Source organism: Periplaneta americana, chromosome 13 (assembly GCF_040183065.1).
Source record: "Periplaneta americana isolate PAMFEO1 chromosome 13, P.americana_PAMFEO1_priV1, whole genome shotgun sequence".
In the NCBI taxonomy this organism is placed as follows: Eukaryota; Metazoa; Arthropoda; class Insecta; order Blattodea; family Blattidae; genus Periplaneta; species Periplaneta americana.
This window is the reverse complement of record NC_091129.1, coordinates 110026585-110158723: the sequence shown is the minus strand read 5'-3', so window position 1 is coordinate 110158723 and position 132139 is coordinate 110026585. Positions and strand designations below refer to the sequence as shown.

The following is a 132139-nucleotide window of genomic DNA, read 5'->3' as shown; positions in this document are numbered from 1 at the left end:
TTATGTCGATGTTTGAGGTAATAAGAAATGACATTTTGTGCTAATTTTATAATACGAGTAATTTGATGTATTAATCCGTGTTCGTCATGTTACTCCGTATTAAAAAGCCTGATATGAACTTAAATTATGTGCCTGAGTCATTACATATATCTGTGATGTTTGGTAAAACATGATAACTCCAAAAAACCTATTTTGGGATACAAGCATTTTTATTTTCACTTTTCCTATAGAAATCATAATTCTAGTTACAAACTGTGAATAAAAATAGCATAAGATTAGATGGAGATATCACGACTATACCAAACGAAATAAAACTTTTTTTATATAGAGCTGTGCTTTCAGCTAAAAAAAAAGACCATTTTTTGACTTATGTTCTCACCAAACATGAAAGATATATTTTAATAATTTAATATATTAATGTGTATTCATATTTTCATATTAAAACGTTTGTTGTAAACATAAATTACCTGTCTAAAGCATAGCATTTTTTTGTATGTTTACAATCCATTATTAATACAAGTATATTTAATTTGTGTTCGTCATTTTGTTATTAAAAGTACACTATCTTTAAATTACATCGATATTTGAAGTACAGTAATAAGGCATTACACATTTTGTATAAAATAATAATCATTTAGTGTATTAAAGTGTGTTCATCATTATGTTATTATTAAAAACCTGTCGTAATGTCTAAGACATTACATTTGTTGTGTTTATTTACAATAATTTAATATATTTTTCATCACTTTATTATTAAAGTCTACTGTAATATTAAATTACCTGTATAGCTTACGTCGAAGTTTGGGATAATAAGTCTCTATTATTTTTATGTTACAATAATAACTTATAATAATATATTAAATTGTGTTCGCCATTTTATTATAAAACCTGCTCTGAAATTAAATTACATGTGTAACTTACGTCAATGTTTGATATAATAAGACATAATATATTTTCTGATTATTTTACAATCAATTAGGATATTAATTGTGTTCATTTTGTTATTAAAACCTACTGTAAAATTATGTGTCTAGTTTACGTCGATGTTTGATAACGTACTGCAATAAAGCATAACATTATTTGTGTTTGTTTTACAATAATTTTCTCATTTAAAAAGCAGTTGTAGATATAAATTACGTGTCTAGTTCACGACGATGTTTGAGAAAATAAGGCACGAGAAATTTTGTTTGTTTTATAATACCGTAATTTCAATATGTATTAATCTGTATTAAAAAGCCTGCTATAAATTAAATTACGAGGTTAGCTTACATCGAGGTATGAGCTAATAACAGAGTCTAGTATATACAGTCGCGAAGCTCAATACGTAGTAAATATGCAAACATTAGATAGTTGCTCACCACTAGGATCGCTAATATCGCCTCATTACAGGCAATGCAAAATAGTACCGTCACAGTCTATTGTTTCTAGCACCCTCAAAACTCAAGCTTCGTGACTGTATATAGACTGTATATGTGCTAATAAGGTGTAATATTTTGAGTTTATTTTAAAATCGTTTAATATGAGGGGTAGTACTCCAGCTTGGGGGTTGGGCGAAGGGCTAACAACCCATCACTGTAAAAAACAGCTTGTTATGAAACCTCAAAATAAGCCTCGGAATGGGACTGATTCTCTGGCACGAATCTTGCTCAGGATAGGGACCAATGGCGGGCTTATGTGAGGGCGGCAATGAACCTCCGGGTTCCTTAAAAGCCAGTAAGTATAATAATTTGTATTCGTAATTTTGTTATTAATAAGTCTGTTGTAAACTTAAATTATGTGTCTAGGAAAAGTTGATGTTTGGATAATAAGGCATAATTTATTTTATGTTATTCTACATTAATTTATTGTATTTGTGTTCCTCATTTTATTAATTTGAATTTTGTGTCTAGCTGACGTCGATATTGGAGATAATAAGTTATGATATGTTTTGTGTGTATTTGGTAATAATTAATATATTGTGTTCGTCGTTGTATTATTAAAAACTTTCCATAAACTTAAATTACGTGTCTAGCTTACGTCTATGTCTGAGATAATAAGGCACAACATAATTTGTGTTTATTTTAAATTTATTTAATAATTGAATTTGTGGTTGCCAATTTCTTATTAAAAAGCCTGCTGTAAACTTAATTTGATTAAAAGGCAAAGCTAATACATTTTATCGCCATTTTAACCCGTCTTAAAATTGATGATTGTGAATCTGTACTAGTCATTCATAAGTAGGACAGATTCCATGGTCACCTCTTTGCGCAATAGTAGACAAACCCAAGAGAAGGCCACAGATTTGTCCTTGTAAGAAAGACAGTGATAAAACGCCATCTTCTTCGCCGGAAATCGAACCGAAATCATTTGCGTAATAGCACAGTATTTATAAATCGAAGGCAAAATGACTGAATCGAAACTCTTTTGCTTTTAAAATAGCATTAGGCTAACTAAAAATCTGTTCAGAAACTCGTCAATGTAGCCTAGTATACATCACTGATTTAAGAATGCGAGATTTTTAAGATTTTACGAAATTCAAAATAGGAAATTCAGGGAGAAATGTACTTATTATTATTTTATTTCTGTACTACTGTATGTTAGGTCTTACTTATGGCTTTTAACGAACCCGGAGGTTCATTGTCGCCCTCACATAAGCCCGTCATCGTTCCCTATTCTGAGCAAGATTAATCCATCTCTAAAATCATATCTATTGTGTGGTTCCGTAACAAGCCGTTTTTTTTTACGATGATGGGTTGTTAGACCTTCGCCCAACCCCCAAGCTGGAGGACCACTCCTTATCGGCTGTCCGCGACTGCTTATTCTATATATTCGCAGCTACCCTCCATATCTGGAGCCGTCTCCTCTATCCAAAAAAACTGGGGTAGGCTGTATCGGAGGGACAGTCGCAAGTTTTATTCGTGAATACGTCGCTGATGGAATTGCTGTTAAGGTAAGCGTCAGCAGTGGCAATGCTTTTTAATGTCTATATCAGGCACAACAGACGCAGAAACACTACACTCGCTCGCGCCATAAGCGTCTTTTCCGTTCTGATGCTTGTCTTTAAGACGTGCCGTACCGTATACTCTCTACAACGTTGAGCAGCGCTTTTAGGCACACCAATCAATTCGTCTCGTTGTTCTCTATCATCTTGATGCCATTTCATCAATTTCGTCTTTGTGTTCTTTGTGCGATTATCTTCGGCATTTTGAAATACTGTCTCCAAATTTCACTTTACCCGTACAGCAGTCTATTATGCATTAAAGAACTCTTCATTCCTTTTCAAATGACACCTCGATCATTGAAATATGTCAAATCAGTCTGAAGTTACTAAAACATAGCGGTGCTGCAATCGGCGTCATTTTGTTTTCCCTTGCTGCGCTGCGATGACGTCATCAATGGATGTGATTGTTATGTTATCTGATACATATTATGTCCTCTACACGATAGGTTATATAGTTTCTGAGATAAGCCTAAGCGTTGACCACGGCGGCGTGTCGAAGTGTCGTGTGTCGTTTTCATATTGCCATTCGTACCTCGGATCGAAAGTATAGTATAGACGTATTCACTTCAAAGCATCAGTTCACGCATCATTTATATATAGACTAATATAAAATTATACGGGATGATACAAGACCTCTGCAACAAACACTGGGAATCGATAGATCTCGCAATGAGGAACATTTTTCGTAAAACAACCCATGTTCTCCGATGCCTTGTTTAGGAGCTAAGCGACATCAAAACGAAGACAGGTGACATTAACAATTATTATGAAAAGAATTATTTTTCAAGTATATTTGCTGATAAGTTACAGACGTTCAAAGTAAACTTGATTACATTCATTACACCGTCGTAACAGTGGTTATCGGCCTGTGTTGAATCTGATCAAAAGCAGCCAATACTCGCATAGTCGGTTCTTCTCTGGTGTCAATTCGAGTGGTGTATTACTTCACATGTTCCAAAAGAAAAAAAAGATTCAGGGCGTGAAGTCGGGTGATAACGCTGGCCACACAACAGGTCCGGTTCTCCCTATCCATTGTTCCCCGTAGATGTTGTTCAGATGTGCTCGTACAACCAGATTGAAGTGCATTGGGACGTTATATTGAATCACATGTCCCCTCACATCATGAAGGGTACATCCTTCATAAGCAGCAGAAGCGTGTTCCGAAGAGCACTCCATTCAAACAGACACAGCAAAATGATATGACACTTGTAACACGCAAGGATACTTGAAGAAATAAATGGATAATTCATTTCATAATTAACTGTAAATGTCACTAAAACTTGTCTTTCTTTCGATGTCGCGTAGCTCCTACACGAGGCATCGGAGAACATACGTTGTTTTATGAAAAATGATCCTCATTGAGAGACCTATCGATCCCCAGAGTTTGTTGCAGAGGTCCTGAATCACTCTGTATGTTAACGTGATGAGTCTTGATATAAAATAATTTGATTTATGCGTCATCTCCTCTGATAATTTCTAGCAACATAACACTGACACATAATAGCAAAATATATGAAACATTGTATTGCAATGTAAGAAATAGCTAAAACAGGAATTAAGTTGAATAGTATTTTGTAATATTTGTAAGAATGTAATAGAGCAGAGGTCTCCAAAAAGCGTATCGTCATTCATGCTCTCGATGCTGACCGCCGAACACAGTGTGCTGTAAGGCTAGAGCAGGGGAAGGGACTCGTACAGATGGGAGCGATCAGTGGGGGATCGCAGCAACGATCTGCTTACGTTTACAAATAATAACATCAAAATAATAAGAAATATCATACGTTTTATATTATTTTGACATACTATGAAGCTGAAGCCCCGTCTGTTGCTATTGACACAAGCCATTGCAAATTCAGCCTCTTCTGTTCTATGGTGCCTTTCAGTGCCTGGAAAAGATCTTCTCCAGTTGTATTTTGTAATTACATCTAGAAGACATTCAAACACAGTAATGTTCATTAACTCCTCGGATGAAAATGGTTAGGTGAGCTTTGTCATTTCTATCTGTGCTTTCGTCCAATGCAAGTGAGTAAACTACAAACTGGTTAATTGTGGTTTCGACTTCAGATTCAATTACATTTACATTCTTGAAATTCCTTCTCTGAACTGTAATTGGACACATTTTAATTTTCTTAAACTTTGACTTTGTTCTGAACACAGTATTTTAGTAACGTCCTGTATGCACGATTTTACAAAATAATGATGCTTCTGTAAAGGGCTTCATTGATTTTCCAATATTCCAGGCTAGGACATAGCTAGCAAGAAGCTTTTTTTCTTTAATACTGAGGACACGTATGTGATATTTGTTTGTATTTTATTGTTTTTTACTTATCAAAATATTTGTAGGCCTACGCATTTCACCTAAAATTAAACGAAAAACTATAAGTTTGTCATGCCGAACTGAGTGTAAACGTATTGTAATATACTGATTATTATGTATAACCAACAGTTATACAGATAGCCCCAAAATAAATTATTTTCACATGTCCAACTGTGTGATATTCTTTGTGAAGAGTTGAGTATTGTCGTCGCATGTTGAATTTTAACACACCCTTAAGAATTTTCGAACAAATAAAGTATTTCACATTTTCCCCACTAACACAAAAAAGTTTCTCTTCCCATTCATTCTTGAATCTACTATGTACATGATTAGAAAACATTGTGAAACGGTGGAACACTCTGACCAACACAATGATAATGGCAGTCCGCCACTGCTCTTCGTTTGCGCGTAAACATTGAGTACAGTACAGGTGGAGATGGGTGAGGCGGACCGCACTCATTACGTACTGGCTTCAGTTCCGTTCAGGGGCTTACTCGCGAGTACGCTTTTGGAGACGTCTGTAATAGAGTATAAAGTGTAGTGTAAATATTCGTAATTTAAATATGTATTGTACTGATTAAGGCTGGTTGAGTGGAAGAGAAGGCCTTATGGCAGGGGTCGTCAGCACAGAGCACGCTGGGGCTTGGGGCTTGTCTCTCTTACCCGCGGAAAACGCAGTGCACTAGGGTGCACACCGTAGCTGCTAGCGGGTATGCTCTCTATCTCTCCCTGTTGCACGACAGTGCACGGGGGACAGCACCGCGTACCCATTGCACATTTCAGCGAGTGCTGATGACCACTGCCTTATGGCCTTAACTCTGCCAGCGAAATAGAACATTATTATTATTATTATTATTATTATTATTATTATTATTATTATTATTATTATAAATATGGAATATGAAGTTAGACAAGTTTCATGGACGTTATAAAACGACGAACATAGTTAAAGTTAATATAATTTCCAGACAAGTTGAACAATCAGGATGAAATAAACGGCTGTAGAATGTGCTAAGAATTGGATTTAATCTGTGAACTTGTATTGTCTGTTGTCCTTTTGCGAATTGTGATTATTGACTCCCTCAAAGAGAGTAAAGTGGGCTTCATCTGTGCACAGTATTCGAGATAACCATTCTGGTTCAGTTTCGATCTGAGCTAATACACGTAATGAAAAGTTGTTTCTTTTCATAATCAACATCCTTCAATTCAAACATCAGTTGCAGTTCACAAGGGTACATTCTCAGAAGTTTGCGTAAAATTTTCCAAACACTGCCGTATATGATATTTGCAAGCATTTGCTTAACACATTAGCACTGTTGACTGATATCAGGGTTCTCTAGTCGGATCTTGGTTTTCATGAAGAATTTCTGCAACCTGAACATAACTAATTCTTTGTCTTTCCAATTTCGTTTTATCATGAAGTGAACCAGTTTCTTCAAACTTCTTAATTAATGCACGATAACAAAGCACGGGCCATTTATCAGATGTACATATTTTTATCTTAATTCTTTTTAATTCGGTAGTCAAGTTTCTATACCACATTTAACATTGTATCAAATCTATTCTTGTTTGAAGATTTAAAACAATTTTCTCAAACTTGGAAAATGTGTGCAGTATTAATGCAAGACAAATGGCTAACAATTTTCTGTGTATTTTTCAAAACTTAATTTTATTACACATAACTTCTATTCGTGCTTACCCTGTCTTACACCTATTAAAGCTGCTACTGTCATCTAAGGAGCCAGAAACTGCTAGAGAAAAGGAAGCAGACGCGAGTAGATAGCTGCCCTACACTTACGTATTGGCCGAACTTGGTACGGAGAATTTCAGTGTTAAAGATGCTTTACTATCAGAATGCATTCGCAATGTGCTGTTTCCACCATAATATTATCTGTAGGATTAAAAAGTTGCACTCTCCAAGCGAAACCTGTGTTTGTGCGTTATGTAATGAGCGATTTGAACGCTACCACCTCGGCAGATACACGAGCCTGGTCTGATAGGTTACAATTTCAATAAAATACAGATGAGTCTTATATTAAGAATAAACCGAAGGTCCCGGGTTCGATACCCGGCCCCGGAACAATTATTCCCTTGAAATTATTCAAGTCAACTTCACAGGGAGCTATACCTGAAAGCCAGATTTGTATAGTCTTATACTATATGCTTATATTTAGCGTTCTCTTCTTCTTAATGGAAAAAATTCTCCCCCGCTAGAGCACGGATCGAAGATAAAGAATTGTAGCAGGCAACATGCCTTAATTTGTCGTTTGTTTATTTCATACATCGTAGTTACAGCATACTTATGTTCCATATTCTGAATTTTTTCTAATCTTGTTGGACTTCTTGTAAAGTCATCGAAGCATTCACAACGTTTTTTATGGACTTCGGTCTATCACAACGTTTGTTATCTGCCACAGAACCGCTCTCTTCAAATTTTTAAATGTGGAACGTTTAAGTGGGCACCTATTCGGGAAAAATGCCCGTTACCATATTTGCAACTTGCTCTTCATTATGAGTAGGCCTACATCGATGTAACCCGCAACATACCATTGGTTTTTGTTTATGTTTATGTTAAGATGATTATCACAAAGCAGTGATGTAAGTTTATTTGAAATCACACAATCATCAATAACTTAAGCCTTCCACGCAATTATAGAGATTCTACGTATACCCTTCCACCTGTTTTACAAGCTTCCACAATGACGACAAATTGCAGGGTCCACATCTCAATTCATTTAGAGCAGCGATCATCAGTACAGTGCACCCTCTTACTATCGTCTTTTACCGTGGTCACGCTTTTACCTGCAAGTCTCTTACAGCACCAGTGTGCATCCGTGGTTGCTGGCGGGTATGCTTTTTACCTCTCCCTTCTGCACGAGGGTGCACATTTAGTTGCACCTCTTACCCGTTACCCATTTCAGCGAGTGCTGACGACCACTGATTTAGAGTTCTGAATCTTCTCAGTACGCTGGGACAATATTACATTCATAACGACATTGAGTAAGGCAAAATTCGCGTTTTTTGAGACTATAGCTCAAAATAATAAAATAGCATTAGTAATAGAATTGGTAACCTGACAAGAACACGAATAGTTAGAAAACAAATATAGGGTAAATCTAAATTCAATCGACAAACTTCCACAAGTTGTAAAGAACACCCAAATAAAAATAAGAGACAGAAACCAATGACCAGAAACCAATTGTTCACAAGATACATAGTGTTAATTATATTTATTTGAAAACTATTCATACTTTATCACCTTATTTTTAAATTCACTTGTAACACAATTATCATTTATTATTTTAACAAACCATAATTGTTAGTTGACAAAAAATAAAATAAAATCAATACTGTACATACAAAAAAGGAAATAAATTAACACATGGAAGTAATTGCATAATCATCAAAAAAATTACTTACTGCAAATTTTGTTCAAAGTGTGATTCTCCTGATTCGATACAGAGGGTCTGCACCTCAGAATCGTCTGAGGAATTCCTCTTAATTCATGGGCTGCAGCAACAAACTTCTGTCCTCATGTGACCCCCCACAAAAAACTCTAATGGACTTAGGACGGATGACCTAGCAGGCCAAGCTTCTGAACCACCACGTCCAGCCCATTTTTCACGAAAAGCTTTGTCAAGGTATTCCAAGCCGTTGCATTGTTTGAGTAGGCGATTCGTAATCAAAGTGCCTTACATTATGGACTGAGTTGAGATACAGTGTGAGCGCATACATCCTACAGGAAGTAATTTTATTATCGGATTCCTCCCTGGGCAATTTCGGATCCTGTTGCTAAGCAACATAGGATTTCCGGCATGTGGTTTACTGCCGCAAATACCTCTAAATACTTTAGATCAATAGTGTCAGAGTTGTAAGCTAGATCGGAGCTTGAACTTGCTTATGTCTGTGGAAACAGCGGAGCACGCAATCAGTCTAGTGGAGCGCTCCGCTCCGTTTAGTCCCTGTCTGGAATCGCTGCTTTAGATGATGTCTATCAATCAACACAGTTTGCCGTTTGAAGTTAGATTCACTCTGCGTAAGATATAGGCTAACGAGAAAATATGTATCTTAAAGGCATCAAATTTTATTGCTACTTTAAATACATTAATTTGAACTTAATTTACCAGTTAAAGTTATTTTTTTACATATTTTTCCGAATGGCAAGAAGCCTATCTTATTTTCATTTTAATTCTACAAGGATCACGGACGATATTTGTATCATGCACCTGACATACACAATTTTCAGGAACGCCTCCTTCGATTGTTCCATAGAATGTTGTTTTCTTGGTCAGAAGTTTTTGCTGAATTCCTTGTATTATTTTCTCATAACTGTTCTTCCCTGTGAAATAAGATTCAGGACGGCGGGTTTTTGTTACTCAGGAACATTTTAAATTTAAAAAAGTTAAGATTCTTAATTCTTATAATAACAAATTATTTATGCGGTGGTTTACCAAATATTTGATCCACCAGTTCTTTCGTTTAGTCTTATCTCGATATTTTATCTGCTCCAGTACTAAATCCTCATTAATAGAACTGACAGATCGATAGAATTCCGGTGGATGATCAGCGAACTAACGTTTTTCGTATTCATAAACCAGTGTTAGCGATATATGATATGATATGATATGATATGATATGATATGATATGATATGATATGATATGATATGATATGATATGATATATGATATGATATGATATGATATGATATGATATGATATGATATGATATGATATGATATGATACGATATATATGATATGATATGATATGATATGATATGATATGATATGATATGATATGATATGATATGAATCTTGTACAAGTAATCAGTCCATAACCGGGGCTAGTTTAGCACGCTCGTAGCGCGGTCTAGCGAAATGTCTATGCATAGCACCCTAGAGCACCAGACTACCACGCAGGCGATCCTGGTTCGCAGGTGGACAAGGTCGCATTTAGGATTTTACTCGGTGTCTGTATTATTTTCAAACAAGCTCTAATTGCTTAAGACCTCAATTTAGAAAATGAAATATTTTAAACAAAAGTTATCTGATTTGTCGAGGGGAACCAGGATATACAAACATTGCATCATTCTATTCAAATTATCAAGCTGCTCCCCTCCGTGCACTATGAGTGCACCATGAGTACAAACCCAAAGGAATGCTGTCTAAGACGTAATCTGAAAGCACTACGTCCCCTAATGAGATGTGGAAAAATAAGTTTTATTGATCCATTTAAGAGAAACTAACTTGTAACACTTTAAGTGAGTCGCCTTGTATATTCCGTATAAGAGTGAGATTAAGAGGAATTTTGTGTATTTTATTAGACATAATTGATAGTGATAATGATGATGGATCATCTTCGTTACAACGATACTTTTATTATCTTTGTGCCAGATATGTAGCTGTTTTTCTGTCCAATATGCAATTACCTAACTTTTAAGCAAGGTATGTTTTCTACATGTTTTGTCAAAGAAAATATGCACGATTCAATTTAAGATGTTATTAAAGTATCTTAAAAAGGAATATTTTCTCATCATAGCACCAAAGTCTTTTATTTTGAAACTGATATAAAAATTAACATATAAATACATTTATGATACTTGAAGTCGCAAATTAATGAAAGATAAATATCAATAATCTTAAAATATTCGATATTTTAGTGTAATATGTGAAGACATAAACAGATTTAAAACACAGATCAGAATATGTACTTGTGTTTACTTTTGCGTCTCATTTTTAGCAATATTTGAAATATTAATATCCACGATTGTTTGATAAAATATGGAGAAAACATTTTACTTAAACGTTATGTAATAGTAGATTTTGTAGACTGTCAAATACAATAACTACACTAACAATTTGACCAAGTTTATACAAGGGTTACTTAATTTCAGACTTTTCTTTTATTAATTAATTAATTTCTTATTTACATATGATTGAGTTTCTGGCTGATATGTACATTAATCATCACGCAGTACATCTCACTTGACGATATGTGTCAGAGAAAGAACAATATATTGTTTGTATGCATCTGAAGTCTGATTAGTGTAATGTGTTACTAGTCAGCGATGTATAGGCTACAATGGAGGAGGAAAGGAACTGGCTATCCTACCCTTCGTTCAGTTTGACTACACAATAAACAACAATTTCTTATTCTATAAGACTGATCTTAGAGTGCTTCATATCGAAAATACGATTTGGTTATATCTACTTATTAATGACTCAAGCATCTCAAATGAAAATGCTGGTGGAAGGGACGGATTTTCCGACACACCAATTTGCATAACCCAAAGGAAACAGAAATACTAATTTTAACTCATATGTGGGCCTCAGTTCATAGACGCCAGTTCTGCCGTCTCAATGAAATCCTGTTTACTATTGCACGCACAAAGTTGTGTTTCTTCAGAAGTAACTGCAGGTGCTTTAAAATTACTTTTTCTCCGCGGGCAGCATATGTCAATGCAGTACTTTTATTGTAACATTGATCCTTATATAAGGGGCTCACAATCAGAGTGGACCAAGTCCACCAGTGGTCAGTTTGTGGATTAATACAATTTCGGAATGAAGAAAACTTAGATTTATTCATTGCCATAACAAATCAAGTCCATAACTCAATTGTTACTCCACAGAGGGCAGCATTTCCTATGGAAGGTGAAGGTTGCTAAGCATGAGCCAGGAACTTTAAGACTCAATTTCTCAAAATTATTCCAGAAGGACTTGGTCCACTCTGGTTGTGAACCCCTCATATATGATACAGAAATAAATACTTACATTTTGCATTGTGGTTTGAGTCTTCCTCAGTGATCGAATGTCATTCATTTAATCCGAGGACGATGACTTGTAAGCGAAATAAAAATCCTTTGTAGGCCCTATGACTTCCTTCTGAATACAAGTAAAGCCGAGAGAAAATGTCAAAATAAGGGTCTCCCTGAAAGACAGAATTCCAGGAAAAATTTCTGGCCATCTCTCACGCACTCAGGATTTAATAATTCAATACTGCTAATAATTATCTTCCTATTAACCCATTACTGGGGATAAGGAATTCCCACCTTCCAGGTTCCTTACGTCAAAAATGGAATCCTATAGCCAACTACTAAATCAGTCTTAATATTTCGAGGTCTTGGAAGTGTACACGCCAAGCAGCAACATTAGTGTTGATGCTGTTCTGTTTGCCAATATATGTTATTCTCTTTTAATTACACAACTTAATCTTAATCTTCAGGTAGGATAATCTGGTACTTAGGAAAAACCAGGGATGTTGCCAGGCTCTATATCTGCCTAAACCCCATACAGATGAGATTACATACTACATTAACAACTGAAAAAGCTAATAATTTACAATTTGATAGATTACAATGCAAGAGATCAGAAATTAGACAAGTTTCCAAACAGATTCAGTGCCTATGCAGTCATGTTTCCTGGCAACGTCCCTGTTAGAGAGTAAATTAACGCAGTTATGCTACAAAATATAATCTGCAGGACCACGTGACAGTTAGCAGAGTTATAAATATAAATAATAGCTCGCACATACTCACATATACACAGTCACAGCACACATCACATTCATTTCTCTTAGCTGAGCACTATCAGTTTGTGTGTTTGGCAACATTGGAGACAGATCACCACATTTGAGTCTTGTGTCACACACGGAAACATTAGCACACTCTTACATGTACACTTCATCACAGCGGCGGACTTGTGATTTTATCAATCTGAAGTCTTTAGTTAGGTTAACACATCTCCCTCGTGAAATCTACACGACACGGAGCTGCAGTACATCAAGCAATGTCTACCGCAAAATTGTAAGGGTCAGTGACTGATTTACATAACATTGTGAAAATTATTCTTATTTTAATAATTTTAAATACTAGTCAAATCCTTCAAAAGGCACACGTGAATATTGTCTTAAAATCTGTACTTCCTCGCAATATTCGATATGTTACTTCGTGCACACCAAAATATTAAGGTTATTTTCAGACATGAGTATGTTTTCGAGAGGAGGTAAAGTATTCACAGATCGATGTGGTCTCATTTGGTGGATAATCTCAGTCTGTGGACAGCTGGTCGATGTCGGAGTCCTTAGTTTTCGTCTTTATGCATCGCCCTCTGTAACATATTTCCGTCTCGTGGGAGATCTTAGTGGAAGTGGTAGTGCCCAGAATTCGCGCCATAAGTGATCGCGTGTCTGTTCTCTTTATTTTCGGCTCAGTATTATAAAGAGAGCTTGGATCTGTGGAGACGACAGGTTCTGTCGATAATATTGCAGAACTTGATTCAGTGGTAGAAGCAGCTTCTGTCGATGATGATATTTCCTCATCTGAAGGAGCCTCTGTTTCATAAGAGCTTGTATTATTTTGAGCTTTCTCTGTTGTAATGGCTTGTTCAGTAGTAGACAACTCTGACGAAGTAGAGAAGACGCTGAATTCTGTTGTAGTTTGATGAACATTTTTTTGTTCCGTAGCATTCGGGACATTTGTTGTCGATTCCACAACATTGTAACCTGGTTGCTCTGTTACGAGCTCCGAACCTTTCTCTTCGGATGTGGCAGGATATGCTGTGGTCAGTATGTTTTCATCTGACTGCGAAACCTCTGGTGGATTCTTAAACGAACTATCATCAATTTTTTCGCCTTTTACATTGTTATCCTTAACTTCTTCTTCTACTTCAGGATTTGCTTTTTTGACGGAATGTTTGCCGTTGTGTTCTTCCAGCACATCATCCCACGTCTGATAATTGGGGTAGTCCTCCAGACCAGATAAACCCACGTTGCTTTCAGTGCTGGTCTGCAACTTCGTGGTAGAAGTGTTGCTGTCATCTTTGTTGGCTTGTTCTTCTTGTTCGCTCAGATCTTCGTAATCTCTAAAACTATCCATTTCCCAAATGGAGGGACCTGATGTAATTTTCTTCTTGGCATCATCAGGACGATTCAATTTGTCGTCGCTGTAATACGGTCTGTGATTTGCGTAGTTTTTATTCCACCAGTCATCATATCCTCCCCAGTTCAGATTTTTATCTGCATCTTTTCCAGAATTTCCGTAATAATCTAGCGTTGAAAACAGGGATGACAAATATGACCTTTGTTCTGTCGTGGATTCTGGAGAAATTGTGGTCGATGTTCCGCTGTCGTCACTTGGTTTTGTTGTGTATTCAGATACTTTTTCTTCGTTCCATACACCGTCCAGATCGCCAGAAGGTGCATCAGTGACGAACTTTTTCGTGTCCTCGACTGTAATGTCGTCATTAGTAGCATAACTGTTACTTAAAGCTGCTTCTTTGTTTTGTGAGCTGGATGATGAAGTAGCAGTATCATGGACGGTGGTGATTTCCGTAGTTCCGAAGTCTTCTTCAACAGCAGAGGAACTAAAATCTCCTTCGATCTTGGGTGTACTGTTCTCTTGATCTGCAGTATCCTGAACACTAGCTGAGAAAAACTCATCCTTGTAACCTGGACTCTTCGTCATTTGTTTTACTGTGCTTTCTCCTGGGATTTGATTGGCGGCTGCTACAGTGGCAACATTTTGGGATTCTGCTGTCTCGAAGATATCTTGTGGCTGTTGTTGCGGCCTCACGCGAACTCGAACCCAGTTGCCTCTTCGGCGACTGTGTCCAGGCTGTAAAAATATGTATGATAGTAGACATGTAAATGGCGATTCATATAATACACCATTTTATGGTATTTAAGACATTAAAGAAATAAGAATATCTGTTTGCGTTGTGTATTTGTGTGTTTTTTTTTGTAATACATATGAGTATAATTTCATTATAAAATGTTTATACATGTAAGTCTCAAAATCCACTGCAGCCGTTGTAAAATATGCTGTCGTATACTCTGAACAACTGCAGCCGTTGTAAAATATGCTGTCGTATACTCTGAACAACTGCTGCAGAGGATTTTGAGACTTACATCCTAAAAATATTTTATATTTGTACTCATATGTGTAACAAAAAAGACAAAAGTAATAATATACAAAAGAACTATTGAAAAATATTACATCATGTTCTTTTTAAAACTATTTTTTATGTAACTGAAATTTCAGCATGTAACAAATTATATAATCTGAAGATGCCTATCAACAAATAGGCGAAAACATTTGTCAAATAAATATTATATTTTATTGATAAGTTAATGCACACTTAGGATTGTGTGAATAAAAATCGTGAATTTTAATTTCTCGGAACTCAAAAATGAATATCAGAATGCTTTATTTTTACTGAATCGTGTACCTTGCTGGTCTCTGTAGTCTCTGCGGTCGTGCTAACTGCAGGAGACGGCGTCAGTACGAGCGGCGGCGTCGCTTCCGTCGTCGTGATAGCTGCCTCCGTAGTCGGCTGTTCTGTCGTGATAGACTCAGATTTCGCCACGACAGGTATCGCGTTACTGGAGTTAGCGGCCAGTGTTCTCGTAGACCACTGACTCTCCGCACCGTGTTCAGGGTCGTCTGTGGCGTAATGGGGCCGACTATCAGACGGAAGGGACGTTTGATCTGTGGGGTGGTAGCGCTCCACCGTCTGATACTGTTGATACTGCTGATCCTGATAGTATTGTTGATTGTCTGGGAATTGCTGATATTGGTCGTCCTGTGGATTCTGTTGGTATCTCTGGTACTGATCACCCTTCTGATTCTGCTGGTACTGGTCATCCTTCTGATTCTGTTGATACTGACCACCCTTCTGATTCTGCTGATACTCGTCTTCTTTCTGATTCTGCTGGTATCTTTGGTACTGGTCATCCTGCTGGTCTTGCTGATATCGTTGATACTGATCATCCTGCTGATTCTGTTGATACTGCTGATCCTGCTGATGCCGCTGGATGGACTGGTACTGGTGTCTACGAGGCTGATACTGCTGTACTGGGTCGTACTCCAGTTGGTAACGTCGCGTCGTGGGCACTATCTCCGTGGTAAATTCGTAAGGGACCTCGTTCAGCCTGTGGTCCGAGGCCGAAGTGATAGTTGGAGCGACGGTGGTGGTAGTGGGGCGTGTAGGGCGCCGGATGCGTCCACGTGTCGTCAGTTTTGTCTGCGCCTGCTGAGGCCTCCGGGCAGGACGCACCGTGTAAACCTGCAAAAATATTGAGATCGAAGTAGCAAACAGCACAGTGTCGGAATTTGCAAGAAGCAGATCAATGTTGGCTTCAGTAATTTTCTTTTCTGAGAGAAGTGACTAGCACGATGCTGTGACTAGCAGGATGCTGTTTATTGGGAGTAGGAGGTTTTCTTCTTCTCTGTCATTTATCCCTACTTACGCTCAGACAATTTCCAAGTTTGAGAATTTAGCTTAAATCTTCAAACAAGAATCTGGTTTGGTGCAATTTCGTTATGAATATGTAAACACTTCACTGTCGGATTAAAAAGTTTTCAGACCAAAATACTTCTAAGAGATGGCCTTTGTATCATGTTTTATTATGTTGCATTAAGCAAGAAATTGGAATGAAGTTATTCAGTTCATGTAAAATGAAATCTGAAAGACCAAGAGATTGTGATATTGAAGTTGTAAAGGTTCTTTAAAAGCCAAAATCTACCCTTTAATGGTTAGCAGAGCTAATGTTTTAAGCGGTGTTGAATTGATTGAATTGAAAGGGAAGTGGGAGGAGAAATTTTAAAAGGTACGCAAAACGCTTCTTTGCAAGGGGTTCGGGGCTGAAAGAAACTATATATGTGAGCTCCAAGCCTGTTGGCCACTTGTCTCACTCCGGGTTACGCTGCTCCACTTAAGGAGCTCTAGAAAATTTTGAAGGGGAAAAACCGAAAACGGACGTAAACTCTTAGATAAGTTTTTTTATCAAGCTCCGCAAATACATATTCAAACTCCGCAAATATCCACCGCGGTCACAAAAGCAACTACCCCCACCGTTTTCCCCTTCCCTATTGTGGAAGCTCGGGTACTATTTTCCATGTGCGCGCGCAGCACTAATTACTCCGCGTGAAGCTACGACTCACTTCTTCACAGCTGGCGCAATGTTCATTTTGTACGTTCCTCGGCCTGCATTAACTACAAGCAACATGATTAAAATGTACAGTCAAAGAGGGAAGGAACTAACTGTAGTTGATGGATATAAATACAGGAAGTATTACAAGAGCAAAGAAGAACAGAAACGGGGGTGCGTAGTTAAAATGTGCAATGCCAAAGTAGTGACAACTGTTGAATGTGACATTCTTTTAAAGACAGAAGGAAACCACAACCATAAAAAAGATGTAACTGTACACCGTCAGATGATTACAAATGCAGTGAAACGCAAAACCAGTGAAGAAGACTTGTTCGACAGACCTTCAAAATTAATCAGGAGAGAAATCTGCTCAGCCCCACAAGAAATAAGTGAGAAAATAACGACCAGGGATATAAACCTAACAAGAAGGAACTTACACACGCAAAGAAGAAAATTTTATCGAAGATTACCTAAAACTACTCAAAAGTTCATGAAGCCCTGCAAGTAGTCAATATAGAAAGCAATAACGGTGAAGAACTCCTATTGGTTAACAATTTAGTAAGTAACATAATAATATTTTCGATAATAACTAATCTTAGGTATTTGGTACAAAAATGAACAATTTTAGAAATTACATTTAATTACAGTGCAGTATTGATGAGGGGAGGTAGTTGCGCACTTTGATACAAAGTTAAAGTCTTTTTTGTTGCAGAGCTTAGTTTAAATTTTTGTTGCGGAGCTTCATATTACCCGTTTTAAGCAAGCGTTTGTCCACTACTTTCTCGGAAGAATGTCTACATTTCCCACCAGAATTAAGAGCCAACGTTCCATGAAACTGATATTTATTATAATCAAAATTGTCGCCACATCAACTCTATTTATTAACAATTTTTGTTCACAGAGGAGCCCAATCTAAGCTGCTCTCATTTCAGTGTCACACATTGTATTTGCATTTGTTTAATTCTTAATTCAGAATTGGTTTGCATAGAGCTAAATTCGCTGATCAATCAATTTATTTAAAAAATGATAACATACGATCAAGCATTCAATAAAAATTAAAAGGCAAATAAATTTGAGATAGAATATAGACATGTACAGAATGGAAAATAACAGACTCCCAAAAATAATTTTGTGCGAGATCGTGCGTATTTGCTTGGTTTCCGCACAAAACCAATCCGCGGAAAGTCTAAAATTCCACATTCAGTATTCCCAACCTAACACACATAACAATTTCCCTCTTCTTACCGCTTAAGTGACATATTGATTTTACTGCTTTAGCCTTTTAACATATTATTTTTAGAGACGTTCAATATAGTAATAATTATAAATTGGAAACATACCACTGCAATTTCACCTAAATTGCACTGTTAATTATTGTTTTTAAATATTTGCAAAAATTAAGTAAACTCTACAACTCCGCTAAAGTTAATGCATTCGTGATGCAAGCAACATTAAGGAACCCGTGAAAAAATCAACAAGATTCCAGACTCATCATAGACTGGGGGGGGGGGAAAGACAGACGTATATCACGGCCTACTGGAGTATAGTAAACACAGAAAACATTTTAAAGCAACCATGTTGAAGATAGATATTTTTGTTTTGCAAATTTGCCGTCATTGAACAGAAACCAAGATGGAGATTTCATTGCAACTAATTAGAAATTCCTCTTTCAGGTATGTAATAAACGATCTTCGCACAAAATAATGTACGATACACGAGCGGTATGTTTTCTTTCAATTCTCAGAAATTAAAAAAGCTCAACTACGTTTCGCTTTTTCAAACTTTTCCTCGAACATGAAAACTTCAACATACCGCTCTTGTAACGCATATTACTATTACAGTATTGGGAAACAGGAAAGAGAGACAGAGGGGGAATTATGAGCGGTGGATGCCGGATTAGGCTGCTTAGTCTAATCCCTGGAGTGAAGAAGAAATTAGGGAGAGTACGAAGAGAGATATTTTACAAATTGTATAGTAGACCTATCTTGGAACTCCCAAAGCTGTGGTACTTTTCTGCAACATGGACATTGGCAATTGATTGCAGCAAAGACATTTGATTTACATCATTCGACTCAAAGACAGCGAAGAAAGTAATTAATATTGTATAATAGCACAGCCTAGTATATACAGTCACGAAGCTCAATATGCAGTAAATATGCATCCATAGATAGTTGCTAACCGCTAAGATCGCTACTATCGCCTCATCACAGACAATGCGAAATAGTACCTGCACAGTCTATTGTTCCTAATACCCTGATAAACTCAAGTTTCGTGATTGTATATACTAGACTGTGATAATAGTGTAAAAAGACTGTTAATTGTGATGGGATAGCAGATTGTCTCTGGCGTCTTAGTATCTCTCCCAGGAGGTTGTCTTTGTTAGAGCAGTGCGGACTTTTAGATGTTCTGAAATCCTGGTTGCAGAGAGGGCTGCTGTAGATGCCTATTCGGTGGAGATGCTTTGCCAGGCAGTCGTGACTTCTTGTCGTTCTGATCTCTGAAACTGCTTCACTTCTTGCCAGTTAGGAATATCTGTGAGCTTGGATGACCACGTTCTGTTCCGAGTTCTGTCTTCGAGTTTCTGATTGTGTTTATCAGTGACTTTTTCGTGTATGATGTTCCTTTCCGTATGATATGATACTTCCCGTATTACCTTTAGAAGTATGTCCTTCCGTCCTTGGCAATCAAAAGAAAGACGTATAGGAGCCGGAGATGAACTCAAATTATTCATAATTCTCGCGGGATATGTACTATATACTAGTAGAGCCATGAAACTAATAAAGAAAGAAAACAGAAACTTGAAAATATTCAAGCTAAAATTGCTAGTCAAAGATACAGGCCAGAAAACGTAACAAGAACGTAGCCCAATAGAGAAACTTACAATTAAGCCTACGTACCGGAAGACAGGTCATTGGGTCGACCTGTGAAGAGGAGGAGTGTCCAGTTTTTGTAGTCTTGAAAGACGGAACAGGCCAATAAAAGGTCTAAAGCGTGAGATTATTAGTGACGATATTAATAATTAATAATTTACTATGTGAACGTATATTGTAGTAATTATCTGTGTCTACAAATAATGTACCTACTTTTCAGGTACCGGTGCGAAAAAAGTAATGGGTCGTAATTAATTATAATTTATCTCCGGGGAGAGGAAGTGATTTTCTCTGTGGAGGAAGTTCTCTTCCCTACCCCCGAGCCACTTGAAGTCGTAATTATATGAGAGTAATACCTGATGTTTGAGAGTGGCATTAAATAAGTGTATTAATCTCACAAGACAGTAAGAAATTATTTTTTGTTCACTTATTTATTTACTTATCTACTTGCTTATTATTTATTTATTTCTCATACACGCTTTAGCATCTGTGGTCATATTGTGTGTTAGGATCTGTGAGTATGCCAGTTAGTAGGTCGTTGTTATTGTTATTGAGTTCTGTTTCTGTTTGTTGTAGATGGCTTGTGTTCATATAACTGATTTGAGATTTTTATTAATGTTTATGATATTGGTGACTGAGACGGTGATGAATCATGGTATGTGAATTTCCAATCCGGCATTTGCCGTTGTGACTGAAGGAAACCACGAAAAACTCCAGTCAGATTGGCCGGCCACGTGGTTTGAACCCTGAGGTTCATTGCTGCCCTTACATAATCTCGCCATCGGTCCCTATCCTGTATAAGATTAATCCAGTCCTTAAAAGCCGTAAGTAAATAAATAATTACGATGTACTTTAACCAAAACCAAATTATTAGAACTAGTGGTGTCAAACAACTTTATGCGTGTTAGGGTAAAAGTGAAAATAATCCGTGAAGCGACAGCTCATGAAGGACCAAAATAGAGCAGCAGACTTTTCGTCTCACTTCCACATACCGCAGCAGATGTGAACGATCATCCAGCGAGAATGAGAGTAACGTGTGGTCAGTACGATGATCCCCCCACCCCAGCCATTACAGCTGTTTTAGAAACCTGATTTCGCCACCTACCGTAGTTCCCCAAAGTCATCACGATGCTGGGTAGTTTAATTTCTTGGTAATTGTAACATGAGTGAAAGTAAGCGAGCGCGCTAATTTTCACGAGTGTGTATAATAAAGGTTATTCACGTGTTACATACAACGTTCTTTGCAATTCTAGCATTAAAATAAGTAATAAAACTATTATAAAACAATGAATAAAGAAATAACATTAGATTTGTAATGATAGATAGTTTGATAGTGGTTTATGAAGAAAGAGGTTGATGTATTAAATATTATAGCATGGCAAATCGTTTCATAATGTTAACTTTATGGCTCAAGTTATGCGGTCATAATAGAAGTCATGACGTTTTAGTTGTCATGGTAATATTTTACTGCTCTGTTACAATAATGTGGCATATTATGCAGGATTTTCACTAACGATAAAGACTGTTTATAACGCTAGGATTGCATAAATATTACATTTAAGTAATTTTATTTTGTGTTATTGTGTAATAATAATAATAATAATAATAATAATAATAATAATAATAATAATAATAATAATAATAATAATAATCCGTGGCACCACAGGCCTTGAAGGGCCCAAAGCGACCAGCCGGCTGCTGACCTCGCGTTCTCATGCCGAAGCAGAGGTGAACGATCATCCAACCACCAGAATGGAAGTATCGTGTAGTTAGCAAGATGATCCTCCCACCCGTTATAACTGTCTTTCGCAACCGGATTTCGCTACTATCGTAACTTTCCAAGTTCATCACAATGCTGGGTGGGCACTGGTCCCATTCACTGGCCGAAATTTCATGAGAAAATTTATTTCCCCATAAGGACTCGAACCAGCGCGCATTCCGTAACGCGAGTCCTAGGCAGGATGCCTTAGACTACGACGCCACGGCGTGGGACGTGTTATATTGAAACTCTGTGTGTGTATGTATGTGTATATATACAGTATATATATATATATATATATATATATATTAGTCCATTGACAGTGTCCTTGCACCATTGATACTTTCGATAACAAAAAGATTGATAAAGATAATGTAATAATAATAATAGTAATAATAATAATAATAATAATAATAATAATAATAATAATAATCTAATGATCATAATTTTTGGTGATCCGGTTGTTACCACGCTAGTATTTAGAGGGCAATAGATTTTAAAGTACAATCAAATTCCTAGCATAGCTCTCTTAGGGAGAAAAACAAAGCTGTGGGTCTATTGCTGTAGATTAAGATATGTAAGAGAATTATACTTATGGTAGAGGGTTGCAAGCAAAATTTGTGTCATTTCTCGTCCACGTTTAATTTCGATACTGGATAACTTCAGTAGTTGAAGGTGTAGTTAAGTAAAATATAATAATAATAATAATAATAATAATAATAATAATAATAATAATAATAATAATAATAATAATAATAATAACAATGTAATAGTAACAGTGGGGTACCTTGTCAGAGGGAGGCGTGGTGGTCTCAGCCGTGGGGGTTGTGGTCGGCGCCTGTGTTTTGCGAGCTGAACCTCTGTTGAGGAAGTTGGTGTGCTTCCTCGCGATAGGTGTCGTCAGTACTTCGGGCTGTATTGTGGGAATTGTCGCAGGCTGCTCTGTGGGCTGTGGAGTGACTCTTTGGCGACCTCGCAGACGTCCTCTTATCCTTACGAACGCCGCTTTCTGCGTTACGCTTGGAGTTCTTTCAGACGTAACAATTTGGGAATCGCTCGTGTCTTTGTACCTCACTTCCGAGGGAGTGACGCTGTGCGTGCGTGGCGGAGATGAGTATTGCCGTTGTGTTGTTCCACCAATGGTTTCCTGCAGTTGCTGCGGTTGGAACGCGTCTTTGGAAATTATGGGAGTTTCTGTACCAGCTGCAGGACCTGCTGGTAAAGGCAGTTGCCTGTTGTCTTCTGGGGCTGTTAAAGTAGGGTCGTAGTAGTCTGGAACTAGTTGTGTTTTAGAATTTGGAGCGTTTATCAATTGTCTGTTTGGAATTTGGTTGTTTACAAGATGGCCGTTGGAAATCTGATCATAATCTCCTTGGTTCCTTATATTTTGATTGCGAAGTATTTGTTCATTGTAAACAGGAGTTTGGATGAAATGTTCTGTGGACGTTTGCACATATTGTCCCTGACCTGTAGGGTTTTGTGAGTTTGGTGGCTGACGGAATGATTCTTCGTTTGATATCCCTGCTTGAGGCGATGATCCAAGGGGAATGTATGACGCATCCGCATGCCCATTAGGTATCACTGCACTATAACTCGGTGTACTCGAAACTTGGGTGTAAGAGTTGAGTTCATCTATCTGGACATTTGACGGAGGATCAGCTGGGAGCCGGGACTGCGACTGTGGCGTGTCGCCAGTGTAGAACTGATCCTGACCTCTCAGAAGCTTGGTGCGGGTGACTTGGCTTCCCTGTGGAGGTGCGAACTGCAGGAAGTCCTCGGTGACAGTGTCTGTCCTGGAGTGCTGCGTTGACGTGACGGTGGCATAAATTTCGTCTTGGTAGAGGTCTGTGTTTTGTTGTGGGGCGGGTGTCGTCGTGGTTGTGGTCGTAGTGGTGCTCCTTGTTCTGCTGCGAGTGCGTGATCTGCTGCGTGGGGTCTCGAACCTGTGGGTCTGCGCCCTCTCCGAGGACTGCCTGCTGCTCTCGAAGGGACTCACTTGATCTCCAGTGGATGTTGGCTCTGATGTTGTCCTCGAGACGGGGCGACGTCCTCTCGAGTATGAAGGCGTTCTGCTGCGAGGGGCCGATGTCGTGGTAGAGAAGGAAGAAGTATGCCGGTGTCTGCCTCTGTTCCTACGAGAAGGTGTAGTGTACACCGGGGCAGTTGTTGTGGTCGTGGTTGTTGAAACAGCCGGCTCTGCTTCTAATAGCTGGTAAGTGTCGTCAACCGATGGTCGACTTGAAGGAACCGAGTATTGGACAAGTCGTGGAGAAAGATTTTCTTGTGGGTTCGCGTATTTTATCTGTTCGCCGGAAGTAGAGTCTTCTGTACTTTGGTAGTATTTTTGGGTCGTTTGTATGTCGTCTTGAAGATTAGAATAAATCGACTGTTGCGATGGATTGAGAATGATTTGCTGTGCGGTTGTATTATAGACGGGCTGTTGCGGGCGACGCAGTGCACCACCTTCCTGAACGCTACTTGTGTAAGAAGGAGAAATTTGCGGTCTCACTGTCTGTAATGAAATATCACCGCGTGTGGAAGCATAGTTTGGAGGTTCTACCGGTCTCGTTGGATTCCGCTGTGAATATTGTTCTTGCTGAAACTGAAAATCATTCTGTGTAACTGCGTATTTTGTTGGATTTTCTGTTATAATTCTGTGATCCTGGGAGACAACAGGTATAAGAGAATCTTTAGTTGATTTTAGCTCAACATTTAGATCTTCATCGGAATATGAAGTCTGTGGTATTGGTATGTCGTCCTTTACAGTAGAATATGTCGATGGGTTTGTTGATGGTTCTCTAATAGAAAATTGTGAATTTTCCTTAACATATTTTGATTTCGATACAACTGATTGATCCTGATACTGAGCCTGGCGCTGAGGGATATCTGCTTGTGATGCAATATATTTTGGTGTCTTTAGCTCAGACTGAGTTTCCTGACTCACATACTGCTGCCTCTGTAAAATAACGTCTCTTGATGTGGTGTAACTTGGCTCATCTTCCGAAACTAAGTATTGTGGTCGACGTGTTGAAGCATTTTCTTGTGGTATTGTGTGTTTTGGCAGTGGCACTGGTTCTGTTACTGAATATTGGGATGTAATAGTGGGCAAACTCTCTTGATTGTTGATATATTTAACTGGTTCTCTTGAATATACCTGCTCACTCGGGGGATTATTGTATTGTTTCTGTTTTTCTGGCGCCGAAGTATCTTGCACGAAAGTCTGTGTCTGATAAATAGGACTAGTTTGCTGATTAGAGTACTTTGGCTTGTAGGCTGGAGTCACTGTCCTTATATCTGGTTCAAACGTTGTATGTTCTTGAGGTGCATTGTATTGTGGCTGCTTCCTGGAAAGTGCCGAATAATCTGGTACACTGTCTTCCTGGGCAGATGGTAGAAATGTGTCCAAGGGAGCAGTATATTTTGTCGGACCTTTTGTATTTTCTGGATTGTGTGATTGAAGAGGTACTGCGTCATCTGGGTATGTGGGATATCTAGCGTCTTGTTCTTTGTACTGGGGCTGGAGCGAGGGAACTTGTGCCTGGTGAAGAGGGGTGTTTTTCTTCTCTTCAATGGATTCTAGGTACTGCGGTTGAACAGTAGTCACCGTGAACTCTTGAGTGGGCGTTTCTTTTGGCCTACCTCTCTGTCTGAAATGTTTGTTCGTGTGCCGTGATGGCTTAGTTGTGACGTCAGGTTCTTGAGTCGTGTACCGGGACACTTTGTGTCGGGTGTATCTCTCCGTTGAGGTTTCCAGTCCCACTTGCTGCACTGCCTGAAGGAACTTTGTTACGGCCTGTTGTTGTGGTAACAGAAGAACATTACGTTGATCTTGCAGTGAATTCACAAGCGACGGCAGTTCTGGGTTGATGGGCGGCAACTCGGCTGGCAGGCTGTATGTTTTTCTGGGCTGTTCTTTGTCGTGCAGTAGCTCCGTCACGTTGCCGACCACTACCGATCCCACGTGCGGAGCAGGAAACGGGATCTTAGAATATCCGGGGGGCGGCTTAAAACTCAGAGGTGCCACGAAAAACGGCGGTTTGTCTACCTTCCTCTCCACGCGGTTGGACTCGAGAGCAGATAAATAAGGCAGCTCGAACTTGGCATAGCCTTCTGGGGCCTGCAGTGTTGAGGGACCCACAAACACCTGCGGGGAGTTAGGGCCAACCGTGTCAAGCACTGATATCGATTTGGATTCTTTGAGAACTTTCACCACATCAGAAAGTTTGATGTTGTGGTCGCCTTGTAGCCCCATGTATACGGACAACGGCGGTTGGTAAGGCTCTGGAGTGGTGATCGGTTGTTCTGTTGTCGGTTTGGGTTTGAGGCTTTGCAGCTCTTGCCTCAACTGCTGCTGCTGTCGCTCGAGAGATGCCTAGAACATGGATATAGTTTTAATTTAAACCTGAAAAATGAACTGACACAAAGTTTGCCACAACACAAAGTATGATAGAGCATAGAAAATTTAGTTGGAAATCTTGAAGGAACCAATTTCTTAGATTTAATCGTGTTCAAGATATTATACAAACAAACCACAATAACACAGGTATTATATTTTCATGTTATAAGGTCTCTGTGATTTGATTTTCATTAAGCAGTAATAGGTAATATGAATCTTATTTCTCGCATGTCATAAAATTGCATCAAATTCGGTACATACACCATACAACGGCTACGATAAAATCTGTATGAGGATGTTATCTCACAGTGTAATTGGTTAGGACTGAGGCTAGGTTTCACAAGCACTTTGGTTCTAATTGATAAGTGTAAAATCCCCCGAATAGTATGTTGAAGTAAAAAATAACAGGTCGCGACGACGACTGAAATTATTTTCAGGACGGTCACTCTGAAGCTGATGATAACCTTATGTTCGACCCTGAGCACGAATTTCAGTATAAGTTACATTATTGTAAATAAAATATTTTTAAAAAATCCTTATTGGAAATCTGGGAGGATATATTAGAAAGATAATATTGTCTTCCTGATAATATATAGGATGTGTTTAGTCGTTCAGCAATTCACATATGATTAAACCGTATTATAAACCGTCTAGTTTCGCAATATAGTGTGCGATTAAAGCTCCATTCTATACTCTATATTGATGTAAAACATGAAGAATTTATAAAACAAGATTTAAGACGATTGGATTTTAGTTGTTACTTTTGCAGTTAGTATGGAGACACGAAAGCCAAGTCAAGATTAAAATGTTAAATGTTATGTTTTGTTTAACGACGCTCGCAACTGCAGAGGTTATATCAGCGTCACCGGATGTGTAGGAATTTAGTCCCGCAGGAGTTATTTTACATGACAGTAAATCTACTGACATGAGCATGTTGCACTTAAATGACATCGACCTGGCCCGGGATCGAACCCGCAACTTTGGGCATAGAAGGCCAGCGCTATACCAATTCGCCAACCAGGTCGACAGTCAAATTATTTTGAACCAAATGAGTTACTGAAATATACAATGTTCATCAATTTAAACTAGTTCATATGAACGCTCTCTTTCCAAATTTTGAAATCACTATGTTCGGAAGTGAAGTGGGAAGAGACGTCGCTGTTGTTACCTGGTGTTGTTGTCGTAGGGTCTCCACTGGCACGTAAAGCAACTGCACTTCTTCTTGTGGTTCCGGAGTGGTACTCGTCGTTGTGGGTCGAGGTCTCCTGCCCCGTTGAGGTGTAATTTGGTTTACTGTGTGTTGCTTACTGAGTTGATTGGACGGTGTTTGTTGATAATTCAATTGACCAGATGGCAATTGTTGAACTGCCGACTGTTGCTGAGGCTGTGCTCGTTGTTGCTGACTTAGTTGTTCAGGAACTAGTTGTTGCACTGCTGGTTGTTGTTGGCTCAACTGGCCAGAAGAGAGTGGTTGGTTTGATAATGCCTGTTGGCTAGTCAATTGTCCAGAATACAGCTGTTGATTTGTTAATACTTGTTGGTTATTCAGTTGTCCAGAGTACAGCTGTGAATTTGACAATGTTTGTTGATTACTCAATTGTCCAGAAAGCACCTGTTGATTTGGTAATGACTGTTGAGGACTCTGCTGTCCAGAATGTAGCTGTTGATTTGGTAATGACTGTTGAGCACTAAGCTGTCCAGAATGTAGCTGTTGATTTGATAATACCTGCTGAGCACTAAGCTGTCCAGAATGTAGCTGTTGATTTGGTAATGATTGTTGAGCACTAAGCTGTCCAGAATGTAGCTGTTGATTTGGTAATGATTGTTGAGCATTAAGCTGTCCAGAATGTAGCTGTTGATTTGGTAATGATTGTTGAGCACTAAGCTGTCCAGAATGTAGCTGTTGATTTGATAATACTTGCTGAACACTCTGCTGTCCAGAATGTATTTGTTGATTTGATAATGCTTGTTGGTTACTCAGTTGCCCAGAAAGTAACTGCCGATTTGGCAATGTCTGTTGATTTCTCAGTTGCCCAGAATGTAGCTGCTGATTTAGTAATTGTTGTTGACTGCTGAGTTGCCCAGATGGTAGTTGCTGATTAGGTAATTGTTGTCGGAAATTCAGTTGTTCAGGAAGTGACTGCTGGTTTATTAATGGCTGTTGCTGGCTAGCTTGTGCAGAGATCAATTGTGGATTTATGAGACGACCGGATGGTTGTTGCTGATTCCGTTGACCTGATGGATGTTGTTGCTGGGATGCTGCAGAGGTCTGTTGAGCAGACACTCCTTGTTGAGGTGCAGAAAACTGCTGGGGTGTTGGAAAGAGGGCTGGTAGCAATCCTTGGGTGTTGAAGTGGTTTTGTATCTCGCGCTGCTGAGCACTGAGAGTTTGTTGAATGTAGGCTGACTGAGCTGCGGGCTGGTACGCGGGGGGCGGCTGAAGAATGGACGCCTGCCTAGGTTCAGGTTGCTCAGGAACAGCGGATGCAACAGGCACCTATAATTGAGAATGCAAAGTGTAACGAGGTTTTCAAAACTGTTTTCAATATATGTAGTGGGAGGATTAACCACTTACCCAGTCTTCGGACACAGACGATGATCTCCTGTCGGCTGTTGGGATAGGTTTGCTCCACTGGCCCGTAGTACTTGATACGGCCACAAGGAGCAGCACGTAACATGACGCCAAAGCTGCCATCGCTGGCCGCTCCCAACTGAAATCAAATAAACATAAGGCTTCATTGATGTTATATGGGTGAAATCATAGACTTACTAAATAACCGCTAGACCGCTCACTGGCGCTAGTGTTATGTTCCCAAATTGAACAGCCGACGAGCGGCCATTTGTTTGGTAGAGCTGAATAAGTATGGTTCTTTCGTGTGCTGCTTTTTATTGCAGCAATGCACACGGATGTAACGATAAAGAAGGAAGGAATGTTATATTTCACTGGTTAGTTAATCCTTAATTTCTACGACGAGTGGCTCTTTATGCTTCAAGTTTCCTCTGAGTAAAGATTCCCTTAATCGAAAGTGGATAGGTGCAATCCGCAGAGAGAATTTCTACCCTACATTGAATCATTCAGTGTGTTCAACTCATTTCGAAGATAGTAATTACATTTCAAACTACGTTATTATACACTGTTATTGTCCTTCATTCACTCTATATCATTCATTTTCTTCAAACAGCTGTTGTTTCAGTGCATACATGAATAATAAAATTATTCACCGAACTTGAACATACAGAAACTGCATAAAATATAAACATATATTTTTTAATATAACTGATTGAAAGTAATTCTTGTCTTACTTACGGATTAATGAAACATTTTCTTATGCTATTGCTGCTGCTATTGTTATTATTACTACTACTATTCCTGCTACTGCTGCTACTACTTTTTTGACTTCATACAGCAGTTTAACCTACACATTGAATTAAAAAGTTGACATATTAATTCTTTTATTAACCGTGATTATGAATGTTCACATTCAGAGTTCCTATGGAAATGATGCAAGTCTGAACACAGTACCTATGTCTGACAGCCAGGGTTGTCGGGTATCCCAATTTAGGCGGGATTCTCCCAATTTCCTGGTTGAGTCCCGATTAAAGCGAGTCGGGATTGACAAAAATCTCGATTTTACAAATATTGGCCTCGAACATATTTAAACAAATTAGTCTGTATTTCCTGTTATCCGATATTTTTATTTATATAATTATTGACTCAAATGGTAACATTGTAAACACAGAGATAACCTGCGGATATTCAGTAAGTCTATGAGGTAGCCCAGCTGATTGCCGTAAGGCAACTAAACTCGCAAAATAATACTTCTAGTTCTACTGCATTGTTGATTATTCCGTTTCGGTCCCTAGTCGCTGTTCTCGCAATTAGTATACATTGTGTATTTCAAGTGCGTTGACTGGCAAGAAAGATAGCGTTTTGATATCGTACTTAACACTAATAACAGAGACATAAAATTGGTGCGTTTTATAGTTTACTGAACTATGTTTAAACATGGATTCATCGTCAGATAGTGAAAATGTTGCAGTACCGGTTCCAAAAGTAATTTATTAGCAAATTGTTAAAACATAGGCTATTCGCAGTCAGTAAAAGAAAAAAATTATTGCAGTGTTCACTGTACTGTGTGTCCTTCGTATTTTAGTGTTTCTCACGGAGGCGAATAGGCATATTACATTAAAAAGCACGTGAACACTGTGCAGAAAACTGCTATAAATCTTGTGATAGGTTAAATTGTTGACAAGTCTAATGTCTTAGGTTAGCTTCTGATATCCCGACTTCCCTCGCAGAAAACCTAGCAACTCTGCTCACAGCAGAAAAACGGTATTAAAGATATCTCGCAAAGGAAGTATTGTTCCTTTAAACAAAAATATTTAGCTTTCGAATACGCAATACAACACGTATTCAAATAGCGGTTTCGAAATCCCGCGCGTTTTCTACCTAACAAATGGTGGCTTTCCGCTGCTTCAATTTGGGAACATATTTCTCACTTCTCCGCTACGGCGTGGTAGGGGCTCGGGTAAAATACGTCCACCGGGTGAAGTTCATTAAAATGGTGTCAAGAAAAATGCAATGAACGTTCAAGGAAATGATGGTGTACATATCACAATCATAAGCGAAATTAACTCACATATTTTTAAAACTACAAATTTCATTTTAGAGATTTTTTCTATGTGCTAGATTTTGTAACTAGTTTAACCTGACACCAACGGATAAATTACTAGACTCACATGGTATACTGTCAGCATTTCATCGAGTCTCAATCTAAGACAAAGCAGAATATACTTAAAATATCTGACTTAAATTTTAAATTGGACAGCATAGATGTATATAATTAATTTTGAACAAATTATCATAATACAGTTCTTCGAACATTGAAATCACTTTGCTAATATAATTACTACAATAGGCATTTAAAAATCTACTAGCAGTGCCCGTTGATAATCAACAGAAATTCGGGAAGTAATACATTATATGACATTCAGCTCTGGAGCTATTTTATAAAATGAAAACATAAACGAATTCTCCTACTACAGCTCAAAAGACCAATATAATTTCTTTTATGAATTGAGTTTCATTATGAGTAGGCTTTCGTATTGTATTCTACATAGTGTATTGCACATTTAAACAGATATGGCTATACATCGTCCATGCAGAATCATTTACAACTTGCACTCAAGAAAGACTCTAGAATACAGGTAAGTAGCTAAAAACCATTTCGCAACTTTGCCAGAAATCAAGAGCAACTGTACAGATAAATTTGTAAGGTAATCAGTCCACGGAAAATACTGTACTTCCCTTTCATTCGTACTTTTTTGAGCAAGAGAAAGTGCAATTTTTTTATCCAAGGGAAATACTCTACTTTATTCGCTGGTTAAACGCATTAATCATTTTAACTTGATGTTTTGTAACTACATCTACTAAGCTAGTCAGTCTTTGGTCCAGGGTAATTATTCGGAGTACATTGCGTAGTCATCTTTACCGATCTTCACTTGTTTTTCCTCTCATTTGATTCAAGGCTCGACACTGCAAGGTCATCACTAATGCTGGAACGATTTGTTTACCTGTATTTTAAACTTTACCGCCCACATTTTTAAATTATATTTTACATGAGGGAAATAGGCCCTAACACTCTAGTATATTGAACACATTAACTCATAAGGCCAGAATACAAAGGCGGTTCCTTACACACTGGTATGTTAGACTACTGTTTTAAGTCCTTACGTTCCACAAATTCTATTTCTCCAACTTCGAGAACTTCAAGATATACAATATACGAAGTGAAAATTCCTATATGATCCTTCATCGTTGTTCTTAGACCTATACACTTCAGTAAATAGAAAGAGGTCTCCAGATGATAAAGACATTAAAATTCAAGAAGATATTAACATATTAACTTGTATTTAACTATACGCAGCTCTTCAAACAAATCAGTGAAACGAAGATTCCAGAGCATTAAATTATATAACCATTCATAACTGTAACACTAAAAAATATATGTCCATATGTCCACAATGATGATGTATCAGTTAATTTACGACAATTACAAACAGATAATGAACACAATATGCGTAATGCGAGAAGCATTTGAAGGCAAAGTAGCATCTCTATCCACGGCCTGCTACTGTTCAGAATTACACGTATGATACTATTGTTTTTTGTATGTATTTATTTACACTGCAAGTGGGCATGCACCCGGTGGCAGTGTATATACAATATAAACAATACACAATAAAATATAAACAATACACAATAATACACAATACAATAAGAATACACAATAGACTTTAACACAATAATAATAAAACATAAATAAAATACCTAATTTTACATTACAACCTACATTATTATGTACAGGCCCTACATAAGTTTCAATAGTCTTTCACTTTATTCTCATCTCACTCACTGTAGTGGCACTATGACGCATTTCACTGACACTTTAGCACACATTTCACTGACACTATAGAACACATTTCATTGACGCTATAAATTATCACTGATCGGAACTATTCACTGCACTGTAAAACCATAACTTCACTGACTCACCTCGCTTCACTATATATTAATATCATATAGCAGCAGGCTTTGCAACGAAATAAAAAATTAATTGCAATATTTTTCCATTTATACCATTCGATTGGTTCGTGGCCCACAGCAGGCTAAGAAAGAAATTAATAGACCCTTAACAATTTTCCCGGAGTAGTCTCTCAAAATGGAACGTCTTTGGTCTTTAAAGTCTTTCTCTATGACAGGGTAGGAAATAAGAAATAAGTACAGACAGACAATTGTCGTTCATATATAATATTAGCATTTTATAAAGAGATTTTTTGTCAAGCAACCAATAGCGCCATTAAAATAAACCATTTTGAAGGAAAATATTTTATGGACATAGCCCGCGTACAAAAAAAGTGGTTTTTATAACTTACTGAAAGTAAGAAAATCTTTATGACCATTACAAGAGGAACTAACACAATTTTATTATTTGATTACTTTTAAATTATTTGTAGCGAGAAAGGGATCTTATAGTACGATTTGTTACTTTCGAAGAAAAATAATCTCTCCTGCATATTTAGTTAGATTAATTTTAGAAAAATAGTTATTGTAAATATTATCTTTAAGCCTAAAGTCTTGTCATTTGGAGACATATAATATGTATATATTCTTAATTATTTTACAGAACAATACATTTCATTTTTGTATTTTCTTTAATGACTGTTGTTAGCTGAAGTTAGAGAGTTACTCGTATCTTTTAACCTTAAATTTTTCTTTTAGAGTAGTTCAATTTTAGGAATGAATATATGAATAATGATTATTTATTTTTAAAACTAGAACATTTCTGGAGGCATAATATCTCTACTTATTCACATTATCATACAAAAAATTTATGAAAAAGGAAAGATTGCAGCCAGTCTTGTGTACATCCCGGTCTTTTTTTGATGTCCCATTAATTTTTATAATGTGATTACATTTCTTGCACTTCAGTTCTGTACGTATAAATTGACATGTAGGTAATGGATATAGACAAAATTATTTTTACCGCTATTTTATTTTAGGAGAATTTACTTTACACACACGAACTGCCAGACAACAAACCTAACACTACTTTTTCAATATCAGAGATCTTGACTACACGTACAATGTACATAAAAATCTCGAAAAAAAAAATTGTAAATTGTTTTGTTTAACAACACACGCAATTGCCGAGGTTATATCAGTGTCGCCGGTGTGCCGGAATTTTGTCCCGCAAGAGTTATTTTACATGCCAGTAAATCTACTGACATGAACCTGTCGCATTTAAGCACACTGTTCATACTTAATATGAAAAAGTAAAAATCCTGCAATACTAATTCCGTGTGCGGGATTGGAATCTGTTGTCAAAGCTTTCACGCTATGTCGAAGCATAAATTTCACTTATGAATGAGTTCTGTCATCTAGTGGGAAAGTAGGTGCGAATTCATGCATCGTTCATCTTCCTCTCCTTCTGCTGGGCGCCTCACGATCTGACCGCCGCTATCAGCACGTAGAACGAAATTGAGGGCAAGAAACAGAACCTAGCCATATTCACCTGTGCGAAGTACAAGCAATTGTCTTTATTGCAATAATTAGAACAGAAACTCTCCGTTCAATTTTTCCATTGTTTTGAATAACAATACAGCTGCATCATTTGCATGCGTTCCAATTTCTGTGTGAATTACCACATCATGAAAATAAAAATCCCTTTGCGGTTGAATTTCTTTCCATCGATGTATATCCCACATGACTATTAAATTTCTTGGAGATGGCGCTAACTTCATTCCACAGCAGAGCAGTTTCACTGTCCCTTCTTCTCTTCTCTTCTCTTCTCTTCTCTTCTCTTCTCTTCTCTTCTCTTCTCTTCTCTTCTCTTCTCTTCTCTTCTCTTCTCTTCTCTTCTCTTCTCTTCTCTTCTCTTCTCTTCTCTTCTCTTCTCTTCTCTTCTTCTTCTTGTTCACCATTACAGCATCACCACTACTCTCAATGTCCTTACTATAATCATCAACAAGGATATCAATAATCACATCCCATAAGGACTGCACCTTTCTCATCCTAATCACCAAGGAAGACCTCATATCCAACTTCTGTTTCCACATCAAGGGAGGTCTTCCTTTATTCCTTAATCTTCTTTGTCATACTGCAAAGACAAGAGCTAAAGATTACCTATGAGACTTCAGTGGCGAAGCTAAGGTGTAAATACTGAGTAGACTGAAAAAATCTATCCTCCGGACCCTTTACATCTGGAGGTTACATTTGCTCAATATATTTTTTAACAAGCTTGACATTCGGACCTTTTACATCCGAGTATTTTAGAAATGCGCCAGATAATTTATTTCTGGTGGCATTTGTTTTATTATTTTATTGTTTCTTTTTAAATACTAGTTAGGGTCTGAGAACTGCTCACTTTTATGATTTTTTGCATCACCTTGTTGAAACTGCATTTGTGTACCTCGTTTTAACCGTGACAACACTTTTTAATTATTTTAAGCCTTCTGATTATTGTATTGTGTTCTGTTTTATGAAGGACTTTAGATAAGGGCGCAAATAGCCATAGTAGCTGACGCGCCCTTTTTAAACCCTACTAACTAACTAACTGAAAAAATCTGCTTACCTAGTATATTTTTATACAGGAGATGCTTTTCGAATTTTCTATCAAAATTTTTTGTAACACAGACCTCGTAAGAAAATGATCACTACTCATTTTCATCCCAAAACAGAGTACAGGTATAACATTATAACTTAGAGCACCCTATTAGCCAAGAATATTTCTTATACAGTACTATGAAAATTGAAATTTCATATTTTGTCTTCCTCCATCCGCTATTTTAATATGTAAAAGTAGTGTCGATCTCCTATCTTTGTAAGCACATTTTGTTTCATACGCCCAACTTGAAAACGGTTTTTCTTTTAATTCTGCAAATAATGACCTCAATGTTCTCTCAGTATGAGCAATTTTACACAAAATTAGTAGGTCTATGTAACAACATTCGCATGCACTTTTGATTGAATTAACACAAAACAATGCAGCGCATTCACAGAAAACCAATATAGCGCAGGATATTATATCGCGGTTGAGGCTAGCTCCATATCTTGCTATTGAGTTGTAGCTAATCGATACCCCCTCCTTCGGCCTCCCCTCAAGCTTGCGAGTTGCGCTGCCTGTGAGCGAGGGCGTCGCGCGTCGCTACGAGGTTTTGCCACAAGCCTCTCGCAGTGGAATGACTGCCAGCAGTAAGATTAATATATAGAAGAATCGAAGTGAAACCAAGTGTTACGATATATCGTTACCACAGTCTAGTATATACAGTCACGAAGCTCAATACGTAGTAAATATGCATCCATAGATAGTTGCTAACCACTAGGATCGCTAATATCGCCTCATTACAGACAATGCGAAATAGTACCGGCACAGTCTATTGTTTCTAGCACCCTCACAACTGAAGCTTCGTGTCTGTATATACTAGACTGTGTCGTTACTACGAACTTATACTGTTACTAGATATAATAACTAAGGGTGCTATTCATAGACATTACGCAGCACGCGCTACGAGCGTACTAAGCTAGCCCCGGCTATCCACTGGTTACTTGTACAGAATTCAAATCATATCCTATCGCTAACACTGGTTTATGAATACGAAAAACGCTGATCATCCACCGGAAGCCCGCGCTAAAAATGTCTATGAATACGGCCCTAAATTTTTTTGAGTAGGTTAAGCATCAAAAACCCTTTAAGAGCTTCGCCATACTTACTTACTTATCTATGGCTTTTAAGGAACCCGGAGGTTCATTGCCGCCCTCACATAAGCCCGCCATCGGTCCCTATCCTGAGCAAGATTAATCCAGTCCCTATCATCATATCCCACCTTCCTCAAATCCATTTTAATATTATCCTCCCATCTCCGTCTCGGCCTCCCCAAAGGTCTTTTTCCCACCGGCCTCAAAACTAATACTCTATTACGCATTTCTGGATTCACCCGTACGTACTACATGCCCTCCCCATTCAAACATCTGGATTTATATTCCTAATTATGTCAGGTGAAGAATGCAATGCGTGCAGTTCTGCGTTGTGTAACTTTCTCCATTCCCCTATAACTTCATCTCTCATAGCCCCAAATATTTTCCAAAGAACTTTATTCTCAAACACCCTTAACCTCTGTTACACTCTCAAAGTGATAGTCCAAGTTTCACAACCATACAGAATAACCGGTAATATAATAACTATTTTATAAATTCTAACTTCAAGATTGTTTTTATGGCAGACAAGATGACAAAAGCTTCTCACCCGAATAATAACAGGCATTTCTCATATTTATTCTGCGTTTAATTTCCTCCCGAGTGTCATTTATATTTATTACTGATGCTCCAAGATATTTGAATTTTTCCACCTCTTCGAAGGATAAATTTCCAATTTTTATATTTCCATTTCGTACAATATTCTCGTCACGAGACATAATCATATACTTTGTCTTTTCAGGATTTACTTCCAAATCTATCGCTTTACTTGCTTGAAGTAAAATTTCAGTGTTTTCCGTAATGATTTGTGGATTTTTCTGAGATTAATATAGTTGCAACAGAGGAACGGGCGATTTTAAGGATCGTATAGCTACCTCTCATAGCACAGTTGGGGAGCGATAAATTGCGAGCACATTCTGTTGTCAGTGCAATGCTGTTTAGTCATCGTGGAAAGGTGGAGTGGTGCACAATTTGGCTTTGCAATTAAATGCTTTTACGATAACTACACTTTTGAGGCTCCTAGGCGTGAATTTCGTCGTCATCTTCGAGGAAATTGGTTCGGCATTGAAGAAAAAGCCTCCATGGAGAAGAAGAACCGTGTGTACTCAAACAACAATGCGCCGCTCTATTGACTACATACATCGGAGATATGAAGAGTGTGTACGCGTGAGTGGTAGTCACTTAAAGGACCTCCTTTTCAAGAAATAAATGCCAGACTATGGATTTATGATCTCCTATATGACATTTTGAAAAGAAAATTTCTTGAGTCCATAAGCAACTATTTATAATCGTCCGTTTCATTGCTGGACCCTGCATATCAAATTCAGGAACAACCTGAGATTGAGGCTGTGTTCGGATTATTAAAATTTTGTGTTGAGCGGGAGACAGGAATGCAAAGCCTTATCGCCTCCCGCTCTTTACTGTTCACCGCTTTGTTCAGTTTCGAGGTTTATGAAGTGTTGGAGGGACATTGCCGTATTGAAAAGATTATCTGTTCTTCGTCAGAAGAAGCAGACAGATTATCATATTAGTATTAAGGAGACAAGGACTAATTAATTCACTAGTGATAAAGTAAGTTTTACTATACAGGGTGTTTAAAAATACGGGGCATAATTTCAGGTATGTATTTCCCACATGTAGACAATCAAAATAGTTCATTACAACATGTGTCCGGAAATGCTTCATTTCCGAGTTATGGCCTTCACAATATTGAAATTCACCGGAACGTTTTTCTTTCCGCAGGTCGTTGTCATTACAGAAGATGTTCAAAATGTCCACCTCCTGCTTGAATACAGACATCACATCGATGTCTCATTGACCTGCGAACACGATTCCAAACTCCAGGAGTATTGCGTATGTCCTCAGAACATGCCACAATTCGATTCCGAAGGGATTCCAAATCAGGCACCAGAGACGAATAAACCAATGATTTTAAATGGCCCCACAAGTAGAAATCGAGAGGGTTCAGATCAGGTGAGCGTGGAGGCCAAGCAATTCGGCTACCTCTACCTATCCATCGATCAGAAAACCTTCGATCCAAGTACCAGCGAGCCGTACGACTGAAGTGTGCAGGAGCGCCATCATGCAAGAAGTGAATGTGTTGACGATTGATCAGTGGAGTGTCTTCTAAAACATGAGGCATGGTGTTTTCCAGGAAGTTTGTGTACGCCTGCCCCGTAAGTCTGTTTACAAGTACATGGGGTCCAACTAATCGATCACCAATGATACCGGCCCACATGTTGAGAGAGAACCGCACCTGGTGATGAGATGGAACAGTTGCACGTGGGTTTTCATACGCCCATACATGCTGATTGTGGAAGTTTGTTATGCCATCTCGTATGAACTGTGCTTCATCTGTAAATAATACTAAGGCAGGAAAGTTCGGATTTACACCACACTGCTGCAAGAACCACTGACAGAACCTAACTCGTGCAGGGTAATCTTCTGGTGACAGGGCCTGTACACGTTGCAAATGATAAGGATACAATTGATACTCTTTCAACAGTCTCCAGACAGTCGTATGGAGAACATTGACTTGCAACGCTACCCTTCGTGTGCTGATAGAGGGAGTCTGTTCACAGCCTCCAGAATCTCCTCCTGTACTTCTGGAGTTGTAGATCTTGGTCGTCCCCTTCCTAAACCAGGAGAGTTAAATTTTCCATACTCGCACAGACGGTAATGGAGACGTACAAATGTCTTCCGATCTGGACATTGTCGCTGTGGGTACCTCTCCTGGTACAAACGACGAGCCAGCGCACCATTGCCGTCCGCCTTACAGTGCATGAAGTGTATCTCTGCCAGCTCTTGATTTGAATACATGTCGCACAGTCTAACGCCTACACAACACTGAATGTAACCTTCGCCTCGGAATGAACTGTCAGAGTGCCCTCTTAATGTCTCCTTTGACAGCAACGACCTGCGGAAAGAAAAACGTTCCGGTGAATTTCAATGTTGTCAAGGCCATAACTTGGAAATAAAACATTTCCGGACACATGTTGTAATTAACTATTTTGATTGCCTACATGTGGGAAATACATACCTGAAATTATGCCCCGTATTTTTTAAACACTCTGTATATTGTAAATTTTGAGTTTCTACATACCGTACCATTAAATTGAATTTCATTTCAAATAGGGCATACTCTCTTTTTCTCCTCTCTTTCTTCCCCTCTCTTTTTTCTTTCTTCTCCTCCTCCTCCTCCTCCTCCTCCTCCCTCTCTCTCTCTCTCTCTCTCTCTCTCTCTCGCTGTCTTTTGCTTGTTTGTATTATCCGGAATTTCGGATTAGCGGAGTTCAGACTAGCAGGATTGTACTGTACTGTAAATCCGGTTTAATTTCCAGTTGCGGCTGATGAAATTTAGTCATGGACGAATTCTTTTCGAGCAAGAACATTGGCTGGAGCCTTTTCATTCAGGACGAGCCTTTTAGTTTACATACCGTCAATCAGGTTTAAATTCCAGTGGCTGCTAGAAAATCAGTAATGGAAGGACCCGATTATGAAAAATAAATAAGTACACCTATTTCAAATGAAAACTAAAAGCAATTACGACAAATTGAGCATTGAATATGTATCATAACTCGAATAATAGGATTAAACTTATGGGGAAACCGAAAACAAAATACTGTAAACGTTTTGAATTATTTTCACAGTGAGGACAACGTTCCAAAGGAGCACTCCTTCAACTGCCTCTCACACCCACTTTTCTTTTGAAGAAAGACGTTTATTTTCCTTAAAAATATACAGTCCTTGGCTGCCATTAAATCAGCAAACCACAGATCTAGTGACAAATAAGCATGATAATCAAACGACCACGAAGGACAACTGCATGGTTGGTTAAATAAATGATCACCAATTACCGACATTGTGCATCCGTTTGAGACCACTCACTACGCCATCCGTGCGACGGCTGTCCCAATCGACTTTCACCTCGAGAGCCTAGAGGAAGGGAATGACGCGCCGTCACACAACCTCAAGGCGACGCCTCGTTGTATTGACGCTCGAGGACATTTTCTTCTTTATGATCAGAACGCACATTTGCAACCCAGCACGCTAAAGTTCTCCCTCTCTTCATCCCTAATTCGTGAGCTGACGTTGAGTTTCAACCTGTAATCTTTCTTCGTATTTTGATATTGCTGTATCTTAACAGTAATTTCTTCATTATTATTTTTTTATTTCAGCTTATATGCAGTGGCTGTCAGTGATTTTTGAGAACGAAGTTATGTGAAATCAAAATACTACATATAAACTGTGGCAGTGGTCTGCATCGGACGTTTTCGCTCGAGCGCCAAGTAGTTCATAGCATAATCCGATAGGTAGCGCACATGCATGATGGGTAAAATTGTCACGAGCGATAAATCCTCGAACGTTATAAGCCGAGCGTTAGACATTCGTTCTTGTTACAGTGATGAACTGTGTAATAACATCATAGTTGTTTATCATTTGAAAACTTTGCAGTGTTTAACTAACCTCTCCATAGTACTACTACAAAACTTGCTTTAAAATGTAATATAAATGTTGTAGGTAAATGTCCCCCCCCCCCACAGGAGTGATTTTGTTTTTGCCACATCTGATAGATCTTATTGGATGTAAACGTAATTATTATAAACGGAGAACACAATCACGATAATGCAAGAACTGTATCAAGTTTTCTAGTAATAATAATAATAATAATAATAATAATAATAATAATAATAATAATAATAATATTAGTGTATCAATCTTTGCGTCTGTAACAGTTGTGCAGCATGATTATTCGTTTTATTACATTTTTTGTGACGTTATCTCTGTACTAATATTGTTATTAATCTACTGCTATATCAATAATATTTTGTAAAACGTTTCTACATTGTCGTAGTATATAGGCGGAACACTGTATATGTGGTAAATCAAATATATTAATTAGCAATAATAACTGTATATCGAAGTTTTTCATACTATTTTATTTATAACTTCATGTTCCTGTTTTGGTACGTTCCATTGACTGTTCCATTAAACGTTTGTCATAAACGCAGAAAATAAAGCCTTATTTTTACCGTGTGAGCAAAATATATCTATATCTTATCTGTCGCCTTCCATACAAGATAAGACATGTCGGTGAGATGACCTTGTACTGTGCTTCTATTTATTACGAGCGTGTCACGACCGATCGTATCTCACTTGAGGGTGCGACACTCGACCGAGTTCAAGCGAGCGATTTAACTCCAATGCAACACTCTGAACTATGGAGTGTTTGGATGGTGAATTCGGCATTGAATATACATAATACATCGCAACTCAAATAATAACATTAAACCGCCGTCGGACGCTTGGAAACAAAATAAACATTTTAAATTATTTCCACAGTGAAGATGGCATCCAGTTTCCCTTTCCAACAGTTGCCACTGATTTTATAGCTTCAACCCATTATCTGATTACTGTGCTATCATACATGAATGAACATTTTCGATCATTCACAAATCAGTACAGTAGGCCTACGTTACCTATATGTGAATGATAATATGTTCCGCGCAATTTGATGTGATGTAGGGTTTGGTTATAGCTTTAACGTCTTCATTATATATTGTTTGAAAGGATCTTCCTGTCTGTCCTATGTAAAAATGTGTGCCGCTATTGCATTTTAGTCTGAAGATGCCAGTTGAATTATATTCATTTGAATGTTTGATGTGATTACGTAGAACATATTATCAACAATAATCACGACTACAATAATGTAGAAACAGATATGGAAATTCTACACATCACACCAAAAAGTCCACAGTTAAACATGTTAGAACAATACGAAATATACAAACATACAATAACACACCCACAACATATACTTAATACACAATTATAGTTCAATACCCACACATTATTCGATATCATAATACATAACACACAAACAACCACCCCCCACCATAAGAGCAACATATCCCCACCCCTACAACTGATGGATACAAATGGCAGAATTCAAGATCAACAGGAACAATAGTAGTTCGTAGGACACTGAAGATAACGCAGCACCTGCGTCGAAACGGACCGTCTGTCTAAGGTACATAACCTATTTTAAATTTTAACACTTTTAACGTGTCGACTAAACAATTTTACGTTTTTAAACAAAGTGTTAACGTGAATTAGAATCAATAAAAGTTTTCATCATAATTTGAACAAACATTTTAGATGGTCGAGTGATTACCATGCTTGGTAGGTTTTCAAGGGGGCCCAGCTGCCATAATAGTGGTTTTCAAGCTTTTATATAGGCCTACTTAAATCTAAGGTAAATGTTTATTATGCAAGTCGAAAAGTTATTTTTCAACAATTTTGTCAACAAATTAACTGAGGAAAAACATAATAAATATGAAAGAATATTTATTATACAATTTTATTTTACTTTGTTATTTAACGACGCTGTATCAACTACGAGGTTTTTTAGTGTCGATGGAATTGTTGATAGCGAGATGATATTTGGCGAGATGAAGCCGAGGATTCGCCATAGATTATCTGACATTTATCTTATGGTTGAGGAAAACTTCGGAAAAAACCCAACCAGATAATCAGCCCAGGCGGGAATCGAACCCGCACCCTAATGCAACTCCGGATCGGCAGACAAGCGCCTTAGTCGACTGAGCTATGCCGGTGGTTTTCATTATATAATTTCTCACGTTTTAAATCAAAGACAAAATTTTTTATGGTGCATGTCAAAAAGTTAATTTTCAACATTTCTATCAACAAATTAACAGAGGTAGAACATAATAAATATGAAAGAATGCTTATTATGTAATTTGTCTCACCTTTTCACTCTTCAATTAGAATTGTCCTGTTGTGCAGAATCTTGGATACTGAAGGGTATGACTCGTATAATACCTGAAAATAATAAAGAAACGCCCCTGTTAGTAAATTATATTAATTTGATAGATAAAGAATGAATCAACTGACAAGACATCTGAATGGTTCAGAGGCATAGTGGGCCAAGCGCCATTTATTAACTGTGGTATTCACTTAACTTTAACCCTTGCTTTCTCCGGTTTTAATAAATGGCGCTTGGCCCACTATGGCTCTGAACCATTCAAATGTCTTCTGTATCTGCTATTTACAGAACAAACAGTACCGGTAGTACAATCGGGTGGACATTCACTTACGACATTCAAGATATAACTTATCTCCATTGCATTGAAATAATTGTCCTGGATCAAAGACTTTAGAAGCATCTTCGATTAATCGCTTAAGGGACACTAGGAATGAGTTTTGAATTGTTTACATTGTAATCCGATTTATTTAAGTTTTTAACTCTTTATTAGTTGCATTAAGAATAAGACGTGTGCAGATCAGACTGCTTCAAGAAACGCTTTGAAATATTGTTGAAAGGAATGTTGGCATGTACCAACATCATACACAAATCTTGATGAAATTCTTTTTGATGTTTTATGTCTGATTTTGATGTTGAAGGCCAGTTTTGACTGTATAATTAAATATTTTCTATGTACCGTTTGTTATTACACTGCTTTTGAAAGAATCGAGTTCTATCTGTCCTTATACTTTTCTAACAATTTGCAAAATTCAGTGTTTTTTTCCTTTAATAAGAAAATATTCCTTTCCAAATTTCTCTACAAGTTCGTTCTGAAGGGAACGCTTTGTGCTCTTAATTTTCGACATGTTCCTCAGTAGTGTGAATTATAAAACAGCGAAATTAAGGCTAAGCAAATATGCATGTATAAATAATGAAATAAATAAATGAAAAGAAATAAAGTATACTTGTTTACTCACGAGGATCTCAAGTACGTATGGTGACTGCAAGGACCCACGCCAAGTAGAATGAGAAAGGCGGTAATGTAATTTCTTATGAAACCAACTGAACTCTCACAGTGCCATCCCATCCCATGGATTATGACGTCACGTATACTCCATGCGTTCCAAACTTCAGATTCGCGAATCGGTGACCTTAGACCGCAGTCTGGTTATAACAATGATTTCGTAGAAGAGCTATGTATCCTATAAGAGGTAACAATGGATTTCTGGATTTCTAGATTATGTTTGCCAAAATAATTTTAAATATTGACGAATAGTTTCTCTGGCCTATGGTCGATCATTATGTCAATATCAGAATTGCTTTTATAGGCCAATACATCAATTCTTCTATTGCTTCCATTTTCTGCCAAACAATGTGTATGTCTATAGCATTTTTTGAAATGCTCATTACAGTAATAAACTATTATTATTATTATTATTATTATTATTATTATTATTATTATTATTATTATTATTATTATTATTAATCTCTTAAATCTGTTATAAACCTCTGAGAGACAAATACACAAATTGAAGAAATAATTCTCAATGAATTCAAATAGTTTGTCTTGCAAAAAATTCAAGAAGTAACTTATCTTCAATGTATTGAAATAAATTGTCCTGCATCAAAGACCTTAGAAGCACCTTCTTCTTTCGATTATTTGGTCCGGGGCACGTACAGTTGAGAATCGTTGAACAATTTGCGTCACAGATTAAAGAAATACTTTATGTACATTGCATTGAAATAAATTGCCATAGACCAAAGATATTAGAAGCACTTTCTATTAATCTCTTAAATAAATTGAAAAAGCTCTGGAAGGCAACTTCAAGTAACCACAAAAATGATATAAGTAAATATCAGCCCGATTATATTACTGATCTTTACAGAAATAACAGGTCGTCGCATGACTAATGTAAGCAAGAAATAGTCACCGTTGTTGTGTGGAATACAAAAACATCTTTCCGGAAGAAACTTTCACAACCACTGGCTTACAAAGGTAGTGTCAAAATATTAGTGCCACAAAAAAAAATGTATATACACGTATACAAATAGTACATGCATATTCTTTTTACCAAAGGCGGGTACTCGACTATTCGCCACTTATCCACTTGAAGCCAGAGCCAGTGCACAGTGGGCCAGACTGAGTAAAAAATGGGACAAAATTGAAAAAATCAACTTTTTTTACAATACTTTTGACAGTGTATACTCATAGTAGGGATGTTGGTGAGCACTAAACTCATGATGCGTAATCGATAATGTTGTTTTGACAGCTGTGGCTACATCCTCGAAAGAGAGCTATTGTAACGCACCAAGTCAGTCCTAGACCGTGAGCTTGAGACAGTGGTGTATGTTACGTGGTCACAGTCATGAATAAAGAAATAATAACTGAGAATGTTAGAACAAAGGGTAGGTTTTATTAGGAATATATGTAATTTTGAATTGGTTTAAATAGAGTGTAAATATTTGCGATATCTCGGAGGGATGCAATTTAAGGTAATATAGCCTATTTTAGTTTTCAATATTTAAAAGGGGTTATAAAGCGCGTGTCATTCGATGTTACGAAAACTTTTGTGTCGATGGTTTAAACAGACCTTATAGATTGCAGAATAGTCGTATTCAGCTGCAACTACTTGCGCTTTTCTGTTTAATGTGCGAAAATTCAGATACTTACGTACAGTATTATTCATTACTATTCGAGATGATAGTGAAATCATGGAAGCCCTGCTCAAAATAATAATGATAAGACAGCAGTACATGAGTTTGTTATTTCCTAATTAGGATTACTTGAAAATTGTCCATAAGGTTTTTCTTCAGAACTAAAGAAAAAAATTAGTTCATTAGGTAGGACTCAGATACCGAATAAAAACAACTGTGTGATGTGAAAGTACTTTTAATTTAAAGAAAAAGTGAAAACTATTGAATAACTATTGATTTTATGCTTCCAAGAAAACAATAGAGACATAAAATAATTTTGTCCCATTTTGAGTCGATTCTGGCCCACTGTGCAGTGGTGTAGACCAATAATATTTATCGGCAGATTCGTTGCCCAGCATGCGCCATACAAAGCTGGTCTACGCTACACTCGCGTTGATGATGATGATGATGATGATGATGATGATGATGATGATGATGATGATGATGATGATGATGATTTGTTGGTAACCGAAGCTCCCGGAGAAAACCCCTGTGTTGTCTGGATCACTTGCTTGTCCAACACAAGTTATAAATCGAGGATGCGACAGGGATCGAACCTGGTTTCAGCGATTATAAATCCGGCGCTGTAGCCGCTAGATTACTAGACACGTGGCGGCCGTACCATAGGAAGTACTGAAGTGGTTATTTGAGAATTGCATTACGATATGTACAGTATTACAGAACAGACTGTATATTCAACGCTATGTATCCAGGTTAAATTCCTCGCAGAGCGGCACACATGAGGAGCGTTGATGTGCTGAAAGCAGTCTATCAAGTTTACTCGAGTCAATTCCCGATCCTCGAGTTCGCATTGAATAGGACGAGACTAGGGGCACATTATAACTCAACCTGCATCTGTCAGGAACGCTGGGCAGCGAGAAAGTGCAGAGAATCGCAGACTTTTTTGCACCATAGTTACCAGCATCAGCACCAGTGATAAAAAAACGTAGTTCCAAGCTAATATCTCCGTTAACTCATTACGACTGCACATTTCATTGCGTTTATAATAGTGTTTCAGGATGTTAGAAAGATACTGGGATGAAGATATTTATTTATAGTTTTGCGTAAATGAATGACTGGATCAGGAGAGAATGATTAATGATGATCAAGTGGAAAACAGTAGATCATATTGAATAAGTATAAGTCATCTCCAACTTCAGGGGAAAAGATAAACACTCATAGTTGCCGCGCAAATAATCAGGGTCCATATCAGTCTCACACCACACCAACCCTGAAGGACAGTAAAATACCAGTATAACGAAATGCTAGGGACTTCTGAAAGTACCTACTTCGTTATAGTGACATTTCGTTATATCGAAATGAGTTGTTTTTCTAAAGGGGTTTATTGCTGCCCTCACATAAGCCAGCCATCGGTCCCTATACTGAGCAAGATCAATCCAATCTCTACCATCATATCCCATTTCCCTCAAATCCACTTTAACATTATCCTCCCATCTACGTCTCAGCCTCCCCAAAGGTCTTTTTCCCTCCGGCCTCCAAGCTAACACTCTATATGCATTTCTAGATTCACCTATACGTGCTACATGCCCTGTCTATCTCAAACATCTGGATTTAATGTTCATAATTATGTCAGGTGAAGAATACAATGCGTACAATTCTGTGTTGTGTAACTTTCTCCATTCTCCTGTAACTTCATCCTTATTTTTTTAGTAGGTTATTTTACGACGCTTTATCGACATCTTTAGGTTATTTAGTGTCTGTATGAGATGAAGGTGGTAATGCCGGTGAAATGAGTCCAGGGTCCAGCACCGATAGTTACCCAGCATTTACTCATATTGGGTTGAGGGAAAACCCCGGAAAAAACCTCAACCAGGTAACTTGCCCCAACCAGGAATCGAACCCGGGCCACCTGGTTTCGCGGCCAGGCGCGCTAACAGTTCCTTTTTAGCCGCAAATATTTTCCTAAGCACCATATTCTCAAACACCCTTAACCGCTATTCCTCTCTCAAAGTGAGAGTCCAAGTTTCACAACCATACAGAACAACTGGTAATATAGGCCTAGCTGTTTTATAAATTACATCTCTTAGATGTTTTGCATGTATGACAGGAAAATATCATTAAATAAAATAAAATAAACTGAACTTGCATTGTATTTGAAAAGAAAAAGTTAAAAAATGGCGTAGGAAAAATACAAAATTCAAGTTTTATGAAGCAATCTGTAGGACAAGAAGTGCCATGTTGCGAGATTAGTGAGTTCTGGTTGGTAGAAGGAAACTAAAGTGAGGAAAACAAGGAAACGACTGAATTTATTTATTTATTTTATTTACTTATTTGGTGGTGTCAATAAAGACACATGTCATCACAAGTTCCAGGTCACATGGACCCTTGCCTTAACAAGAATAGCCTATTGCTTAGTATAACATGAATATGTAAGTGAAGTGTGACCATCTTCTTCATCAGAAACGGAAACTGGTAAGCTGGGCATGTAGGTATGCTTTCAGAGTCAATGATTTTTGCAGAAAAGTTAACATTACTTGATTGTTCACTGAATGCTATGTATAATTATGGTTTAATAACTGAAACGACTGAATAACAAAACTAACATAACATTCAGAGACATCTGCATCATAATACACATACTAGGCCTCTATTGGCCAGATATTTAATCACTATGTGGCCACTATGCAATTGCAATATTATTATAATATAAAATATGTCTCTGCTTGCTGACGAATTGTATCTATAAGTAAAATATGTTTCGTAAAAAAAGTAGATTTTTTTTCGACAAGGGGCGAAATTTTTATTTTGTTATACAGATTTTTTTTCGTAAAAACTAAATTCGTTATATTGAAATATTTTAACAGTAAACTAAATGGGGAAAAGACAGGGGACAGAAAATAATTTTGTAATACTCCATATTCGTAACACTGACTTTCGTTATAACAACATTTTACTGTACTATGATTGTAAGTTAGAATGTACCATTGTTTATTTTGTCATTTTATTTTGATCACCGATTGTACACATATAGCTCTACTTTGTAATAGTTTCAAACTTAGAACAGCACTATCAACCTCAAGTTCTGGAGTGAGGGACTTCATCTTACTTCGCATGCGACACGTTATCCAGTTATAACAGTAGACGACTTTACAAACTACGGCAGACAGTGAGCGACAGCGTGACGAGAACGAACGTATCTGTAACAAGCGGTTCAATTAACAGTCATATCCTTTCTTCGTTGTCTTCTGGGCACTACCGGACGTCGCGAGTGACGTGTAGAAGCAGAAGTAGGAACCGAGAATTAAAAATAACAAGATCAACTTTCTGTAAGACCTAGAATGACTCGCAATTGATGGAGTGACTCAGTAATGGCTAAAACAAGCTGATAGTCTATACCAAGGTAGGGCATATATGCATCCGAGGCCAGATGTGTCATACCGTCACGTGTCTTCTTTCTACCTCCATCACAACTTACTAGTAGTGGATAATGAACACTGGTGGAATTTCATTAACCTTATGCACCACTGCAATACGATGGAAAGGAAAGCAAGGACATAAAGAAGTATGGGGCTTGAATAGAAAGACGAGAGTATACAGGGTAATTCACGAATATTGTGCAATACTCTAGGATGTGATTTCTGGCATCATTCTGATGAAAAAAAGTTAATATAAACACGTCATATTTTTTTTTAAATTGAACAAGTTATGCCCTCCTGAATTTTAAACATAAACATAGATATTATGAAGGTTTAAGCATTTAAATTATTTACAGTAACGGTACTGGGTGTATTATAAATTCATTAAAGAACATTCACGTTGTTACAACCTGTTGTTACTCACCTGAAAAATCTGTATTAAAGCCGGTTTTCAAAGATCCCAACTTCTGCAACAATACATGTAGCCGCCCGAGTGTGAACTTGCGCGCGCCGCATTCCCTAACTTCTGTTGTTACGATGCTAGGTAGATACGTTCTACCGATGTTGAGTTATCTCTGATGGTGACCCAGATGTCACGACGAAATTTTGTGTCGTTGCTATCAGCTATACTATAGAGCTCCAGACATCCAGAGAGAGAGAGAGAGAGAGAGAGAGAGAGCGCGAGAGAGAGAGAGAGAGATAAGTTCACAACAATTCGTGTTACAGAAGAAGGAAACGTGATTTTATCCGAAACTATTGAAAATCGGACACATGTATATATGAACTTTTTTCATTAGAATGTCAGAAACCACATCCTAGAGTATTGCACAATCTTCGTGAATCACCCTGTATATTCCGTAATATGCAATAAAATATTGTCTTTCATAAAGGTGTATAATGATCGAAGGATTTTTACTATAAAAGAGAAACATGAGTTTGTATCATTTGAAGGTAAATTTGTTATTGTGTGATTATTATTAATCTTGTTATGGCGGTTGCTACTAAATATAATTAATTGCTATTATTATTAATTATAAAAAATAAACTACTAAGTTTTGTTTTTAAAACATTATTATTACACCTTGTATTAGCAATACAGTTAAGACACTACTTCTTTTTATTTTTCCATTTCAGTTTGTTTACAATGTTTTATTGTGAACGATTATTTTCTTCTCTATACAAGTAATTAAAACATTAATGATATGATGTTAGATCTCAATTAATCGATTTCATTTATTAAATATCTCGTTCCTCAAACATATTATCCTAAAGTGCATTCCTTTCCGAAAAATTAAATATGACGAACGACACTATTCAGCCGAACAGAAAAAACTAACACGATGAAAAGTTCTAATTTGCAGTCCGCCACTTGCTGAGGTATCTTGGGTTGTTACCCTGCATGTCGAGTCGACTTATAAATCTAACCTCCTCTCTCCATTAGCTCCTCTGCTATTCCTAACGCTCCCACCACTGATCTATACCAACAAAAAAAAATGACATATTGTACAAAAAAATTTTAGCCGTTGTAGGGTTAAGTCCGTCTCCTAGCCTTAAGCGACGCATTTAATGTTTAGAGTAGGTCATGGAAACAGCTGGCGAGAACATTCCAAGCCCCCAAGACGGTGAAGCTGGGTGCGAAAGCAACTGGGGAAACCGGTAGCGCCTGAGAAAGTGCGCCGGACCAGAAAACCAACTGATCCACTTGCGGGGCAGGTTCGAGGGATGCTGCGGACCCGGTGTGGGCGGGCTCGTGGCACGCAAACTTACACAAACTACTGGGTGCTCAACTCCGGGGCATAACCTTGAGAAGGCAGAAGAGGCCGGATCAGAATGTATTTATTACAGAAGAATAGCTTAATAAAATCTGAGGAGGGGACAACTAGAACAGTGAAAGGAAAAGAAACATATTACTGTACATTCTAAGAAGTGGTGGCGATTTATCTTGAGATTATTCTAGTGGAATTTCCCCAAGAGAGGTTGCTGATTTTTCCCTGGGCGTGTCTAGTGGAGGTACCACCTTCGATAGCTTCGATACAGGTATGATCTTTCTTAAATAAACATGAATGTTGACAACTGGAAGTATTTCAAATGCGATTCGTTAAAGGAATGCATTAGAAGTTGACCTCATGGTGTAAAATATTTGACTTGGCTTTTCAAGGATCAGACTCAGGACGGATCTTTGCACTTAGGTATTGTGCGACGTTTACAGGATGTTTCAAAAGCGATAGTAAAAAGTTAGGGATGAAAAGTAGAAACGAAAAGAACAAAAAGGTTCCAGTAAATATGGGTCCACAAATTAATCGTTTACGAAATAATCCCTTTTTTTTTTTTTTTTTTTTTTTTTTTTTTTGGTTGGGTCCGCCAGTGAACCGAGCGCCTGCGTACGGTAGAGCGGCAACATTCATGCTTCGTATGTATGCCGCACTCTCCCCATCTCATTTTCTTCTAACTGTGAGATAATATCTAAACAGACGATATAGTGAACGATGGATAGAAAGAGGAGTCCCTGTACCTATAGTCCCGTCGCTCTTATTTCCGGCAGCCAATCACGTTGCAGGTCGGCTACATTTAAACGTGCGCGTCTTGTGATTCGCTGATGATGACGTTATGCATTCCCTAAGGCTCGATAAATACTTAATATAATCGCCCGCCATTTTGGCTCTTTTGTTGGCGTTCGCAGAAAGCACACGATGACGTTATTTGCCGCTCAATTATTTGCGTTTGATTTATTATCATAGGAGCTACGACATGATAATGTTTAACGGTGTGGTAAATATATTTCTCGTCTGGTAGCTCGGCAACGAAAGAACAAAAATGGCGAACGATACTACCTATCTACACTTTATAGAGCCTTCACTTCCTAAGACGTAAGCAAAGAGGAGGAGTCACGCCGGGAATAGCAGCGTCGCGACTTTAGATAACCGGATTTAAATACTTTGGACTTTTGTGTATGAGATTATGCAAAAAGTCTAGTTTACACAGCAGACATCAACACACCTGAAGAATTGCAGCATCGGATTGTAGATGCCATCCAGCAAATGAAAAATGTGCCAGGATTGCTCGAGCGCATTCTCTTTGCAGAGATGCATTCAGGTGCATGGTCAGCATTTTGAACACCTGTTCTAAAATTCTTCAGTTAACATGTTCATACTGTACTGTACCTTGTTTATCCACAAACTTTACTGTTATTCAAACAAAAAGTTTCTTTTGTGTATGTTTAATTATACGGTATTTCTGTGTGTCGAAGCCAAAATTATGAATTTTATTTATTGTCTCGTGGTTGATAAATTAAGTAAAATTGTGACTGCTTTTGTTGGAATTAGTACTTGGTATTCAGCGGGCCCAAACCAGCACAAAATGGCGTTATCTCGTAAACGGTTAATTTGTGGACCAATGTTTACTGGAACTTGTTTTGCTTCTCTTCGTTTTTCCTTTTCATTCCTAAATGTTTTACCATAACTTTTGAAACACTCTGTACTTGTGCGATATTTGTCAAAATCCGACGAGTGGCCTGGATGATATTCGTGAATCTGATGCTGAGAGACGGGCCATCCCACTTCAATCCTGACAGAGTCAGTCCCATACGCAGAAGAGTAGCCTTATAAGCCCCAAGGTACGTAGTTCCGAGTCTTTTCTATAGGCGTATCAGCATCGGAAAACCGTACTATCCCCAAGACTTCACACCAGCCTGTTTTTAACTATGACAGAGGGTACATTTAATGAGGAGAAGATGAAGAGTGTTGGTAGAATGATAAAGGGAAGCGGGACTACCCCGAGAAATGCCCTCTGCAACGTTTGCTTTGTCCACTACAAATTCCACCACGACCTGGCCGGTGTTAAAACCCGGTCTCTCTGATGGAAAACCGGCTCGCTAGTGCTTGAACCACAGATGTAACTCTACAGTTCAATATATAGGAAGTAGGCTATCAATGCAGTTGAGTGCAACACAATGATGTTGCAATATTTCTAGGTTTTGTACTGTGTTAAGATATAGAAACTTCCAATGTTCGTGATTACTAATCATTTTACAAGCAATTAAAAGCTTGTGTTAATGGATTTATTTTTTACTAATGGCGGATGCTTGACTGTTCGTCATTCACCCATATGAAGCAAGTTGTGTATACCAATTTACCGACAGAGTCGTTGCCCAGGGTGCGCCATAGGAAACTGGATTACGCTACACTCGTGATGAGATGAGATGAGATGAGATGAGATGAGATGAGATGAGATGAGATGAGATGAGATGAGATGAGATGAGATGAGATGAGATGAGATGAGATGATGGTACAGATTTGTTAGGATACCACAGAGGAACCGAAGATCCCAAAGAAAACCCCTGTGTTGCCTAGACCACGGGCTTGAACAACACAAGTTATAAATTGGGGGTGCACCGGGGATCGAAACCGAACCCACAGGATTATAAGTCCAGCGCTCTAGCCACTAGACCACCGTGGCGGCATGTTAATGGATGTAATCTGCTTTATTTTGAAATTACAATATGTAGTAATATGTACAGTAGTGGCAAAAAAACCGGACCGACCCTTGTAGCTGATTTCAAAGCCTTGTTCACTCCAGAGCACGATAGACTGGTAACTAAGACTTTTGTGGTTCGAATCCTGCCTGGGAAGGAAACTTTTTTTTTCCTTATTCAAATTTATTCCCAATACTTTTCGATTGCAGCGATATTTTACTACTTAATTAACTTATTATTCCCAGAACATGAATTTTACCAGCAATCGAAAATTATTGGGAATAAATTTGAATAAAGAACAAAAAAAAGTTTCCTTTCCAGGCAGGATTCGAACCACGAAAGTCTTAGGGCCGTATTCATAGACATTCTTAGCGCGGGCTTCCGGTGGATGATCATCGAACTAACGTTTTTCGTATTCATAAACCAGTGTTAGCAATATGATATGATATGAATCCCGTACAAGTAACCAGTCGATAGCCGGGGCTAGTTTAGCACTCTCGTAGCGCGGACTAGCGAAATGTCTATGAATAGCACCCTTAGTTACCAGTCTATCGTGCTCTGGAGTGAACAAGGCTCTGAAATCAGCTACAAGGGTCGGTCCGGTTTTTTTTTTTTTGCCACTACTGTACTTAGAAGCAGGGTTTAAGCCACAGTCACATTTGTCGCAATTTGCTACTTGACTTTTAATGCTGCGTTAAACTTTCAAAGTAAATGTGCACAAATTCGACAATCACATTGGAATTGAGAAAACTAGAAACGAAGTTGATTATGGAGCAAATGAAATTGATGTGTATGAACTAATTAGTTCTGGAGAATCTGTAGTTTTAATGAAATGTTAATGGAATGGGCAATATTTTTAATAGATTATTTTACGATGCTTTATCAACTGCTAGATCATCTGACGTCTGAGTGAGATGAAGGTGATAATGCTAGCGAAATGAGTCCAGGGTCCAGCGCCGGAAGATACCCGGCATTTGCTCTTGATGGATTGAGGGAAAACTCCGGAAAAAAACCTCAAGCAGGTAACTTGTCACAACCAGGATTTGAACCCGGCCCGCTCGTTTCTCGGTCAGGCAATCTAACCGTTACTCCACAGCGGTGTACGGCAATGTTCAAGAAGATATTGCGTAATAGATGTTCAGGAAGGGATTTCAAAAAGTTTATTACAAAAATTAATAAGTACATGTTGATAAGTAAACAATTTCCTCCAATTGACATAATTATAATGAATTAATTATGTTGCAACAATTTCGTTTCATGCAGTAAATTATGAGCGGGAATTTAGTTGCATGAATCTTGCAAAACCTAAAATTAGAAACAGCCTTTCAGTAGAAAGAGTCAGCACTCTGCTAAAAATAAATCTTGAAGGGCATACTCGTAAAGAATTTGACTTCGCAAGTACTTTCAATATTTGGAGTGCTCATAAAAATATACGTATTTTAATGTGATGTAAATTCAGCAGTAATTGTGTCTAAATATAGATCTAACGTTTTACTTACATATACTTGCAGTTATCTGATTGAGGTTCTTCTGATACATCTATTATCATTATCTCCTGGGTTAATTGTCTCATGAGTGATGTGTCATTGGTGTCATGAGGTTTCAACCAGTTTTTGGACTATTGGCTAAATATACGAAAAAAAAAACCTAGAGTACGGTATGGTACGATAGGCTGAAAGTAATGAAACTGGAAGAAGCAAATTGTTTCTCCAAATCTTATTAATTTTATCTTTCCGTAACATTTAGAATGTTGCACAATATTTTCACGAATTACACAAATATAATTCTTCATTTGTGCATTTTTGCGACAAATGTTTATTTTCTAGCTTAAACCCTGTTGCAAGTTTAACACATGTACTAATACTTTTCTTGAACAAGGAAATCTCCGACTTTTTTTATTGTCTTGTTATCGTGATTCACTGTAGCGAATAGAAAGGAAAGCGCATTGAGTGATTGGTGCTATTACTTCTGTGCATCCGCGTCTTGTACCACTTTCGATTAGTCAGTGAACAGTGAATCGTATTCTTGAATTATTGCGAGAAACAACTAGAGGTATAAAATGGATGACCACTAATGATGGACAGAATTTATGGAATTACTTCGAGGCTTAGAGTTCTCTAATACTTTGTATTTTCTCCGCTCTTTTCCTTTTTTTTACTACTTTATTGAGCACTTTTCTCAATTATTATCAAATATTTGAGTTAATTTATTTGTATTTTTCAGTGTAATATTTTAAAGATAATTTTATTTGTATTATTAATTTCTGTTCTTATAATTTTTTTTAGAATACTTTTATGTACACTGAGGGACATAGGGGAACTAGGGGCGGGACGAAATCCGGGACGGAACGGAATTATCCACTTATTTGCATTGTAATATAGTACACGCTCTAAAACTTTCAGGAATTACTATTCCAGCGGTAAGGAAGAAGAGAGGTCATTTTGAATGTTTGGTTAATGTAGCTGAAGCCTGTAGTGCATCCTTATTGCTATTGATTTGAATGGAAGATACTGGTATTAGCCCATTTTAAATAAGCTTTGGATATGCTACCTCACGGGAGATAATTGTGTGAAATTTGACAATGTATCAATAGGGTTCCATTCTGCTCCAGGGGTGGGCAGAAGGGACCACTTCCATATTATTTTATTTTTTGTTATTGGTTGCCCCCATACATTTCTGTGTGTAACCTTTCTGCTTCATAGTGAAGAGAATAGGCTATATTAAAGAACATGTCTACAAAATTTCTGCTTTTTATTTATAATACATAACATGTTATATACATTTTCTTGTTAAAGGTTTCGTTCTGCCCCTCGTTCTCTTACTTGTGGAGCGGGTGAAAATGTTTGAAGATCTGTAGCGCAGTTCATAAGAGGCTACAATTTTAATTTCTTTTCAGCATATACAAGGTGTATCTAAATTGGTGTCAAATATTTCGGGGACATGTTCCTAACACCAAAACATTACAAAAAGTTCATATGAACATTGATCTCAAAATAATTTATTTCAGAGTTACAAGACAAAATTTAATGTTACAAAAATTACTCGGAGTGGCTTCCTCCTGCTTCGATGTGTCCCCTAAACCTGCGTTACATTCTCTGGCGTAGGCCTACTCTGTTGAAAATTCCTGGAGTGTTTCGTATTTCGTGAAATCCAGTTTGGATACGCTCTGAGAATATCAACATTAAGTACAGGAGTCACATAAACCAGGCGATCGAGCAGGCCATGCAATGAATCCCCTTCGACCAATACATCTTTGGGGAAATCGATCATTAAAAAAATTACGAACTATCAGACTGAAATGAGCTGGAGCAGCATCGTGTTAAAACACATTCGTTGGATGACGTCCAGAAGCACATCATCAATTAAATGATGCAAATCATTTCGTTCTGTTCATTCACAGAATACATTTTCTTCTGATTTCTTTGCTCTACAAAATACAAACAAACAAAAAACCATCAAACAATCAGCGGTGAATGAAGGGACAAATCCTTTAATAACTCCCTAACGAATGGTTTTCAGACCCATATTCTTATTAACTTTTTAAAATGTTTCGATGTGAGGAACACGTCCCCGAAATATTTGATACCAATTTAGATAGGCCTACACCCTGTATAGGCCTATGTAATATTTAAACAAAAGAGCGAAGCGAATATCTCGTCATTATATGAACCAAAACTTTCGGCTCGGAGCATGCGCAATGTGACATTCTTTGACTTAGAAAAATACTCGAGTCGCTTAGTTATGTCCCTCATTGTACAACCTTTGACACCGAAATTGGACGCTATTCGGAGACTAAGTCCCACCGCGGAATAACTCGGGAATCATCGTGTGCGTTGTGTTTATACACGTGCGTTTTAAATAGAGAGATTCGAAGTCCGGTATTTGTAACGAGAAGAAACAGCTCTATTGGCAAGCCATAAAGACTTCGTATGGAATACGTCCTTTCGTGACATACAGACACGTCGCTGCTGTGATTTGATTTCATCCTCGGACCTCAATGCTAAATATTTCCGCTTGTGCACGACACTTAGACAAACCCGCTACAGGAGAGCGACCACTTTCCATGTCAAAGGTTGTACGTAGGGTAAAGGTTGGTAAATTGTGATACTAATAATATTATGATAGTCCTTTTTGAGAATTTTTTACAATTTTACTGAGCAAGAGAAGCATCGGTTTTGTGCAGAAACTTGTACACGGACATTTCCTTAATACGTTAATGCAAAAAACCGATCTTCCTCTCGCTCACTAAAATTGTAGAAAATTCTCAAAAAGAGCTATCATAATACAGGGCTACTACAAAAGAATCATTCGTTTTCAAACTGCTATATTCTCCAAAGTATTAGTCGTACAACAATGAGTGATACATCAAAAGAACTGGAAACGCACCTTGTTTGCATTGTGTACATCAGTTGGCAGCACGAGTGTAGTGCCTGCACAAAATGGTGACAAAACAAGAAAAGAGTTCTTGTAGGCCTATGTTGGAATATGCGAGACAATTTTGTCTTCCAACAAGACGGGACACCCCCTCATTGGATGCTTGATGTTCGTGAATACCTGAACCATGAACTGCCGAATCGCTGGATTGAGCGGGTTGGTGGAGATGACCAAGCTCTGTTCCCTTGGCCCGCCAGGTCACCAGACCTAACGCCATGTGATTTCTACCTTTGGGAGTACATTAAGGACCGCGTCTACGTATCTCCACTGCCACAAACACTGGTACAGCTGAGGGAGCGCATCAATAATGCAGTAATGGTGATTGAGAGGACAACGCTACACAATGTGTGGAACGAACTGGACTACCGCCTGGACGTATTCGTGTCATCCGAGGGGCACACGTAGAACATTTGTAGAGTGTGGCAATAAATGTGTTGCATGTACGATTCTTTTGATGTAACCCTCATTGTTGTACGAGTAATACTTTGGAAATTATAGCAGTTTGAAAACGAATGATTCTTTTGTAGTAGCCCTGTCATTTATTAGTATCAGAATATTACCAACCTTTACCCTATATGAAATTTTATTTCTTGTTATTTTATACTGTGTCTTTGTAGGCATCCAGGGAGGAAGTGTTTAATGAATTATTGATGAAATTAACATAAAGCGAGATGTTATGAACAGAAAAATTAAAGAATTGAGGTCCTGGTCGTACCCTAATAGAATTTGAAGACGTGGCTAATTTGGATTAGTTTCATTAAAAAGTATGCGTTCCTTTTGTTGTCTTGCGTCTTTTGCTTATTCAGTCTAGAACAGCAATTTCTTAAACTGTGGTTCGCGGACCCCTAGGAGTCCGAGAGTTAATTGTCAGAGGTCCGCAAACTAAAATTTGATTTATTTCATTATGAAAAATGCAACAAAAATACCATGAAGTACCAATTACAGTCAACTACTGGATAGGTGATCCATATCATTGTGAAGAAATTCAGAACCAAAAAATTTTGACTTCTTCAGAACAGGATGAATCTGCAGAACTATTGATGGTTTCATGAATCTACTTTCAACCAGAATAACCTTTCTGATTGTTGGTTGTGCGTGAACGATAATTAACCAAAACTGTTAGGAAAATCTGTCAGAGTGTTACTTCCCTTCTGCGCAACATATTTGTGCTGATAGAATTCTTTTAACCTTACATGCATGAAAAAATATGTATCGAAATCGGTTTATATCGAAACAGATTTACGTGTACGTGATTCAAACATTCACTTAAATATTGAACGTCTAGTGGCGAAGCAACAATACCATCTTTCCCATAGCAAACAGCAAATAATATATCTTAACTTTCATTATAAATGTTTTAATTATATCTTTTTGTTATTAAAGTCTGTGTGGTGTATCTTGTCTCACTGTGAAAAGATAGAGAAAGGAGATATGTCTTACTTCGTCTGTATTGTTATGGCGATGGGAGAGTGGAGCGGTACCGTCCATCCATCCAGTGACGGAAGGGAGTAGTTGATATATTCTGTAGCGCAAAATAAAATTACAAAATATCTCTCTTCGTACTGTGTAATTCCATCACTGAGCTTGTCTTTCAAGAAATTGAGTTCCGGTAGCCGTACAGGCTACAAGGTTTTGAAAGGAATCCTGAAAATTTACAACCTTCCTATAATCTCCACCCTCATTTGAAGGGACTTAGTTTTATTGCTACTGAGGCAAGATAAACCTTACCAGATATAACAAAGCTAATTTTGCAAATTGTGTAAAATAAACTAGAGTTTGTAATAATTTATATAGTGGAAAGTCAATAGTTATGTATGAAAATGTTTTCTTATCTGGTACTAAGCAAAAGTATAACTTACGCTAATGTGTTAGGGATCTTGCAAAATGCACATCTAATGAAAGGGGTCCCCGAACTCATAAAGTGTATGAACTACTGATCTAGAACAACTGCATCATATTCACAGCCGTTTTTTTTTATATTTTCATGTGTCTGAAGAATTCATTTTAATCTTGTGGAATGAATTGATCCAGAGGCTAATAAAATTGTCGTAGTCTGAAGTAAGCAATCGCTCGTCTTCGTAACATCTCACAGACGATGCAGTTGTCTGCATCAATTTACATCAAAGACATGTTGTGTAATGTCATCGTCCTTCGGTTGTTAATTGCTACGGAAGTCTCGGGATCTATTTTAATTGTTAAGTAGACCTTCAAGAATGCGGTGAACGTACAGCAGCACGCTATGGCACAAATATCGTGCCGGCGGGCACATAGTGGGCACGCGAGCAGAACGCGCCCCGCTTTCAATCTACGGAGCTCTCGGCTTTCTAACAGCGCTTTATTGCGCTTCAGGTGACACTCATAACAATGCCAAAACACACACCCATCGTTTTATGTGAGGTGGAAGCCAGTATGGTATTACTGCATTCTGCCTTCAAACATCACCTGTAGTCTGAATGCCTGCCAGTATACGTTTATGATATTGGTTTTAGTTCGTTCTTTAACGACGCTGTATCAACTGTATTAAACTACATTTGTAATACCAATGTAAAATTGATCTTTTAGAGGAGTGGTTACTTAATAGGGGAGGAGGCGTTTTAACACAAAGTTTTTACTTCCGGAATCCCACAGGAAAGTGTCTTGGGGCCCCTTCTATTCCTGGCTTTTGTAAATGATCTGCCAGTTAATATATTGTCCAGGGTTCGCCTATTCGCGGATGATTGTATCGTATACAGGGGAAAAAAATTCTGAAGATACTACTCTTCTTCAGAATGATCTCAATAGAATAAATGATTGGGCAAAGCCAACAAAATGAAAATAAATTCTCTAAAGAGCAAAGCCGTCAGCTTTACAAGAAAAAGAAATAAAATAATCGCATCGTATACGTTAGGGGGTGAAACAATTCCGGAAGTTAAATGTAAATACCTAGGAATAACATTTAGCAGCGATCTCGGCTGGGGGGAAAACGTTATTGACAGCGGTAAAAGCATGGAGAGCGTTACACCTTGTGATGAGGGTACTAAGAAAATACTGTGATAAATCCAAATAAATTGCATATAAATCACTAGTTCGTCCAGTAATGGAATATTATGCTGCATGTTGGGATCCTTACAGATTAGAACATTTTAAGACACTGGAAAAGATAAAAAAACGGACTCTCAAGAGTTGTCATAATAATTCACCATTAAAATGAGACACACTCACGGACAGAGAATGCGAATTCCATTATGCGCAATGTTTAAAATTACAGAGGTGAGCCTGCCTGGAGAGGAATAAAAAATAGGATGCAGCCGCCAAATTACTCTTCAAGGAACGATCACTTATATAAATTGAGGAAAAGAAGAGAGAGGACGGACATTGGAAAGTATTCTTTTCTCAATCGTACTATCAGGGACTGGAATGCTTTACCTTCAAACTTACTAAAGGCTTTACCAATAACCAAAAAGTATTTAAAAATAGGCTTAAGGACTTTACTAATAGACGGTAGCACAGGTCTGTAGCTGCTCTCGATGTCGAGACATTAGTGAGGGAGGCCGCACGGCATGATTAATTTTATAGGCCTACGCAATTTCGGCGCCCACATGCTCTTAGCTAGGAGAGGTGACGTCAATGGGCGTAATCATACAAGTTACATTGATTCATGGCCTAACTACTTAATAATATTAACACTCGGCTGGGGCTTAGTATTGTTACAGTAAGTTCTACTTTTTACGTTAAAACTCGAAATACTATTAGTCTGAAAACAGTCAAAATAAACAAAGACAATGGTAGCGTGTTCGAGTGCTATTTCAGGGCTGCTCTTGGGCATGGGTTCGATTCTCGTGATTCCTTGATTGGGTTTTACCAAGGTTTTTCTTAACTGTAAAACGAATGTCAGGTAACCCAATATCGAATCCTCGGCCTCAGCTCGTCAAACACCATCTCACTACCACTAGCACAATCAATGCTAAATAACCTTGTACAGTGAAACCTCTCTAGAGACCGATTTTTCTTAGAGCCTATTTAAAAACCTATAAAACAAAAATATTTTTACCTCCATCTAAGGAACATCTCTCTCCGACCATCGACCAGGCATTGAATACCCTCTTGCTTAATTTTACCCCTTCTTAGATACCAAATTTCAAAATTGTGTAGTGTATATTATTATAATTCTACAAGACAGTAGTGTAATGAACAGGCTTAGGATCCGAGACAACTTAACAATGAAGTGTACGCTAATGTGCTATAGACACTATAACATACACTGTATAATGAATACGTTCGCATGGATAACTCAGTTCGTGAGTAAAAATACTTATTCTTAATACACTATTGTATTTTGATTAAACAAAAACCTAATGAAAATTATCGAACTTAAAATCACGATATTTCCTAGTTTACGTAAATGGATGAACTACGTTTCTTCCCTCCTATACCTAGTAGAGTATTTTGTTTGTGTTTTACGCCAGTATCATCGAACTACAGTCGTGGAAGGGGATAGCAAACTGTGTTTCCGGTTCTCTAAAGGTATAGCCAGGTTAATATTAAAAATGTTAGTAAAAACAAAATGATCTCCCTGTACTATTAACAGTAAAATATAATGCAGCACATTGACGTCGTGTTATTTGTCTATGGTAAGCCTAATATTAGTAACAAAACCCCTTTATCCACTAATACCTTCAATTATCTCATGAATTTCCCTCTTCTACATTGACACGATAACTACCGGGATTTAGAGGTGATTTTATAACTTTCATGTTTAATTTTGCGTCCCATTATTATTATTATTATTATTATTATTATTATTATTATTATTATTATTATTATTATTATTATTCTTAAAAGGGCTATTCCTACTAAATTACCATCTCCTGCATTTCACCTCTCGTAGGTTGGAAGGCCTGAATTGTTACATGCGCTCAGCATTATCAGTAATGACGTTCAGTTAAGCATTTCGCAGTTACGGCTGAACGCTTGGATGCGTAGTAAATATAGGACTACAGCACCGCACCATATGTTCATATTTATTTTGCGTCAACTGTGGCAATATTCTTCAATGATTACCAAGGGGCTATAAGATAATGGCTATGAATTTCCTTAATGTAACACCTGCCATGATCAAACTTCCAGAAGTTTTATTAAAGTACTCAACTGACAACGAGAATCACTTCCACCAACCTGCGTCCTACCGTATATCAGGGACACCACCGGAGCTTTCAAATGAATGCATACATAAGTTATAAACAATTATAACGAGATAATGGGTTTCACCTCATAATTCTGAGGAACTGGAGCAAGCAGGAATATGCAGTGTGACTCCGATAGTCGGTGCGGAAACACGAGATGCGGCCGTTATTATACTGTATCTCCCAACAAACGTGATGAGTGGCATGTTATGTTGAAATGTAACATTTGTTTCCCTTAATATACCGAAATCTCGGCCCGGGTTAGGATCGGGTTTCCAGTGCCATTTAGTCCTAGACTTCACACTTTAATTGAGGGCAATGCTAAAATTCAGACACTTACTTCGTGAGGTATGAAATGGAAAGTAAAATTAATTATTGAGAAATAAAGCAATAAACTCAGAACAATACTTTCACCAGCATTCCTTCATCAAAGAGTGTACTCTGCAATCTAGATCACATTTTGTTCTTCGCTCTTGTTTATGTTTAATTAATATAATTATTCCTTTTATAGTCTCAGAGAATATTTTGCAACTTAAGTGGGACATTCTTGCTCTCTTGATGGTAGTTTTATTTTGACACAGTAAAAGAAGAGAATAATGAAGTGATATTGTTATCTAAAAGAATGTGAAATTAGAAATTTGTAAATGAATAAAATTGTGTCAAATAAACGGCAAAAGAATAAAGCAGCAATGAATGGAGGGATCAGATGAAGTATAGTTTTACCATGGTCTGATGTTATGATGCTGATTTGGATAATTAAATATTAGTTTTGTGTGAAGGAAAATTACTTTAATGTAGAAATTCCTCAATAATAATAAAATTAAAATAGTAGTGTGAGTAATGATAATGTAGTCATTGACCAATATTTTTCATTAAAACGCCCTTAAATATCTAGGGTGCTATGCATAGACATTTCGCTAGCCCTCGCTACGAGCGTGCTAAACTAGCCCTGGCTGTCGACTAATTACTTGTACAGGATTCTTATCATATCACATCGCTAACACTGGTTTATTAATACAAAAAACGTTAGTTCGCTGATCATCCACCGGAATCCCGCGCTAAGAATGTCTATGAATATAGCCCTTAGTGTTAATGGAAAATAAAACATATTATCAATGTAACTTTTGCAATATGAAATAATTAATCGAAAGTTTACTGTAATAATTATATTGATGTATTAACAAATGCAAGAACTGGACACATCAGACTATGCATTACAATAAATACAATATATTAAAAGATTTTTTAGTTCTTGTAAGAAGCCCTGCTTGGAGTCTACATTCTTGTAGTTGTTTGTGGAGACACGACATACTGCTACAATAAAGTAAATATTTGAATACATGTAAATGAATAGACAAATAAATAGATAAGCATATAAATAAATAAATAAATAATTGTTAACTTAGCTTTAGCATGAAATCAAACATAAAGGAACCCCGAATTTCAGGATGTGCAAACAGGAATTAAAAACACAAATCTTAAAATACTACTTTATTTTACGCCGATGACCAAATAGTTGTAACTAATTCGGAGGACATCCCCCAAAGAGTAATATACCTATACAGATTTTAAAAAGTCTGACATTTTTTCGAATGAAAATATCTTACAATAAAACCAAAATAATAAAATTTTTTGCTCGACACCCTGTAAGACGTAAGATTAAGTTTTCAAATATAATTATTTAAAAATGAATATTATTAGCTATTTGGGGTGTAATTTACGAACGTAAAAGAGTATTTAAGGCAAAATTACGAAATTTCTCAAAATTATAGGCTCGTTAAATAATATTTCGAAACAAAATCAAGTAAAACAAACAACAGTTAAGATTAAGGTTAAGAAGCTGCGTCTGTGATTTAAACTCAAGCGTTAGCGCTCTGGTCTTCCATCCAGGCGGCTCGGGTTCGATCTACCGCCAGATCGTGATATAATTTATTGTGAACAAAGCAGATGTTGGAGGGTGTTTTTATTGAAGTTCTCCCGTTTCTCCATATCATTCCACCAATATTCTCTATCTTCTTGGGGTGGTACGAGTTTGCGATGCTGATATTGAAAGGAATTGGCGTTCTAGGCCCTGGGGCCTATCAGGAACTCCTCTGAGGATAGCACCTCTGTCAGGACTGAGGCAGGGTGGTCCACCTGTGAGCATTAATTTCACGAATGCCATCCAGGCCACCCAACGTGGCTTTAAAATTAAAATAAAAAAACGTTTATTACTGTCTCGTTTCGAGTGTTTTAAAGAAGCTTCGTGAAACCGGGAGTAAGTGGCTAATCACTGTAGGATGACAGCACTGAGCTCTGCCCTTTGTTCGTAGTCCACTTTATATGTACTGTAATAGTGTTTTCATTAAATTTCATCAAATTTCATCTAGTACAATGATCTCAGCAGAGGAATGAATATACATGATGAAGCAGTAAGATGGTTTTCATAATGTCAACCAATTGAGTTCCTCCTCCACATTCGTGACGAAAACATCTCCGACATCGAAAAGTACAGCAATAGGAAATAATAATAATTTATACGAGTAGAATGTTGTTCAGTCAAATGTCCGAAGGCAAGTTTGAACCTCATAAGGCGTCATTCATGAGGCAACTACTCCAGGAGATAATTATTAGATTAGATTAGATTAGATTAGATTAGATTAGATTAGATTAGATTAGATTAGATTAGATTAGATTAGATTTTATTAAAGTCATAAGTATTATACTACAAATACTATGGACATAGTCATAATAAAACAAAACAGAGTGAATAAAATTATATTAAAAACATAAGTTATTAACGGAGGACTCAAAGTATTCATTAATACTATAAAAAGGATGATTAATCATCCAGCGTTTTAAAACATTCTTAAATGTGTTATAGGCTAGTTAACAGTATGTGCAGACTTATGTAATCTATTAAACATAGATACTGCCATGGACATAAATTGTTTTTTTAGTTGTTTCCAGTCTAACATTAGATTCAGTCAAGTGAAAATTGTATCTTGTATTATAATTATGATAATAAGATCTATGATAATAATTTGATAAATTTTTCTTTACCTTCAGCAAGGAAGTGAAGATGTAAAGATTAATAACAGTCAGAATAGCCTCATTTATGAATAGTGGCTTACAGTGCGCATCATAAGCGGAACCAGTTAAAATACGTAAGGTTTTTTTATACATAGATTAGGCACCAGTGATTTCAATTTACTTCATAAATAAATAAATCTTGAGAGTTTAGTACAAACATAATCAATATGTGGAGCCCAAGATAATTCGGGATCCAGTACAATTCCTAAAAGTTTAGCAGTTGGCTGAGAGTTGTAAATTATGGAATCACTAATGTAAACAACACATGTTGTGTCTTAGTCTGAATGGGCTAGTGTGGCCAGTTCCTTTCCCCCTCCATTGCATACGTTGCTGACTATAGTCCCGTCGTTCTAATTTCCGGCAGCCAATCACGTTGCAGGTCGGCTACATTTAAACGTGTGCGTCTTGTGATTCGCTGATGAAGATGTAAAGCATTTCCTAAGGCTGGAGAAATACTTAATATATAATCGCCCGCCATTTTGGCTCTTTCGTTGGCGTTCGCAGAAAACACACGAGGACGTTATTTGCCGTTCAATTATTTGCTGAATTATAGTGCGTTTGATTTATTATCATAGGGGCTACAACATGATAATGTTTAACGGTGTGGTAAATAGATCCCTCGTCTGGTAGCTCGACAACGAAAGAACAAAAATGGCGAACGATACTACCTACCTAGACTTTATAGAACCTTGACTTCCTAAGACGTAAGCAAAGAGGAGGAGTCACGCCGGGAATAATAGCGTCGCGACTATAGCAACATATTTCACTAATCAGACTTCAAATGTATGCAAACAATGTTCTTCCTCTGACACATTGTCAAATGAGAAGTACTGCCTGATAATATATATAGTCTATATATCAGCTACAACCTCAGTTACTGTACAAGTAATTTATAATGAGAGTAAAATTAGATTTTATTTGTGAGTGTAAATTTTCAACAAGCACATAAAATCTGTTTACTCTCGTGTGCTATATAATGTTTCAACCATTACTGGTATCTAAATTTAATTTTAAATTTTAGACCTTTTCTTTGTAATATGTTGTTTGTGAAGAATTATAAATTAATTAATGTATGAATTTTATTGTCGCTAATGTCGTGGTTGTTAAGTAGAGAGTGATTAAAATGTTTAATTCACATGTGATATTAGACGAGGATAAAACTTTATTTACCCGATAAAATTCATTTACACTTCACTTTCGCTGTACACAATCCCTTAGCAACAAGTCGCAAAGCTCTTAAAACGTCCGTCACAGAATTTTTTTCACAGCTTTGTCTTTCGTCTTGTACCTGCCTAGAGAAATTTAGCTTCAGTAATACAAAGAAAATCCATTTTGAGTTCCCCAAATTGATTGATAGGAATTTATGGTCCGCTTGCAGTATGATCTCGGACTGGCGTGTTTGTAGCATTTTTTCACGACCTGCTTCCTTCGGCCTCGCGTGTCTGTGGTATATTACAGCCTCAGAATCACAAGATCTCGCGGTCGATGCTATGTTAAACATCCACACTCTGTTTCACTTTCACGGAATTCCTATTTAAGCCACAAGAAGTTAAAATTATCATAACAATAAGCTCGTAGAACGTTAACTTACCGTAAGAGGACTCAACTACATAACAACTTCACAAAAAGTACGCTATCAGGTGCTCACATTCTGATCTGAAGTTTCCTTCTTACTTTCTCATTACAGAAAGCATGATAAAATTGCAAAAAAAAAAAAAAAAAAAAAAAAAACTACTAAAGATTTCCGAAAAAATATACATTTTCAGCATCCACGATGCTGAAAAGGCTGTTTTGAGCATGTCATCTACGTCTCATGTTACTAACCATTGTGTACAAATTAATTTCCTATTTCATCCAAATCTTTACTGATTGCATTTCCAGTTCGCCTCTTATAAATTTACTAATGTCAAATAGGCCACCAAGACTAATTGAAGTATGTGGCACAGAGCTGCAGTATGTGGATGAATTTGTCTGTTTGGGTCAGTTTGTATAATTTAAAAATAAGATAGAGGAAAAGAAATATGGTGCTGAAACTAAATGAGAGTTGTGCGCATTATGGAATGATGATAATTGCAAATAAGACGAAGACCGTGGTTATAGGAAGAAAAATAAAGAAGGTAAACTTGCGAATTCGAAATAAGACAGTAGAATAAATGGTTAGCTTCAATTACTTTGGATGTACTATAAGTAGTAACATGAGCTTTTGCCAGAAAGTCAAAAGGAAGATAGCAATGGCAAAGAAGCTTTTACTAGAAAAAAGATCATCATCTGCGGACTTCTGGAGAAAGAACTAAGGAAGAGACTAGCGAAATGCTTTGCATGGAGTATTGTTTTGTATATGGCAGAAACATAGACATTGCAACGAAGCGAAGAGAAACGAATAGAAGCATTTGAAATGTGGATATGGAGAAGAATGAAGCGTGTAGAATGGACAGACAGAATAAGAAACGAAACTGTGCTAGAAAGAGTGGATGGAGAAGTAATAATGCTGAAACTGATCAAGAAGAGAAAAACAAATTGGCTGGGTCACTGGCTAAGAAAATACTGACTACTGAAGGATGCACTGGAAGGAATGGTGTGCGGGAGAAAAGTTCGGGGCAGAAGAAGATATCAGATGATACATTAAGTTACGTGGATAGCATGCGGAGACTAAGAGGAAGGCGAAAAATAGGAAAGATTGAAGAATGCTGGATTTCAGTGGAAGACCACAGTTGGGCAAAACAATATGAATGAGTGAACAAACAAGTAAAAAGAAGAACGGTTCAAGCTTGGAAGGCTTTCTGGTCACTGAAATTTTATTGTTACTCTAGACAAAGATCTAAACCGAAAACTGAGACTAGAGGCATTCAACACTTCTGTCCAACCAGTGTTTTATACGGATGCCAATCTTGGTCCTTTACGGAAAGGCAGCAGAAAAACATGGAAGCCTGCCAAAGAAGAATGGACAGGAAGATATTAAACATAACGCTGAGAGACACTATGTGCAAGAATTAATAGCTTCGGAGTACATAGGACAACGGGTTGGAATCATAAAGTGGAAGTGGGAGGACATGTGGCGAGGCAACAACAAGGCAGATAGGCACAGACAACAACCATATGTGACTCCTACACTGGCAGCAGGACCCAGGGCGAAGAAGATGGGCAGACTTCAAGCAACTAGTTGGAGCTCAATGATCTAGTGTTGCCCGGTGCAGAAGTCCTTGGAAGGAACTGGGACACAAATTAAAAAAATAAAACTGAAATGTGTTATGTTGTTAGTCGTAGACTCAAATATCCTGTTAAATCACTCCACTTACGTGGAGTAACTCATCACGTGATATGTATGCAATATATATACAGAGTTTTAAAAAAAAGTGTCCAATATTTTAAGAAGTGATAGTATCCATCAAAACAAGAAAAAAGTCTAATAAACATGGGTTCTACAATACATATTTTCTGAGATCTGAACATTTGTTCATAGGAAGTGCCCATTGTGACGTCCATTTTGGCAATGTATTTTTCTGCCCTACAATACAGCAGACTACCAGATAATCATATCGTGGCATGGAATAATAATACGTCGCAAGGAATACTGAAAACAAAAGTATGGTTGCGGATATGAGCGGGGTTCAGCAGAGATGGTGTTGTGAATTTTCGTAACCAGCATGTGCGGGCTGATGAAATTCCCTATGCAGTTGAAGAAACAAGGCATCAGCACCGATTCTTAAACAACGTATGGCCAGGCATTCTTGGCGATAGATTAAGGGCCATACGTTCTACCACAGAAATTAACTGGGACTCGTTATCAGGACTTTCTTATTAACGTATTGTCTATCTTGCTGGAGTATGTGCCATGTCGCAAAGACTACAGATGTGGTTCATGTATGATGGCACACCAGCACATTTTTTCCGCAATGAGCATGAACACTTGACGCTGACATTTCAGAACCGCTGGTTTGATTAGAGAGGCCCCAAACCTTGGCCTGCTTGTTCCCCAAACCTAAATCCCCTAAACGTTTGGTTATCAAGAACCAGGTCAGTTTCAAAAAGTACGTGATTCCTTACGCCGAAGGGCAGAGGAATGCATTGCCATTAATGGACGTTACATTGAGCACCTCCTATGAACAAGTGTTCAGATCTCAGAAAATATGTGTTTTAGGACCCATGTTTACTAGACGTTATTTTCTTGTTTTGATGCATACTAGCACCTCCTAAAATATTGGATACTTTTTAACACTTTTCGCCTTTCTTAGGAGTATCTAGCACTTTATGGGACACTATGATTTCCTACAGTTTTTTCTTTTTATGTCCAGTATGGAAAATTGATTCTAAAATGATCACTGTGGATATTTTGACGGAAAATTATACAGAAAAGTAAGTCGCAATTCAACTCTGACAAATACTTACAAAATAAATAAAAAAGAACAATTTACAAGGTTAACAGCGCTCACTGACGTGGGCAGAGGCTTTGTGAACGCTATAGACCAATCTCTTTCTACCTGACTTGACAACCCTTTTATCCGTAGACGCCATTACAAGAATTAACTCCTAGTCGTCACAGTTACGTAACAAACGAACCAACTAACGGGGTCGCAGGAATGAAACGCCTCTGCAATTACTCATGAGCAGGACACGATTTGATGACGCAAAATTGCCAGCAAGAAATGACCCATGCAATTACTTTAGAATCTTTCAAAATTACATTTAGTTGACGTAACGAAGTCGGTGTCAGGGAGATGCTACATTCTTTCTAATTTTTTTAATAATTTATTTTCATTGAAATTGACTAGGGTTACAGGTAACCATGAACATAAAGTTTTCTGGTATAAGTGCAAAAGATAACATTGCAACTCCTTATCAATTTAACAGTGTTACCACTCTCTGATCCAACAAAAGCATGTAGTGTTGTCACACATTGTTTAATTGAAAACAATGTCTATTCAAGAACCTTATGCTTTGGGCTCAATTGCAAACTGAACCATTACAGGAAAATTAGAATGGTTGAGCTACCTTTTCAATATATATCATGTATCACGGTCACAGATATAAAAATGTAATTTTTACTGTGTATAAATACATAACTTAATTCACTTTATTAATTTTTTACTGTATATAATTATATAATTTTCTGTATTCAAACTTTTTAGGAGTCGAATTCTGTTGCGCATTTTTTAACTTTCACAGCTTAGACAATATTGAAAGTTAGACATAGAGGTATTGGACATGACCGTAAGTTAGACATAGTTGTAATGGACTTCATTTTACATTAGACTTATTGGTATTAGACCTGCTTTCTTAGACCTTCTGTCGTTAGACATAAGAAATTAGACATTATTATATTAGGCATTAAATCTTTAGACGTGCTGAACTCTAACTTAATAAATTAATAAATGAACAGAATATTTTAAAGTAGTATTCCGTTTTCGGAGTTCGTACTATTCATTTCATGTGATCAAACAAAATAGGGTAAAGGTTGGTAATATTGCGATACGAGTAATATTGTGATAGTTCTTTTTGAGGGTTTATTGCAATTTTACTGAGCGAGAGGAGGACCGGTTTTGTGCAGAATCGGATTAGGTTGTATCGAGCACACGGCTGCTGGGTTTATGCGTGAATACTCTCTCGGGATGTCATGTGGAATGTAAACTTGTCTACGAACATTCCCTTAATACGTTGACGCAAAAAACCGATCTTCCTCCCTCTCAGTAAAATTGTAATAAATTCTCAGGAAGAACTATCACAATATTACTCATAACACAATATTATTAACCTTTACCCTAAATTTTCATGTTAGGTCTCATGAATCGTAAACTGTTTAATCAAACCATGAATTTCATTTGCCAGACAAAATGTATTTTAATATATTATTATTATTATTATTATTATTATTATTATTATTATTATTATTATTATTATTATTATTATTATTATTATTATTATTATTATTATTATTATTATAGTACATAACATTCTGATTCTACGTGTTTCGGTGACATTCGATAACAACTGGCAACATTGAAAAGACGGCCATATTAGCTTTTTAGTAAATAATCTTAACTGAACCCCGCTGCACCTAGCGACATGATATTGGCGACAATTTGTTGATTCCCCTTGATTACCACTGTCGGCTGGACATACAGAAGAATCAGTCAATGTGAATGAAAATTTGCTTGCAGGAAAGTTATATATTACAGTTAATTTACGATAAGGTAGAAAAATGTTTTGTGACTCATGCCACCTGGAAGTTGAAAATAGAAGCGGAAGACTACAGGATCTACGTTGCCTAGCGACAGGATGTAGGCGACATTTTGGTGGTTCGCCTTGGCCACACCCAGGCCAACGCCGCTGAACTTTCCTAAACCGAACTTCAACGACTTTATGAATCATTGTTACTGTGTTGCGAAGTCTGCAAGGCTGTCAGGCCCATTTCCGTGGGACTTTTCTTCTCTTGTTTGCTAGTAAATTATGTTGCTGCCTCTGCAGGGGCGGTCCTGAGTAGGTTACAGATATGAATGTCTATTCATCCATATTATAACCTTTGGCTGAGCAAAGGAAGAGACTCATATTTTAGTGATATTTCCGGCTAAAAATCTTGCGAATCCCTGCAGGCCAGTGAAAATGTATCTCCTTCCTAACTGGATTGTGGGTGCGCCCCTGATGTCGTGCTTGTGTTGCCTTAAGCAGTGCATTTGCACCGTTTTGAACATATAATGAGAATGCCAATATGTAATGTTATTCTATATACCAGTGGCGCATACTGAAGACTGTTTTGGGCGACGCCCTTTCTGTCAAATTATATCACTTTTTGTTTCTTCTTGTTTAATTCCGTTATCTTCTTATGGATACTCGGAACATTTCCGTAGCCACCGGAGTAGCTCAGTCGGCTCAGGCGCTTGCCTGCCGATCCGGAGTTGGGTTCGGACGCGGGTTCGATCCCAGCTTGGACTGATTATCTGGTTGGTTTTTTCCGAGGTTTTCCCAACCATAAGGCGAATGTCAGGTAATCTATCCTCGGCCTCATTTCACCAAATATCATCTCGCTATCACCACTCCCATCGATACTAAATAACCTAGTAGTTGATACAGCGTCGTTACCAAGTAAAAAAAAACATTTCCATATATTGAATGTAGATACTCATTAAATACATTAGGCAACACGCAGCACTAGGACGGACTTTGTAATTTCCTCAGACACGTTATTGAATATGTTGTTACTAAGACAACGGACACCGCCATTATCCCCCAATGCCGACACTACAGGGATAAGTAAATTGGAATCTCATTGTCCACTCACGATGGATAAGGTTGATAAGGGGTATCAATTAAATTGTTTATGGTTTCTTTAGCCTCTGACTGAGGTTCTGGCTGATATGTACCTCTATTATCAGGCAGTACATCTCACTTGACGATATGTGTAAGAGCAATTGTTTGTATACAGGGTGATTCACGAGGAAAGGTAAAACATTTAGTATACGATATCTTAGGCCATTTTGAGTGAAAAAGTTTATGTGAACATAGGTCCGTTTTCGAACGATGGGGGAGCTAGATGCATTTTTTTGGTAAAACGTCTCGTCTCAATGTGAATCAGACGTTACCATATGCTGCTAACGTGAGATGTGAGACAAGGTCACGGATCGCAATGAAAGACGTAACATTGGAATCTGCATCACCTGCCCTTGTTTGATGTAATGATATAGAAATACAGCATCGCTTATCAGTTCACAGCAGTTCAGTCAGCTACCTACACTACAGTAGTTATACAGGCACAGTTATCGAAAGTGTTAAGTTGTGTTTTTCAAGATGCCATATAAATTTTCGACTGCAGAATACGCCGATATTGTGTATGTTTATGGTTTGTGCGATGAAAGTTCCTTGCGTGCCGTCACTGAATATGAACGACGCTTTCCGAACAGAAGGGTACCACATCGAAGAATATTTACTGTCTATGGAGTTGGATGAAAGACTTGGTATACCAAAGGAAGGTGGAAACGAGAGAGGCACTAATCGACTGTATTTTGGATGCTGCACGCCGCATAAAGAATAGCCACGTGCAACTCTCCCGAGCGATGAGCGCGATTTACGCCCGAGCGCAACAGTGCATTGAAGCAGAAGGAGGTACCTTCGAAAATGTGCGAAAACATCGACCTCGACATCTAGAATATTAGGTATGTATACATACGTGAATATAAACTTTAAATTTGTCCGTTATCTGCCTCTAAATGCGAGTTAGTAAAGGTGACGCAAGAAGAGCTTGCCACGGAAAGCTGCGCGAACTTTCGGAAACGTTCGGGTGCACTCGACCTCGCTTCGATTCGATTGGCAGTTCTCAGTCGTCTGCTGGCTTGATGTTTCGAGTGAGATTTATCACAGCGCATGTAACGTAACGTAAACCTTGTTGCAGAGTAACTAGTAACATAACATTGTTGAAAATACAGAAGCACGAATTTTTTTTACACATAAAATCACTGAATGAAATGACAAAGATGTTATAAGAAATATGTAATCGTGTAATAATTGATATTTGACGTTGTAATAAAACACTAATACTATGTGATTTTATTAAAATGTTCCTATAACTAGGGTACTATGGCCGGTTTATTTTAATCGGTATATACTCCTTATGTTACGAGCGGAGCCTGTTTCGTTTTTCATAAATTTATAAACGTTATATATAATTCCCTAGTTTGACTGTGTAACGTTGTATTAGCACTTCCTAATTTAGAGCGAAACAGGAGCATTTTTAAGTATATAGAATGTTATACAGAACTCTGTTATTTAACAAACACACTTTGAACTACATAAAACTCCTGATATCAGGGATAAAACGCAGAAAATGTAACGCACACGCTAGCTTCTACCCGCTCTGCACAATACGAACAGCTCAAGACCGCGCTTTCGAATGCGCCCTGTAATCAGCATTAGGTGATTCATAGCAGCCCTGTAACGAGCATGGCGGCACGAGGACCGAATATCGTTCTCTGCGCATCAGTCAAATGGGCAAACGTTCTTTGCGCTTCCTCTACAATGGAATCCCAGACGTTTTTGTGAAATCAAAGAGCCATATTTCCGTAACCGTTCGAAAACGGACCCATATTCATATGAACTTTTTGACTCAGAATGACTTCAGAATTCACATTCCAAATTTTTTACCTTTCCTCGTGAATCATTCTGTATATCATTCTGTAACATATAGCTAATCGGCGATGTTTGCAATGAGGGGGAAAGGAACTGGCCACATTACTGCATTATCTCCTGGCCTAGTTGCCTCATAAGTGGTGCTTTTTGGTATCATTTGTAAAGTTCAGACCTGTCTTCGGACAGTAGACTAAGCAACAACAAATGGTTTCTTTGGGAGCGGGAGTGTATGAGCCTAAGTCCACTCGACGGATATGAATAAAGAGTCAATTGAAAAGAGTGAAGTAAACGCATATTCTCACTACTAGTCATGATTTGACAATTTAGAATTTCAGCGCTTTCATCTGACATCTTTATTTTTCATAATTCCGGTTTCCAAGACTAATCTCCCGAGCTATGACAGTCAGTAATTATTAATTTATTTGCTAGCGTTGTTTAAATATGTAGAAAGTACTTGTTAACTGTTTGATTGTTTTGTTGGAGTGATTTTGGGGAAAGGTAAAATAAAATTGTTTAATAAAATGTAGAAAGGATATCAGAAAATTATTCTGTAACAGATAGGACAATTACATGTCTCTGTTTTGCCACTGTAATGAATTTATATATGTTCAAACAATTATTTATAGGCAAAAATTTAATTTAAGAATTTATTTACACTTCTGCCAATTTTCATTACAAAATACTTATATAATATTCTCTCTGTTTTCATTTATGAGGTTGTAATGAATGTGACAAAATTCGCACCTCTCTTATCGATTGTTATTTTGGCCAAACATTGGTAATATGTTTTAAATTAAATAACACTTTATTTTTTTGTACAAAATCATAGAATATAATAGACTTTCTTCATTATTTTGGTTTGAAATAAAAGACTGGAAAGAGATTTGTAGAATCCCTATAATTGCGTATAATTTTTAAGTAATTGACTGTTGTGTGATTTAAAAAAATCGTAGGTCATTGCTTGATGATAATCATCTTAGCATAGCCATAAAACAAAGAACTTGAACTTTTAATGAATATACAATAGTAACAGTGCAAGAAAATAAACGCAGCAATCGCAAGCCCTAATATTTTGACTGCAATACATAAAATACGATTATATTCAAAACTTCATTGCAGGTTGCTAAGGAACAAATGTACGTAAAGTATTACAGAAATGGTAACGGACACTTTTCCTGAATAGATGCACAGCTTAGAATTTCCAAGTTAAAATCATTTTCTAGAATTTAAAATATTCTTTTTTATATGATGGATGTGAGAAGTAACAAAAAAGTTAATTTGACATACTTATTAGTTATGTATTGCTTAATTATACAGACAACATTAGGTATATCCTACATGAATGAACGAGATAAGTGCTTAATTTGTACGAAAATAAAAAAATATATATGCAAATATTTATTTTATTTTTAAATTTGAAGTGCCACTTATAAAAGAATGGCTGAAATTTTAATTAATAGTATTGTATTAATTGTAATTATACACTTTTCAGCATAATGTTTTTATCTACGAGCCGCCACTAGTGTTAAGGTGCCTCACACATGGTTTTCCCAATGGAGAATCGTCCAAAAATACGCCACTTTACTGACGGGAAACAACATGCAGTTGTTTAATGTAAACGATCCGTGCTCTAGTTTGTGTTTGCGTTGAAGAAAAATAACTTCTTGTAGTGTTCGATAAAATAGAGCGACGTGTATTGTATAACTATACTCAAAATAATCACACAAAAACACTGACGCCTTCTGTTACGCCAGTTCTTGTTCGTTCCCCAGTCGTAAAAGAAGGTCAGTTAATAACGATCTGTAATTATGCAAAACACATTACTAGCCGTACTTAGAGTGTCAGAGCAGTCATAGCAAACCAGTCAAGCATGTTCATAGTGGCAAAAAAGATGGGCTGTAAAGCATAATTACGAGAGCAGCGTATATGATGCAATGCTTTTGTTAATCCCATGACAACTGAGAACTGAAAAAGATTTTTATTTAATAAAACTATTTCCTGTAAGTGTACACCTGAACTAAGGATGCATTTAGATCGTCTTCTTGGACTCTAAACACGAGGAATGTTAGATTCTTTATTTTATTGGGTTATTTTACGACGCTGTATCAACATCTAGGTTATTTAGCGTCTGAATGATATGAAGGTGATAATGCCGGTGAAATGAGTCCGGGGTCCAGCACCGAAAGTTACCCAGCATTTGCTCGTATTGGGTTGAGGGAAAACCCAGGAAAAAACCTCAACCAGGTAACTTGCCCCGACCAGGATTCGAACCCGGGCCACCTGGTTTCGCGGCCAGACGCGCTGACCGTTACTCCACAGGTGTGGACTGTTAGATTCTTGGATTAGTCTGTTTTTATACCTGTTTTTTTCTTCTAAAGATTGGACATGACATTAGTGCTACGATCGGAAAAACAATTGAATATCACATAGCGTGAGAGGCCTGTTGATATGGTAACAACGGTTGAGTTGCCAAAGTTACAATGACTGCTCAATAGCTCTCTTGGCGCCATTTGTTGGCACACAATGTCAGCTATTAATAATACGTTTCGTGTTTCAATCTCTGTCGATTTTTTTGTATTTTTTTATACCTTCGAGTTAATTGTAAATAAATGTTTTAACGTCAGTCATCTAACATCAGCTGATACTCGCATCAGTTGATCGCGTGGTCGTACAAATTGGCAACATAGCGCTGTAGTTCTAAGCACGGCCGATTAACTGCCATGTCGAATCTTTCGATAAAAAAAAACAACAAATATAGCACTTTGAGTGTTAAGGGGCGAAAATAGTTAAATGTGGTGAAATACCGGTAAATTAAAAAAAATCCTTTAAAATAATCTACCGCTATTAAAAATACATTACATAAAATTTAATGCGTATTTATGGCCTCGCCAAATGTTGTGGCGTCATTTTTAAAGCTCTAGTGCACAGGATTTTCATATGACACTAAATTTTGATTGCTTTTTCCCGTAGCTTTATTTTTTTTATTCATTCCATACAAAAAAGTTATATACTGTATCTTTGAACCTATTAATGCTACGTGCATGATATTTGGTACACACAATCTTTAAGATATTAGCAAAGTTCTTTTCTGGACTATAAATTTTAGAGATGAACAAAGCTAACTGCCGCTGTCGCTCGCTGTGGTAGTTGCATTTGTCTTTCCAGTCTCGTCTCGTCACTCCCGTGCGCCTCGAGTCTCGCTCGCCACTCACAAAACAGCACCCTGTCGGCGTGGAAAGACTTCGCAACCCTGAACAACATACATCATTGAAACAAACAACATTATAAATGTTTAAATGAGACAAAAAGATAAAACAGAACAGTATCTTAGTTGTCAAAATGTTCTGGTTCTACCATTTATGATATTACCTGTGGTTATATAAATAGAAAAAAAGAACAATTCTTAAATCAATTTGCATTTTCTAAGAAATGCAAAACATAACGTTAATCTTTTTACTTGAGATTGCACACTTGATCCCAAACATATGAAAAGAAAATTCCCAGCCTTTCAACAAGGGCCCAGTAGGCTAATTAAACAAAGACTGGGGAACGGACCATTATACACCGAAAGGCAGAGATGATGCTTCAAATAGGCCACTTGACTGTTCATACACACATAACAGTTGCCAAAGCAGATAAAAGTTCAGTCAGGTACAAGGCTGACGTTCGGGACCTCGGGAGTGATCAATCTCGGCGTCTCGAAACAGTCCCCACGTCAACGACGCGACGTACACAACTGTTGTGCGGGTCCTCGGCCTTGTGGGCGCCGTCAGTCCTGCCCTCTCGAGTGTTGTTCATCTCTAATAAATTTGTTACTCTGACTCTACTTTCGATCTGTCATTATCTTGTCACTCCTTTCTTGTGATTGCTGAACTGTTGCGTTTGATATAAACTTAAAGCTTGGAGCTCAAAACTTATGATTGTACATCATTACGGTTCTGCCTACATGAAAACTTTGTGGGTGATCCAAACTTAATAGTACGTTCCCAGCTTGTAAAAGTTATGGCTTACATTTAAGTTGCAATGTAAGTGAAGCCTAACACAATCAATCTTCACTGTTCTTTGATGATGACCTGGAATTTAAAACTCCTGCTGAGGTTGGTACCCCAAGATTACAATCGCCCCCTAGACATGCCGATTTGTGTGTCTAATCCTAAAAGTGAGAGGAAGATTATTTTTCTCCTTTTAGATTACATCAAGGAACACTTACGTGAAATGATGTTAAAAGAAAGATTAGATAGGCAAATCTAGTGCCGGAAATGAAGTAGAAAGGATTTGCCCCCAGGACGTGCACTCTCCCTTGGGAAAACTTAGCCTTTACCTTCGGAAATCATTGACAGACACGTTAATTACTCCTCTCAGCCTCCTGGTCTATTTAAAGTGAAACGAAAGGAGTAGCGTGAGGCGATCTGAGTAACCGAACGCCCGCAGTGAACTCGTTCCGAGCGTGTCAAACAGTGAAAGGAGAGAACGAGAAGGATCCTGCTGGCCTTGATACGTTGCACACTTCGCGTCCAGGACCGGAGAAACCTCACACGAGCATCGTGCGCATTGTTGCAGGTCGTTAATAAAACTACAGAACATGAGGCGAAAATTGTTGCAGATCATTATTTAAACTACAACTGACAACACGAAGTTGTAGTTCGTTCTTTAAACTACAGATTTAGAGATGATAACAAGATGGACGGTGAGCATTGTTGGCAGTTCGTTATTTAAACTACAGTCTTAATGGGAATAACTTGATGATCGGACCTAATTCGTTTTTTAAACTACACGATTAATGAGACGAAAATGTGATGGGCGTGGGCTTTGTTTCAGTTCATTATCTAAGCTAGGCTACAGAGATGAGATAACATGATGGACAGAGCGCAGTGTTGTAATTCGGTAAAAAAAACACAGTTAATGAGACAAAGGCAAGGACATTGCGGCATCTTCGTTACTTAAGGGTAGACAGAAGTGAAATAATGATATTTTTCAAGACTTTTTTTTTTTTTCACTCTTAAGTTATGTTTTATTTAACGACGCTCGCAACTGCAGAGGTTATATCAGCGTCGCAGTTGTTTTCACTCTTAAAAATATATAAATGTTTATAGATACTCCAAAATTTCAGAGATCTACGTCCCTATTTAAAACCTATCTCCTTCCACAAATGTTGATCTATCTGTATGAAATTATTTCCACATCACCCTCAATCTGTACTGTATGAAAGTTAGCATCCATATCTCACAAGTCAGCGGGATTTCAAAAGAATTAAAAAAAATAATTTGTACAGTCGTGGCAATTTTTTTCTTTCGCATTTGTCCTACACTAATTAATGTACATATTTTTAAGACAAAATTAATGAGCACACAAAATTTCAATGCCAATTTTTATTATTGACAGTGTGCTGAAAATAATGGTAAAATTTCAATTTAGAAAAGTAATATTTAGGCTATATGAGAAAGAAATTGAAATTCATTTTATTTTGAAACACGTTAAAATGTGCAAAATATTTACCAACTGAGCTGAAAATTTGTGAGTAGGCATATATTATTTATATGCCAAATAATGTGTGTGCAAAAAATGAAAACTCTAAGTTCAAATTTTTTAAATTTTCGAATTTCATTTCGGCTTACCCTAAAAAAAGAGTAATTGAGATTACATGATGTTGTAATTCGTTTTTTAAACTACTCAATTAATGATACTAAAACAAGACGTGCGCGAGCATTAATTATTTAAACTACATAGTTAATGAGATTACATTATAAACAGACTATAATGTAGTTCTTTCTTTAAACCACAGAGCTAATGAGACGATAACAAGACGAACGTGGCACTTCGTTGTTTAAACTGTAGGCTTAATGAGATAATAATTATAATGGACGGAGTTCTTTCTTTAAGCTGCATAGTTAACGAGACCATAACTAAACAATCGTAAACATTGTTCCTTTTTAGTTACTTAAACTACAAGAGTTAATGAGGCAATATAACGCACATTGCTATAGCTAATTTTTTTTTAACTGCAGACTGGTGTGAGCATTGCTATAGTTCGTTATTTAAACTACAAAGTTAAGAAGCTATTATGACGGAAGAAGCACAATATTGTAGTTCGTTTTTAAAGCTACACAGTTAATAGAGACGGTAAAAAATGTGAATATGAGTATTATTGCAATTCTTTATTTGAGATGAAATGACGGACGGAGCATAATGTTATAGTTCTTTTTTTAACTACACAGTTAATGAGACAATAAGAAGACGAGCTTGAGTACTATTGCAGTTCGTTATATAAACAAGAGTCTATGAGACGATAACAAGACGAGAGCAGTAAGTACTCATTGTTGCAGAACGTTATGTGAAGTACGGGAACTGTGACATCATTACGTGACGGTTGGAGTCCATTGTTGGAGATCATTATTTAAGCAACACAGTTGATGAAATGATAGCGTTAGAGCTTATGAGACATTAGTACCCTAATATGAGAGCGGCGCGCACTATTTCAACTTGTACGTAAACTACAGAAATAATGAGATCATTACATGGCAGGAAAAACACATTATTGGAAGGCGAAACAGGATAGTTAATGAGATAGTGACAGGAGAACAGTAAACAATACATTGTTACGCAGTTATTTAGGTGATGGCATGAAGGTAGTGTACATGGTTCCAGTTTGTAGTTTGAACTATAAAATTAATGAAATCATAATTTTCATAAAAGTAGAGATGAAAAATCAAACGAAATAACATTATCAAACTGGTTGACTGACTAATCCCAAACTTCTTTAAATTAATCATAGATGAGATCATCATATAAAGAAGTTTAAAGCCACCGGCGTAGTTCAAGCGATAGCTCGTTTGCCTGCTGATACGGAGTTGCACTCGGGCTTGGGTTCGATTCCCACTTCGGCTGATTACCTGGTTGGGTTTTTCCGAGGTTTTCCCAACCGTAAGGCGAATGTCAAGTAATCTATGGCGAATCCTCGGCCTCATCTCGCCAAATATCATCTATCACCAATTCCATCAACGCTAAATAACCGAGTAGTTCATACAGCGTTGCTAAATCACCAAGTAAAAAAACAAGAAGTTCAGAAGTAAATAAAAGTGTGTGTGGAATAACGGTTAGCATGTGTGGCCGTGAAACGAGCAAGTCCTAGCTCAAATTATTCTAGTTGGAACAAGTTACCTGTTGAATTTTCTTCCGAGATTTTCCCTCAACCAATTAAAGCAGGATTTCTGGGTGACTTTCGGCGTTGGATCTCGGACTTAATTATGCTTCCCCTCTTTCATTATCAACTCCGTTACGTTCCTATATTTTGAGCTTGGTCATTAGTTGCTGGTGGTAGTGCTATGTAGGCCTACAGTGAGCTCTTCCCCTGGGGCTAATTATAGCTCGTGAAACCTGGATTGAGGGGCCTTAGTGATGTCTACGTGGAAGGTAAAAAGGATTCTGCAAGCTGTAGGGGAGTTCGGAGGTGGCCCGCAGGAGAATCTGTAGCGCGGATGGCTTTAGCGCATGCACATTATTCCATTTGGGGAAGTACAATTGAACATGTAAATAGAAAAACAATTAAAGGTTGTCTGACACACCCAAATAAAATTAATACCCAAAAACTGCGAAAATTACATAAGAAGGAAAAGGAGTACAGATTAAGTTCATAAAGAAATTACAGATCCTTTTGCGAAAAAAAAAACTGCAATGCCTTTACTATGAAGTGTAAAATAAAGATGAAAATACGATGAAAGCACATCCAATGCGGCACACTGTTGAACGTATTTCGTAATAATTCTGAGGCCGGCATATACTTGATTTTTTTTATTGTGTGTTTGATACGAACATTTCTCAAAATCATCGCACCATAGGAACAATAAAACACAAAAGTTGTTACATGTCGAGAGAGCTCTGTGAAATTATTGCTTTCTACTTTCGCTTGTCAGCTGTTTCTGGTCTGCAAAACGAGATTCGTGCCTGATAGACTGTTACGTAGGTTCTTCGACATTACCTGGTACTCGCAGACTGTATGCTGTAGTCTGGTAATGACCGGCCCCAATGTACGCAACGGCTAAGTTTTTACTTCGCATGGAAGGAATGGTTGTGAGTTCAGATCCTCTTAGAACATGGATATTTTCCATTTCCAGTGCAATGTCCTTTGTTGTCATACCCGACGCTGTGCTGACCTCATGTCACAAGAGCCCCGCAATATTTCTTTAAAATGTGTCAGTTTTGAAGAAGCCCGGTCATGAACTTACTCGAAGGCCAGATCCCAGCTTTGTGTGTCATATAATATAATATAACAGAATAACATGGAAAGAAATATAAATTTGAATTAATTAGCATATAATAGATTAGTGTGAAAGTTACAAAAGTTAGGGTGCCCCGATTATGAGTCTTGGAGGCCTAGAGGGTAAGGAGAGGTTTAGACTCCTACCTTTCATTGATAATTTCAATTAATAGTAGTAGATATTATGTCATTTTCCTACACACTTTCCGTTTTTACTCCCGAAGAAATAAGCCTGGTACTCTTTTCTATTAGAGGCTGAGTAAACCCCAGGGCCAAGTGCGACAATAAGGATTAGATCAGTGGAGAAACCCCATGATCCCGTCGGGAATCGAACCCGCGCCTTTCTGGCTTGCAGCACAACGCCTCAACCGCGGCGCTATCTCTCGCCCCAATGGAATAATATAACAGAATAAAATTATAATAAATACAATTAGAATTAGAATATATTACAATTAGAATAGTGTAAAATGAAGTGGAATTAGAAAGCAATAAAAGTGATATTAGAATATAATAGGGTTAGAATATAATAGAATGAGAATAAAATAAAATTCGAATTGAATAAGAAAGTGTGAAATTGCATAGAATATAATGAAAATAGAATAGGATTAAAATTGTAATAGAATGGAGCAGAATAAAATGTAATTATTAAAATGTAATAGGAGAAAAAATATTTTTGAATAGAATAGTGCAGAATATTATTAGATTAGAATGAACTAGGATAGAGTTAGATCAGAATAGTATCAAAATCATAGTAGAATTGGGATAATATAATATAATACGATCTATAATTACAATTGAATGAATAAAATGACTTTAGATCAGTGTAGAATTAGAATCATACCAGGACTGGAATACAGTAATACAGCATGAATTATTATTAGAATAGAATAAAATATGATAGAGTTAGATCAGAGTAGAATCAGAATCATACTAATTATAATTGGGATATACAATAAGAGCATTTATTTATTTATTTATTTATTCGAGTGCAGTTAAGGCCATCAGGCATTTTCTTCCATTGGCTATCATTAGAATAGAATAGAATTAGAATCATACTAAAATAGGGAGAGAATAACACAGACTATAATTGAAATAGAATAAAGTATGATAGAGTTAGATCAGAGTAATATTAGAATTAGAATAGTATAGGATAGAATTAAATCAGAGCAGAATAATCAGAATCATACTAGAAGGGTTAATATATGATTATGATTAGTCCAGTCTAGAATTAAAATCATACTAAAATTAGGAAGAGTATAATGAGACAATATAATATAATCGAATTAAAATAGAGCAATAAACAATGAAGTGGAATAAGCAGGCCTATACAATAGGATGAGAATAAAGTACTGGAATAGAATGATATAAGAATAGAAGAACATAAAATCTTTAAAATGGAATGAGCGGAATACGGTGAAAAGTACAGATAAACTAGAATAAAAAGTAATTATAATGGTGTAGTAATGAATATAATTATTAGAATTAAAATTAGAATAGATTTCAATATAATTTAAAACAAGAATATTATTAGAATATTATAAAATAGAATAGAATTAGAATGATTAGCGTTAGAATGGAATCAAATATAATTCTAACTAAAATGAAGCGAAATACTTTAAAATTCTTTTCACATTCGGACTTCATTTTGTTTGTTGTTGAAATACATTTACTACATTGTAAGCATATAATCGGGAGGGAGAACATTTAAGTTGGACAGTTTTTCTCTTCCTAGGAAAGTAGGAAAGAACTTTCAAGGTCCTGTAACAATTATAAAGTGCAGGAATGTAAGACACTTCCCGTCTGCCGTCTGCTTAAGATTCCTTAATATTTAAACAGAGAAGGTTAAACATCTTAAGTATGTCAATGAGTTTATAAACATCTCTAATTCCACAGACATGTTGGAACAAATTTTATGTTTACCCGTTTTTTATTCTCTTGCAGAAATTTTATTATCGAAATAAACCATGCCTGATTTTCCCGCTCATATCAGCCTGCCCGCATACATATTTTCTTTGCAACCCTCACACAAATTCTGGCGCTCCAAGTTCGAGAATTTGAAAGGGACTGGTGAATAATTGTCTAAGAAAAATGTGCGGGGGCAGATTACTGGCATAAGTTTTAATTGTGCAACATTGGGTAATACTTTTATTTTATCATTGTAGAAAGTACAGAGAAAGTAGAGTGATGTTGCAAAAATCGACTTGGAGATGCTGAAAACAACTTTCCAGCTTCAGTCATTACCGAAGAATCGGTTTTTGTATCCCATCTACTTGTGTTGTGTACAGTCTTCTCTGCTAACTACCAAACGGCTTGTTTTTAATTTTCAGCAGGACTATTATACTCGTTGCTCAGTCCACCCGAGAAATACGCAAATTTAATAATCTCTTAGAAGTTGTTAACGTTCCTGACGGTAGCTTATTTAATACCTTTCATGGGCTGTTGCGCTACGGATTGCATAATCCGTTCTTATACAGCAGCAGAACCTACGTACGCGTTCTTCCAAGTTATATATCTTTTTAGTCGATTATTTAACGACGTTATATCAACTAGGCCTATTAGGTTTAGCGTCGATGGAATTGGCGATAGTGAGAGATAGGATTCGCCATAGGATAGCCTGATATTCATCTTACAAGAGGGAAAAACCTCGGAAAAAAACAAACCAGGTAATCAACCCAAGCGAGAATATAACCCAAGCCCGAACGCAGCTCCGGATCAGCGGACAAACACGCCTACCGTCTGAGCTACGCCGGTGGTTAAGTTGAAAATTTTCCACAGTAAATGGTAAGGATGTTTTAACGTAAATACTCTTTAAAATCAGACCGATATAGACCTATGAGATACCAACGTTTGCAGGTTGATCCATTTCGACACTATAACTTCGCCACTACCGGTAATAATTTATTGTTATTGCAGGGATCGAACCCGGGTCCTTGTTTCTGCTTACCAAGCGCTCTAACCACTGAGCTACGCCTAAGATCAATCCACAGCACCGGATCGAATCCCCTTCCTCTAGTATTTTTCCCTTTATGGCCTTACTCCATGTTCGACATATCATAATAAGTCAACTGCCATTATACAAGGAGCGCACTCACTTAAGTGACTTGGTGACTTGCACTGTTGGGCGAAGAATCTACGTAAAGATTAATTTTTGATCCTACAGAATTTATCTGTTACTGTAACAATTTGTTATTAGAGGAGAAAAATTCGGTCAGACGCCGGAGATCGAACCCGGGTACTTGGTTCTACGTACCAAGCGCTCTAACCACTGAGTTACGCCGAAGTTCAATCCACAGCACCGGATCGAATCCCACCCCTCTAACAATTGTTACCATAACAGATAAATTCTGTAGGACCAAAAATTAATCTTTACGTATATTCGTGACTAATGACACGATTGAAATAATGTGATCTCATTCGGTCGGGTATACGACTGCTATGCAAGAATGAACTTGGTGGGGGCCAGCGGCGACTGGCAGGCCATTTTGGGCGTGCACGGAAATTTCCGAGCTGTAGGCCTGTATCTCTCGACTCCGATGTGCTACCGCTCTGATTTTGGTGCCAAAGGAAAGATCTGCACTACATCTGTCGATATGTATTCGCGTAAAACTCGCGGCTTTGTCCTCCACACAATCATACACATGATTTTAAGTGGATTCATATTCTTAGAGTTTTATTTCATTCCCTCAATAATGGACCCATAGACTAAAGACTTTGAGACTCCTAATACTGGACGATGCGAGTCTGTGGCTACAATGCTAGCGTGCTGGCATTCCGTCCAGGCGGCCCGGGTTCGATCCTAGTCAGGTCTGGGTTGAATTTATGGTGAACAAAACAGACGTTGCAGAGGATTGTCTCGGGGTACTCCCGTTTCCCTCTTCCATTCCACCAACACTCTCCATTTCTCCCTCATTTCATCTGTCATCTATATGTAGTAGTAAAAATAGGTTGGGGTGGTGTCTAGGGGTAGTACGGGTTTTTTGTGCTAATCTAGGTTCTAAGGGCTTAGAACTCCGGGCTCTAGGTTCGAACTCGTTAGTAGATTATGGAATCTTACCTGCAAGGCCGAGGAAGAATGGCCCGCCTATCAGCGTCGGATTCACGAATGCCACAAGGGCCATCCGTCGGATAATCGTATATAGGGCATATAATGGGCTTAACTGCTTAAGTGGAAGAATCCATTCCCTTGAAATCAATAAAATCAATCAATACTGGACAATAAATTAAATTGGGCACTACTATCAAATTATGAATTTCTATTTGTGTTACCCGAGGCTTATCGTATGGATTCATAACAAGCTGTTTTTTACGGTGATGGGTTGTTAGCCCTTCGCCCAACCCCTAAGCTGGAGGACCACTCTTTATCGGCTGTCCACGATTGTTTATTCAATATATTCGCAGCTACCCTCCATATCTGGAGGCCGTCTCCTCCATCCGCAACCTGAGGACGCGCCATTCCGTGGTGATAGGGACCCACAATACAACTTGGACTCTCACTTTGAGAGAGGAACAGAGATTAAGGATGTTTGAGAATGAGGTTCTTAGGAAAATATATTGGGGCTAAGAGGGATGAAGTTACAGGAGAATGGAGAAAGTTACACAACACAGAACTGCACGCATTGTATTCTTCAATTGACATAATTAGGAACATTAAATCCAGACATTTGAGATAGGCAGGGAACATAGCACGTATGGGCAAATCCAGAAATGCATATAGAGTGTTACTTGGGAGACTGGAGGGAAAAAGACCTTTAGGGAAGCCGAGACGTAGATGGGAGGATAATATTAAGGGAGTTGAGGGAGGTGGGATATGATGATAGAGAATGGATTAATCTTGCACAGGATAGGGACCGATGGCGGGCTTAAGTGAGGGCGGCAATGGACCTGCGGGTTCCATAAAAGCTCTTTGTAAGTAAGTAATTTGTGTTACCCTGTTTGTTTACACATTCTTTGCAGGTTGTTGACCTTGTCTGGAAAGGTACTGGAAATATACAACTTCTTCCGATTTTGAGGAAGGTAATGTGGTTAATTGTTGAATTCTTTCGTTCAATTAAGGTGGCATGCACGTATCAGATGGAGAATGTGGAAGCGGAGGCGTGGAGCACTATGAGAACGTCGTCCATTGTTTCAAAGTTGCGGAAAACGCGGAGAACATCTATCCATGCAGACCCGGGACGGACAGAACAGGTGTTAACAGAGAAAGTGGCGCTTTCACAGCCTTTCTTCATAATGCCGCTTTCTAGGTCGCAGCACGGCTCATCGTGTGCCGTAGCATACCAGGAGCGGCCCACGCCGGCCGGTCTGCCTCCCAGCCGCGCATGTATCCGTTTCCTACATTCTTCTCCGTCCTTCACCATATTCCACTTTCCCTGTTCGGATTCCCTGCGATGGATGCCGAGGACAAGCCACTGCTCTGCGGTTTCAAATCCGGTGTTGTGCTTCAGGATGAAGATTTCTCTCCAGTCAATGTCATGGCTATAGTTTATTATCCCCGAAATGGCGTGCAAGGGAACCCAGCTGTTGGTTTGTGGGCGACGGGCATTTTGTCGTAGCACTAAGGTTTCATCTTCGACAGATCCTCTTTGGAGGTGTCCTAGTAGCGGGCAAGCTTGATCCCACGCAGAAGTTAATGTTGCCAAAATTTGCAAGTTAATTATGCTGTAGTCTGGTCATGATTTGATTCGAAATTTCTTCTTCAATATAAATCTTGAAGGTTTTCATGAAGATACCATTTTTATTGTGGTTTTTATTGGTTTATTTTATGACATTTCTTCAACTCTTATGCTTATCTAGCGATTGAATTCGTTGGAGGCGATAATTCCAACGAAACGAATCCAGGGGCCAGCGCTGAAAGTTAGGCATAATTTTTTGCTCTTAATGGGTTGAGGGAAAACCCCTGAGAAACCTCACTGTCACTACTATGAGTGATGAGAAGAACCTAAGAAACAGAATTTTGGCCGCAGAAAACTCGATACGTGCTAATGGGATCTTTGAGAGATTCCGGCAGGCAATGGTTCGTCGCCTTGTTCACAGTTCAATGATGCTCACTTTGAGCACCTCCTCTAAATATGCATAGAATGGGCAGGCAACAGCTCTATCCAACGGCAAAAGATTTTGTTTTGACCTCTTCTACCATGCCCTAAATTTAATGCATGGATATTACGGACACTCTGTATATAGGCACCGGGATGTAAGGGTGTAGCTCAGCGGCGACCAAAACTCGAAAGGCAGTGATTACACGCGAGAGACAGTCTGAGAAGTATAGAGACGGTGAAGAGGAACATGGCATGAAAACTACAACCAGTGGTGGTTCGTGCACTAACATTGAGTTTTTCATCAACCCCGCAAATAAAAATTGCAAGCTGTGCTGTATCAGTAATGTCACTACTGTCATCAAGCACCAATTAGGCCTACAAATATATACAAATTTTCTTGCTTTTTTTTTTAATATTCCTCACGAACACAATAAAAAATTTCCTGAATTCTCTTCTGGATACTTAATCGAGAAATGCGCAGTTTTTCAAAATTAATTAACAACTTTCATTGGATAAATTATTTGAGCTACCTTGATCATTACGCTTTTATAAAACTCTCCTCCGTTAGAAGGCTTAAGAGAACGAGCTATTTCGTTCGCCACTAGATAGCTGGCTTCTTTACATTTATTTATGTCATCTTTCTCTTCATGACGATGTTTTAAGACTGATTTCAGTTCTTAGAGTTTAATAGCTCGTTTCATTACTACACTAGCACGTAATATTCAATCAGTTTCTCTATATTATTATTATTATTATTATTATTATTATTATTATTATTATTATTAAATAACTAGTAAATAACTGATATAATAGTCATCAAAAGATTAAAGAAGAAATTAAAATGGAGATATAACGTAGTAATTATTTTATAATTCAAGGGAAGATGTAGGCCTATATATTGAGGCGCGTATATAATAATTATGACAACACTTGCTGATAATAATAATAATAATAATAATAATAATAATAATAATAATAATAATAATAATAATAATACCTGTTATGCCTGTGTATTCAGAGTAATGCCATGTAATGTCGCGTCTACATACTACTACTAATTGAACCGTTGAGCAAAGCAACATATTACATTTTCTCCGATAGAATAGCGAATAAATTCCTCTTCTCATTCCGTACAAAACCTTCTGTTCCTCCTCGTAGAGGCAGAGGGTTTGTAGAGCGACATGGTACCGAGACTGTTCACCTTCAGTACGTGAGCAAGACGGAGAGCAATGTACAGGAAACTCCACTTAACAGTATGAATGTCTTCGATTACACGATGTAATCACGATACTCAGTTTGGTCACCACTGGTGTAGCTGGTAATGAAAGAAGTGGATGTTCTTAATAATACATTTATGAATATGGGTCACAGAGGTTTCTAATATTTATCAGATTTAATTAGTTAACATTAACAGTATATAAGGGAAATGTACTAATATTACAACAAGAAATTTAATGTAGTGTGTTCTTTATTCAAAATTAGGCCTACTATTTTCATATTTTGACAGCGGCTAAATTGTGGTTAAACTATCCCATGGAAGAAATTGAATCCAACGTTACGAAACTCATTTGCAGGGCTTGGCATCACGAGCTAATTATTACAGATGATCATGTGACGATTGCAATACATATGACGCATCTCAGTTATCTATATGATGCAACTAATAATAAGCTAGGAAAGTAAAAGTTAATCGCTCCTGTCACGCCTGTGACAGTACCGCAATTATAGGACATATTTTACTCTCCTACCTACACGCAAATCTCTGAGATATTTAACTTCTCCCAATAATTGTTTTATGTATGTGTACCCTATTTGAAATCATTACGCCAGAATAACATTATTTGCGGTTAGCTGAACTACACGGATTTGAATCACCAACACAACTGCAGTTTCATTCCCGAATCTGGATAACGTGTTCTATTTTCCAGTGTACCCTTGATACAGCGCAAATTATTTTATTTTGGAAAACGAGAGATGTGTTACTGCGTTGTTTAGAATGTTGAAGTACAATAATTAATGCAGGGGCTTTCTGTGAGGCAGAAATACAATTGCGGCCGACAATCAAAATGTAGTGACGTGAAGTTTTAACTTCTGCTTATATCTATTTACACGATAACGCACTCCCTCACACCGCACAACGCACTCTTGATTTACTGCATTAGGTACTCAAAGTAGCACTTGTCGACCATCTATCACACTGCCCCGATATCTTAACGAAAATTATATCTTTTTGCAACCCAATCAGTTTTTACGGGAAAACAGCGCTTCGTTAATTTTGAGGACATTAAAGATGCGGGGATGAACTGACTTTCTTCATTGGTTGCAATTTTCTTTGATGAAGACATTGAAAAAATCGTCTTACACTGAGACAAATTTCTAAGTCATCATCATGGTTATTACATGGAGAAAGAAATAATGATTGTCAGTAAGGTTCAGATCACAGTCTAGTATATACAGTCACGAAGCTTGAGTTGTTGAGGTTGCTAGGAACAGTAGACTGTGCAGATACTTTTTCGCATTGTCTGGGTAATGAGGCGATAATAGCGATCCTAGTGGTTAGCAACTACGTATGGATGCATATTTATTACATATTGAGCTTCGTGACTGTATATACCAGACTGTGGTTCAGATATAATAAACTATTTCTTTTACTTTTTGTTTCTGTTCAATGGCCGTGTGGCTGTTTCTGTTCAACATCTCTTCTACAGATACGAAATTAAAATTTGGAGCGAGTCTTGATGCGAGTCCACCTGTATGTAGGCAAAAATTTCGTACGACTATCCATAAAAAGCATATATACAGGGCTCTTGTTTACTGCACATGCGCAATGTTTTGTAAGTGAAACTTATACAATAAGGGAGCTCCAAATTTTATTTCCGTATCTGTATATGAACATGAAGTATAACACATTTTCTTTGTGAGAAAACGATCCGCTCAAATAATTCATAATGGCAATCATCCATTAACATCTGTACACGAACGGAGATTGCCGTACAACACGCAGTGGAAGCTGTTCTGAGGTCATGACATCTTTTCACTTTTTTTACGAAGTAAACAGGCAACCCAAGTTCATGGCTACGATTTATGTTCGAAGATGTACATACAACAGAATGGACTAATAGATGAGTGTAGTTTGAGGGTCAGTCCTAATTACTTCCTTTAGGTTTCGTGTAGAACGTGATCGACAAGTATTTCGAAGGATGGGTCTTCACGATTCTGAGAGTTTTATTGCAACCAAAGATTTTGCTCTTGAATTTTATATTTTAAATAAGCTGCCGTTCGCTCTCTGATGAACCAGACACAAATACTTCCAAATAATTATTTTGCTTTCTTTAACTCTCGCTTATGGTGTATTTTTGGGTTGTTCTTTGGTGTCCATGAGTAGGTATGTATTGTTCGTATAGGATAGATAGCTGCCTTGGTAGCTCAGTTTGCAAAAGCGCTGGCTTACTACGACCGGGGATCCGAGTTCAAAAGTTCAAATCCTGGCGATGATGAACGAAGCTAAGGTTAAGAGAGTTTTTTGTCAGGTTTTTCCGTTTTCCCTTGTCATTCCACCAATACACTCCACAATTTCCCTTTGATTATCATCTCAGTTTTGAAAAACACTCGTATTGTTCGTCCGCCATGGTGAATGTTCCTCGGGGTTTGTTCTAAGATTGGTGTATGACAGTAGTAATAGACTCTAGACAGTGGCGATTCCTCCATGAAGGATATGAGAATGATCCTACAGTTTAATTTCGTGCCTCTGAGGATAGAAAACATTTTAATTATAGATTTTGATTTTCAATGCGTCCCGACGTAATAATTTCCTTTAAGCTTCCACTTTCTGTCGTGAGTTGTCGCCATCTGCACAGCTCAGAAATAATTTCCGAGAAACCATCCAAATAGCTTACAGCAAACGGCTTTTTTCTAGCAATGAAGTTAGTGGACAGGGGAGGGTGCGGAGGGATGGGTATGGCTTGAGTTTAACTGCGTTTGAGGATATGACCGCGTATCCTAATATTACGACCCTTCTTTCTGGGTGATGGAGACCCTCTCAGACACTGCAATGAGAATTTTCAAGTACTCTTGTAGCCTTCTTAAATGCAGTTCATTGGTCATTTAAAAAAATAGAATAAAAGAAATAATAAATAATTTAAAATGATATAATATAAAAAATAAAATGAATAAAAAATTATATAAAGATAAATAAAATAAGCTATAACAAATACAAGAATTGACAGCACTTTCAGATGACAGGACAGCCGAAAGAATATCTGAAGTTGTATTTGATCATTTAGAAGAATTTAACTGTAGCAAGAAATTAATTGCGCAAACGTACGACGGAGCATCGGTAAATATCGGGCAGTACAATGGCTTAGGAGCCATCTTCACAACTAGAAATGGGAGGAAAATCGTACTTCACTACAAATAAATTGCCAGTTCTAGAATGATGCGTCAAAGACCAACAAAGGCCTACTTGTATTGATTTTGCATGCTCTATTATTATTATTATACTATTATTATTATTATTATATTATTATTATTATTATTATTATTATTATTATTATTATTATTATTATTATTAGTTTCTGTCTTGGTCATCAGTAGTCAATCTCATATCCTACATACAAAAAATATCACGAGTCGCCACTGACTCTAGACGACTTACAGATCTGCAAAATAGGTACCGGATCCCTCCAGGTTCTTCCATCCTCATGACGGGATTATGACGACACAAAGCTAGGTACGGCAGACCACTAAGTGTTGCGGTAGATGGTGGAGCCGGACAGCGCAATCGGCATGCAACTCACCCCATAAAGCAGGCGTCTCAATAGGGCCTTCTCGGAGCACGTCATCCTCTCTCTTTTTTAATGTAAGAGTGAAACATTGTGCGTAAACGGATAAAACGTCATTGACCGCGACGTTTGAATTAATAGATGGTTAGGCTCTGAGATTGCGTGTTCTCTCCAACCGTTACGATTTAACGGCCAGTCATTGTTTTAATCTCCAAACTTATTAAGGCGATTGTAAAATGGCGCTCAGACGTAACAAAAATAATGAAAGAAATGTAAATCTCAACAGTGATTTTTACGAGAGAGTCGGGAAGTGCATTTTTAATTAAGAAGTCAAGCGTCAGCGATATTGCGGAAGCTTTAATTTTTCTTGTATTGTGTTCTATGTTAAATTTGAAGTATTGGAATATATTCTAGTTTAAAATAATTATTTCTAAAATCCTAAGAGTTTTAGTTAGGCGTATATTTTTTATTATTGAAAACAGTATGAAACATTAACATAAAAACATCATGAAACATATTATTTAGGTATCATTTTAATCAGTAATATAGCCATAACTCAAGACGAAGACCATGGTTATCGGAATAAAAATAAAGTAAACGTACGAATTCGAAATTAAGCAGTGGAACAAGTGGGCATCTTCAAATACTTGAGGTGTACTATTATAAGTAATAACATGAGCTGCTGCCAGAAAGTCAAAAGAAGGATAGCAATGGCAATGGAATCTTTTAATAGAAAAAAGGAACATCTTTTGCGGACCTCTGGAAAAACAACTAAGGAAGATACTAGTCAAGTGCTTTGTGTAGAGTACCTGTGGCATTGTATGGGCAGAAACATGGACACTAAGACGAACTGAAGAGAAACAACTAGAAGCGTTTGAAATGTGTGTAACTTTTGGAGAAGAATGGACCGTGTGAAATGGACAGAGAGAATGAGAAGTGAAATTATGCTAGAACGACTGTGTGAAGAAAGAATAATGCTGAAACTGATCAGGAAGAGAAAAATAAATTGGCTGGATCACTGGCTGAGAAGAAACTGTCTACAGAAGGATGCACTGGAAGGAATGGTGAACGGGAGAAAAGTTCGGGGCAGAAGAAATCATATGATAGACAACATTTAGGTACATGGATCGTATGCAGAGATGAGAGGAAGGCGGAAAAGAGGGAAAATTGAAGAATGCTGGGGTTACAATGAAAGGCCTGCCCTTGGACATGAAACTACGAATCTCAATGAATCTCAAAAATACGCATTTTAACAACGTACAAGTTGCACTGTAATTTAGTAATTGTTTAGTTGAATTTTACTAAATATTAAATGAATTCATAGACAAGCGGAAACGAATTAATTTTCACTAGTAACAGCGTTGTACAGCAGTCGCTTACCTAGCAGGAAGGCGTGACGTAATCCGGCGGTCGGGACTTGAACCCGCGGCGCGGCCTTGCATTCCGCTCCAGTTTAGAGGCGAGCCACTTTCTGCTGCAGCGCGCCATGTTCACCTTTGTCATTTGATCGGACCTCTCGAAAAGTGTAGTGCAGGACACTCTAACAGAGGAAAAGCAGGCAAACCAAACAGCTATACGTGTCAGCCCACAACACGTCATTATACACTCGCTGTAGCTGTCTGGGAACTAGCAATGTAGATTAACGGCCGGCTTCACCAATGATAGATTTTCCTAGACATCATTATCGTCATATGCTTCACGGATTAGGCATTCTTTTCTGTTCTGATCCATCGCCCCACCATTTTCTTGGTAACTCCATGATTCCACTCGTATTTGGTTGATACTAGAAGGCTAGATTTGGCAGGCGACGGTGTTCCATTCTTAGAATATATACTGATTGCAGCTTTGCTTATATTCTACGATTTTATCACTTGAGGCAAATTTCTTCACTCCATCTCGGATTGTCGGAACACTTTGCAAGGTCTGATCTTGTGCGCTTTTTAACTCTCCGAGAAATTCTACTTTTGTTTTTGGTTTTCAGAATCCAAATTTCGTTGCCATACAATAGAGAATGCATGCCATTATTTTGTATATTTCCATTTATGTGTGTGTTTTTTTGTACAGTGTCGTCCTAGAGTTCTTCTAATTATTCCACTCATTCTTAACTCACTACTCCTAAATTCAAAATAACCTTGGAACAGATGAAGTTTACTTGATGAAAATTAAATTAAAAACTGTGTAAATTGGGTAGAGATAGCTGGTATGTATGAAGTAAATCAAATAGATTGTCACAGAAGTCATATATTAACTTTCGTGACAAGCCATTCACAGCACAAAAGGCAAATTTAGTCAACTTTTACAGGGCGATTTATGCACGAAACGGAAGAGTAATACTGTAAACAAACGATAGGCCTATAGTACAAAATTGTTATATTAAGATTTCGAAACTAGAGCGAACTGCAAAGATTGCTACATAACTTTGCTCTCTACAGGGCAAAATGTGAGGCAATATCGGGTGAAAGTAAACCCTGCTAATGGGACAGAATGGTTTAATGATGACAATCCGAAAATATATGTACGCACTGACACAAACTAGGTAGAAGTAAAATATGTAAGACGGTATAAAAATGTTGTACATGAAAGGGGAACGAGAATTGGAGAGAAAACATAGGAACTGCGACTTGTTGAATCAGTAGCAAGAACATTGGTACGTGAATGAAGAAAGTTAAAAAGTAAACATATTGGTTCAATAAAAAGATAAAGAAAATAACAGAAAAACTTGGAAGAACTTTTACGCGTATACCTATACAGTATATATATATATATATATATATATATATATATATATTCATTCATAGTGTTCTGCCCAAGGGCAGGTCTTTCTTATTTTCTGCCTTCCTCTTTGTCTCCGCATATGATCAATATATCTTAATGTAGTCTATCACCTGATATCTTCTTCTGCCCCGAACTCCCGTTCACCATTCCTTCCAGTGCAACCTTCAGTAGTCAGTTTCTTCTCAACCAGTGACCCAGCCAATTCCTCTTCCTCTTTCTGATCAGTTTCAGCATTATTCTTTCTTCATGCATTCTTTCCAACACAGCTTCGTTTCTTATTCTGTCCATTTCATACGCTCCATCTTATATAGATATGGACAGCTTTAAATACTTGGGGTGTACTATAAGCAGTAATATGAGCTGCTGCCAAGAAGTCAAAAGGAGACTAGCAATGGCAAAGGAAGCTTTTAATAGAAATAGGAGAATCTTCTGCGGACCTCTGGAGAAAGAACTAAAGAACAGACTACTGAAGTGCTTCGTGTCGAATATAGCATTGTACGGGACAGAAACATGGACATTACGACGAAGTGATGAGAAGCGACTAGAAGCATTTGAAATGTGGATATGGAGAAGGATAGAGCGTGTGAAATGGACAAACAGAAGCTGTGTTGGAAAGAGTGGGTGAAGAAAGAATGATGCTGAATCTGATCAGAAAGAGAAAAAGAGATTGACTGGGTCACTGGTTGAAAAGAAACTGCCTTCTGAAGGATACTGCGGAAGGAATGATGAACAGGAGAAGAGTTCGGGCAGAAGAAGATCTCAGATAATAGATGACATTAAGATATATGGATCATATGAGGAGACAAAGAGGAAGACAGAAAATAAGAAAGACTGGAGAATGCTGAGTTTGCAGTGAAAGACCTGCCCTTGGGCAGAACACTATGAATGAATGAATGCTTTGGGTTTGTCATCAGTTTCTGGTTAAATTATAGACCTACCAAATTCCATGCATAATGCACGAGTCACCCGCAGTTAGCTCATGACTTCCGCTGTTCCTCATTAACACGATAATGTCAGGAATTTAGAGATAATGCCATAACTCACATATTTAATGTTAAATTTTCGCCCAATTGCTATTATTATTATTATTATTATTATTATTATTATTATTATTATTATTATTATTATTGTTATTTTCGTGTTCGATAGAGAATAATACGCATCCCGGATATTCGTCAATTTTCAGATGCAAAAATAAAAATGTAATTTTCTCTTGCTTGCTGGACTGATTAATGTCATGCAGAAAACCAGAAATTTATTAAAATGAACCTTTTTTTATTTCGTGTTTATTTCGAAAAACATCATATTGCATTTTTAGAAACTTTTCGCATTTTATTGCAAACTCAAAAGTACTAAATTATCAATCTAAAACTCGTTAAATATGAAACTACTAAACGTCATTATGTATTGGAGACATTTCGTATTTATCTCTAGTGCGAAAAACCACGAACTCTAATTCTTGTGGTATGATGATAAGGAGATTCAGTTCACTGAACGCGGTTAAAATGGTGCAAGAACACTGACCAGTTTATTCAGGATCGGCTTGTCTCCAAAGCGAAATTCCAACCACAATCTTGTAAAGCACCGAATTTCCATAATGTAACAGCCTCCAACTTGACAAAAAGCGATCAGCAACCGGCAGTCACGCTCGGAGTGAAAGTACAGCTGCAGAGAGGGCAGGGCAGATTTCCTAACGTGCAGCCGTGCAGGCCCGAGAATGTGCAGCAGAATATACTGATGATGGAAATTCATTTTTACTATTAAATCAGAAATTTATGGCCTGGAGGAACTCGCCCATCTTAGATGAGTCATTTCCCACGTCTCACACCCACTTCTACGCGTTGGTAGAAATGTTCATTGTCTTCTACATTTTCTTCTGCCTACACAGCAATATTTCAATAGTTGCCCGCACAACGACTGAACAAAGCCAACTGGTACTAATCTGTAACGAGATGTTTTCTCTTCGCCTTTACTTTCAACACGACCCTTGACAGCGAGTGTCGCCCAGTGCAGCCTAACTTAACGGCGCTAAAAGAGGAACAGATATTCAGGTCTGAGCACTCGTTTCAATAATTCGTTGTCGGCATTTACATCTCTTCGATATAATAAATCACACAAGTATTTGTGTGCACTCATAGTTGAGTTCTGGCTTCTTGTCAACTCATTTGAGTCGTGTGGATACAAAGGAAAAATTGTGACGGTGTCGTGTATAGTTCCTGGGGTAGCTCAGTCGGAAGAGCGTTCGCGCGCTAAGCGAAGAGTCCCGGGATCGATACCCGGCCCCGGAACAATTTTTCCTTGAAATTATTCAAACCTGCTTTACAGGGAGCTACTACCTGAAAGCCAGACTTGTATAAAACAAACATATATTAATTTATTTGATTTCGGACAATAACTGAGTAACAGTCTGCATTATTTAATGTAAGATGTCCAACTTTTAGTGAATGAAATAAATACAATAATAATTTCAGTAATAGATTACAATTATTTAAATTAAGATATGTTATTTTTAATAAAATACTATAGATCTGTTAATTTGTTTAATATAGGCCTAATGCAATTATTTAATTTTAGATGCGAGATGAAGTAACTTGGCTTAGCGAACAATGTGTGCACTTTCCGTGTTATGATTCTGTTTCTAGCATAATCAATGGAAAAGTTTCATCTTCTGTTCATGGAACTGGGAGTTTCTACCTTTCACGTGTTATCCTATGTTATCTTAGCAGTGGCTCTAACGAATTTCAGTCTAACCCATAATAATGTAGCCCAATACAATATAACCTAATTCTGATCACAATCACCGTGAAAGCCTAAAAACTCATATAAGGGGGTCAGAAGCAAAGGGGAACAAGTGTCATTTTTAAGAACATGAGTAAGTGCATCCAGGGCAAGCTAAAGCATCTAAACTTTTAGTGCCAAAGGGATATACTTAATATCTTTCAACCAAAACACACACTAAAATCTAAATAAAAAATTTCACGGAATTTACGAAATCTTAAGTACTTTCAACCACATTTTCTCAAAAATAACTTAAGTGCACTTATATCCCTTTGCTCCCAATCCCCTCATATAACCTAAGTCAGTTTAATATATAGTCGGCTTAGAGTATGAACCTGCTAACTACCAAAAAATTTCAAAGGAAGCAAAAAACTGAGTTTAAATTAACTCTGAAAGTTTAGGACCAAATCTAAAGTAAAGGTACAAATGCCACCTGTACTTTGGATTTGGTTCTAAAGTTTCAGAGATAATTTAAACTTAGTTTTTTGCTTCCTTTGTAAAATTTTCTTTTTGGCGGTTAGCAGGTTTACACTCTAAGCCGACGATATGCCTAATGTAACCAATTTCAATTTAGGCTAATCAATAAAATTATGATCTAGTAAAATTCAATATAATCTAATCCAATTTAATCTAATGTTGCAGATTTCAATTTTATCCATTACAATATAGTGAAATTCAGTATAATTTAATAAAATTTAATCAAATGTAAACAATTCTCATTTTTTCCATTATAAAATAGTCCAAAAAAGATACATTGGCAGACTTGAAAAGAGACGGACAGAAAACAAGACCGTAACACGCCACTCGGCCTAATATTTGTCAGGATGGTGATGATTATAATGATAATGACGATAAAATAGTCCAATCCAATTTAACCTAATCCAATTGCATCTAATTCAACGAATTTCAATATAGTCGTTTTTAACTAAATTCATTCCAATCTAATCCGATCCATGCTGAACCACGGTAATGTAATTTAATATAATGTAATGTAATGTAATCTAATGTCCCGCGCCGTGGCGTCGTGGTCAAAGGCATCTTGCCTAGGACTCGCGTTACGGAATGTGCGCTGGTTCGAATCCCCATGGGGAAAGAAATTTTCTAATGAAATTTCTACCAATGTATGGGACCGGTGCCCACCCAGCATCATGATGCACTTGAGGAGCTACGATAGGTAACGAAAATCTGGTTTCGCAAACCAGCCATAACGGCTGGGGGGATCATCGTGCTAACCACACGATACCTTCATTCTGCTTCGGCATGTGGACGTGAGGCCAGCAGCCGGCTGGTCGGTCTTGGTCCTTCATGGGCTGTAGCGCCATGGATTTGGAATGTAATCTAATTCCATCCGATTCAACCTAATCTAATGTAATCCAATTCGATCTAATATAACAGAATAGGCCTATAATTCTACCCCATATAACTTCACCTAACCCAACTCAATCATACCTAATTTATTCCAACCTAATATACCTACTGCAGTCTAACTCACCCCAACCACACCTATTCCTATATAACTCAATACAATATATTCTAATCTAATATAATATAATTAAAGCTAATAGATTCTATTCAATCTAATCAGATTAATCTTATTAAAATGCTTTCGGATTTTGCTGTTTTTATCGACCTCTTAGTAGTAGGCCTACGGTTGTAATTGCCGTCATCTTGCACTGCCCTTCTGTCGAAGGACCCGAATTACTAGGCTGAGGGCGCGGCTCTGGACTGAGTGTGACAAGGCCGCCCACGCTTCTGGACCCGACGAGCACGACACAACAATCAGAGCAGCGAGATATGGCACAGTGACTACGAAAAGTGTTGTCAGATTTACTAAAACTTCAGCGTGTGTAAATTATTCTTCTCATTTGGCTATGAGAAATTTAATGAGAATATTTCGTAATAGACCTACTGCAAAAGTCAATTCGGCATTTTTATGAAATAAAATATGTTTGTACTCATCATACGGAAAACATTATTGTGGCATACCGTCGATCTTTTTGTCTGTAGGTGTACGGCGATTAGTCATAAGATATTTGGAGGATTTTGTTCATATTCTGTAAATAAGGGTCAACTCCTCTGGGAATGTTGAGCATTGAAATAATAATTAATTAGAATATAATATATTTAATTTTAGGAATAACATAAAGTGGCTGTTTACTAAAATCGTCTCTAAAGATTTGTGTTCTTTTATAAAAGTACAAAGTCTGTCTCTACAATGTTTGCATCGATGAAATTTCTTTATTATTTATAGAACTACAAGTACGTGAGTGCATTTGAAAAACTAACTTTACCTTTGCCATTTATGAAAGATGAAGGAATTACACGCTATTTTTAGCTCGAAAATACAACGAGAGCTTCAGCTAAACCTAAGACAATATTAATACCCTGATTTCAATTCAAGAGTATATCAAAGTTTAGAGGAGTATTTCTCAAACATATTCCTCCTATTTATTCAATCTTTCTCCCAAATCTTTTATTCTCTACTCAGTTATTATTCTAAGCTTCGTTCACCTCTTCGAACAACACGAGGAAAAGTTCTTACTCGTAAACATTTTTAGCACTAAACGACGATGGTTGATGTTGATTTTGCTCAGTTCTGCACTATCTTGTGCACTAACTTTCTTTATTTCTCTTACTTGGTTATTTAACGACGTTGTATCAGCTTCTAGGTCATTTAACGTCGATGGAATTGGTGATAGCGAAATGAAGCCGAGGACTCGTCATAGATTACGTGACATTCGCCTTACTGTTGGGGAAACCTCGGAAAAAACCCAACCAGATAATCAGCCCGAGTGGAATTCGAATCCGCGACCGAGCGCAACTCCGGATCAGCAAGCAAACGCGCTACCGTCTGAGCCACGCTAGTGGCACTAACCTTCTTTATCAAACTGTGTATCAACAGTTACTCTATCGAAATTGTAACAGTAGAGTTCCTTCCACTGCAAGTTACAATCCCGTACACTCTTAACTGTCTAACAGTATAAACGAGCCTTAGGTATCGCTTTATGCAATGAAATGCGGGAGTAAAAGCTGTAGTTTGTTATCCACTCCTCTCTCCGAGCAGTTTCACTTTCCGAAGTGCTTGTCAACCGATCACTCTACCTTACCGGTTATTAATTCTTCACATCGTGAACTCAACTGTTCTATATTCAAGGCTGGTTGTTAAAGAAGAGTTGTTGCAAAACCGTTATTAGTTGTCTTTCTCATCGAATCATATAATCGATGATGAATACGCTCTCTTTTAACGACATTTGTCCATGTGTCTTGTACGTCACAGGTCCTGATTGGCTTGGTTTTTGAGGGCTATCCACGGAATGGTTCCTTACACTTAGGCTTACGTTGGCTTCAATTATAGGCCCATATGTCTTCATAAATTTTATTATATGTATATTTCACCATCACTACCATTCCTTTGATGAGCAGATTAATTTATCACCATAGCTTTTTCATTGTGATTTTTATTCATTTTTCGTTTTTATTGTATTTTTATTACACTCCATTTTTCTACTTTTCCCTATTTTTCCTCTTAACTATTTATACTGATTGAATTTCTTATGTTACAACGTATAAACTTGTATTTTACTTTCTTCTATTGTGGTATTATTGGGAGTTTGTAAATTCCACCAAAATATTTGCGGTACCGGTATCCGATAACTGTATTTGCAAACAAACTCCATAAAAAAATTGGGTATGATAATTCCTGTACATAAATTGCGCCAAAATGAATTGTTTTACTTCCCCATCCAAATTCATTCGTTTTTTGAACATATTGCAGCAGTTCATAACTGAAAGTTACATAAAATATCAGGCGTAAATATAAGAAACAGAAAAATGCAAACTATTTTTGAAGCGCCAATAACGACTTCTCATTATTGAGAAATACAAGAATGGCACTGAGTCAATGGCGTAGCTCAACTGGCTGAGGCGCTTGCCTGGCAATCCGGAGTTGCGCTCAGATGTGGTTCAATTCCCGCTTGGGCTGATTATCTGTTTTGATTTTTTTTTCGAAGTTTTCTCCAACCGTAAGGCGAATGTCAGGTAATCTGTGGCGAATTATCGGCCTCATTTCGCCAAACACCATCACGTTATCACAAATCCTATCGACGCTAAATAATCCAGTAGTTGATACAGCGTCATTAAATAATCAACTAAAAAATGTTACTGCTCAAAAAATGGATTTGGAAAACTAACACTTCATAAATTTGATAATTTTATGCAATAGTTCAAGGCTTTAGTAAATTCCATTCTGTTGCAACAAGAAATTATAAACTGTGTAAAACCGAACAATTTTTAACACCGGGCATATTCAAAGCCTGCCAGTCCTAAGTCTGGGGACAGTGGGAAGAAATTTTGCTTGGTTAGTTTGGCGGAATTTATGTATGACCTTAATAAATAGGAACGCTATTTACATGCACCTTTCCGGAATTTACCTACGCCCGTATTTTCATTTTGTATTAAACTTTGTTATTTTATATGTTACCGGTAGTATTTTTGTTCTTTCCATTTTCCATTTAATTTCACATGTTTGAATATCTTATTTTTGTATTTTTGATCTGGTGGAATGGAACAGAAGGTCCTATGACCTTATTTCCGCCAGTAGGTCTATAAATAAACAAAATAAACAAATACCTTTAACCAGGTTTGCCAGACGTCCTGGATTGTTCTGAATTTTAACGGTGTGTCCTGTGTTCTTGATCGAGTTACATTTGCCCCGGAATGTCAAAAAAAAAAAAAAAAAAAAAAAAAAAAAAAAGGCAATGGAGAAATACTATTTTTAGCTTATTTCTGTAAATTATTTTTTAAAACTCCTTATTTATTTTTTCAAGACTCCTATGCACAACGTTGTCGTTAACGCCACCTGGCACGTCCTATCGGGTTGTATTGAAATAAAATTATAGTATTCTCTTCGGAATTTGATTTATTATTAATATGATTTAAACATTGTATCATGCTTTTTTGTATAGATCAGGCTGCAATATTACATTATTTTTCTAGGCTTTATCAACAATTCAAAGGAAATGTCATAATCTAGCAAAAATGCAACAAAGTTAAAAGTTTAGGCCCTCTATAAAGAGTTGAAATACATAAAACGAATAAAATCAGTTGCATTGCAAATTGAATTACATGTAATTAAAATGTGTAGTCACGTTAAGGTACGCAGTATCATCATCTGTCCAGGATTCCTAATGAGAGAATCGGACAACCCTACCTTTAACCCGTAAATGTGACAGAAATAAGTTATTATGCAAAATAGGCTATTTGTTGGAACTGAGAACTCTAAATGTAAAGACGCTTATAAAATGTGCTTGAAAGATAATGGGATCAAAATTTACCACGTAAAATTATCATTTATGGGAAATCTAAGCTCAAAGGAACAAAATAGCAGAGGAAATTATCTTTCAGACTATACTAAGGATCAGTTCCCTAAAAGGACTGTGTGTTATTGAACATCTTCCACTCTGCATAGCGATCATGGAGCACTGAGATTAGTAGTTAAACTGAAATAGTACTCAAAGGAATCCTGCCTTGTACTTTTCTATATAAAATTTCACAATACCTGTTTGAAATCGACTCCTGGACTCTTTGGTAAGAGCTGCACCTTGCACTCTTAGCTGCAGAACGAGATAATCGTGCTGGTCAGCCGCTGCGAGAGGGCCTTTCACATCTCTTTGCCAGCAATTGCAACACGAGTTGTTCAGGTTGCATGAATCTTTCACATAGAGAACAACATTATTTATTTCGCATTTACACTTCTATTAGAATATTGCGTTATGATTTTCAGGTAGCAACCTTATGGCGGGACTTCCAATATGTGGGTGAGCACGACGCAGAACCTCCGCCTACAAAGACAACGCAGTACATCACACTGATAACGAATATTCTTGTCCGAGACGGGATTCCAACTCAAGATGGTGGCCTCTATGCGACGCCAAACCTGCATCTTAGCTGTTGCGTACACTAAGGCCGGTGAGTGCTGTTACATTCAAACCTATCAGTAGGGGTTGGTGGGGTAAGTTCGGCTTGTTAGAGACAGAACTACTCTCAAGCGCTATTCCGCATTTGAAGAGAAAACATTCAGCCGACGTCTCTTGTATTGGCTATGTTTCAGAATTGAAATTCTATATTGGATATTAAATCCTATTTGATGACAAGAGCCTACAGGACCATTTGACTCATAAGATAATGCTTCATTCCAAAAAAAAGTGCTGTATCAGAAATACACCGGCACGTACAGCACGTCACCCCGTTTCGAGAATTAAACTACGGTTGTATTGGTTTGAATGATTTATTTTTGTTTCGGTTTACAAATAGAGAGTATGGGTTGATGATAAGAGAAGTAATTAATGAAGGGCAGGCAATATATTTTCTCTTTTTATAAAGAAACATTCCAAAATTAGTGCCGGTTCACAACAAATTTTTCACTACGGTTCACTCAAAGTATATCTACATGTCTATTGCCACTTTAATATTGCAGAACTCGCGTTTACAAATCAAATGAGTGATCGGACAGGTCTGCTTTCGATACCGGTATGGCTTATACGCATTTTCAGTGCCCTCATGGGAGTAGAAGTAGCGTCATTGGGCGTGGTCACATAAGTTAAGGCCTAACATTCGCATTCAGCTGTGGCTCATAGTGTTGTTATAGTAAGAATTTGAATTTCTGTAATTTTTTGTTTCACCACGGATCCCGGAACGGGTGTCCATTCTTACTGCGGGAAAGGTCGTATTGCACGTCAAAAATAGTCCTACAAAATCATTTTTGTCGTTAGTGTTTATTAATTTATCCATTTATTGATTTAGTTTTTTTCAATTAAAATGATTACTCCGCATCGTAGCCGCATCTGTGGCTATAGTGCTAGAGCGCTGGCCTTGCATCCAGGTGGCCCGAGTTCGATCATCGGTCAGGTCTGGGTGGAATTTGTGGTAGACAAAACAGACGTTGCAGAAGATTTTTTCTCTGGTACATTACTCTACCAACACTGTCCACTTTCCCTCATTTCATCTATCATCTGTAATAGTAGAAATGGGCTGGAGTGATATCTTTGAGTAGGACGAGTTTCCGATGCTGACCTAGGTTCTAAGGTCTTGGAGCTCCGAACTGTGATTTCGGCCTCGCTGGAAGATGATGGGACCTTACATGCAAAACCTAGGCGTCCACACCTGTGGAGTAACGGTTAGCGCGTCTAGCCGCGAAACCAGGTGGCCCATCAGGTGGCCCGGGTTCGATTCCCGGTCGGGGCAAGTTACCTGGTTGAGGTTTTTCCGGGGTTTTCCCTCAACCCAATATGAGCAAATGCTGGGTAACTTTCGGTGTTGGACCCTGGACTCATTTCACCGGCATTATCACCTTCATCTCATTCAGACGCTAAATAATCTAAGATGTTGATAAAGCGTCGTAAAATAACCTACTAAAATAAAAACCTAGGCAGATGGCCCGCCTGTCAGCGTCGGATTCACGAATGCTACTCGGGCCATCCGTCGACAATCATTACATACAGTGTGTACAATGAGCCTAAACGACCTAAGTGTAAGGATCCATCTCGGATCCACCGCTCGTGAAATCACTCAACACTCCACATGTTACGTTAATGGGATAAATTAGTGAACAGAGAAAGATAGAATCCGTGTAACCTCGCGGTGTATTGTTTAATGGCATCCCCTTCAGGACTCCGAGACATACCACGGCGAATATCAGTAAAAAATAACCACCCTGTTGGACTGCAGGACATGAAAACCGGTCGGCACAGCGATGTTGTATGAACGCGTTTTACGAGCTGGGTGAATGTGCCTGCTTGTATCAGAGCAGATTAGATCAGCACAAAGCGGAGCCAGGCCGGAGTCTCCTGTTGTAACAAGACTGAGCAATAAAAGAGGACCGTAAACACTGCATTCAGGAAAATTACACTAAAAGAGCCACGCCTGAAGTTGCGATGGACGCAACTTAATGAAAACGATACTTAGCTGAGTACAGTACTATTTTATTGTGTTATCATGAAATATCTTCGATGGAGTTATAAATAGCTCTATATAGTCCTGATGTTTTACGTATCACAAGTTTCGGAACTGTATTTTCTAGTCCGAACATTTTCAGTGTTCCCAAGGTAACCAACGTAAGATAAATAATTATTTCAAATAGTAATTCACCACACAGAGAAAAGAACGCTCGTCCCTGGCATGCATCAATGTATAAAATGATAATATAATTAAAGCTAACACAAATGTCCTAAAGTTCCGCGAACATTTTTAAACTTCAAATTCCTCATTAGAGCCTAACAATCGCCAACTCAAACACATGCACATAGTGATACTAATGACATAGGCCTATATGACAACTTATCTCTAGTCATATTTAATATAGGCCTATGTTGGAGACAAATTCCTGCTACATACAGAGTAAAAATAACTGAAGTGAAGTTTCATTGCAATTGCAGTAGTTCAAAAGTGATTGAAACTTCTGAAAAAAATATCCCTCAGTAAGTCACATTCTGTAGTGATAGAAACGAAAAGAAAAAAAAATGCATGAAACGTTCGACTTTAGAGGAATTCTTTACCTTGACGAACGATGTAATCCGTGTCATTAGTTCTTATTGTCCATGAAATCGCAGGGGATTTAACAAGCATTGCTTTAAATATAGGCCTAATAGCTCTGTTTTTATACGCGTAATGAGGGTAAATTTTACCGTATGCGCGTCAAGGAAGTGCACGATTACAGGAAGGAATAGCATACCAACAATGTCTTACTGTATAAATCATAATTAATTATGACCATGAGACCGGAAAATATGAACGCACGAAAGCATGATTGTTCCCCACCAAATCTAAAATGGAATGTTCCATTCTCTTGTGAGTCTCTGCGTTGCGGAAGTTCGACTTGGAACTCGGAAATATGTCTATTGAAATTATCGATGCAATGACAGTTTACCCGCAAGAATTAGAAACTATTTCTAACCGGAACGGTAAGCTCCTTGTTGATGACGAAGATGATAAGGAGGAGGCGGAGGAGGAGGAGGAGGAGGAGGAGGAGGAGGAGGAGGAGGAGGAGGAGGACGACGACGACGACGACGAATTTCCTCGTCTATGCACATTCAAATGATGGCATAGGTCCATGTCGGAAACTCCCGAACGGTTTATTTTATAAGATATATTATGCACCTCTATTCAGTACCATCGCAGAAAGAGCAAGCTCTTAATGCTAAACAAGATTAATGAAATAAATGCCCACTATTAGAATGCTTCTATACATTCAAGTATTCAAGGTAAACTAATACGGAAGAATTAGAAACATTCATTACTACAGCGTTGATAAAAACTTGTGCACAACGTCCTTATAATGACAGTTTAGTTGCGTTTGTTTTTTACTCTTCACTTTGGACTTATTAAAAGATTAAGAAATCTAATATGTTGAGCATAACTTATGCCAGAAACATCAGTTTCACATTACACTTTTGAGCGATTGAATAGGCCTAACATTGATACAAACGCTCACACCGAACGGCAATTGGAACTTCCTGATAAAAAGTTGGAGAATGTGAGAAGCCACTGTTGTTTAATTTCAGCTTCTTTCGAAAGTATCTGCAATTCAAGACACTTCCAGAACATTCTAATGCGCTTGCATATCCATTCACCTATTACCAACGATATAGAACTGTCGGAACGACTTTCCGCAATGGAAATACGAGTTCTAATATAGATGAGACAAAGAGACATTTTCGGTAGTGATGATGGCATTATCCTGGTTTTATCTAAACATTATTTTCACGCTTTAGAAATCAGTTCTATAGACTATTTTGAGCATAAAATGTCATATGAACATGGGTCCGGCTGTCAACAGTTAAGGAGTTACAGCTGATTGAATACTACGAAATTATCAGTAATTATTATTATTATTATTATTATTATTATTATTATTATTATTATTATTATTATTATTATTCACTTCGAAGACACAGAAATATTAATTCAAAATACTGTATTAATCATAAAATAAACATTCCTCATCTTGGAAGCAGATTTTCAAATATCCCTCCTTCCCTTCAATGCACTTGGCCGCACGGATGTGAATGGCGCATAACGTTCCGTACTTCGGCACGGCTATCCCTAATGACAGCAGCTGATAATCACCAGACCTATTTTCTCCTTCTCCTCCGTACTTCACGTCACAGTGCAACCCCCCGTTTAGTTTACATTCCAATGTTCATATTACGATGCAAGCAATTGCAAGCCTGATTCACAGTACGACGTTTAGATTTTTAGGAATAACTTCCAAAGTAATGATAATCGTACCTCTGTTCATATGATATTTTATGCTCAAAATGACCTATACAATTGATTCCTAAAGCGCGGATCATTAGTCGTGAATCACGCTGTATAATTTAATAGTTCATGTTTTTTTCTGCAGAAAGCAACGGGAAAATAGGGAATTTATACAGTGTGATTCACTTCTTACACTACCTTCATATCCTTTTAGAAGATGACTCATAATATCAAAAATATAATAATCAGTGAAATAATAATGACAGGAAATCGAAATATTTGTGGAATACATCGTTATCCACGACGAATATCACGATATATGCTCGAAATTTAACTATAGCTAATTATTGCGTATATTTTCAAGATGTTTCCTTGTGATTTCTACGGTGAAATAGGTACTAGTAAACCACAGAGTAACTATTCAGTCCAGGATATGATTTTTAGGAGGAGATGGAATAAATTTCCTGCTATTGCGGTAAACATCCCCACCTTGCTTATTCCAAAAAGTTTAATAACATCTTATGCATAGTCATAGAACTGAACTTGTGAATGCATATGCTTTAAGACATTATTACTGTTACTATTATTTTCATTATTATCATTATTATTATTATTATTATTATTATTATTATTATATATTTGTATTAATTTTAGACCGGTTGAGTGTGAGAGAAGGCCTCAAGGCTTTAACTGTGTTAGGTAAAATGAAATTTATTATTATTATTATTATTATTATTATTATTATTATATACCACAATATACTGTATGTACAGTATGCCGGTAATTTAATCTCAGGGTTGTAGACCGAATGAATTACACCGTATATTTTGAAGACGTATCCAGGTAATTTCAGCGATGGAATGTCTCATAGAGCAGCGTTATTCAATTTATGGTACGCATCTCACTGAAAAGTATGTAAAAATGCTGACAAATTTATTTTGCTATACCTACTTGTTGATGATTATTGAAGTTTATATATTTTCTTTTAAAATACAACTCGTGTCTTTTCTTGCTTCAATAACATTTTACTTTATTATTATTATTATTATTATTATTATTATTATTATTATTATTATTATTATAGGTATTAGGCCTGCATTTCTTTGAAGAATAGATTATTACAGGTACATGTAGATCTCACATTATGGGTTCATTCTGCTCTGAAATTGAATTTTGACTTGGAAGTTGGATTAACCTTACATTTTGCTTGGAGCTCTCTCATTCAAGGACAGAATTTTTGCTGCTGAGAAGGGCCGAAGGCTTGCACAGCAGGCTGAGTCTTATTGTGCCGACCTTCTTATTATGATGTTGATTGTTGAAGTCCCCAGGACCGCATTCCTGGGAAAGGGACGGGTTTTATTTTACTGATAGTAAATCTACGACATGGCTTCCTAGTGTCATTTCCCTTCCGAAGAAAGTCATGCTAAAATTTCTATCGCTCTTTGGAAATCCACATCCTTTAGCAGAATTTCAACCTGTGATTCTCGATTTGAAAGGCAAGCATAGTACCCACCAAGAGGACGGCATAAGTTCTACCCAATGATGGCAGCAGCAAATATTCAATAGTAGGCCTATATGTTCAACCATATCTAAAAAGAAAGGTAAATTCATCCCCATTAGAGGCCATGGGTGGCGAGAGGTTAAGGCTCCCTCCTGTACAGACAATCGGCATGAATGACCGTAGAGATGTCAATCCTACGTGTCATAGTGCGGTCGGAAGGATTACATTAATGGAAAAAATCCATGGCCTCTTCGGTAATCGAACCCTCTCCCTTTCGGCTTGCAACTTTACGACTTAACCACGGCACTACCGCGCGCTCCCATTTAAGATGTAGTTGAAGAAAATGAGTAAACATTACAATAGTTTTCTAAAATTTTATAATTACTGTAAAAATTCACACTGTATACATAATTCGTAATCTTTCAGTATTTTTTTCCTACAAAGTACTAACCAAATAATTAACATAGTGAACTAATTCCATATTCCGTACAATAAGGATAGCCTTCGTTGTAGAGTTTGAGAAAACGTGTGATGCTGACAAAGGTGGAGTTGATGCACTCACGATGGTTCAGAAGTAAATGGAACTTCAATTTGTAAGAAATTATTCAGTGAGCCTCATTCTTTAAGGATAGAATCGCTTGCAAAACTTGTAGAAGCTCTCGCTTACTTTGATAACAGGATATCTTCACATCTGGGAACGATAAAGTCACTTATAACAGTACTTTTCCAAAAAACACAACTTCACATATGGTTATCATTCGACTCATCTACAGCCTCGTTAAGCAGACGATAATTAATAGAGATTTCAGTGTGCCAGTTACATTCTTCGTTAAAATAACTAATCCTTTGTCTCGATGTCTAAACAGCCACGCAAATAGAAAAAAATTATGTGAGAATGAGTAAAATGTTAACCATTAATTTTACCATAGCCTACAATGAATATCGATAACTTTAACGAACGATATAAGCCGTGCTACACTCTCTGGCCGGTGTTCTTTGCAGCCATACGAAGGGATGGAAACCATCTACAAAACAATCAAGGACACAGAAGCGATGAGTCAGCCAAACATTCACAACCACCAACACTTCGTAAGCACTGTAACGCAACACAATGGCATGGTGCTAATAGACGCACTGACCTCTTCTCCTCTCACCGGGCTGCACTCACTGGACACTTCTCCTTTCTTCTCACCTTGATTGTTGACGCCGCTTCCTGCACTGCGAGCCGCTCGGGAAAGCTCTTGTCTTTTATACTGCCCCACATTCACCCCACCATGAACGGGAGCTGCTGGCCGCGGGAGGGACTGGCGAAAACCTCGGCTATGGAGTGTAACAGTGTTATGTCACTGCCTCCCAGCTGCTTCGATGGTTGGTGCCCCATGACACTCAGCCAGTTGGTGTGTGACCACTATTTGAGCCGGGGTATGAACCCCGGTAGTCCCTGCAGAGGCTGTAGAACAAGTTTGTCTTGTTGTACCCATTCTGCTGTTATTCTCTCTGATAGTTCAGTGCTCGACGCATGAATATTGTGTGAGCTCGAGTTCGATTCCCGGAGTTGATTTATTTTTTTTTTTCTAGTTGACACGAACGGAGGTTGAGAGTTTTGACGTAAAATTATGTCATTGTCCTCACTAAGTTTGGAGGAAATTAGGAATTCCCCGTCATATAAAAATGCAACCCCCTCTCCTTATCCTACAACTATTCCCTTGTCCGTGCAATCCCCTTATTCACCTTGTATTCTCTTTATTCTCCGTGTATTTCCCTTGTTCTTATTGTATTCCTCTTGTTCTCCTTATATCCCCTCTGTTCTCGTTTATTCTCCCTAGTTCACCTTGTCTTCCTCTTGTTCGCCTTGTATTCCCCTTGTTCTGCTTGTATCCCCCTTTTCCCTCTTATCTTTCCCTTATTCTCATTGTATTTTCCTTGTTCTCCTTGCTTTCCCCGTGTTCTCCTTCTCTTCTCCTGGTTTTTCTTGTCTTCCCTTTCTTTTGCCATGTCTTTCCATTGCTTTCCTTATTTTCCTCTTGTTATCTTTATCGTCTCTTCTTCTGCTTGTCTTCCCCTTCATCTACTGTCTTCCCATCTTCTACTTGTCTTTACCTTGTTCTCCTTGTCTTCCCATTCTTCTACTTGTGTTCCTCTTCTTCTACTAGTCTTTCCCTATTCTTATTCTCTTCCTCTTCTTGTCCTTGTTTTATCCTTGCTTTACCTTCGTTACCCTTGTCTTACCCATGTTTTCCTTGTTTTTCCCGTTTCTTCTTGTCTTCCTCTTATTCTCCTCGTATTGCCCTTATTCTCCTTGTCTTCCTCCTATTTTCCTTGTCTTCCCTGATTTTCCTCGTCTTCTCCTTTTTCTCCTCGTCTTCCCATTTTCTCCTCATCTTCCCCTTGATCTCCTTCTCTTTCCCTTGTTCGTCTTGTATTTCCCATGTTTTCCATGTCCTCTCCTTGTTCTCCTTGTATTTCCGTTGTTCTCCCTGTGTTACTCTTTCTCCTCCTTGTCTTCCCCTTGTTCTCCTTACATTCCGCTTGTATTACCCTTGTTCTCCTTTTCTTCCCTATGTTCTCCTTGCTCTTCCCTTTGTTCTCCTTGTTTTCACTTTGTTTTCCTTGTATTCCCATATTTGTCCTAGTATTCCTCCATTTCTCCCAGTATTTCCCTTGTTTTCCTAATATTCCCCTTTTGTGATCACACCCATACGTAGCTCTGTACCTAAAGATATGCAGCACAGTTAAGTTATGCACCTGTAGATATTTCCGGAGGTTCTCTCGCATCCCTTAGCGTTATAAATGTCGTTTGCTCTCTCTAATTCACCTTTACTATTCCTCCTCATTTCATACCAACTGAAATCATAAAAATGGTTATAAGACGACGTACGAGGTTCGATGGTAACTTATAGAGATGTACAGCTAGATTACTGGAGACTCCTCTATGAGACACCCAAGACCGAGCCAGACGAGAACCCTCAAATTGGCCTGACCCGTTGACACACAGAGACTTTCCGATGCGATTGATGGACATACTGATTACAATTCTCGCTCTCATACGAGAAACAGCCAAGGTGTCTATCGGAGGACGTTCAGGTTGCGAAACTCACTGGCATTCTGGAATTGTCTGTGATGCCTAATAACCATTAGAGACTTGCTTGATTTTTCGAGCGCTGAACCTGGAAAGGGTTCTTGCACTTAGACTTGCTTTGGTTAAATGCGAACTACATAAATGAAATAATTGTCCAAGTCCGACAGGTGGCCTAGTTTGAAATTCGTGAATTCGATATTTACAGGAGGGGCCATTCTCCCTCAGCCCCTGATATAACCATGTCGCGTTTCGCGGACGAGCAGCCTTATAAGCGACAGGGGCCCGGATCTCCAAGCCCTTCGTGTCAGCGATGGCTGACAGATGGACCATCCTGCCTCAGTTCCTGATAAAGCCAGGTCCCGTTCGCAAACGAGTAGCCTGATAAACCCAGGAGCCCGGAGCCCCACTCCCGTCCAGAAATCCATACTAGGCTACCCCCTAAGAACTCATGCCAGTTTATTTTTACTATTACAGATTATAGATTAAATGAGCCGGCCTCCGGTAGCGTAGTTGGTATAGCGCTGATCTTCTATGCTCGAGGTTGCAGGTTCGATCACTGCCCAGGTCGATGGCATTTAAGTGTGTTTAAATGCGACAGGCTCATGTCAGTAGATTTACTGGCATGTAAAAGAACTCTTGCGGGACGAAATTCCGGCACACCAGCGACGCAGATATAAACTCTGCAGTTGCGAGCGTCGTTAAATAAACCATAATTTAAATTTAAATTTAGATGAAGTGTTAGTGGAATGATAGAGAGAAACGGCAGTGCCCCGAGAAAATCCCTCTCCAGCGTCTACTTTGCCCACTACAAATTCCATCATGATCTGGCCGGGAATCGAAGGCGGGCCGTCGGGATGAAAGACCAGCGCGCTAGCACTTGAGTCACTAACACGGCCGACTGTCACCATTATTTTCCTCCCTGGCATTGTCAACCTATAACCTATAGGCCTATTGACTTGACTGAGTATATATAATATTGACAGTTGCTTGTGTGATTTCCGACGAGCCGCTGGGGCAGTGTGGTATCACGAGTCGTTACTCCTAGATTACACCGGTAGTAATGGCTGTATTTTTGTTTCTGTAAATAACTTCTCTAATTTGAAATTGTTGAATAAAATACGTACCTGTTTCTGAGAAGGATTACCGCCTCAAAACTTCGAAGTCAAAACTCACCGTGAGCTGTTAAGTTCAAAATCCACGTCTCCTGTGTCAATTGTGCCTGCTATTATTGTTTTGGCTACTACGGAACTGCGGATCCCCCGAACTTGCTGTTGAAAGTGCTGCGCGATGCTCCGGGCTCGTCGATCCGGCTTCCTGTTCCGGAGTCACATTCCTGTCACACGAGCTTTCTCGCAATTACTGCAATAGATGGGCGCACACATCTGCAGAGGCCTGATTGAAAGTGTCTCACGGAGTGAAGCCACACCTCCTCAACAGAAACGCATTTGTTTTCTCTCGAAGTCATAGTTGCTATCATCACTGAAATCACTATAATCGTAACAATTATCGCTATAAACATCATCGCTATTAATGTCATCAATGTATCATCAACATGAATACTATTACCATCATCATTATTATCATTACCACAATCTTTATCAGCACTTCCATTATCTTCGTCACGAATATCAACATTATTATCAACGTCAATTCAATTTGACATTACCATAAACTACAATCATAACCATTGTCGGTGGTAAATTACCATCTTTACTATAACCATATCCGCCGTCACCATGGCATCTATCATCACTATCATCAGTAATATTATCACTTATCACTACCTCTATCAGCAGCAAAACTTCGTCTTTAACATCAAAACCTTGTCATCAGAATCAACACCCGTCATCAGTATAAAAACCTCATCAGCACCGAAACCTCGTCATCGCCATCAATACCTCCTCATCACCACAAAAATCTTATCAGAATCAACATCTCGCTACCAGCATCAAAACCTCGTCATCAGTATCAACACGTCATCACAATCATAAACACCTCGTCATCAGCATCGACACCTCGTCATCAGCATTGATACCTCGTTATCACCATCAACACCTCGCCAAGAGCATCAACACATCATCAGCATCAACACTTCGCCATTAGCATAAAAAATAAACATCTAGTCATCAGCATCAACACCTCGTCATCAGCATCAACACCTTGTCATTAGCATTAACACCTCATCATCAGTATCAATACCTTGTCATCAGCATCAACACCTCGTCATAAGTATCAACATTTCGCCATCAGCATCAAAGTCTCATGAGAATAAACGTCTCGTTATCAGCAGGGAACGGATTTATATGGACTAAAAATATATGAAATATGTAAATATATATGTAGTTATTTTTACCAAAATATGGAATTAAATATGGATTTTTACCAAAATATGGAATTAAATATGGACTTAAAATTATAAAAAAATGACTATGTACGTTAAATATTGGTACATTTTAATCAAACTAAACAAAAAATATAATGGACGTACCTTATCTTCCAATGTAGTTTCAACAAAACACAATTTTTATTGTCTGTTACCATAACAATAGGTTACAAACATTTCTTTCAAGTGCTGAAAAGTGAATCTTCTTCTATTGTCTCTGAGGATAGATTTATACTGACTAAAAGAGCGTTCGACGTCACAAGAAGTAACTGGTACATAATTCAATTTCACAATGTCTGCTGGGGATAAGTCCAAGTTAATCTTCACTGTTGATTCACCACTCATCACAGCAACAACCTTTTGTAGTTCTTCATATCCAGGGTTTTTTGAAAGTACAGTGTCCACCTTAGCTCTTACTGCATCTGCAACTTTACCTCTACCACGATTCAGTTGTTCCACAGTACTATTTATAATTTCAAAACTTTCAGATAGTGAAAGGTGCCTATTTTGGAGACTTTTGAGCGTTTTTATGATGCATGAAAATGTATGCTGAATGTGAGCTAAGTCATTCTTCACACTTATGTCACAGGTAACTGTTTTCGCAGTATCAATTGAGACTGCATCTTCAGAGTCCAATGCAAGGAGAACATTGTTAATAGAGTCTATATGTTCGGCATAATATTCAACTGCTTCTAGCCATGTACCCCATCTAGTTAAAATTGGCTTTGGTGGCAATGGAATTTCAGGGTACATTTCTTTCAACACGTTAACTCTACTGGGAGCTTTGAGAAATACTTTTTTCACTGATGAAATCAACAAATCTACTTTAGGGAAATTGTCTCTGACCACTTCTGCCACACGATGAAATGCATGCGCCACACAAGTAAAATGAGTCAATTTAGGATATACAACAGATAATGCTTGTCCAGCTTTGACCATATAAGGGGCAGCATCGCTAATAAAGAATAACACATTATCGTACATAATACCCTTTGGCCACAGGATACCCATAGCTTCGTTGAACAGTTTAACTATAGTTTTGTTATTGCACTTTTCTAGAACATCACAATGTAAAAGAATTCGTTCAGAATATTGTTCACTTAACAAACCGATAACTACATTACCAACAAGTCTACCTTCTTTGTCGGGAGTCTCATCAATGGAAACCCAAATTGAACTATCTTTAATTTCATCTCTTATCTTCTGTATTGTCTCATCGTAGATGGATGGAGCATACGTCTTCCTAAGTGTTGACTCATCCGGGATTGTATGTTGAGTATATTTTTCAAGGAATTCCCTGAAGACCTTATTCTTTAGTTTGTAGAGAGGAATATCAGCAGAGATGAGAGAACGGCACAGGTCGGTGTTAAACTCAGATCTTACATTCGATGTTGTTGGTTGTGTTAAAAACAATTGTCTCTGCTTGGAATTTAGTTGTTTGTTGGCCTGATGTTTACTAGTTGTAATGTGTTGTTGCACCAGGAACTTTTGTGTAGATGATACTGCACACTGACACAAATTACAAAATAATATTTTATTGTCAGTTGATAAACCATCTTCTTTAAATTCTGAAATGTAACTTGTTAGTTTTGATTTTAAATTGACTGAATGACGTACTTTTGGCATATTTACCGTCTTTATAGTATGATTTACAAAACTGAACCTATGTGTACTCTGACTGGCATTTAACTGTTGAGCTGCACAACTGAAGTCTGTTAAAAATTTTAAATTAAATTAATACAGTTTTGTAACTTACTTTCCCATTGTTGATAGGACTGCTAATTTTCAAATAACTCTGATGTTAAAGGGATTACTGAACATGTGTTTAAATCTCTATTGTTGAAATGTATTTTTAAAAGTTAATGGAATTTTGTTTTGTTTTATTGTTAAACCTAATATAATATGGACTGTTTTATATGAAATATGGAAAATATATGGAAATTAACGAAAATATGTACTAAACTCTAAAATATGGAAAAATATGGAAAATAAAAGTAGGATTTTTCAACCCTACACATTGTGAAACATAAAGATAATGCAAAATATAAATTATATTAGCTTTATAAGTAAATATGTATTTACATATAAATCCTTTCCCTGGTTATCAGCATCAACACCTCGTCATCAGAATCAAAATCTCGTCATTAGAATCAACACTTCGCCGTCCTCATCAGTACTTCATTATTAGAACCAAAACCTCTTCGTGAACAGCATCAACAACTCAATATCACCAACACCAACATTTCATCGTCATCAGCATCAACAAATCAACACATATTTCATCCCCTAGATAACTCTCTAATTGATAAAAGCGTCGTTAAAAATCAGTTAATAATTCTGCGCTTATATTAGGAATACACTGGCAAGTAGAATACGTCACCCAGTTTCGGGAATGAAACTACAGTGGTGGTTTCCAAGTGGAGAGTATGGCTCTATTATATGAGAAGTCAAAAGTCACGGTAGCACAGGTTTGTAGCTATTCTCAACGCCGAGATATTACTGAAAGAGACCGTCCATGCAGCATGGTTAATTTTATATGCAACTTCTGCGCCTTCATGGTCGTAGCGATAGGAGGTGGCGCCAGTGGGTTTGGTCACACAAGTTGCATTGATTCGTGGCCTAATTACTTATAACTAGAGATTTATATGTACTAAAGGTTAAAGATAACAATGAGTGTAGTTGAGTGGAAGTGGTATCGGTTAAGAGAGTTTTTGAGCCTGGTTCACAAAACTACGTAAGGAGACAACATAGAACTTAGTCACAAGAACTGGACAATACATCTTATAAACCGCACGCTGATTGAAAGTGGCGGTTAGGAGGATTAAAGACCGTTAACAGTACGAAAGGGAAATATTGAACGACAAAAATGACATCTCAAAGGAGTGATGGCATCGTTTTTATGTTTATAAATTAACGACTAACAATATTAACTTTTAGTGCATATAAATCCGGGCTCTACTAAAACATTAACATTCGATTGTGGCTCGTGTTGTTATAGTAAGCATTTGAAATTCTATCATTTTTCTTTTCACCACGGATCTCCGATGGGAGGAAACACTTATTATACGTCTAAAGGAACAAAATCATCTGCACAGACAGATAGAAAAGGATGGGGCTGAATTCTTCGGGTCGGTGATGATGAAGACTCAAAATTGCTTTTGCAGTAGGACAATACTTTCTCTGAACTTCGTGTAATGAGCAAGTAAAGTGAAACCTTGTTTACGATCTGTAATCCGGGTTTAGGGAGTGAGAGGCGCATTTGTCACTTCTCGCGACCATTTCTGGGTCACGTGGACCGACTAGTTAGTGCGCTTTCATCAATGCGTTACCATGGGGACGTCCTGATGAGATCATGAACATGCTGCTGAGCAGGGTTGCCGGATAAATGAAACGCAATCCTCGCACCAACTTATAAAAATTGTCGTACTTCAGCGTAAAATTGTCGTACATTCATCATTTTACTATTTTGTAGATAGTGTGCACAAATATTTTTCACATAACACCCAAAAAAGTGGTTTATAGATCTATAAATAAATAAATAAATAAATAAATATATATATATATATATATATATATATATATATATATATTCATTCATTCGTTCATTCATAGTGTTCTGTCCAAGGGCAGGTGTTTCACTGCAAACCCAACATTATCCAGTCTTTCCTATTCCAACATACATTTCTCCATCCAATCAAGAATATTAGTAATTATAGTTGATATTCACAATGACATTTAGCATTCAAATTACCATTTCTCCATCAATACTATCATTTGCGGTAAAGCATGCACGATGACGCTTGGTCGGAAACAACATTATTATATTGAAAGCCAGCAGAAACTTTATCTTTGGCCGGCGCAATGGCAGATACTTAATATCAATGCGGCAGCTGATGATTACATCAAATTAATCCACCTGCAGTCGACTCAAATCCGACACCGCTAAAATGTCGGTGCGTTTAAACTTCTAAATTCTACTCCGGTACTATTCCATTAATAAAAAAACAAAAACTTTCATTGCTGAACATACAGTGAAGTTAGTAGATCTCTGAACTCGTGTTACTTTGATATAACAGCACCGTACATGAAACCTGGAGCTCAAGATGACGAATTTATGACTTGCATGGCAAGTGTCGTCACCATATTGATTTTCAAAGCATCTTTTGTCCCTTTAAAGCATATATAGTATATGTGTGATGAGGCATATTAGTCAATGACATACTGAATGAAGAAAAGTTGTCTAGAAAAGAGGTAAATTAACTGTTAATTTTTTAAAATTATAGTCCGACATTGTGAGTTCCAAAATAATTTTGTCCCTTCAGTAAAATAGTCGTACAAAATTGCGTACGACTTAGAGTTCAGTCGTACCTCGTACAATTAGTCAAAATAGACTATAGTCGTACATATGGCAACCCTACTGCTGAGTCACAATCACAACGGCAAATTATATCGAAGAGCTTGAAGAAATCCTGCAGTTGTACCCACAGAAGTACTGAACTACGAGTACAATGCGAATTGTTAAGAGTTGTTGAACTGATGATTGAGTTGTTTTCTGGATATGACGTCTCAGAGAGAGTTATATTAAGGAAGACCTCACACAATCAATACAAATATGGACATAGAATTGGACTAAAGAGCGACAGAGAGACATAAATGTTGAATAAGGACATGCGTCGAGGCATCATACTGCACGGAGACGATGGCAACAATGATGATGTTATTGTATTATTGGAATATCTGCGAGTATTTGTCTGTCTGCCCGCCTGTGTCTGTCTGTCTGTCTGTCACAGTTACAATCGAATATTTCTGTACATCGTGACTTAATGCGCCACTGAATGGTACTGTGTGAGGGTGGCGATGAATCACATGGTAGAAAAGTGTTGAGAATACTCTTAAATGCATATAAAGGAATCAAAGTCTATACCTTTCTACTTACAAACAATTGTGGTTACTGGGTATTCAGAGCGGGTACAAATGGAATTGTTTCGAACTCGAATTCAACTGGAATTACTTTCGAATCTATCCGAAATTCTTCCGATTTCGACACTACCAGGATTTGTTCCAACTCCTACACTACCCGCCATTACTTCCAAATGCGATTTTACCCGGAATTTCTTTCTACTTCGACTCTACATATAATTTTTTCCTACTCCGTCTCTACTCGGAATTTCCTCGGACACTGACTCTACACGAAATTTCTTCCGACTTCTTGCTCGTCCCGAAACGTCTTCCGACTCCGACTCTACCCGAAATTTCTTCCGACTCGGATTGTACTCGAAATTTCTTCTTACTCCGACTATACCCGAAATACAGATCATAACAATTCTGAGCTTTAGGGAACTATACTTTCCCATCAGTGATAAGTTACTTAAGTTGTCGGCGAGAGCAGCAACAGAAGAAGATTCGGTTCCCACTTCCTGAGCCTTCATTGCGTACGTCTTCGCACGCGCCGCTTATGTTTTTGGTCACGAAGCTGCCTAGTCGCTTTTCATTGGCCGTGACCTCAATTAAATGGACCAGCGAGATCCTCGATCGTCAGCTGATCGAATGTGGGATGAGCGAGAAAGCCGCAAACAAGGCTTTCTAATTACCACACCCACATGTCTGATGCTATTCTCATAAAAAACCCCTTGAAGCTGGACTTCATTCACTGAAAAGTATTCATGGATAAACAGTGATTTCAATTACATTGCTATTGAAATTATGTAACCATAATTACCACTCGTTCATTCATAGTTTTATGTCCAAGCGCAGGTCTTTCACTGCAAACCAAACGTTCTGCAATCTTCCCTCTCCACATACGATCCATATTAGAGTATTTTAATGTTTATCAATAATCTGATATCTTCTTCTGGCCAGAAATGTTCTCCCGTTCACCACTCCTTCCAATGCATACTTCAGTAGGCATTTTTTTCTTAACCAGTGACTGAACCAATTCCTTTTTCTCTTCTTGATCAATTTCAGAATTATTCTTTCTTTCTAGCACAGTTTAATTTCTTATTCTGTCTGTCCATTCTTCTGTATATCCATATGTGCATGTCGTAATGTCCACGTTTCTGCCCCATACAATACCCCACTCCACACAAAGAACGTCACTACTGTAGTCTCTTCCTCATTTCTTTTTTCAGATGTCTGCAGATGATTCTCCATTTTCTAATTAAGCTTCCTTTGCCATTGCTGTCCTCCTTTTGACTTCTGATAGCAGCTCATGTTACTATTTATAGTATACCCCAAATATTTGTATCTGTCCACTTGTTCTACTTCCTCATTTTGAATTTGCACGTTTACCATCTTCATTTTTTTTTCGATAACCTAGTTCTCATCCCATACTGTTCATAGCTGTCATTTAGCTCCATTAGCATTTTATCCCTTAGCATCGTGACAACTTCTGCTAACAACGTCATATCATCAGCATGTCTTAGTCACTTTATCTTCTTCCTCCTTATAGCTGTCACCCCTTCCATGTTCTTAAAACAGTTCTTCACCAAATCCTCCAAGTAGATGTTCATGATTACCATAATGGTGAAAAATAACATAGATTAGGTTATAAGATCTGTTTCTATAATATAACTGACATCTTCGCCTATAAGTAAGAGGACCAATGTCCCTCGACCCCTCTGTCTGCAGTTACATAATTCGTTTGCAATTGTCTGCAGACACTCTCACTACGTGACCGTGTCATTACTGTATTTCATGTAATTACTTATTATTTCTGTAATACTGCATGTGATTTTGTCCTTAACGAGTAGCCTTCCAAGATTGTTTGTAGACGCATCTCTGCAGTCTCTCTTGTGTTACTTGTGCTGTGATCGAAGTCCTTCTTTCAAATCCATATAATAAAACAGAAACAAATATATAGTCTGATCTGCTTGGTAAGACATAAAATAAAATCCTAATTCAGCAACAATTGAATAAACAAAATAATTATAAAGCAACGATCGAAATGTATTGTAGTTTACAAAATTTGAAAGTGTAGCGTAAAAGTTATTCAACTTCGTTTTCAAAAAATCGCTAGCCGACAAATGTCAGCTATGCCTTATTTCGAGCGTTACTCCGTGCTAAAGGAAAACATTTTCCATAGTTCAACAAACGCACTACGCATTTCTCGCTGTAGTGTGTTATGGCCTGACTCGTCTTGGGAGTTGTTTCCATGGCAGCGCTAATAGCAGCTTTGTGTCGGAAACACGCCTTTTCTTGAAACGTGAGATACCATAACGTTGTTTGTTTAGTCAACAATCCGAAGACTGATTGGAACCTCATAAGTGACACCAATAAGGTACCACTAATGAGACAACTAAGCCGGGAGATAATAGGGCAGTGTAGCCAATTCCTTTCTTCCTCCATTGCATACATCGCAAACTCTGGTATATTAACACATATTGGAAATAACATGCCTTCCGTATGGCGTAATAAAATTCATGTTTTAGTCTCTGTATAATAGCCTAATCTTAATACGTAAGTTATCCCCAATCCCTCAGATTAATTTATTTGTTTTGTTTCATTCGGAATAAGCAATGGACAAGGAACATCTGATTTATCCCAAGACAGAAGATGTCTTTTGCCAGTAAGTCGTGCCTTGTTGATAGGCGATAGAATGCAACTGTTCTTGATTTTCTCCAATGCTTGTCAGCTGTCCTTAAAGATATTTCTTATAGGTGTTGTGTCTTGAATAATTCTTTCAGTCAGTTTCACGGATTGGAATGGCGTTGGTTTGGGGTAGGTTAATGGAAGCTGAGCTCCCTTCTTGACCAAGGCATCTGCTTGTTCGTTTCCGTACATTGAGCAATGATAAAGTATCCATTGTAGAACTATTGTTTTGTTTGCCGCAGAAAATAAATAATTAATATAACAGATTGACTGAACATGTTTAACGTAAAATTATTACACAAAGACTAAAATTCCTAACATTCACGTGACTATGTCAGTAGATTTTTATTTACACTTATGTGTTTATTGGACGGAAATTTGTAACAATAACTTTTCAGTGGATTACAAAGTTTATTTGACGAATGTTTTGATCTCTTTGTAGGACATCTTCAGGTCATAATATGTTATGTTGATTTTATATTCCAGTTAATTTAAAATCACTTGAATTATACACTATCTACAAAAAAGTATTTGGGCACTGTTTTTGTCCCTTTAGAAACTTCGTAGTACCATCTCTTGCTACTATAACAGCAACCACCCTGTCAGGCATGCTCTCCACTAGTTTGTGTAGGATATCTACTGGAATGCGTCGCCATTCCTCTTGCTACATGGCACTCAGTTGGACAATGGAAGTTGGCCGCATCTCCTGAGACCTCAATCGCCGGTCCAACTCGTCCCAAAGGTGTTCAATGGGATTGAGACCAGGACTCTGTGCAGGCCAGTTCAACTGGTGAACATTATTGTCTGCATACCACTGCATAGTAGCCGCCGAAACATGGGGCCAACTTCCATTGTCCAACTGAGTGCCATGTTGCAAGAAGAATGACGACGCATTCCAGTGGATATCCTACACAAACTAGTAGAGAGCATGCCTGACAGGATGGCTGCTGTTATAGCAACAAGAGATGATACCACGAGGTTCTAAAGGGGCAAAAACAGTGCACAATTACGTTTTGGTAGATAGTGTATAATAGATGTGATTATTTCAAAAGAAATTATAATTTTACATTTAACTATGAAATCGTATAGCAATGGTATATATAACAGCTGTTGGCAATGACGTCATAGTAATGAAAATTTCATTTTAATGTGATTACTTTAATTTTAGAATTTAATTGTGTAAGAATGATTTTAAAATGTTTAACATAACTTATTATGACCTGAAGATGCCTTATGAAGAGGCTAAAACGTTCGTCAAATTAACTTTATAATCCAACGATAAGTTATTAGATGGAAATTTGTAACAATAAACACGTAAGTTTAAATAAAATTGTATATTATAACTTACCGGTACTGGTAAAACAACAAATTGAATAATAACTAATAAGATATCAGTACACGTTATTTATAACTACCCTTGATTCCGCCTGCGAAAGCTTTAAATACTACCCACATGTCTCGACTACTATTTGGGCTGTCTAAACAAAAATGAACGGAGTAAGTCAGACACACTAAGTACACATAATGGGACTTCCACGACGCCAACTCAGCAAGACACCAGGTCTCTGCTTGAGACAACGCAGAACATCACAGTCGACATTCATATCCAAACGGAGTACGAACTCACGACCATCGTCTTCAGGCATCATCAAAGATGAGCCTTATAACTGTTTTCTTACACCACAGTCAGATGAATCATGAAAAAACTTACACAAAACTACACACTTGCGAAGACAGTTTTCAAGTCCTCTGTTTATTTTTTGGTGAGCTTAGACAGAGACGCTGGCAGTGGCTTCGAAATTCCTGCGCGTCCTTCCTACTGAGAGGCTAAAAAAGTGGAAGAGTGAGTAGTCGACCAGTCGAAATCAGCGATTTCAGAACGATTTCAGTGACACACTGAGTTTTTTATGAGGGCCACACACAAACAACGAAAGTATGTTAGGCCTATAGACAGTGACCGATAGAGAATATCCTGTATTAATTTATCACTTCTATTTAGCGATTTCATTATTATTAAAATGTGATGAAATTTGTATATTTGTGCCGCCTTTAGCAGATTTTGAACCTTCAAACTTGAGAGAAAGTTTCATAACGTTTTCTACTGAATTCGTTTCATTTGCAAGATATTATATATTTATATTTGGTTCTACATATTCATGTGAGCAATAATTTTCTAAAATGAAGAGACTCAAAAGCGTGTCGCGTGCTAATAAAGCAGGTTTTCACTTAGTTGATGCTTTGAGACTAAGCTCATGTGATCTTCGAACGAACACTGATAAACTGATGAAGAGCAATGGATGTAAAAAATCTCCAGCATGTCACAAAAAATATTTCTTATTTTTTTTGTTCATTACATTATTTTTATTCGCTTATTATATATACTTATTTAATTATTTATTATTTATATTTTTAACCATTTATTTATTTACTTATTTACTTATTTACTTACTTACTTACTTATTTATTTATTTATTTATTTATTTATTTATTTATTTATTGTCCCGCGCCGTGGCATAGCGGTCTAAGGCATCCTGCCTAAGACCTGCGTTACGGAATGCGCGCTGGTTCGAGTCCTCGTGAGGGAAGAAATTTTCTCATGAAATTTCGGCCAGTATATGGGACCGGTGCCCACTCAGCATCGTGATGCACTTGGGGAGTTACGATATGTAGCGAAAACCCGGTTTCGCAAACCAGCTATAACGGCTGGGGGGATCATCTTGCTAACCACACGATACGTCCATTTTGGTTCGATGATCGTCCACCTCTGCTTCTGCATGTGGACGTGAGACCAGTAGCCGGCTGGTCGGTCTTGGCCCTTCAGGGCTGTAGCGCCATGGATTTACTTAGTTATTAATTAATTAATTAATTAATTAATTCGTTTATTCATTTGTTCGTTAGTTTATTTATATATTCATTTATTCATTCATTCATTCATTTACTGACTCATTGATTCATTTTGTTCATTTCTCTATTGTTTATTTATTTATTTATTCATTCATTCCTTCATTTGTTTGTTTATGTATTTATTAATATATTTATTTATTTATTTATTCATTCATTCATTCATTCATTCATTTATTCACTGATTCATTGATTCGTTTATTCGTTTATTATTTATTTACTTATGTATTTATTTATTTGTTTATTTGTTCACTTATCTGTCTATTTATTTAGCAGGTTGTACACATGTACAGTGTTTTAACATTTTCCTATGCTAACTTTGCTAACAATTCATCGTCTTTCTACAATTGTGAAAACAAGCGCATTTCTTATTTCAATAATAGGCCTACTATAATGTAAGTTACTTTACAACTTGTTTCGGAAGCCACTACGAACCAGCACTGTGACCTGGTAGATCTATAGTGCTTACCTTCTAGCTAGGTGCATTGCCATCCCGTACTTAACTGACTTTACTAAGGTTCGTTGCGTATCCAGATTTCGATCAGGCAACTCCACTCGTGCCCATCATGCATCGACAGCCGGACGTCGAGGAAAGTTATGGAATGATAACGGAATGGAGATCGGATGGAATGGCGTTGATCCCTAACGTGGGGAACGGGAGAATCCCGAGAAAACAACTACGACCTTGTCTACCACAAGTGTCACTATGAATTTTTCAGTGGAAAATCTTAGGTCTGGTCGGTACTGCAAAACTCGATCCGCTTACGTGGCACACCACTCAGCCATTACAGGGACATCATTTACATTAGATCAGTCCTGGACATAAGAGAGGAAGCGAAAGAGACGGAGAAACCCCCGCTATGTCATTTTTGCTTACACTCTCTTATAAACAAACGCTTAGTAAGGCTCTGTGCGTCAGTGGTGGATTTTAGGCTACCAGCGAGAGCCGAAAGTTCGTAAAATCTATGATAGCCTCCTGATACAATCCGTCACTGACCTTCCTGCCTGCTCTTACTGCACCAAAACATTACTGTCTCAGCCGGGAAAGGTGGATTGGAGAGTTAAACTTTGTGGGAAATCACGAAAAACGTTTTTAGGTCTAAAATTTCTTACCATCTAGGCAAGAGACATTATGAAACCAAAGAGGTTGGGTGCATTTAGAATCAAATAGGAGCATGAGACTCTTTGACTCCAAAGCTGGAACTAATATTTTGTCGTAAATTATGCTGTGGACTAGAATCAATTTGAACCCAATACTTTCTTTTAACGCAAGATTTTAGTGGTTTAGAGGGCGTTCTGAAGTCAGATCATGACAGTTTTATGTAGCCTAGAGTTGTAATTGAAGAATGCATGGAGAGAGCAAGCTCATTTTCGTTATCAGGTAGACAAGAGACGTTTCATTTTCACACTATACGTAATTACAACTTATACTAACCACTATATTCATGGATTAAATTAATTATATCCAACCTGTTAAATGTTTTCATTTCCATAATGTTATGTATAATTATAACATACTATCCAACCTGTTAAATAAAATAAATTATTTCACTTTTATACTACAGATTATCGTCATGCATGACAGACGCTAAGTTCGGTTCATTTTGTCAAGTATGGCGAAGTTCGATGTTTGCTTTGGAGGAGGCGGCCCGTCATATTTGTTCGCCAATATTATGTAAATATTTGCTGTACTCCTCTCCCATCCCTTCATGTTTTAAACTAGTGTTGTGCATTACAGGCACTAAGTTCTGTTCAAGTTCGTCAAGTATGGCGAAGTTCGATATTTGCAAGAGGAGACCTGTCATATTTGTTCGCCAATATTATGAAAATATTTGCTGTACTCCTCTCCCATCCCTTCATGTTTTAAACTAGCGTTGTGCATTACAGACGCTAAGTTCTGTTAAGTTTGTCGAGTATGGACAAGTTCGATATTTGCCAATGTTCGCTCTGGGGAAGGAGACTTTTCGTGTTTGTTCCACCTTGTTATAAAAAAATTCGCTGACCTTCACTTCTACTCCTTCATGTTTTAACTGCACATTTTCGTTATCAGGTGGACAAAAGACGTTTTGAAAATGAGCTCATTCTTCTCACCCTCAGAAGCCTTGTCAACAGCAAGAGTAAACACTGATTCACTCCGCATGCTTGTATGTCGTCTTATGTCAGTTGCGGGCTTGCTTCAAATTGATATTACATGTCAGTGGCGTCTTTAATGATTTCTAATAAAACTCACTATTTATTAAAAAATACTCGTAACGTTTATTTATTTAATGTAATTTTGTTATTGATTGTAAAGAGATATTTATAGAAGCGTTTAAGGATTTTAGCACATCTTGTGATTAGTTTGTCATATGAAATAAGACGAATTTTGTAAAATCCTGGTTGCCTCTCTGCAAACTTCCCTTCCGCTTTGAGTTTGTCATCATCCCTGTGTTATGGAACTGTGTCACTGTGTGTCACGTAACATTTAGTCCGAGGGCCGCGGTTTGTGCATCACTGGTTTAGTTGGCCGCAATCCCCTTATTCACTTCACGCGATTCGTTCTACGTAAAAAATTACTACATAAATAAGTAATGAGCTTTACGTGGCGCTGTCTGCGTGGAATACAGAGAAAGTAATCTGATGCTGCAAGAACGATGAAGGCGACTACAGAAATTGTTGAGAGTTATTGTTAGCTTTTCGTGCGTCATAAATATGAAGTTAGGTATGTGTTTTTGTGTGTGTATTAGTGTCGTGCATTTCAAGATCTGTGTTCGTTCGAGTTTGTCAAGCGCGAGAAGAACCGAAGTCTGCTTTGAAGAAGCGGATCTATTCAGCCCGCTCGAACCTGCCCCTTCAAGCTCGCTGGTCTCTCCTATTCTCCTCTCCCAACCCTTCATGCTTTTAGCTGGGTAAGGATTTTAGAACAAATCTTGTGAAATTTATTTAGATCTAAGGACCGCTAATTTTTATTAAAAAAATATAATTAAACATCCACAGAAACATACATGCATTTAAGTAAATCACATTTTGTTTTAAAAATAGGCCTATATAATAGATTTTACTATATAAGTTACCGACAGAAAGTAGCTACAATTAGGTAGGATGGAAGAAAAGGCCTTATGGCCTTAATCCTGTCAGATTAAATAAAATGAACTAAAAATAAATAATAACATTCTTCACATAGTATTCAAATAAATCACAGTTGCTCGGTAACAAAATATGTGTGACTTTACGGATGATGAAAGTATTACAACATGAACACATAATATGAAATAAATTGAGTAAGTCCATAAAAGACAAATGATTTCTTTTTCATACTACACATAATTCTTTGCAGCTTGCAATATCCAACCTGAGAATAAATAAGATTGTCTCATTTTCATATTACACATAATAAACTTAAAGCATCATATCTATTAATATATATATATATATATATATATATATATATATATATATATATATATATTTCATTTTCATACTATACATAATTACAACGTATACTGTTCACTGTGTTAATAACTTAAGTAAATTATATCCAACCTGTTAAATTAAACAAATTATTTCATTTTTATACTACAGATTATCGTCATGCATGACAAACACTATGTTCGGTTCATTTTCTCAAGTATGGCGAAGTTCGGTATTTGTTTTGCAGGAGGAGGTCTGTCATATTTGTTCGCCAATATTATGAAAATATTTGCTGTCCTCCTCTCCCATCCCTTCATGTTTCAAACTAGCGTTGTGCATTATAGACGCTAAGTTCTGTTCAAGTTTGTCGAGTATGGCGAAGTTCGATATTTGCCGATGTTCGCTCTGCAGAAGAAGGCTTTTCGTGTTCGTTCCACCTTGTTATAAAAAAAGAATTCGCTGTCCTTCACTTCCATCCCTTCATGTTTTAACCGCTTAAGGATTTTAGCACAGCTTGCGATTAGTTTTTCATATGAAATAAGACGAAGTTTGTAAAATCTTGGTTGCCGCACTCTTTTTCGAACATTGTAGACACTATTCTAAACTACTTAATGCTTAAAGTACATGTCTTTTTTCCTGTTAGGAGGGAGGGAACATCCCACGCACTACGACCTTAGGTCTATTGTACACCACCCCCATATGGGATGAGTTACGTGCCCACCGATCCTCTACGCGCACCGACCACCCACTTGACCTCCTTAACGACCAGTCCCTACAGCCAACAGAGTCCATGTACCTCTCCTGCTTCGGCAACCCCACTCCCAAGGCTCCCT

At 37.6% G+C, this 132139-nt stretch overlaps 1 protein-coding gene across 2 annotated transcripts; it reads right to left on the bottom strand.

Moving 5' to 3' along the window:
• Window positions 1–12749: 12749 nt before the first annotated feature.
• On the bottom strand, window positions 12750–113214 carry LOC138712240 (mucin-2). Of its 2 annotated transcripts, none has more exons than XM_069843805.1 (7): window positions 113106–113214; window positions 43272–43344; window positions 28822–28957; window positions 27415–28743; window positions 22638–26222; window positions 15520–16356; window positions 12750–14906 (listed from the first exon to the last, which is right to left on the bottom strand). In XM_069843805.1, the coding sequence occupies exons 3-7, from the start codon at window positions 28939–28941 to the stop codon at window positions 13341–13343; spliced, it is 7437 nt and encodes a 2478-aa protein (XP_069699906.1). In that variant the 5' UTR covers window positions 28942–28957; window positions 43272–43344; window positions 113106–113214; the 3' UTR covers window positions 12750–13340. The 2 variants fall into 2 exon arrangements, with proteins under 2 accessions (XP_069699906.1, XP_069699907.1); XM_069843806.1 differs by having other exon boundaries at window positions 113159–113179.
• Window positions 113215–132139: the final 18925 nt, after the last annotated feature.

Coding starts and splice junctions, on each gene's coding strand:
- LOC138712240 (XM_069843805.1), bottom strand. CDS start 28,941: ATGGCAGCTTTGGCGTCATGTTACGTGCTGCTCCTTGTGGCCGTATCA. Junction 16,357..22,637: donor CCACGCCTCCCTCTGACAAG/GTACCCCACTGT, acceptor ATATTTTTGCAG/GTTTACACGGTGCGTCCTGC. Junction 14,907..15,519: donor AGACTACAGAGACCAGCAAG/GTACACGATTCA, acceptor ATATTTTTACAG/CCTGGACACAGTCGCCGAAG.